The 144,179-nt window shown below is 36.9% G+C and overlaps 1 protein-coding gene and 2 pseudogenes across 6 annotated transcripts; 1 reads left to right on the top strand and 2 right to left on the bottom strand.

Annotated features, from left to right (window-relative positions):
- The first annotated feature begins 44,199 nt into the window (after positions 1-44,199).
- Positions 44,200-46,665, top strand: LOC129870099 (serine/threonine-protein kinase STY13-like; annotated as a pseudogene).
- Positions 46,666-46,960: 295 nt separating this feature from the next.
- On the bottom strand, positions 46,961-83,295 carry LOC129870098 (ubiquitin-like-specific protease 1D). 6 transcript variants are annotated; one of them, XM_055944691.1, is made up of 12 exons: positions 82,800-83,293; positions 73,638-73,882; positions 70,499-70,547; positions 68,193-68,272; positions 68,057-68,086; positions 67,849-67,944; positions 60,288-60,384; positions 58,443-58,540; positions 49,629-49,751; positions 48,560-48,671; positions 47,696-47,803; positions 46,961-47,604 (listed from the first exon to the last, which is right to left on the bottom strand). In XM_055944691.1, the coding sequence occupies exons 1-12, from the start codon at positions 82,992-82,994 to the stop codon at positions 47,506-47,508; spliced, it is 1,332 nt and encodes a 443-aa protein (XP_055800666.1). In that variant the 5' UTR covers positions 82,995-83,293; the 3' UTR covers positions 46,961-47,505. The 6 variants fall into 6 exon arrangements, with proteins under 6 accessions (XP_055800666.1, XP_055800665.1, XP_055800667.1 ...); XM_055944690.1 differs by having other exon boundaries at positions 60,228-60,384; positions 73,638-73,879; XM_055944692.1 differs by having other exon boundaries at positions 46,962-47,604; positions 58,443-58,537.
- Positions 83,296-83,701: 406 nt separating this feature from the next.
- On the bottom strand, positions 83,702-84,322 carry LOC129871584 (60S ribosomal protein L13-1-like; annotated as a pseudogene).
- Positions 84,323-144,179: the final 59,857 nt, after the last annotated feature.

Genomic DNA, 144,179 nt, shown 5'->3' with positions numbered 1-144,179 from the left:
AAAGGAGGAATAATTTAAATAAATCATTTAAATGAAATAAATGATCACAAAAATGGTCTCTCTTCAAGGAATTTAATTAATTTAAACTAAACAATTAATGTTAAAATTAATACAGAATAAATAAAAATCATCAACTAATTAAATAAGAGTAAAGCCGAGCGAAATAATAGAAATCGGCGAAGCCTAAAAGGAATCATTTCAGTTTTTTGAAATATTAAACTACCCCTAATATATACAAACGAAAATATTTAAAAGTAGACGGGGAAAAATATTTATGTACTCATATTCTTCAGATCAGCGCCGGCTTATTAATCGGAAGATAAAATATAGTTTTTTGTCATTTTTCTGCTCGGGTCAACTTCCATCATTTCTGAAGGGCCTAACCATTATTTATTATTAATCCTAAAGCGATCTAAAAGATTTAATAAAAACTAACGTCCTAAAGGGTGTCTAACGTCCAAGAGGCTTTGGACGTATTATTATGATAGGTTTTAGACTAAAGAAAATATAGGCATCCTAATTAGATACATCGTCAAACAAAATAGATAGGACGAGCAGTTAGCACATAGAATCTTAAATAAACCTCTAGATTAATTAATTGACATGCTTGAAAACACATACGAGTTGTGAAGGCCAATATAAAATAAGTGTGTGCAAATACAAGAGTCATAATATAAAACTTGAATATCATGGGGGGCGAAGATCAATTATTTAACATACAAAGGTGATTATAATTGATAGGCTAATTGTAATATAGGAAGTCATTTTAGGCAACTTTAGATATTAACTAAGATATTTATAAAATCCTATGAACATATTTATTAATTAGAATAACATACTGAAAGAATACTATAAGTGTGACTTAAATAGTATAACAACATTTATTGAGGGCTATAAGCATGGATTCAAAATAATATGGAAATAAATATTAAAAATTTGTAGGCATGATTGCTAAATATATATCACGATAGACATTTATTTAAATTCTATAGGCATAGTTTCAATATAAAAATAATATGATAAATAATTATAAAATTCTATTGGCATAATTTCTAAATAAAATATCAAAAATTCTTTTAATCCTATAGACATGATTTCTATATGAGTTTTATCATGCTAAATAAATCCTATGGACATGATATCTAAACAATTAATATGTTGAGATTATTATATAAAACCTACATACATGATTTCTATGTGAAAAATAACATCATAAAAGTATTTATTACAACCGGATAAAATATTAATAAAGTCTATGAATGTGATACTAAATAATTAACTTGTTGGAATTATTATATAGTTTCCATTGGCATGATTCCTATAGCATAGAAACAGTATTTTATTAAATCTTGAACATGGTAACTACATAAGTTTACATGCTGAAAATTATTTATTAATATGACATCTAGCCCAATTAGTATACTGTGAACACGATTTCAATAAGAATTAATATAGAAATTTATTTATTTGATACTATAGACATGGTATCTATATGAATTTGTATGCTGAAAATTAATTAGTAGAGGCCTATAGACATGATATCTAAAAGACAAATAATAATACAAAATTGATCCTTGAATAAGTATTTTATAACATTATGATAGTTTAACTTCACCAAGACAAAAGCGATTTGTTTAATCTATATTACGCAGATGTTCAAAGAAGTCAAAATTAAATACATACAAACATATTGAAATGATTACAGATATTTACGCAAAATCCAAATTCAAATACTTTTAAACACATATTGATGGTTAATTAATTAGTCTAACATGCTTAAGGTGATATAGATAGACAACTATTTTAACAACAAATCTAACAAGTAAATAGGATAATAAAACATGTAGCACATAAGTCTCCTCCCCCTCTTAAGTAGCTCCCCCCCCCCCAAAGCTATTTCATTATATAGTGTTTACAAATTTATTATAACTAAATAAAAAGTGAGTAAATAAAAATAATATAAATAAAAAATGATATGAAATGAAATAGTAGCTTCCCAGACCCAAGGAACTCTTCGCGTCTCGAACTTTGAAGTTCAAATCCTGCTAAACCATAAAGAAGATACAAGTGGTATACAAATAATATAGAGGTATCTCATGATTATAATTATATTTCAACAGAACAAATAAACAAGGCAAAATATATTTCAAAAATTAATAGACCAACATATAAAGAAAGGTTGGGAGTAACCTGGATACTTCAGTTAGGAGGAATAAAAAAAAAGTCAGACAGCGATGCCAAGAATTAGAAACAGAATATTAAAATTATGCAAGAAACATTTTCTTTTTGTTTGTTTTTGTTTGAGTTATTAAGAATGTAAAGTGAAATGTTTTCTCTTCTTTTCTCTTTACTCTCTTCTTCCTCTATCTATGTGTATTTTCTCTCTCCTTAAAATGAAGATGGAGTCTCATTTTATAATCATCAAAAAAAATCAAAAAGCAAGAAAAATCAACAAAAATGGCTTTACCCTTTTTTAAACTTTTGTTTAATAAGTCCATAAAAAAGCCAGTATTTCAAAAGAGGTATCAAATTTCAACAATAAAATCAAACCACATTTCAACAACTAAATCTGTCAAGATTTTCAAAAACCAAATCAATTATTGTGGTTTGGTCAAATAATTCAAAAATTGGTGAAAAAAATCAAGAAACACAACTAACCAAAGTCCTAAAATTATGGCAAGAGGGGCCCTTATAAATAAATGTAAAAGAATTATTTCCTTAAACAAATAAAGACTAAATAAAAACAAAAAATTAAACAAAGACTAACATAAAACCCAAAAATAAGAATTTTTTAAAATCATTATTTAAGGCAATAGCAAGTCGTAAGTAATAGACATGTAATCACCCATCCATAAGTAGTAGACATGTAATCACCCATTCATATAATTAAAGTAACAAAATTACTTTAAACTTTACTTTAAAGTAGTGGGGTACTAACTTTATTTTAAATTCAATAAAGGGGCAATATTAATCATTCTAAATACCAAAATGATTACTACATATTAGAAAATTAAGAAAAATATTAATTACTATAATTATTTCCCAACAATCAAGCATTTCGATCAACAAATTATGCCATAATCACTGAAATATTAAACCTTTCCGAAATCCAATCAAGAAAACAAAATATCAGTTATCAATTAGATAATCAAATAGATACCTAAATTAAAGGATATGATTAACTTCTTATCAAAACATGAGCAAAATTTTAGAAAGAAAAAAGGGGCAGTCACTCAAAAGAAAATGCAAATTAATGACTAGACACAACTAACTACAATTCCTAAAAATTCGAGCATTAAGAGATGTAATAATTTGATCTCATACACATGTAGTTAGAATTATGACATGAACATATTATGGAGGCAAGATATGATTAACCATTGATATTCTAACATGAATCAGTGAACAAACAAACCAGAAAACAAAATTAATAACTTTTGCAAGACTGGTGATAAGCTATAACAGAAGACCATGAGAAAATTTATGCATATTGCGAATCTCCAAACTAAGTTAAAAGAAACATAAAGTTTAAACAACTGACTTGAAGAAACGGTGCCAAGATGAATACGGAATCTTGGAGTTATACCCAAAATCAAGCCAAAAATTTGAACATAATAGCAATTACTGTAAAATCTCCATAGTTATATATGCAGGTGATTTAAAAACAAGAACATGAATATTGACATAACCACAACATAACCATTCCTAATAACTCTTAATCTTAAACAGCGAAGAACAAACAAAAATTCTTGAATCTTCAAATTTAACAAAGAAAGAACTGAAAAGATAAAATAGGAATACTTGAGACGGATCTTACAGATCCTCCTTTAACAAAAACAAATATCTTCGAATATACTTCAAAAAAATTGATTTTGAAAAAGCATTTGATTGTTGGCCAGAGTTGAAGAGAGCATCGATGCTCTTTTATTGTTGTTGCTGCAGGTTCCGTTTGTCAACGTTGGATATAGTGCTGTTGTTGTTTATGTTTCTGCCATTGTATCTTGGTGATGTTGACGCTGTTGCTGACGGAGACAGAGCAGCACTGGATAGCAGCTCATCGAAGAGTGAGAAGATCATTAGTGGCTCTCGTCTTCGCCGGCGTGAGGTCTTCGCTGGTGGTTGCTACTGCTTCACTTGCAGGTGGTTGCTGCTGTCTTCTCTGGATAGCAACTCGCGCAGAGATGAAGGACGGTGAGTTGGTTCAAAGGTTGCAGCGGAGAGGAGGAGCGGCATTGCTGGTGTTGCTGTTTGCCGGTGGAAGCAGCATCGGCGTCGAGACAGAGAGAGGATAAGAGATGTGGGTGAGGCGGCGGTGACTTTTCTCTTGTTTGGAGGAGATCTTCTTTTCCAAAAAAATAAATTTAGATTTTGCGGTATTAGTGAGTTGAAAGGAAAGAAAATGAGGAGTGATCACAACCATTAGATCAAAAGGATGGACGAATGTGATTAAAAAGAAAATTTAAAAATTAGGCCATATTAAATTCAATTAGGCTAAAATTATAATGAATTGGGTTAAAAAGGACTATGATTTAAATAAAATGAAGGAAAAATTAAATAGATTGCCATCTAATTAATAACATAATATATATATTGAATAAGTAAAATCACAATTTATTGTATAAAGTAAATACCTACATACATACCATGTAAAATATAAGTGTGTATATATATATAGAGCGAGAAAATGTCCACATGTATATAATACATACTAAAATAGGTGGATAATTAATATAATTAACTAAAATATATAATAAACTTAATTAAGTAATAATTTTATATGCACGTGTATATAAGATGTATTAAAATAGATATGCAATATGTATATATTAATATGAATAAGTAAATTATAAAATAAACTTAGTTAAGTAATATTTTTTATATAAAGAAAATACATACACTTATATAATATATACTAAATAGACACGTAAAAATATTTGAACGTATGAAGCTTGTTATTTAAAAAATAAAAAAAATAAATTCAATAGTAATAATATTAATAAATAGCAAAAATATTATAAATTATGAATGTCAAAATATACGATTTATTGGTTAAACTAAATATAAACTTGCTTACTTAATAAAGAAATATTTTTTGAGAAATGTCTATCTATTAAGATAGCATTCCAAAAAGTAGTTATGAGTTTGTCAAAATGGGTGTCAACACTCATCCCTTTCTTTGAGTAGGATCGATGAAAGCGATCTTGGGCAAAGAAAATTAACAAATTGAATTTTGACCGACCATACCTTCTTCTTTCTGAAAGGAGGTTTGGTATGGATTTTAGAAAATATGATTGAACCCTGGTATTGGGTTTTCTACATATCTCAGGTGACATGAGAACTTAGGCCACTTTTAGTTCAAGACGCTTGATTTGAGATATGATTTTTTAAAGAATACAAAAAACTATCCTAGTGTCAAATTATGGAGAAGCCAGGATTCTCGAGAATGAGATAAGAAGGTATGTTGGAGTCCAGTTGAGTTTTCAATATCGAGCCTGCCTACATATCCCTAAACTTGAGAATCAGACTGCTTGTAGTTCAACTCAATCGGTTGAAAAGGAAATCTTTTATACTAAGATAACCTTTAGTTGGGAGGAGTGACCAATGAATCGAGTATGAAAAAGAGGCTTGCAACCTCTTATCCATGAATGTGGTGTCTTCACAACCATAATTAAGAACTTACACGGACATAATTTCCAAAGCTCTTGGTGTATTGTCACTCGGATTGAAAAGTTGCTTCTGGTGACAATTTAAAGTTTTTTGGAGTGAAATTCAAGCTAATAAACTCAAAGAGATACCACATGCCTTTTGATTGACGTGTGGTTTGATTGTGGTGGAAGTTGTTCTTCAACTCGTGTCCCAATTAGCTGCTAAGAAAAGTTCCATGCTATGCTGCATTCTTTTTTATGTCATCCACCTGTTGTTTAATTGAGAATTCATCTCTTTGGATGCTCTCGATAAAGACTAAGATAAAACTCATTAGTAGAAAAATATAACTCAAATAAAAGGGTAGCGTCGTTACTATGTTGGCATGTCAACCTCCTCCGATTTTGACGTACAACAAACAAAACAACTTTCTAAGTTGATGTGATTTATAATATATTTCTCGAATGCCAGTTTCTTTCAATTTTAATGCACTATGCGATGAGTTGATATTATGCAATATGATGATGAATTAATATGATGCAATATGATGATAGCGGCCTTTTGGCAATTGTATGATAATGGCCCTCTCAACAATAATATAATAATGATGATGGCCCTTTCGGCAATGATATGATAATGACCTTCTTGGAAATAATATTACCACTTTTAGTAATATAATATGAATGGCCCTCTTGGCAATTACCACTTTCGGTAATATAATATGAATGTTCCTCTTGGCAATTACCACTTCTGGTAATATAATATGAATGACCCTCTTGACAATAATATTACCACTTTCGGTAATATAATATGAATAACACTCTTGACAATTAGAATGCATAATAATGATGATGTTCTATTGATAGGGTGATGATGCTTCATTAGTAGGAATGATGACCGATATACTTTAGATGTTGATAGTTGATCGCCTTTTGACATGATATCGGATATTTTGTCTAGTTGCACTTCAAACCCTCTTTGATATTTGATGTGACTTATTTATGACAATTAGACGTCTTCGACGCTGGAAATATAATTTGACGTTATTATAGACGCTTGCATGCTTTGAAAGTAGCTCTTTCACATGTTTTTGTACTCAAAAGGAAATAAGTAATAGACATATTATCGTTCTAACGACTAAGTAAAATTTTAAGAAATATTCTTTAAAATGTGTACAAAGTGCCTGACCATTTCGACATTAGTGTGCAACTATCATCCTTATTGTGGAACACTTTATATTCGTTGTGGCTAATGATTTGCTAAGGATTTGAACGAGGCATTGTTGCTTGTATTTGAACCACTTCTTTTCGTCTGATGAATCCTAATGACTTTCCTTTTTTCACAAAAATTATCACTTTTAAAAACTCTTTGTTCTTTTGACTTCTTTGTACTTGCTGAACGGAGGGATATGATGATCCTTTATAAATCTACATCCACAGAAAATTTATTAGTTTTGAATGAATTGATCTATGTTGAATTCTCCATCTGTTTGCTCCTTGTATTGCTATCTTTGATTGCTTGTTGTGATTTCTCACTTCTCGATAGATATAAGATGAAAATATATTTATGCAAAAAATATTTGATGTATTAAAAGCTTTTAAGAAAGATGAGTTTTTGAAAAGCAATTTGGAAAGAGTCACTGCCAGATGTCATGTCACGCATAACTTAGATGAATGTCCTTGGTTCAAAGCTTTAAGCACGTATGATAGCTCGTTAAGAGAATTCTGAGAATCCTTGAGGGTTGAGGTTGGAAAGTTCGGACATAGCTAACAATTTTTGTAGTTGACTCTGAACTCTGATGGTGCTGGAGATTGTTGAGGTTGACATTAAACTTCTAATAATTCTAGGGATCATTTGAAGCTAGTCTTTAAATTTCTGATCATGTTGAAAATATTCAAAACTGCCTTTAAACGTGTGATACTATTTGATAAATTTTTGAGTTCATCCTCAAACATTTCTGTCCCAGTTGATGTCTTGGTGAATATCAAACTACCAATAAGAGATATGTAGAATTTTTGAGACCTTCCTAGTTGCTTTTTCTGATGCACTTCAGTCTTGACTCTTTTATAGAAAGATCTTCTTTGAAATTTTTGAGTCCATCTCAAAAAATTTGTCCCAGTTTCTGTTATAAATAGAAAACTTATGGGAGATGTGATCGAATCATTGAGGCACCTATGTATCCCGTTGGGGCAGGAATCAGGTCAAACGTAGTTTCCCTCTCTAGAGATAAATGAGAAATGAGAGATTTTAATAGGAAAATGACCAAGGCGGACATAGGCTGCCAACGTATCTCATTCTTGAGAATTCAGATCAGACGTAGTTTAAACACCAAAAGGAGATATTGAAAATAGATAAAAGGGTGACCAAAGACGACATAGGCTGCCTACATATCTCATTCTTGAGAATTCAGGTCAAACATAATTCATTACAAAGAGGAGGGTTAATTTAAAACAAACAAGCATAGAAACGATTACAAGAAAATAACATAATTATAGGTAAACGATTCTGCATCTTCTTCATCCATTAGAATCTGGTGATAACCTACGTAGGAATCCACGAACGACTGCATCTCATGCTTGGCACAATTATCAATGAGAATGTAGATATTTGGCAGTGGGAAGTTATCTTTAGGGCTAGCTTTGTTCAGATCTCTATAATCAACAAAGATTATGATCTTGCCATCTTTCTTAGGCACTGGAACAATGTTGGCTAACCAAGTCGAATACTCTGTCACTTCCACAACTCTAGATTGAATTTTCTTGGTAACCTCTTCTTTGATCCTTAAGCTCAAATTTGGGTTGAAATTTTGAGTCTTTTATTTTACCGGACTGCAATCCGGATTGATCGGCAATTTATGAGAAACGATGTTTATACTCAAACCTGACACATCATTATAAAACAAAGTAAAATATATCAATGTACTCTCTAAGCAAATTGATAAGTTCCTTCATCTGAGCTTTTGTTAAATGAACGCTGATTCTGATTTCCTTGATACATTCATCATCTTCTAGATTTACAGCCTCAGTTTCCTCTTGATTTGGCTTATATTGCTCCTCAAATTATTTCAATCCCTTGGCGAGGTGTTTGGGTATCGTAGCCTCTTCATCATAATCCTCAAACTCATTACCATATATCTTATTTTGTTCATTTAGCTAGTGACATGACATGATATTGGCAAGTTTTAAGTTATTTTTACTGAAATCATAAGAAAACAAAGTTAGATAAGTAAAATATTGTAACACCCCTAAAAACTTTTCCCTAAGATTCGGACCCTTCTTGTATTCGGGTAGGTTCAAACTCTATTATTGTGAAGTATATGCTTGAGCTAAGATGAGTCCCTGAGTAATTAAAGAGTGTTGGAGGTGATGTGGGGTCATAGAGGACCCCTAGGACCAAGCTAAGTCCAAAAAGTTTGTCGTGGCTAAGTTTTAGGATAAGTTCGTTTCAAGGGGTCAACTTCTAACGACCCTATATTTAGAAAGATGACAATCTGGGTGGCCCACAAATTATCAAATTAAAGGTCGTCGAGTCTTCTTTCCAACACCACTAAGAATGTAATTTTTGGAGTTCGGAGTTAAAAGATACGATGATCTCAAGATGAACTAACATGGTAGGAATTTTAGGTCTGGGATGCAACTACTGGAAATCTGAGCTTGGTGCCGCAGTGGTGCGATGCGCCACTATCGCGCCAGGAACAAGCCTCAGTAGTTTGGCCCCTGGCACGGCGCGCCACTATGAGGTGTGCAGGTTTTTCAAGCCTATTTCCAGAACCCAGAAAATATGGCCTTGGCGCTGTAAGGGCGCAATGCGCCACTATCGCGCTAAGAACATGCCTCAGTAGTTCAGTCCTTGGCGCGGCACGCCACTAATTGATATGCAGGTTTTAGGCCTAATCGACCTGGCGCTACAATGGCGCGACGCACCACTATCATGCCAGGAGTGTTTTCAGCCTATTTTTTAGAATTTTGATGAAAGGGCAATTTGGGAATTGTTCCAAATTATATATGTATTAGCCTTAGCACGTTTTTGGACCATTTTCAATCCCTCACTCTCTCTCTAAAAAGCCCTAGAAATCCCTCTCTCTTCTTCTTCTTCTTCTTCTTCTCCATTTCCAACTAGAGATTGTTCCAAGAGCTTCAAGACTTCAAGCTTTCCATTGAATACCCAACAACAAGGTTTCTTCAAGAATCTATTCTAAGGTATGTTAGGCTACTCAAAGCATGGGTTGAGTCCACCCATGTGCCCTACTCTTCTTTGAGGTTAGATGTCCATGAAAATGGAGTTTCTTGATATGGTTCATATTTGAATGAGTCTTGCTTACTATCAATTTGATTCTTATTGTGTTGAAGTTGTTGAGCTAAGAATTTCTAAGCCATCATGGTAGCATGAGTTGATGGAGATGGTTTGTTAATATGCCTTGTTGATTTTCTTAACCATGTGATTATATGGAATGTGTCAATTTCCTTAAATGTGTTATTCCTCTTGAATTGTTAGTTTAAAACCTTAGAGTTGTGACGAGTACTAATGAGGTAATAAATGAGGAGAGGATTGGTTTGTTATGTTTGTGGGATGTTATGAATGCTTATTAAATTAGGCTTGATTGAGTTGATTGGAGGATAGAATTGACAAGTGGACAAGGTCCTAAATGAGACTTGCCATTATGACTTGATTGAGTTGAAATGAGAATAGAGTTGATGAGTTGGCAAAGTCCTAAATGAAACTAGCCGTGAGGGCTTGTTTGAGATGATTGGAGGGAGTCTTATGAGCATGGAGTCATGGGAGGAGTATCGAGCACTGAAGCGGGTGACAGTATAGTCCATACTTGAACTCCAGAAACTACGCCGCCAACGTAGGTAGGGATGGAACCGTTAAAGTCGGATGCTTCCCATGGGATCGAACCGTTAAAGTCAGATGTTTTCCCTTTTATTATCCTGAAATGATAGGACTTGACTAATTGATGGAATCCATGATTAGGGAGGTGTTCATGCCCTGGAAAGGTATGGATGGACGTGGCAACAACGTCTGATTATTGTACTATCACTGGCTCATAAGTGATGGTTGTAGGATAATAGAAACTCCCATTTAGGTCTTGATAGTGCTCCGAGTCAGTTGAGTTAAGTGGCATGTGAATTGGTCTCATCTAAACCATTTCTTGTTAGACTTAGGACACTTGAGTGAGTTGTCACTTCTTTATGAGTTAAGATTTCCGAGTTGGTTGATCCTTTTCTGATGTTGTTTTATTCGGCCATTTTATATACTCGTACAATACACGTATTGACATCATTTGGCCTGCATCATTTCATGATGTAGAGACAGGTACCAGAGATCGTCAACTGGCGCACCATTAAAGATCTTCACGCTTCCAGTTACTTGGTGAGTCCTACTAGTTTCTGGAGGATGTTGAGCTCCCGGTATAGTTTTATGTTGTTTCATGTATTTTGATTGTTGGTAGATATGGTCTTGTCATTGGCACCTCCTAGACTTTGATAGAGGCTTCATAGACTAGAGTGTGGGGAGGTTGGACTGTTATTTTGAGGAGTCTTATTGTATTCATTTTGTTGAGTTGATAGTGTTTGGCCTTTGGCCCCCATAATGTGAATAGTGTGTATGATTGAATCCTCCATTGAGTGAATGTGACTGAATCAGGTGGTTCACTTGAAGGCCAGAAATGGCTTTCGAGTGCCGGTCGCGCCTAGAGTATCCTCCCGGGGTGTGACAAACATGGTATCAGAGCCTAGAGTTCAAGAGTCCTAGGGAGTCTATGAAGCCATGTCTAGTAGAGTCTTGCTTATGGGTGTATTGTGCACCACACTTATAATCAGGAGGCTATAAGACATTAGGAATTGTTTCACTTCTTTCATACTCTGAATTCGTGCGATAGAGTTAAACTCTATAAAACTCCTCTCTAATTTGTGCATTTATACGTTATAGATAATGCCTCCCAAATGTATTGTCAGCCAAAGGAACGTTGATAACGCAGAGATGCCCCAGTCAGAGGTACGCCTATCGAGGGCTAGAGGCCGACCCGCAAGATATGCGGAGGCACCCCAAGTGCCTGCTACTCCGCCTGCACCCACTTCAGAGGCCGAATTTTGAGGGGCGATTGCTATGCTCACTTAATTAGTGGCTGCCCAAAACGGTAATCAGAGTTCGCCAACTCTTAGCTCTAATTCACAAGAGCTGTCTGCTGCCACCAGAATTAGAGACTTTCTGAGAATGTATCCGCCGGCATTCACGGGTTCTAAGGTTGATGAAGATCCCCAAAATTTTATTGATGAGATGTGGAAAATTCTGAAAGCCATACATGCTATGGAAATTGAGGGGGTTGAGTTGGTGTCTTATCAACTCAAGGATGTGGAAAATATTTGGTATAACCAATAGGAACAAGGTAGAGGTGAGGATGCTGAACCTGCTATGTGGGATGAATTTAAGGGAGCCTTTCTTGACCACTTCTTTCCCCGAGAATTGAGGGAAGCGAAGGTGGAGGAGTTTGTGAATCTGAAATAAGAAGGCATGACTGTTAAGGAGTATGGCCTGAAGTTCATCCAGCTATCTAGTTATTCTCTAGAGATGATCCCAGATTCGAGGTCGAAAATGAAAAAGCATCTCCGAATTAGGGAGACATCTAAAGAGGGAGTGCAAAGCGGTATTATTAATCTCTGACATGGATACTTTAAGATTGATGGTGTATCTCAGCAGGTGGAGGATTAAAAGAGGAAAGACAAAGAGGAGCATATGAGCAAGAAGACAAGGTCAGTTGGGTATGAGGATGAACAGAAGCAGAATAAGGGCAATAGGTCCTTCTTTCAGAAGAGGCCTTTCAACTATGCCTCATCCACAGTAAGTGCACCTATGCCGTAAAACAGGTATGATCGATTGGGATAGAGTCGCCAGAGTTTCAGACACCAAGCTTCTCAATCCCAGACTAGTATGAGTCAAGATTTGAGAGGGAAGCCACCATGCGGCAAGTGCGGTAGGCTCTACTTGGGGGAGTGCAGAGCGGGAAGGGTTGGTTTTTATAAATGCGGCCAAATGGATCATTTTCAGAGGGAGTGTCCAACAAGGGGAAACAGAGCCTAACATTCTACCACCGCACAACCGGCTAGGGGTGATCAGAGGGGCACTACTTCAGGCACGAAGGGAGGTACAAACTGTTTATATCCATGAGTAGTCGCCAAGATCAAGAGAACTCTCCAAACATCATGATGGGTATGATTCGAGTCTCTTCTCTTGATTGCTATGTTTTGATGGATCCGGGTGCCACCCTATCCTTTATGACTCCTTACGTGGCTAGTAAATTCAATAAAATTCTTGAATGTCTTCTTGAGCCTTTCAGTGTAGCTACTCCTGTCAGTGATTCTATCTTAGCTGAGAGAGTCTATAGAGATTGCACTGTGTCAATTCATCTCAGGGATACCTTGGCTGACTTGGTTGAGTTGGACATCGTTGATTTCGATGTGATCCTCGGCATGGACTGGCTTTATGTCTGTTATGCCTCAGTTGACTGTAGGACTTAGATTGTTAAGTTCAAATTCCCAAACGAAGCTGTCATACAGTGGAAGGGGAGTCCTGTTGTGCCTAAGGGTAAGTTTATTTCCTACCTTAGGGCCAGGAAGCTAATATCTAAGGGTGCATTTATCACCTTGTCCTAGTGAAAGATGACAATATTGAGTCTACAGCCCTCGAGTCGGTTCTAATTGTCAATGAGTTTCCTAACGTCTTTCTCGAAGATCTGCCTGGAGTCCCTCCCGACAGGGAGATCGACTTTGGGGTTGATGTTATTCCTGATACCAAGCCTATCTCAATCCCTCCCTATAGAATGGCTCCGGCTGAGTTGAAGGAGTTGAAGGAGCAGTTGAAGGACTTGTTAGATAAGGGGTTCATTAGACCGAGTGTCTCACTATGGGGCGCTCCCGTCCTATTTATGCGGAAGAAAGATGGATCCCTTAGAATGTGTATTGATTATAGGCAGCTGAACAAGGTCACCATAAAGAACAAATACCCTCTCCCCAAAATAGATGATTTATTTGATCAACTTCAGGGTGCCACCTGTTTCTAAAAAATAGACCCAAGATCTGGCTACCACCAGTTGAAGGTGAGGGAGTGCGATATTCCAAAGACAGCATTTTGGACCCGTTATGGCCACTTTGAATTTTTGGTCATGCCTTTTGGGTTGACTAATGCCCTTGCAGCTTTTATGGATCTCATGAACCGGGTATTTAAACCATATCTTGGTATGTTTTTGATTATATTCATAGATGATATTTTGGTTTACTTCAAGAATGAGGAGGAGCACGCCCATCATCTTAGAGTCGTCTTGCAAACTCTGAAGGACCAGGTATTGTATGCAAAGTTCTCCAAATATGAATTCTGGCTTGCATCAATGGCTTTCCTGGGCCATATTGTATCTGGAGATGGTATTCAGGTTGATGCTCAAAATATTGAGGCAGTGAAGAATTGGCCCAGACCCACATCCTCGACAGCGATAAGGAGCTTCTTGGGTTTGGCCGGCTATTATTGAAGGTTTGTAGAGGGATTCTCATCCATATCATCACCATTGACTAAGCTGACCCAAAAGAAGGCTAAGTTCCAATGGTTCGATGCTTGTGAGGAGAGTTTCTAGAAATTGAAGACCAAGCTAACCACTACTCCTGTCTTGACTTTGCCCAATGGAACAGAGGGCTTTGTGATCTATTGTGATACATCTAGAATTGGGTTAGGTTTTGTACTGATGCAGAGGGGAAATGTGATAGCCTATGCTTCAAGACAACTTAAGGTTCATGAGATAAACTACCCAACTCATGAACTTGAGCTGGCAGCTGTGGTGTTCGCGCTTAAAATTTGGCACCACTACTTGTATGGAGTGCATGTTGATGTATTCACCGATCACAAGAGCTTACAATACGTCTTCAGCCAGAAGGAAATCAACTTGAGGCAAAAGAGGTGGCTCGAACTACTCAAAGACTATGATATGAGCATCCTCTACCATCCAAGTAAAGCTAATGTTGTTGTTGATGCTCTTAGCAGGTTGTCTATGGGTAGCACTACCCATATGAAGGAGGGAAGGAAAGAATTGGCTAGAGAGGTGCATAGATTAGCCTGATTGGGAGTTTGTCTGGAAGAGAACAATGAAAGAGGAGTTAATATTCAGGATGGGGCTGCATCCTCACTTATGGCGGAGGTAAAAGAAAAGCAAGACCAAGATCCCGTCCTTCTCCGATTAAAGAAAGTTGTTCACAAGCAAGAGGTGGTGGTTTTTACCAAAGGAGGAGATAGTGTATTGAGGTACCAAAATAGATTGTGTGTGCCAGATGTCGATGATATTCGAGGAAGGATTATGGCCGAAGCGCACAGTTCCAGTACTCTATTCATCCCAGCTCTATAAAAATGTATCATGACTTGAGGGAAATCTATTAGTAGAGTGGGATGAAGAGAGATATTGCAGAATTCATTTCCAAGTGTTCGAATTGCCAACAGGTGAAAGTTGAGCATCAAAGGACATGTGGCTTGGCTCAAAATATCGACATTCCGAAATGGAAATGGGAGATAATCAATATGGACTTTATTTCAGGTTTACTGAGGTCCCAAAAGCAACATGATTCGATTTGGGTGGTTTTGGATAGAATGACGAAATCAGCCCACTTTTTGGAAGTTAAGACTACTGACACCGCAGAGGATTATGCAAAATTATATATACAGGAGATCGTCAGATTGCATGGGGTCCCCCTGTCTATCATCTCAGACAGAGGAGCTCAATTCACTTCTCAATTTTGGGATTAGGTTTGAAGGTGAACTTGAGTACGGCCTTTCATCCCCAGATAGATGGCCAAGTAGAGTGCACCATCCAGACATTGGAAGATATGTTGAGGGCATGTGTGCTTGACTTCAAAGGGAATTGGGATGATCACTTACCTCTTATAGAGTTTACCTATAATAATAGCTATCATGCGACCATTCAAATAGCTCCTTATGAAGCTTTGTATGGGAGGAGGTGTAGATCGCCAATTGAATGGTTTGAGGTTGGTGAAGTTGAGTTGATTGGGCCCGATTATGTTCACCAAGCCATGGAGATGGTGAGAGTCATTCAAGACAGGCTAAAGACAATCCAAAGCCACCAAAAATCTTACACCAACGTGAGGAGGAGAGACTTAGAGTTTGAGGTGGGTGATTGGGTATAATTGAAAGTGTCACCCATGAAGGGCGTCATGAGGTTTGGAAGAAAGGAGAAGCTCAGTCCTCGATATATTGGTCCTTACCAGGTTTCGAGGTGGATTGGGAGTGTTGCCTATGAGTTGGAGTTACCCTCAGAGCTAGCCTCTATTCATCCGGTATTCCACGTTTCTATGTTGAAAAAGTGCTTAGGCGATCCCTCATTGGTAGTCCCCATTGATAGTATTGGAGTTAAGGATAGCTTATCCTATGAAGAGGTTCCAATCCAAATTTTTGATCGCCAAATCCGCAAATTGAGGAACAAAGAGATCGCCTCAATTAAAGTCCTGTGGAGAAATCAATTTGTTAAGAAAGCCACATGGGAAGCGGAGAAAGACATGAAATCTAAATATCCACATCTATTTGTGTCTACCGATGAGAATGTTGAAGGTAATGTCCATTTTCTTGACTTAAAATTGTTTGCGCATTATGAGTTTGATTGGTAATTTGTTTGAGAATTTGATTGGCTGAATGACTGAATTCTGATTGTGATTTGTACCCCGAGTCCATTCTTAGTTACCCGTCATTCGAGGACGAATGATCCCAAGGGAAATATAATGTAACACCCCTTAAAAAATTTCCCAAAGATTCGGACCCTTCTTGTATTCGGGTAGGGTCGAACTCTATTATTATGAAGTATATGCTTGAGATAAGATGAGTCCCTGAGTAATTGAAGAGTGTTGGAGGTGATGTGGTGTCACAGAGGACCCCTAGGACCAAGCTAAGTCCAAAAGGTTCATCGTGGCTAAGTTTTAGGATGAGTTCATTTAAAGGGGTCGACTTCTAACGACCCTATCTTTTGAAAGATGACAATATGGGTGGCCCACGACCTATCAAATTAAAGGTCATCGAGTCTTCTTTCCAACGCCACCAAGAATGTAATTTTTGGAGTTCGGAGTTAAAAGATACGATGATCCCAAGATGAACTAACACGGTAGTAATTTTAGGCCTGGGGTGCAACTGCTGGAAATCTGGGCTTGGTGCCGCAGTGGCGCGATGCGCCACTATCGCGCCAGGAACAACCCTCAGTATTTTGTCCCCTGGCGCGGTGCGCTACTACGAGGTATGCAGGTTTTTCAAGCCTATTTCCAGAACCCAGAAAATATGGCCTTGGCGCTGTAAGGGCACGACGCGCCACTATCGCGCCAAGAACATGCCTCAGTAATACTGTCCTTGGCGCAGCACGCCACTAACTGATATGCAGGTTTTAGGCCTAATCGACCTGGCGCTATAATGGCGCGACGCGCCACTATCGCACCAGGAGCATTTTCAGCCTATTTTTTAGAATTTTTGAGAAAGAGCAACTTGGAAATTGTTCCAAATTATATATGTATCAGCCTTAGAACGTTTTGGGACCATTTTCAATCCCTTACTCTCTCTCTCTAAAAAGCCCTAGAAATCCCTCTTTCTTCTTCTTCTTCTTCTTCTTCTCCATTTCCAACAAGATATTGTTCTAAGAGCTTCAAGACTTCAAGCTTTTCATTGAAGACCCAACAACAAGGTTTCTTCAAGAATCTATTCTAAGGTATGTAAGGCTACTCAAAGCATAGGTTGAGTCCACCCATGTGCCCTACTCTTCTTTGAGGTTAGATGTCCATGAGAATGGAGTTTCTTAATGTGGTTCATGTTTAAATGAGTCTTGCCTACTATCAATTTGATTCTTATTGTGTTGAAGTTGTTGAGCTAAGAATTTATAAACCTTCATGTTAGCATGAGTTGATGGAGATGGTTTGTTAATATGCCTTGTTTATTTCCTTAACCATATGATTATGTGGAATGTGTCAATTTCCTTAAATATGTTATTCCTCTTGAATTGTTGGTTTAAAACCTTAGAGTTGTGATGAGACCTAATGAGGTGATAAATGAGGAGAGGATTGGTTTGTTATATTTGTGGGATGTTATGAATGCTTATTAAATTAGGCTTGATTGAGTTGATTGGAGGATAGAATTGACGAGTGGACAAGGTCCTAAATGAGACTTGCCATTATAACTTGATTGAGTTAAAATAAGAATAGAGTTGATGAGTTGGCAAAGTCCTAAATGAAACTAGCCGTGAGGGCTTGTTTGAGATGATTGGAGGGAGTCTTATGAGCATGGAGTCATGGGAGGAGTATGGAGCACTGAAGAGGGTGAGAGTATAGTCCATACTTGAACCCCAAAAACTACGTCACCAACGTAGGTAGGGATGGAACCGTTAAAGTCGGATGCTTCCCGTGGGATCGAACTGTTAAAGTCGGATGTTTTCCCTTTTATTGTCCTGAAATGATAGGACTTGACTAATCGATGGAATCTATGATTAGGGAGGCGTTCATACCCTGTTAAGGTATGGACGGACGTGACAACAATGTCTGATTGTTGTACTATCACTGGTTCATAAGTGATGGTTGTCGAATAAGAGAAACTACCATTTAGGTCTTGATAGTGCTCCGAGTCGATTGAGTTGAGTGGCATGTGAATTGGTCTCATCTAAACCATTTCTTGTTAGACTTAGGACACTTTACTGAGTTGTCACTTCTTTATGAGTTGAGATTTTTGAGTTGGTTGATCCTTTTTTGATGTTGTTTTATTCGGCCATTTTACATACTCATACATTCCACGTACTGACGCCATTTAGCCTGCATCATTTCATGATGTAGAGACAGGTACCAGAGATCATCAACCGGCGCACCGTTGAAGATCTTCACACTTCTAGTTACTTGGTGAGTCCTCCTAGTTTCCGGAGGATGTTGATCTCCTGGTATAGTTCTTTGTTGTTTCATGTATTTTGATTGTTGGTAGATATGGGCTTATCATTGGCACCTTCTAGACTTTGATAGAGGCTTCATAGACTAGAGTGTGGGGGAGGTTGCACTGTTATTTTGAGGAGTCTTATTGTATTCGTTTTGTTGAGTTGATAGTGTTTGGCCTTCAACCCCCATAATGTGAATAGTGTGTATGATTGAATCCTCCATTGAGTGAATGTGACTGAATCAGGTGGTTTGCTTAAAGGCCAGAAATGGCTTTCGAGTGCCGGTCGCGCCTAGGATACCCTCCCGGGGCATGACAAATATAGACCGATAAGCAAATAATAAGTAAATTTCGCAATAAATGAGGTCTTCATTTAAACCAAAATAAATACAAACTTTGTCCATGACTGTGGGTCAATCTGCCTTTTTTCAAACATCACAAAGGGAATTTTAAGCATAACTATATCAAAATAACATAATGGGTAGGTCTCGGGCCTCTTCCGGACTACCGCCGATTTAAAAGTAAGTTGATAATATGTCTTTATCTACCAAGACAAGCAAGGAACTAAGAGCAGCGCGGACATCCAATTTGATAATTGCTCCTCTGGCTCAGCATCACGGATGCTCAATGTCCCCGTTTCTTCTTCCAAGATCACGACGCAATCTTCTTCGTCAGACAATCTTCCCATCCCTTCGAGTAGATCATCAATCTCAGACTCTGAAGCTTTGGCAGAAAATAACTGGTACATACTTGGAATAGCTTTGGTATATCATGATCATGCTTCTTCCTTGTATCAACTTCAAACAATTCTATCTCTGTTGGGATATAATCGACGTCAAAGTGAAATTTTTTCGATGGGATAGGAAAAGGTTCAGATATTCCATCCAAGTTCTTTTCTAACCCACGCCCAGGTTCAAACCCGCTTCTTAACATAATTGTGGCAAGAATTTTGTACACGGGTGGCATTGGCAATTGAGGTGTTGTATCTTCATCATCAATGTTCATTATCTCCACAATATGAAAATCAGTAGATTTAAAAGATGCTTTAATAAAGGGAACCGAGGAGCCAGGGTAACTAAGGTTACTTCCTTCACCCTAAATGACAATCTCATGGTCCTTCCAAATAAATTTCAATAGCTGATGCAATATGGATTGAACTCCCCTGACCGCATGTATCCATGGTCTTCCTAATAACAAATTTTAGCTTGTGGTTATACCTATTACCTGAAACTCAGTAATGAATTCTGCGGGCCCTATTTGAATGCAAAAGGTCTACTTCCTCCATGGTCTCTCTTTGTGCGCCATCAAATGCTCTTACATTCATCCGATTTTGATGGATTTTCCCACCGTCATAATCTAGCTGAGTGAGGGTTGACAATGGGTAAATATTAAGTCCTGAGCCATTATCGATTAATACTCGAGCCAAAAACTTGCCCCTATATTTGATGGTGATATATAGGGTTCGATTGTGCATCACTCCTTTAAGTGGCAACTCTTCTCCTCAAAAAGAGATTTGGTGATTTCCAATGACACGACTCACTATGGCGGCCAGATTCTCACCACTTGTTCCCATCGGTACACATGCTTCATCAAGTACCTTCAGTAATGCTTGTCGAGGGTATTCAGAACTCATTAATAGATCCCAAATAGAAATTTGAGCTGGGGTCTTTTCCAAACGCTTGACAATGAAGTATTCCTTGGATTGCATTCTTCACCAAAACTCTTCACCTTTTGTGATTGGCCACTTTTGGTACTCTTTCCTTTGCGTTACCTGAGTCCACTCCTCTGAATTTAACATCTTTTAGAACGCATCATTCCTTTCACTGTAGCCGTCTGCACAACCACAACAAACCTTTCTTTGGGGTGGACATGGCTTTCATCTACTGCCATAGCGAACGCTTGAAGAAGCGCAGTTATCTCCACAAATTTGGACAAGCCTTTATGGTTAATGAGGCCATTATTGGAATGAGTGAATTAACGTCTTTTTTGCTTTTGGTCTTATTGGTAAGTCAATCTTCTTCTCTTTCGATTATGCCAATAGTTGTTCCCCTGTGATTAGGCAATAGGTTATGGTTCACATTGGGGGCAGGAGCTTGGAGAGTGATAACTCTGATGTCAATCAAGTCTTGAATCTTGTGTTTCAAATTGATACATCCTTCTGTATCATATCCCACCCCTCCAAAGTGGTAGGCACATCATTGGTCTACTCGAAAGAACCTCGATGTAGGATTTATTAGCTTTGGTTCTATTGGCTGAATCATTTCTGCTACTCTTAGATTCTCAAAGAGTTAGGTACGTGTTTCTGCCAAAGTAGTTAAGACTCGAGGAGGCTTTCTTTCTAGGTTAGGTCGAGGTAGGTTGGTTGTATTTTGGTTATTTTTTCTAGGATTTTGGTAGGCTGGTGCATTGGCTTGGTAATTTTGTCTTGCATTTTGGTATGCTGGTGGATGATTTTGGTAGATAGGTGGGGATGCTTGGTATTTTGGTTAAGCATAGTAGATTGGGATTGGAATTTGTGGAGATGATGGGTAGTTGTTTGCGGAAAAGGATTGATTGGAGTTTCCAATAGCGGAACTAGACTCAAAGTATCTTTGTGGTCTTGGTCTTGGGCTAAACTACACAAAAGGCACATCCTTTTTCATTTTCTTAGGAAATCGTATGGCAACAGATAATGAGGCTTTGTTGGTGGCTTGCAAAGAAGTAAGACTCGTAACCTTTTCAGATTTAAGACCATCCTTTATGGATTCTCACATCTTAATCAATTCTGAGAACTTTTGTCCCATCATTGGCAATATCCTTTCATAATACTCAAGCTCCTGAGCCTGAATGAAAATAGTGGTTATTTTATTTTCCAACATCATAGGTTGTACTTTGGTGGCTTCTTTCCTCCAGCGGTATGGATATTCACAATAATTCTCCATAGTTGTTTTCTTTATCTTTTCCAAATAATATCTATCAGGGACAGGTTCAACTTTAAATTGAAATTTTTCCAAGAAATCTTTGGCCAAAGCCCCCCATGTTGACCACTAACGCAGTTTATGAGAAGTGAAGCATTCTAATGCCTCTCCACTTAGGCTCCTGCTGGACAACCTCATGACTAATGCATCATTTTTACCAATACCTACAAGCTTGTCACAATAAGCTTGAAGGTGGGCCATGGGATTCCCAATGCCATTGAAGGTGTCAAACTTTGTAATTTTGTAACCCTCAGGTATCTCCAAATCAGAGTGCATGCAAAGATCCTCATACTCAAGGCCTGTAATTTTCTTTAAAGATTGAACACTCTTTACTACTTAGGAGATGGAATCTTTCATAGCGCTCATTTCTTGCCCGTGCTTTTCTTATTTCAACCTTCACTCTCTCTCCATTTCTTCATAATGATCCAGTTTTGGATGGTTCAAGGATTGCATAAGCCGGTGGAATTTGAAATACTACTAAAGGGTGTGCATGTTGTCTAGGCAAAATATGTAGGTAGTGGAAAACTGATGATGGTATTTGGTAAATTGGTCTGAAGTTTTCAAGTGAATAGTGTTGGGTATTTGGTTCTGATTTGGTTGGGGTGATGTCTGGTAAAACGTGCTGGCATAGGGAGCATTAGACACGGTTAAATCAATGGTGTGTGTGCTGAAAGTGATGGGTCATGTGGTATGGGTATGGAAGTAGTTGGGTAATGGGGAGCTGAGCGATGGAGAATGAGATAAAGGTCTTCTAGTATCGAGAGGAGGTGCATTTGCTATAATAGCTAATTTGGCCAGATCCTTAGTCTGTTATAGCTTTTCCTGCATATTTTTGATCCATTGCATCAACTGAGCGACCAATTCACTTTAATCGATAAGTTCAGAACTTTTGATGGTAACGTCTACTATTCCTGTTTCCTCAGGGATACCAATCATTTTGCCTTTGCTTTTTTCTAAAGATTGGTGAGGGAAGGTTGGTATGATTTCTTTAGATCTTGTGAAGTAAGAATGGTCGACTAGTTTGAATTCAACACAGATCAATTCTAATTACCTGTACAGAAAATAACTCAAAAGGCAAATATGTCAGTCTGCATACATAACAAATAATGCAAAATATCGCATAGAGAAAAGATAAACACATAAGAGTTGCTTTGTTTGAAGACAAGATAACCCAGAACTATTGAAAAATGACAAAATAGATAGGAATTTGCCTATTGAATTTAGGATTTAGTGCATCAAGAAAGATGACTTGCGTTGAATCAAGATCTTCTTGCATATTTCACGGTTGTATCTACATCTACTGATGTGATATTGGTATTTTTTTGTAAAATATGAAGGGGAAAATCAAGCTTTTAAAAGATAGAGGTCAAACCTTGAAAAACTGCCTATTTATCTCACGAAAGAGATGCCAGACCCTACATAGTTTGACTACCTTAAGACTTTTCCGACTTGAGATGACAAATCAGCCCTTTTTTGAGAAAAGAGAGTAAGATTTAGGACTTGAAAGGGAAATTCGAATTTTGTAGGGAAACTAAAGACTCTAGGAGCATTTGGTCGCAATTTCGATAGTGACTTGATATTTGTGCTTTGGAAGATTTAGAAAAATATTTTGAAAAAGAGTGGGCTAGAATGTCTTCAAGTAGAGAAACACATTCACTCAAACAATTATGACATAAATCATATAAACAGTTATTGCGCGTCCTAAACAAATATGTGACCCTTTTGTGAGAAAGGTAGGCCTAACGATTTAAAGGATGTATAACGTTATTTTAAATGTTCAATTCCCCAAAACTTATATTTATACAAATATTAAGAATAAACTTAATGGGGATAATGGGAAAAAGGAGATACAAATAACCAGTCCCATATAGGGGTACAATTCTAAACTAAGCCTTCGTGGAAAATCCTTCGTTCTTGACTTTTTGACATCTCCGAACATCAATCTCTTTTGGATAGAATAGCAACTTGTGAAGATTCTCTTTTTTTACTAAACTAAACTATTAAAATAAGCTCTCAACCTCAAGGAACAATGGTTCGCCCAACAGCGTATACATCCTTCAATTAAGCATATAAGGATGAGCGTCCAATTAGGTTGTGGCCCTTTTGAACTCAGGGTGATCTTTCTAATGGGTCCAACACGCCTTGGGTGTTGGGTCAACTTAGTTGTATGCGCTAATTAAAGGGATTTGGCTTCACTCTATGCTAGGTTGACTAAGAGTGGCTTTTGCAAGACTGGTAACCCAAGCGGACAACTCAGGCTGAAACTTACGACAACCATTGGACGCATGGCGTATCAATAAATTATCGATCGTTCCCAAAAAGGGTCCAGTATAAAAAGCTCGGCTGCGGTTCCACAAAATCATTCTTTAATATACTATACATTCAATCGGAAGATGCCATTAAATGCAAATGACATTTTAATGTATAAACTAAATACATAATTATGCAATTAAGGAAAACAAGAATTACTAATTATTATAAACCCAAACAGTTAGTCAAATAAACAATCAAATTTATTGGTTAGAACCTAATTAAGTCCCTAGCAGAGTCCCCATTTCTATAATATCGGAATTAGACTTTTTAAAATTAATTTTAACATTATAGAGGAAAAAATAATTTTAGAAAAGAAGAGTCGCCACTTAATTTTTTAAAGAAATTAAGAAAACTTAATTTAAAAGACCCTAATAGATTTAAGTCTTAAAAATTCAAAAAAAAAGGTGCGAGGTTCTTACTTCCACTTTGAGAAGGTGTTAAGCATTCAAAGTGGCCTCTAACGCGCAGTTATCCGATGATTTGAAACACTGATTTTGATTAACTTTGGAAAAATGTGTTTAACAAAATCGAGGCATTAAACAATTTGAAAGGAATATAAACTTTAAAACATTTAGGATAATTTATAAGAGAAATAGACTTGATATGAAAATTATTAAATAAAGAAGGGATAATTTAAACAAATCATTTACATGAAACAAATGATCACAAAAATGGTCTCTCTTCAAGAGATTTAATTAATTTAAACTAAACAATTAATGTAAGAATTAATATAGGATAAATAAATATCATCAACTAATTAAATAAGAGTAAAGCCGAGTGAAATAATAGAAATCGGCGATGCCTAAAAGGAATTATTTCAGTTTTTTAAAACATTAAACAACCCCAACTATATATACAAACGAAAATATTTAAAAGTAGATGGGAAAACATATTTATGTACTCATATTCTTTGGATCAGCGCCGGGTTATTAATCAGAAGACAAAATATAGTGTTTTGTCATTTTTCTGGTCGGGTCAACTTTCATCATTTCTGAAGGACCTAACTATTATTTATTATTATAATCCTAAAGCGATCTAAAATAATTAATAAAAACTAACGTCCTAAAGGGTGTCTAACGTCCAAGTTAATCTCCAAGAGGCTTTGGACGTACAACTATGACAGGTTTTAGACTAAAGAAAATATAGGCATCCTATTAGACACATCGTCAAACAAAACAGATAAGACGAGCAGTTAGCACATAGAATCTCAAGTAAACCTCTAGATTAAATAATTAGCATGCTTGAAAACACATACAAGTTGAGAAGGCCATTATAAAATAAGTGTGTGCAAATACAAGAGTCATAATACAAAACTTGAATATCATGGGGGCCGAAGATTAATTATTTAACATGCGGAGGTGATTATAATTGATAAGCTAATTGAAATATAGGAAGTCATTTTAGGCAACTTTAGATATTAACTAAGAGATATTTATAAAATTCTATGAACATATTTACTAATTAGACTAACATACTGAAAGAATACTATAAGTATGACTTAAATAGTATAACAACATTTATTGAGAGATATAAGCATGGATTCAAAATAATATGGAAATAAATATTAAAATCTTATAGGCATGATTGCTAAATATATATCATGATAGACATTTATTTAAATTCTATAGGCATAGTTTCAATATAAAAATAATATAATAAATAATTATTAAAATTCTATTGGCATGATTTCTAAATAAAATATCAAAAATTCTTTTAATCCTATAGACATGATTTCTATATGAGTTTTATCATGCTAAATAAATCCTATGGACATGATATCTAAATAATTAATATGTTGAGATTATTATATAAAACCTACATACATGATTTATATGTGAAAAATAACATCATAAAAGTATTTATTACAACCGAATAAAATATTAATAAGGTCTATTAATATGATACTAAATATTTAACTTGTTGGGATTATTATATAGTTCCTATGGGCATGATTCCTATAGCATAGAAACAGTATTTTATTAAATCTTGAACATGAAAGCTACGTAACTTTACATGCTGAAAATTATTTATTAATATGACATCTAGCCCAATTAGTATACTGTGAACATGATTTCAATAAGAATTAATATAAAAATTTATTTATTTGATCCTATAGACATGATAGCTATATAAATTTGTATGCTGAAAATTAATTAGTAGAGGCCTATAGATATGATATCTAAAAGACAAATTATAATACAAAATTAATCCTTGAACACGTATTTTATAACATTATGACAGTTTAACTTCACCAAGACAAAAGCAATTTGTTTAATCTAAATTATGCAGATGTTCAAAGAAGTCAAAATTAAATACGTACAAACATATTGAAATGATTACAGATATTTAAGCAAAATCCAGATTCAAATACTTTTAAACACAGTTGATGGTTAATTAATTAGTCTAACATGCTTAAGGTGATATAGATAGACAACTATTTTAACAATAAATCTAACAAGTAAATACGGATAATAAAACATGTAGCACATATGTCTCCTCCCCCTCTTAAGTAGTCCCCCCAAGTTATTTCATTATATAGTGTTTACAAATTTATTACAACTAAATAAAAAGTGAGTAAATAAAAAAATATAAATAAACAAAGATATAAAATGAAATAGTATCTTCCTCGATCCAAGAGAACTCTTCGCGTCTCGAACTTTGAAGTTCAAATCCTGCTAAACCATAAAGAAGATACAAGTGGTATACAAATAATATAGAGGTATCTCATGATTATAATTATATTTCAACAGAACAAATAAACAAGGCAAAATATATTTCAAAAATTAATAGACCAACATATAAAGAAAGGTTGGGAGTAACCTGGATACTTCAGTTAGGAGGAATAAAAAAAAAAGTCAGACAGCGATGCCAAGAATTAGAAACAGAATATTAAAATTATGCAAGAAACATTTTCTTTTTGTTTGTTTTTGTTTGAGTTATTAAGAATGTAAAGTGAAATGTTTTCTCTTCACTCTCTTCTTCCTCTGTCCGTGTCTATTTCCTCTCCCCTTAAAATGAAGATGGAGTCTCATTTTATAATCATCAAAAAAAATCAAGAAGCAAGAAAAATCAACAAAAATGGCTTCACCTTTTTTCAAACTTAATAAGTTCATAAAAGAGCCAATATTTCAAAAGAGGTACCATATCTCAACAACAAAATCAAACTACATTTCAACAACTAAATCTGTTAAGATTTTCAACAACCAAATCAATTATTGTGGTTTGGTCAAATTGTAACACCCCAATTTTTTTTTGCCAAGACTCGAACAATTCTTCATGTGCGTGTAGGATCGAACTCAGTAACTTATAGTTGTATATATGAGTTAGGATCAATTCCTAAGTATTTTAAATATATTAGATGTGTTTTAGGGTCATAAGGGATTTCTAACACCAAGCCGAGTCCAAAAAATGTCTATCGACTTAGTTTTCATATGAGTTCGTAGAAGGGTCAACTTCAAACGACTATATCTTCTAGAATATAATGAATTAGGTGGCCTATGACCTATAAAATTAAAGGTCTTTGAGTCTTATTTGCAACTCCATCAAGATTACAGTTTTTGGAGTTCGGAGTAAAATGTTATGCCTGTCTACCAGAGAAGTGCGCGACAAGTTCGCGACGCAGACCTGTAGCGGACTTGACCAGTTTTTCCAGATTTTAGTAAGGGCAACTTGGACCTTTCTCAATTATATATATATGATCTTGGAAGCATTTTTAGGGCTAAATTCGGACCCCATATCAATTTCTAAGGAGTTTTCTCTCCAAAAACATCCAAGAACATTGAGAGCAAGAATTGGAGAAGAGAAGAAGAGTTAGGATTCAAGTTCTTCAAGTAAGGCCATCAAATCCTTGATTTGTTCTTCAATTCAGGTATGTAAGTCTAACCTAAAATATGGATTGAGTTCTTCCATATGCCCCATAGATGTGTTGGATGGAAATTGTGAAAGACTTGAACCTTATATGAATGTTTTCTTGAATTTTTCCTAAACTCTAGAATATTTTTACATACTATTAATTGATTGTGATTTTCATGACTTGAATTCTTGAATAATTACTTTTCATATTTTATTTTATAAACCATAGCTACATATTGACTACAAATGATTATGTATATGTATTGATTGGAATGAAAATAAGGAATTGGGATAGCTATGAATGTAAATGGCATAAATAGGAACGAAACCTTGGTGGAGCTAGAATGTCCTTTGTGTCTCTATAAATTGAACATAGAATTAAATAAGGATTTTGGAGCAAGATGTTTGATAATGATGTAAATGATGTTTAGTTTTAAAAAGGTAAAATGATTGATGAAAAGGCAATGTTGATGATGATGTTTTGAGATGAAATGGATTGGAGTCTAATGTGACTACATGATATGATTTGCCTAATTTGATTTGATTGGAGTCATATGCGGATCTTGAGTATAAATGATTGTTTGATAAGGAGTTTTAAAAATGATTTGTGAATGTTTTTGAATAAATTATTTATGTACTATTTTGATTTTAAAGAATAATTATTTTTATCTTTGATTTAGAAAGATTTTAAGCATGATTTGAGTTTGAGAAGTCTCTTAATTATCATTTAGAGCATGAGTATTTTGAATATAAATGAGTTGAGAATTTTTACATTAAAATATATATTTTGAGTTGAGTTGAGGGGTGAAAATTATATTTTAAATACATTTAATATTTACTGCATGATTTAGTTGAAAGCATGTATTAAATGAAAATATTAATGATTGTTGACTTGGAGTCCTGATGAGTCATTAATGAGTCTTGAAAGCATTGTCTAATTGAATGAAGTGACAATTGAAATTGATTGAGTTTTGAAAGAAGGTCCAATGAGACCAGATTGATTGAGTTTTGAAAAGAGTCCAATGAGACTAAATGAGCTGATTTGAAACTAAGTCCAAAGAGACTTAATGTGTATTTTGAGTATTTACTCACTTGATAGATATGAGCATATTGAGTCTTGGGAAGAGTATTGAGAAACGAATTGGGTAAGAGTATAGTCTATACTCGAATCCCATGAACTATGTAGCCAACGTAGAAAGGGATTAGACCATTAAAATCGGATGTTTCCCTATTTTATTGTCCTGAAATGATAGGACTTGATTGATTGATGGATCCATGATTGATTGATTCGTTCATACCCTAGAAAAGTATGGACAGACGTGGCAACAACGTCGGCTTGTTATACATCACTGGCTCATAGGTGATGTTTGTCGGTTAGAGAAACTCCCAAATTGAGTGGATTGTGCATGATATGATTGGTTTGATTGTGATTGTAGATGATTGAGTTGAATTATAAAATATTGCTAAATTCTAATTTACATATCTATTGAGTTGAGTCCTTTGACTTTATTGTTGAGTTGATTTTATATGATTGAATTGGATTGGATGGTATGTGATTGGATTGTATACAATTGGATTGGATTGGATCAGATTGTATATGATTGGATTGGATCGAATTGTATATGATTGGATTGAATTGAATTGTAAATGATTGGATTGAATTAGATTGTACATGATTGGATTAGATTGTATATGATTGGATTGGATTGTATACGATTGGATCGTATATAATTGGATTGTATTGTATATGATTGGATTGGATCGAATTGTAAATGATTGGATTGAATTGGATTGGATTGTATATGATTGGTCTCTATCTAAATTGTATTCTTACTTTAGACTTATGACACCTTGATTGAGTCTCTCTTATCTTTCTGACTTGAGATATTTGAACCGATATTATTCTATCTTGACGCATGTTTCATTCTACCATTTTACATACTCGTACATTCCACGTACTGACACCATTTGTCCTGCATCATTTCATGATGTAGAGACAGATTTAAGAGATCATCAATAGCCGCACCGTTGATGATCTGTTCACACTCAGCTTATTGGTAAATCCTCCCCTACATTCGGAGAATACCACTTGTGTTGTTCTTGCGATGAGTTTAGTCTTTTCATTTTGATTTGAGGTAGACATGAACCTGTCATTGGCACCAATTAAATAGTAATGATAGAGGTTTCATAAATTAGATAGTGATGGATCGATTGAGTATTTTATTTCCTTGAATTGTTCTTGTCAAACTATTTAATGACAAAGGTTGGAGTTAGACTTGTTGGCCCATAGACTTTCTTCCTTGAGCTAGATTGTTGATTTGAGTTGCCCACTTAATCACCTCTTTATTTTAAGTCTTCCGCTGATTGAATGAATGAACGGATGTGTAATCAGGTCAAGTGGTTCGCTTGGGAGCCAGTAATGGTTTCTGAATGTCGGCCATGTCTAGGGTACCCTCTCGGGTCTCGGGGCGAGACACAAATAATTCAAAATTTGGTGAAAAAGTCAAGAAACACAACTAAGCAAAGTCTTATGGCAAGAGGGGCCCTTATCAATAAATGTAAAAGAATTATTTCCTAAAATGAATAAAGACTAAATAAAAACAAAAAATTAAACAAAGACTACCATAAAACCCAAAAATAAGAATTTGTTTAAATCATTATTTAAGGCAATAGCAAGTCACTTGAAAATAAGGAAAGCTGAATTTCAAGGCCAAAATAAAGTCTATCACGTTTACTTTAAACTTTACTTTAAAGTAGTGGGGCACTAACTTTATTTTAAATTCAATAAAGGGGCAAGATTAATCATTCTAAATATCAAAATGATTACTATATATTAGCAAATTAAAAATAAATATTAATTACTATAATTATTTTCCAACAATCAAGCATTTCGATCAACAAATTATGCCATAATCAGTGAAACATTAAACCTTACCGAAATTCAATCAAAAAAATAAAATATCAGTTATCAACTAACTAATTAAACAGATACCCAAATTAAAGGATATGATTAACTTCATACCAAAACATGAGCAAAATTCTAGAAAGGAGAAAGGGACAGTCACTCAAAAGAAAATGTAAATTAATGACTATACACAACTAACTACAATTCCTAAAAATTCAAGCATTAAGAGATATAATAATATGATCTCATACACATGTAGTTAGGATTATGACATGAACATATTATGGAGGCAAGATATGATTAACCATTGATATTCTAACATGAATCAGTGAACAAATAAACCAGAAAACAAAATTAATAGCTTTTGCAAGACTGGTCATAAGCTATAACAGAAGATCATGAACAAATTTATGCATATTGCGAATCTCCAAACTAAGTTAAAAGAAACGTAAAGTTTAAACAACCGACTTAAAGAAAAGGTGCCAAGATGAACATGACATCTTGGAGTTATACCCAAAATCAAGCCAAACATTTGAGCATAATAGCAATTACTGTAAAATCTCCATAGTTATATATGCAGGTTATTTAAAAACAAGAACATGAATATGAACATAACCACAACATAACCATTCCTAATAACTCTTAATCTTAAACAACGAAGAACAGACAAAAATCCATGAATCTTCGAATTTAACAAAGAAAGAACTGAAAAGATAAAATAGGAATACCTGAGACGGATCTTACAGATCCGCCTTTAGCAAAAACATATCTTCGAATATACTTCAAAAAATTCGATTTCTAAAGAGCATTTGACTGTTGGATAGAGTTGAAGAGAGCATCGATGCTCTTTTGTTATTGGTGCTGCAGGTTCCGTTTGTCAACGTTGGATATAGTGTTGTTGTTGTTTATGTTGATGCCGTTGTATCTTGGTGTTGCTGGCATTGTTTCTGTTGGTTTTGCTGATGGAGACGGAGCAGCGCCGGACAGTAGCTCGTTGGAGAGTGAGAAGTTCGTTAATGGCTCTCGTCTTCGTCGGCAGGTGTTCACTAGTGGTTGCTGCTGGTTCGCTTGCAGGTGGTTGTTGTTGTCTTCTCTGGACAACAGCTCACACAGAGAAGAAGGACGGTGAGTTGGTTCACAGGTTGCAGTAGAGAGGAGGAGCGGCGTTGATAGTGTTGCTGTTCGCCGGTGGAAGCAGCATCGACATGGAGACAGAGAAAGGAGAAGAGATATGGGTGAGGTCGGCGGTGACTCTTCTCTTGTTTGGAGAAGATCATCTTTTCCAAAAAAATGAATTTAGGTTCTGGTGTATTAGTGACCTGAAAGGAAAGAAAATGAGTAGTGATCACAACCATTAGATCAAAATGTTGGACGGATGTGATTAAAAAGGGAATTTAAAAATTAGGCCACATTAAATTCAATTAGGCTAGAATTATAATGAATTGGGTTTAAAAGGACTATGATTTAAATAAAATGGAGAAAAAATTAAATAGATTGTCATCTAATTAATAACCTAATATATATATATATATATATATATATTGAATAAGTAAAATCATAAAATTTATTGTATAAAGTAAATACCTACATACGTACCATGTAAATATAAGTGTATATATATAAAAATAAAATGCCCACATGTATATAATACGTATTAAAATAGGTGTATAATTAATATAATTAACTAAAATATATAATAAACTTAATTAAGTAATAATTTTATATGCACATGTATATAAGACATATTAAAATAGATATGTAATATGTATATATTAATATGAATAAGTAAATTATAAAATAAACTTAGTTAAGTAATATTTTTTATATAAAAAAAATACATACACTTATATAATATATACTAAATAGATACGTAAAAATATTTGAACGTATGAAGCTTGTTATTTAAAAAATAATAATAATAAAGATAATGGTAATAATATTAATAAATAGCAAAAATATTATAAATTATGAATGTCAAAGTATACGATTTATTGGTTAAACTAAATATAAATTTGTTTACTTAATAAAAAAATATTTTTTGAGAAATGTCTATCTATTAAGATAGCAGTCTAAAAAGTAGTTATGGGCTTGTCAAAATTGGGTGTCAACACTCATTCTTATGAGTCATCATCTCATCTACGACTCGTCCTCTCGAGTCGTTTAAAATGTTCTGAAACTTGTCATGTGCAAACTTAGGCACTGACCCTACGACTCCCTTCTACGAGTCGTAACAACTTAGACAGGTCGTACGACAACTTGTAATCCCTCATTCAGACTTAGTAGTCAAATTTCCAACCCTCGGCATCAACACTTGAAGTCCCTCTTACGACTCGTAGGAGTCCCTATGACTCGTAGGTTGAGTCGTAGACTTTGAACCAATCTATTTTCTCATGTTTTCCCCTCATTTCGACTTTATATCTTCGTAGGTCTTACAATATCTCCCACTTGGGACTATTCGTCCTCAAATGAGATTCAACTAGCATAGAAAGGAGACAAAAAGAGGACTAGCAATCCAACATGAATGCGATGACACATATAGATGCATATACCATAAGATTTTCAAACTTAACATAAAACGTAGACTTTAAAAATCAACTTCATGAACATGCATGCATATGGAAGACATAGGAAAATTGAAACGTAGGAATTTAGGCATTTGAGCAAGAACCACCTAATACCTTAGGCTTGAGTGAAAGGAGAGAGATACGGATATCGCTTCATCATGTCCTCTTCTGCTTCCCATGTATCACTCTCTTCTTGTTGATTCTTCCACAACACCTTGACGGACGTAACCTCTTTATTTCTTAACCTCTTCACTTATCGGTCTAAAATTTCCATCGGAACCTATTCATAAGTCAAGTTTTCTTCAATACTCACATTTTTCAAGGGTACAATAGAATTTGGATCACCCACAAACTTCTTCAACATCGATACATGAAACATCGAATGAACCATAGCCAACTCCAATGGCAAGTCTAACTCATATGCCACCTTATGAATACACTTCAAGATTTTATAGGGTCCCACATACCTAGGACTCAATTTCTCTTCCTTACCAAAACACATCACACCCTTAATGGGTGAAACCTTCAAATAGACCCAATCATCCACATTAAATTCAAGGTCTCTATTTCTCATGTCCGAATATGACGTTTTGGCGACTTTGAGCCATGTTCAATATTTCTCTTATGTGCCTTACTTTCTCCATTGCATATATTACCAAATTGATACCAATCAATGCCATGTCACCCACTTCAAACCATCCCATCGGGGACCTACATCTTCTCCCATACAAAGCTTCAAAAGGAGCCATTTGGATGCTAGAATGATAGTTGTTATTGTAAGCAAACTCAATCAATGGTAAATGCTCATCCCAATTTTATTTAAAATCAATGACACATGCCCTCAACATAACCTCCAAAGTTTAAATCATTCTTTCGGCTTGACCATCGGTTTGAGGGTGAAAAGCGATACTTAACTTGACTTTCGTACCAAGACCCTTTTGGAATGACTTCCAAAAATGTGAAGTGAATTGAGTACCTCGATTCAAAATAGTAGACAATGGAACACCATGAAGCTTTTCCAATTCACGGATATACAACTTAGCATAATCTTTGGCACTATAAGAAGTCTTAACCAGTAGAAAATGTGCCAACTTAGTCATTCGGTCCACAAAAACCCAAATAGAATCATGTTGTCTTCTAGTACAAGGCAAGCCCATCACAAAGTCCATGTTTACACCTTCCCACTTTCAAGTAGGAATCTCAATGTCTTGAGCTAAACCTCCTGATTTTTATGCTCAAACTTCACTTTTTGACAATTAGAACACTTAGCGATGAATTTCGCTATGTTTTTCTTCATGCCATTCCACCAATACATTTCCCTCAAATCACGATACATCTTAGTGAATCCTGAATTAATCGAATATCGAGAACTATGGGCCTCATCCAATATCAATACCTCCACATTAGGCACACACAAACGATCTTGGTAACGAAGTACTCTATCTTCCCCTCGGAAGAAAGACTCAATGGCTTTTTTGGCAACTGATTTTTTCAATTCAACCAAAACCAGATCATGGTCTTGTTTGGCCTTAACATCCACCACAAGAGATGATTTCGATCCATTATGAACAAGAATACCACCATATTAGAATCTACCAATCGAACACCTAAACGATCCAATCTATACACATCCTTAACCAAATATTTCTTATCATCTTCAACATGGGAAACACTACTCATGGACAACCGACTAAGAACAGCGGCCACAATATTAGCTTTACCTGGATGGTACAACATACTCATATCATAGTTTTTAGTAGTTAAAGTCACCTCTTTTGCCCAAGGTTCAAGTCCCTATGGCTAAACACATATTGCAAGCTTTTGTGGTTGATGAACACATCAACATGCACCCCATAAAGATAATGACACCAAATTTTCAATGCAAATACAACAGCCGCAAGTTCAAGATAGTGAGTTTGATAGTTTCATTCATGCACCTTGAGTTGCCTTGAGGCATATGCTATAACTTTTTCATGTTGCATCAAGACGCAACCCAAACCAATACGTGAGGCATCATAATAGACAACAAACTCATCCAAACCTTCGGGCAATGTCAAAATAGGAGCCGACATAAGACAGTCCTTTAATATTTGGAAACTTTTCTCACATTCGTCTGACCATTGAAACTTCACTTTCTTTTGGGTCAACCTAGTCAAAGGTGAAGCAATAGAAGAAAATTATTCAAAAAACCTTCTATAGTATCTTGCTAAGACCAAAATGCTTCTAATATTCGAAGGAGACAATGGTCTAGACCAATACTTTGCCGCCTCTATTTTTTTGGATCAACCTTAATTTCATCACCAGACACCACATGGCCAAGAAATGCAACTTGTCTTATAAAAAATGCGCACTTACTAAACTTGACAAATAATTGCTTGTCCCTTAAAGTTTGCAACACAATCCTCAAGTGACCCACATGATCTTCCTCATTTCGAGAGTAAATCAAGATATCATCAATAAATACTACCACAAACATATGTAAGTACGGCTTAAATATTGATTAATCAAATCCATGAATATAGCGGGAGCATTAGTCAACCCAAATGACATGACTAAGAATTCAAAATAGCTATACCTTGTTCGAAACACTATCTTAGAAATATCACACTCTCTTACCCTTAATTGGTGGTAACCAAAATGGAGATCAATTTTAGAGAAGTAACTTTCCCCTTGCAATTGGTCAAACAAATCATCTATCCTCAGAATTGGATATTTGTTCTTTATGGTGACCATATTCAATTGCCAGTATTCCATACATATTTGGAGTGAGACATCCTTCTTCCTAACAAATATTCGGGATCACCCCATGGTGAAATGCTTGGCCTTATTAAACCCCTATCCAATAAGTCCTTCAATTGCTTTTTCAACTTCTTAAGTTCTGTCGGAGCCATACGTTAAGAAGGAATAGAAATAGGTTGGGTATCAAGAAGAAGATCTATGCCAAAGTCAATTCTTCTTTCGAGAGGAACATTGGGAAAATCACCAGAAAACACATCGAGAAAATCATTGACAATAGAGACTGACTCAAGAGTAGGAGTTTCAGTGTCAACATCCTTAACCTGCACTATATGATAGATACACACCTTAAGAATAATTTTTCAGACTTTTAGACATGAGATGAATCGTCCCTTAATCACCAAATCATTAACCTTCCATTCAAGAACCAACTCATTAGGAAATTAAAAATTGATACTATGGATTTTACAATCAATAGATGCATAAGAAGCATGAGGCCAATCCATACCAGGAATAATGTCAAAATCGATCATGTCAAGTTCAAAAAGATCGCAAGGGATAACTTTATACAAAACCAACATGGGATAATTTCTATAAACCCTCTTGGATAACACCGAATCACCAACGGGAGTATAAACCAAAAGTCTCTAACAAAATTTTGGGGCACATATCACATCTCATAGCAAGATAAGGAGTAACAAAAGAAAAAATTGGCACCCAGATCAAGAAAATCATAAACATCAAAGTCAAATACCCGCAACATACCCATAACAACATTGGGAGTCTCCTCCACATCTTGCCTAGCATGGAGAGCATAGAACCGATTATTGTATTGACCACCTTTTGGTTGAGCTTGGGCACCTTGTTGCACTTTCCCTCCTTGAGCAACTTGGACTTAAGTATGACCTTCTCTACCTCTATTAGAATATTTGGGGATTCAGATTGTTTGTGGCCCATCTTACCACATCTATAGCAAGCACCCATTCCCATCAAACACCTTCCTCCATGATTTTTCCTACACTTAGCACACTTGGGAAAAGTAGTACCACTAGCATTTACACCTTCACCTTGAACCTTAGGATATGTCCATGAGCCGATATATGTCCATTTATCTCATAAGCATAGTGGTTCGGCATTCTTTGGCAACCAATTCGAATACACCCGACATGCATTTGCTCATTTGAGCATAAGGATCGGCAACCAAAGAAGGAGCATACTCGGATAGCTTGGTGAACTTGAGGACATAATCCCTCACACTTATGTTGCCTTGCTTAATATTTATGAACTCTCTCATCCTATCTTTCCTTAGCTCAAGTGGGAGAAAGCGATCAAGAAAAGCAAGCTCAAAGACTTCCCAGCCAATAAGACCCTCATCAACTCTCTCAGACCTTCATTGGTTATACCATACTTGGGAAACACCCTTGCGTTGGTAGGATACAAACTCCATTTTTTCTTCCAAAGTCACCCACATTATATCTATCACTTTATACACCTCATCAATGAACTCTTAAGGATCTTCATCCACCTTTGAACCATGAAATTTGGGATGGTTCATCCTTGCAAAATCTCTCACTATAGAAGTCAAAGTAGGAGTATTAGGAGGAGAAACAACCCCTTGGTTGGCCACAACATGAGCTAGAATAGTGATAGCGGTCCGAAACTCCATATTGGTAACTTGGTCGGGTAAAGGACCATTGGCTTAGAGGATCAGAGGAGCTTGGTGTCTATTTGCATTGACCCCTCTATGCATAGGGGCTCTTCTTGGAGGCATTTTCTTAAAATCATAAAGAAAAATTATTAGGGAGAGGAAGTCTTAGAGTACACTATATCGCATAACATAGATCATGAAAAAAGTGAAGATTTCCTAGAAACACCTTACAGCCTCCTATACATAGATCTGGCGCACATCACATCCATGAATACGACTCTACTTGATGCAGCATATTGGACTCCCTAGGACACTCTTCAAACCTTGTGCTCTAATACCAAGTTTGTCACGATCCGAACTAGGGCCAAGCCATGATATAGTGATCAAAACCCCGTTAGGGCTCTAACAAAGCCTCTTGACATATCGTAAGCAGGCATAAGGTACAATAAATCAAAAATAACATAAGAAAATCTCAAAGACCATATATCATAAGGAGTATGAAATTCGATAACATAGATTTCTACATTAGTGTCCAACAAGCCTCTATATAGTCAATATGGGCGGGGGCTAAGACATGTCCCTAGCTCACCCTCAATGTAACATAAAAAGGTCTTTCAAAAGAAATGAACTCATAATCTGTCCCTCGACAAAGAGGACTCACCAATAGCAGAGTATAAGAACTCAACTCTAACCATGTGGAGGATGGACGTGACGTCGATCTTTACATTTCAATACAATATAGGCAAAATATGTGTTAGTACATTTGAATGTACTATGTATGTGGGCATGCTATGCAATATAAATCATGAGATGCAATAACCAAATAACATACATGTTAGATAAGGTGATAAGTAAAGTCATGAGAAAACTATAAATAATCAAAGCATTTGAAGAACATAATTAAGATCATAAAGAGTGCATAAGGAGAGTATACATATATGGGTTAGAACCATAACCGATAATAAGACCATGTAAGCTACAACATGGAATTCCTATGTCTCCCATTCAATGAAAGAAAAGGGAATATATTTACCAAGGTAGATTCTACCCCGCTAGGCGGGTCATTAACATGTGTTATATGTCGATCCACTAGCTAGGCCATAAGGCAAACCTACGGTGGCACATAGTTATGAGACTAGAGACTTTATATAAGGACCCCGTAGGTCGAGCCCCCACCTTAAGCCTCATTAGGTGCTAAGTCAAATTCCATGGAATACATAACATAACAATCATACTTAACATATATTCATAAGCTTGTTCATAGGTTTCAAAATTCATAGAATAACTCATTTTCATATCATAATTGCAATTTGAGTATGAGCTTTCAACATCAGAAGTCATACTTGCATGATACATAGCATTAGGTTCCTAGGTCACCAATTAGGGATCCTAAGTCACCTCTTTCCATAACTTGCATGAAATTCATATCTTGAACATACTTGAAATCCATGATCATAGCTTATACTTGAAATTAGAGTATAAACTTTGAATACATAACAATTTGCTTGAAAATTATGAAATTTGATTGAAACCATGCATGATCATATTCCTTATACCAACCTATACATATTTCATGAAAATAATACCAATTAGATGCATAATTTAATCAATAATCATATAGTACTCCATGAATAAGAAGACTGAATGCATAATCATGGAAATTAGGGCTTTTTGAATGATAATCATAAGGAATTTTGGAAAGAAAACTTGGGATTCCATAGGTGAAAGGTACCCATGGATGAAGTCCCACATACCTTGATGAATTTGACCTTGAAACTGAAAAAGAAGACTTGATTTTGAAGAAATCCTAGAAATTTCTTGATGAAGAATAAGACCTATGAGAGGAACCTTAGGAGAGAAGGTTTTGTGAGTTTGAGAGTTAATGTGAGAATGAAAGGTTTAGGAGTACTTAGTGCAGTTAATAAGTAAGAATCTAGTCCCAAAAACGTCCATATACATTAATGAAGTACAGGGAAAAGAACGAACTAACTCTCATTAAACCTGGTCGAAAGACCTTACGAATTACTTTTTATGAGTCGTACACGGTCTGATGAGTCATAGAAATGACTCGTCCTACAAAGCTTGAAAATCCCTGAAATCTTGAACCTCTAAAGTTTCCCTACGGCTCGTTCTTACAAGTCTTCATCTCCTCTATGACTCATCTTGTCGAGCCGTTTAAAATGTTATGAAACTTGTCATGTGCAGACTCAGGCACTAACACTACGGCTCCCTTCTACGAGTCGTAATAACTTAGACAGATCGTAAGACAACTCGTAATCCCTCATCTAGACTTAGCCAAATTTCAAACCCTTAACATTAACCCTACGAGTCCCTCCTACAACTCATAGGTTGAGTCGTAGACTCTAAACTAATCTATTTTCCCAAGTTTTTCCCTCATTTCGACTTTACAACTTTCGAGGTCTTACACCACATTAAAGTCCTTTCGGTGCTTAGTTATTATACCAATAGAAAGTCATAAATCATAGTCATTAACATCATTAGGAAAGACAATAAGATATGAATCTTCATCATAAAATAATCATACGAGTAACTCATTAACATGATTAATTCGTAAGAATCCATGAGTTGGTGAGAATGTCCTTTTAACACTTTAACATGAGTTTGTGAGAATTATCATTCACACTATTTATACTTTCTTGAAACGTCATTCATAACTTTTCATGAGTCATTCATAAGCCTTGATCATCATTCATAAAACATTCATTGAAATCTTTTAAAATTCATGATCATAATTTATTGAAAACATACTTGAAAATAGCAATGACATGAGTCATTGAAATTCAACTTGAAATCATGTAATGTAATGTAAAATATGCATAATTAGACCAATAACAATGGAATATATCATAAATTGAAAAGACCCAATGCAATTTCATGAAAACTGGGGCTTAAAAGAAGAATTCAAAGGAGAGATTTGAAGAAAACCTTGGGACTCCATCGATGAATGGATCCATGAATGAATTCCCACATACCTTACACTTTAGAAGCCCTAAATGCAATGAATTGGAGACTTGACCTTGAATTCTCTTGGAATTTTCTCGAGAAAGAAGAGAATTCTTGAGAGAGAGAGATAAAAGCTTTTAGAGAGAAGATTTTGGGATTTGGGTGTTAGGGTGAGAACGAGAGAGTTAGGATGGTATAGGGTAGTTAATAGGATAGAATAAACCCCTAAAAACTATCCACATTCATTAATGAGACTACAGGGAAAAAACCAAAACACCCCTAACCTAACTGAATCGGTCACCTGTACAGAAGGTCCACCACAGCCCGCGAAGCTCACTATGGGTTATGTGCTGGTCGTGGTGAAAAGGGATTGTCTTGGGTTAGAGGGGTGGCTTCCAATGATGCCACAGGCTCGTGTTCCCACCACGGGTCGTAGTCCCCATCGTGGTTCTCACCCAACTCAAAAGTCTTAGGGGTCGAGTTCACGAACGGCTTCACGGTTTGTGATGCTCACCATGGGCTATAGAGTCCTCCATAGACCCTTCCCCCATAATTCCCCTGTTCATGCCATCTGCACAGAGCCTTTACATGTGTCGTGAAGATGAATACGGCTCGTGAAAGGTCTCGTGGTCACCATCTGGTGCACAAAAGCTACACTTTCCCATGATTCTCTTTTTCAATTTCATTTTCCGACTTTCCAACTTGCAAGTTCTTACAGGTTCAAACTTGCACCGAAAGTCTTGGGCCTCGAGCCAACCATGCTACTAGCCTAAAATGACCATTTCGGAGCTGGTGAAACTATCATACTGACTGAGTACCTTTCATTTGATATCCATACTATACTTCTACACCCTACAGATCATAGTACATATTATCGTCGGCGATTTGGACTTCGTGCGGAGTAACTTGCATTCGGAGATGGGTGAGCTCTTGGCATTCAGAGTTGTCTATTTCCATCTATTTTGGACTAGGGTTAGTCTTTACTTGCTTTTTAAGGCTGTCTTTATCTCTATTTTGTAATTGTATAAGCCTTGTACTCTTATTTTTTTATCACATACTAGAATATCGACTTATGCCAGATCTTGGGGATGGTTCTTTGTGGATGTATTGTTGTTTCTCCTTTACCTCTTCTTATTTCAATCGACTCACTTGCTTCTATTGACTATCTCTTGCTTGATAGCCGTTTCTTCTAGTTCCGAGCTATGGGTTAAGTTTACCTACTGGTGGGTGGAAGTAGGTGTCATCATGACCTGAGAAGTCGGATCGTGACAAGTTTGACCCGTTTGTTGTCTTGACCCTTTATGAACCGCCCAAATTTAACCCAACCCACCCAATTACCACCTTTAGTCTTGCTTTCTTGGATATGTAAAATGGCTTGATTATTACTTCTCATCTCTAACATACTTGGGTGTGTTTGGTACAAGAATTTTTCTATATCCTAGATGTATTTTTTTTTTAAAAAAAGTAAATTTCGTACTTATTTTTTAGCGTTCAATGAGTAAGCAAAAATATATCATTCCAACGCATTTACTCCCTCTGTTTCAATTTATTTATCATACTTTCATGAATATTCTAAAGAGGAGCCTTGGAGTAACTGGTAAAGTTGCTACCATGTGACCAGGAAGTCACGAATTCAAGCCTTGGAAACAGCCTCTGACAGAAATGTAAGGTAAGGTTGCATACAATAGACTCTTGTGGTCAGGCCCTTCCCCGAACCCCGCGCATAGCGAGAACTTTTATGCACCGGGCTGCCCTTTACTTTCATGAATATTCTATTTTAAAAAGAATATCTCTTTTTTATAACAAATTTGTACCACTCGACACAACGTCTAGCTACGGATGTTCAAAATCGAACTGAAACGGATAACCCGATTCAAAAAAAAAGTTATTAATTTATCGATATAATGGATTATTGATTTAACGATTTCGATGATGAATATGATTTTTTTTATTATCGATTTATCGAAAACTTTTATTATAAAAAGACAAATAAAGTAATAAATAAATGCAATTGACATTGCCTGACACAAGTATTGCCGTACCTCATATGGTATAGCTATTTAATTTTTCTATGAGATGTCGCGAGTCGAAACTCATCGGCCAAGTAATGCTTGACCTCTTTGAATTTGAACAAAACTATAAGCTAGTCGGCCAAATTACCATATTTGATAAATTTTGAGAAGAAATATTGAATGACAGAGGATTCTACTTCCCTAGTTAATGGTGTGCAATATTTGTTTTTGTATTTTCTTTCTCATTATTAAAATTGATTAAGATCGATTTGCAAAATCAAATGAATGATTATTTTTTTAGTGATCATTTGGGGCCTTGTACGGTAAAAGTGTTTAGTATAATTTCTAATGAGATTAATTTAAATATATTTCAAAAATAAAAATTCATCTAGAAGAGCTATAGTAATATACAAGAATTGTGCTTTATTTATATTTTGTTTTTTAAAATATATGACTCTATAGTATTTTATTTATTTTAAGATATGAAATCACTTACGAAAAAAACCTACCTAAGTCACCAGCTCACCGCTTACCCATACCCAACAAACCCAACCTACTAAGGCTTAACCAGGACCATCCTGCCAAAACAATTTATTTGTCACGTAAATATTATAGCAGCGCCAAAACAATCTAAGCCAATCATTAATTCTTTCAAGTAAATTACATCTATAGCCTCCTTAATCATTAATAACGTACACGTAAATTAACTATTAGTCAGACACTAGAATATAATTGTGAACACCAAATCCAAATTTTATTTTAACTAGAAATATGCACGTTTATTTTCCACAAGTTCCCCTTTTCCCAATCCTTTTCAAATTTGATTTTGATACTACAACAACAACAACCCAATGAAATTCCACAACGTGAGGTCTGGGGAGATTAATGTGTACGCAGACCTTACTCCTACCAAGGTAGGACAACTGTTTCCGAAAGACTCTCGGCTCAATAAAAGCATAAAAGCGTAGAAAGAGGTTAGATAAGACATATATGGGAAAGCAAATAACGAGAGCGACAGAGATAAAATAGAATAATCAAAGTACAGAAAGTGATAGATAATAACAGAAATCAGAGCACAAGAAATTATAGTGCGCTAATCCGCCTACTAATAGGAAGGAATAACGAGACTATGTACTAGCCTTCTACCCTAATGTGGGTCCTCCACACCCTTCTATCTAAGGCCATATCCTCGGTAAGCTGTAACTGCATCATGTCTTATCTAATCACCTCTCCTCAATATTTCTTCGGCCTACCCCTACCTCTCCTGAAACCATCCATAGTCAACCTCTCACACTTCCGCACTGGGACATCTGTGTCTCTCCTTTTCACATGCCCAAACCATCTCAGTCGCATTTTCTGCATCTTATCTTCCACCGAGGTCACTCCTACCTTGTCCCGAATAGCCTCATTTCTAATCCTGTCGCTCCTGATATGCCCACACATCCATATCAACATTTTCATCTCGGCAAATTTCATCTTTTGAACGTGAGAGACCTTAACTGGCCAACACTTCGCCTCATATAACATAGCCTGTCTAACCACCACTTTGTAGAACTTGCCCATAAGTTGTGGTATCAAATTTGATTTTGATACCTATATAAATATAATAGAGTCGAAAGTCTATTGCCCAGAAGGAACTAACTCCAACGAGCGTTTTTTTTTGTCGGGCCTGTTGAATGGCGAAATCAAAAATTATAGCAGAGATAGATTTGAGAAAAATGGAGCAGCAGCTTGAGAGGCATTTAGATAGAGTGTTTAGTAATCAAAACAATAATAAGGGTTGTGAAGAATTGAAAGTGACGATAAAAGAAGAATGGGAATTAGATCCTACGAAGCTTAAAGTGAACAATCTTATTGATGAAGGGGCATACGGATCAGTTTACAAGGGTGTTTACGATGGAAAACAGGTTGCAGGTATATATTATGCAATGCTAGTTTATACATGCGTCCACAAATTCTACAATTAATTTTTTTTCTTATACTAGCTACTTGATTCTAATGTGTACGCTAAATCCTAATATAACTATTTTTTTTTATTATCTCAAAAAATCATTCAGCCATTAGAAATTATCTAATAAAGTCATTGAACTTTGTTTTGTATCAATAAAATCACTCAATTTAAAGTTTTTATCTTTCATAGTTAAATAACCTTTCGAGATATTAACTCTAGCTAAACCCTATATATACATACTTGCTTTGTCTCTTTTTTACACCGACTAACCTAGCCTGTCTCATGTAATATTATTAAGGGCAGGTTTATAGAGTTATTAAAGATAATATGTTTAATTAATTTTCAGTTAAAATACTTGATTTGAGCAATGAAAAGAGGAGGACTGTAGAAACAAAGGCTTTCACGCAGGAAGTTTCCATATGGTACAACTAGGGTGTACATAGACCGGGTTGGTTCGGATTTTTTACAAACCAAACCAAACTATTTGTGTCGGGTTATTAAATCTATAAACCAAACCAAACCAATAAAGTCGGGTTTTTCGATATTAATTTTTTTCGGGTTTTTTCGGGTTTTTCGTGTTACTCGGGTTTTTCATAGTATCTAATAAAAAACACAGAGCAGTGCTTCTTAAAAAGAGTTCTAGTACAAAATATCAACGTATAAGATGGAGGCAGAACACTGTTTGAAGTTTTAACTTTATAATATAATTTTATAAGATGATTTTTTTTTGTATATTATTTAGATGGGCTTCTCAACTCCAAATCTAAATGTAAGAAAGAAAATAAAAATTATGAAAAAATTTTAAAAAATATTTATAAATTATATTTTAATAAATATTTTTATGTATAACATAATTTAAAAGTAGTATATCTATAATCGGGTCGGTTTGGGTTCGGTTTGACTTTTTTTAGTTAAAACCAAACCAACCCTATAATGGTCGGGTTTTTTTTCCAAACACCAAACCAAGTCAAACCAAACCATTAGTCGGGTTTTTTTTCCGGTTTGGTTCGGTTTGTCGGTTTGGTGCAGTTTATCGGTTTGCCCTGTACAGCCCTAGGTACAACCTACATCACCCAAACATCGCAAAGGTATTCAAATTTATTTTCCTCCTATTTTTATTCAATTGATTTAACTTATTATATAAATTGAAAAATATATTTTTGATGTCGCTACTTTTACTTAAAATGTCACCTAACAAAATGAAACCCATTTAATTTTCTTCAGTTAATTGGAGCTTCAAATAGATTGCCCCAAGCTAAACCTGAATGTACAAGTGGTAAACGATGGATGAAAAAATGGATTAATGAGCTGACCAATAACACCTCGTGGGCGAAAAATCATTCACTGGCAAAACAACCACTTGAATATGGTATCGTGATTGAATATGTCCTGGAGGAAATCTCAGATCATACCTCTTAAAACATCATATCAAAAAGTTGCCATTGAATTCTGTAATTCAACTAGCATTAGATGTTGCAAGAGGATTGAGTTACCTTCACTCTAAGAAAATTGTTCATAGAGATGTAAAGACTAGTAATTTAGTTGTCGACAAGGAAGGAAGAGTCAAAATAATTGAATTTGGAGTTTCTAGAATTGAGGCTTCATGCCCTATTGACATGACTGCCCAAACTGGCACCATCGATTATATGGCACCTGAGGTGAGATATCTCATTATGACATCTTTCTCTATGTATTTTTTAAAAGAAAAATTTACCAAAAGTCAAAAAATGGATCTTCTTATTTTGTATATGCAGGTTCATATTGGTCTACCATATGATCATAAATGTGATGTCTATAATTTTGGAATTTGTTTGTGGGAAATATATTGGACAAATTCCTCCTCACACAAGTCCATCTGTCTACAAGGTATGTTTTCTGTTTTCATGGTTTTACCAATGCCATAGCTAACGTTAAATTAATAGCAATCACTAATTTAATTCTTGAAATTTTAGTGTCGAAGGCCTGAAATACCAAACACTTGCCCAAGCGTTTTAGCCAATATAATGAAGCATTGTTGGGATGCAAACCCAAAAGAGAGGCCAGAGATGGAGGAGGTGGATCTCATGTTGGAAGCCATCAACACATATGAAGTTGCACAAAAGGGTTGTTTTTGGCTGATTAGACCAAAAGGATTATAATGTACAATAGATTAGCTTTGGTCACTCAAGCTTGTATAGGTTTAGGACCATTTGTTTTTTTTAGAAATCATTCTTTTCTATAATATTTTATTTTTTGTAAATCATTCTTTTTTATTTTATTTGCAGAAATAATTCTTTTTGGCTTCTTGGCTAGCAAATAACTGGTACCCAAGAGCTTAAGCTACTAGATTTCGGTCAAATTATAAATGGTAATCTGGTAATTTTTAATCTGGTATGTAATGTTTATAGTCTTGCTTGCTTGGATATGTGAAGCGGCTTAATTATTTCTGCTCATCTCTAATATATATACTTGGGTGTAATTGGTAGGAAGGATTTTCCACTTCCTAGATTATTTTTTATAAAACAAGTGAATTTCTTATTTAGTTTTTAGTGTTGGATAAATAAGCATATATATAGTTTTTAGTTTTCATGAGAAGAATGAAGGAGAGCTTCCACAAATAAAGAGGGGGAGGGGGGAATTGGTGATCCACAGAGACCTTCCATCTGTGAAATGTACATGGCTGCAGCTTCTGGTTTTAGGAGCTACACGTTTCAGCAGATGATGGTCAATAAAGATTCACCTAAATCTTTTGCTTTTTTCCCCTTGGTGATTGTTCAATTATGAGTTTTGTACAATGTATATATTGCCCAGGGAAGTCGTGTATTTCTCCTTCCTATTGGATGGCCAATATCAGTTCTTCTAAATCTTCTGCCCGTTTGTGGTTGATGTGTGACTGATGACAGTATCCAACTTTCCAGCTATGCAAGGCAGGCATGCCATGGGCGTTGGTTAATAGCAGTTCCTTGTCCATGCCATAAACCTGTTAATGGATTTCTTTAAGCAGGAGCAGTTACTTGTACACAGTACCGATCCCAAAAGTATCAATCATTCCTCACTCGCATTCTTGAATTCTTCCTCGAGTATTCTGCGGATTTTAATCCTCAAACAAGAGGCTTCTTCAGGTTTGAACCACCTTCGTCCAAACTGACAATAAGATCATTTTTAAATCAAGGACTGATGCAATAATCCAACAACCAAAAATTGGAGAAAGCTACAAGTAAAACAAAAGTTATACCATCGTGAAATCCTTCTTTTTAAGCCTTCTATGAACTTCATCAATGAAACGCTCCATAAAGAAAAGAACAAAGAGACCGCAGTCATACTCATTTCTTTGTTGTGGGACCTGTTACCAGAAAAGTTCAAGGAAAGTGGTTGCCATGAACTTGCAGATATAGTCACGATATATGTACACAAATTTGCTTCTAAATGTTTCATAAATTTCTCAAATGGAACATCCAGAACTGAGCCAATGTTTTAGACACCCTCCTCCCTGCTGACTATAAGTTTTATTAGGATATCCTTTTAACCAAGAAAAAATGACAGCCCGGTGCGCTAAAGCTCCCGCTATGCGCAGGGTCCGGAGAAGAGCCTGACCGCAAGGGTATATTATACGTAACCTTACCTTGCATTTCTACCAGAGGCTATTTCCAAGGCTTGAACCCGTGACCTCCTAGTCACATGGCAGTAATTTTACCCATTACTCCAAGGCTCCCCTTCCCTTTTAACCAAGAGAAAAGAAGAGAAAAAATAACTGTGCCAGTATAGTACAAATTTGGAATTTAAGACAACCTAAGCCCATAAAACAGATGATCATTAAAATAAGTAACACCGATTGATGTTTTCACTACTAAAGAAACTACTTCTTTTCACACAAATCTGCAAAACGGTATATACATCAAATATAGCTGAAAAGAACAATTCACAACTCCAAACATGCCCCAGGTTATGAGAAAGCAAATTCCAAAAACAAAAGCTCACATCCTATATCAGCCAAACCGAACCCCCTGCATCACATGGTATTTGAATGGACAAGATAGCTTCTAGTATGAAAAGAATTCCAAAGACTGCTTCATGCCATAAGTTTCAAATGAAAAAATACCTGAATGATGTTTTCATCAATTCTTCGTGGCAGATTTTCCCATATTTTGTCTGAAATAGGAAGAGCTGGCCCTTCTCCTTGTCTTAAGAATTTCCATTCTTGTACCAAAAATCTGCAGGAAAAAATCACCAGGTTTAAGAAGCTTCCAGTTCAAAATGTTATCTTACCGCTAGTTTGAAGAGAAAATTGGTTATAATAGAGTAAATCTCCAAGATCGTAATATTCAGATTGTGAAGCTACGACACTGAAAAATGACCAAAGAGCCTCAATCAAGAAAATCCAAATAATATATAGATATCCAAGCTACGAAAACCTGAAAGAACGACCAGACTTCTTAACCCTGTCAATTTCTCACTCCAACAAGACAAATTAGTAAGCAATAATAACTTTCTGTCGATGCATTCCAGATCTCAACAGCAAACTATTTTCTCCCTTTGGCATATTGAATGGAAATGAATTAGCATGGATATAGACATGCGATAATTCCCATTTGGTATTGATGTCTTTCCCACCTAACCTCCCAAGTGTCACTAATTTTACCATGCAATTTTATCAGCCTGATAAAGTTCCCATTTCTGTGCAGCACATGTATGATAACAGTATACAAAGTAAAATAAAAAATCAAATAACAGCTTGTCAATGTTGAAGAATATAGGAGAAAGAAAAGGGGGAAAAAGGAGATATGACCTAAAGCCAAGAAAGAGGGAAATAGAAAAGCTCAGACTGCTAATAAAAAATTATGCCCTTTAGCTCTCAGTTACAATTCATGCTGTAATTGATTATCATGCCTACAGTGTAGCATATCATAAACAAGAACAATATATAGCACAAGAATTTTTTGAATAGTCAAGACATAGCTTATACAATGCAACCGTTCAGAAATAATGTCATAATAGTTTGGAATATGCATTATAATCATGACAATGACATAGTTATGCAGAATCAGAAACAAGATGTAGCTGCAGCCATTAACTATAACAACTCTGAATCAAGACTACAATTCACAAGAAGTAAATTCTGTAGCATGGATGCCACGTTATTTTACAGCCAACGACAGAGTTCAGCTTACTTTCTTATGGTAGCAAAAAGGGACTTGCTGCAGTGAAGCCCTAATGAATCCAAGTGAAGTAAAATTGGTCCCAGTTGGTCTTCTTTATCTGGTATGCAAATTATAATCAAGCTCCAATGAAGACTACAAAGGAGAAGAACCAACACAAGGACATCAATAGCAGCTCAATTAAAATAGTGCAAGAGGACAAAGAGCTATCTTAAATGTACCGAAACCAACAAAAATAAGTAGGAGCGAAGTCAATGAACCCCTCTGCCAAATACCAATAAAAAAAGGATATCTAAGTTTGTTATTATTATTATTATTATTATTCCATTTTGTGAAAAAATTAAGATCTCTTAGTTAACAAAAGATATAAAAGGTAATTAAATCTCCGGAATTTACCACTTGTATAGAGTTCTCTTTCCATCATCAATATTATCTATCAACACAAAAGTTAGTTCCCTAATTACCATCCAATAATTCAGTAGTTGTTTGTTGTATTCTAACTGTAACATTCCTCGAAATGATCACAAGTGCCTTAAGAATGCCTTGAGAATAGGCCGCTCACATAATGTATTATACTTTATCTTTTTGGCAAATTCGAGTCCAAAATATCGATCAAGGGGTCAAAACCTGCAGGAAAATGGTCTCGATGGATTTTTGAGACCCGTATATCAAAAGATAGATTTTTCGAAGAAACTGCGCAAAACAGTAAAGTGCGCGGCAAGTCCGCAACGCGGACTTGCTCCCGTTCAGTGCAATTTTTTTTCCCCGAGTCAAAATCTGGCCAAAATCTCATTCACTCAAAATTTGCCTAGCAGGGAACAACTCTGCGTCGCAGACCTGGGCAATGTTTTGGTCCGAATTCAATTTTTAAGTAAGGGCACTTTAGACTTTTTCCTAATTATTAGTTAATGAACTTAGACGTTTCTAGGACCTAATTCAACTCTATAAATTAACCTAAACCTCTAGTTCTATTCATTCTTCTACAATTCCCCTACTCAAATATTTCTCTCTCTACAAAATACTCTCAAGAACTCCATTGAGGCTTCAAATAAATTCACTCAAGCTCTCTATCAAAACTCTCAAGTTCTTCCAAATTATTTGGTTTTCTCACTTGCGATATGTGGATATTGATTCATGGATTCTTTCATCCATGAAGCCCAATCAAATTCTCAAGTTTTCTATCAAATTAAAGTATGGTATTTTATGGGTTTTATGATCTCTATTCCAATTGCATGAATTATGATTCAAATTATGATTATGAGTCTATTTTAATATAAATTGATGGTTATTGCATTGAATTGAAGAGTTTTTCCATGAATTCTCCTACATTGATCTATAGGGTTCATGATATTAATTATGGGTATTTTCAATTATACTCCAAAATGATATTATCGTTATTAATTATGTATGGGCTGACATAAAGTATATGATCATGCATGTTTTCAAGTCAATTGATCATGCATTCATGTCTTATGAATTTCCAAGTATGAATTATGTCTATGTATGTATGATTTGTAATGTGGAAAGACAATGCCCACATTGCACTTATGTTATGAAAATGAGCTACTCTATGATTTCAAACCTATGATCATGACTATAATATATGTTATTATGATTTCTATGCTATGTATGTATTCCGTGGGATTTGATTTAGCACCGAATGTGGACTTGAGAAGGGGCTCAAAATATGGGGTCCTTATATAAAGTCTCTTGTTGCATAACTACGTGCCACCGTAGGTTGCCTTCATGGCCTAGCTATTGGATCCACATATAGCGTATGTATGACCCGCCTAGCTGGATAGAGTCTACCTTGGCAAGTAGATTCCCCTTTCTTCCGGTGTAGGGGTAACATCGGGATTACATGTTATAGCTCGCATGGTCTTATTGTCGATTATGGTTCTTATTCCACATATGTACGACCTCATATGTATTTTTATGATCTCAATTATGCTTTTCAAATGCTTTGGTCATTATGATTTTCTCATAACTTTACTTATCTCATCTTATCATGTGTTTTACTTAACCATTGCATTCCATGATTTACGTTGCATGTCATGCCCTCATACTTAGTACATTCCAACGTACTAATGCATACTTTTTGCCTACATTGTCTCATAATGTAGGGGTTGAGGTTGAAGATCATATTCGACCACGTGGCTAGTTAAACTTTCCTATCCGACGGTGTTAGTGGTGAGCCCTCATTTATCGGGGACTAGTCATTGAGTTGGTTATTGTTTTCAGGGACTTTTGTTGAATTTCATATTGAGGGTGAGCTAGGGACATGTCTTAGCCCCCGCCAATGTTCATGAGTAGAGGCATCTAGTTGGACAAATGTTTTCGAGTTTATGTTGTCATGTGACATTCTTCATTTACTATTCATGGTTTACATTCTCTTATGATGTTTCCGCTTTTACTTTACCTTATGTATGCTTATGATATGTACAAAAAGCTTGGTTGGAGCCCTTCGGGGTTTCGATCGCCGTGTTACGACTAGGTCCTAGGTCGGGTCGTGACACTAACACTGCTTTAAACTAGAGTATTTAGGTTATATTTTCGAAAGAGTCCCACATCGGCCTTTTAAGCGATGGGTGGTCTCTTTACAACCATAATGGTTTCCGGTTTGAATCTAACCAAATCCCAACAAAAAAAATAATGACATCCAAAAAGTCAGAAACAATTTCTCCTTTTGTTTGGGGAGAGGGGGATCATGAGCAATGACTAGACATGTCAGCTAACATGTCTATTTTCTTCAATTTTACCTTAACTTTTGTTTTGATTACAAAAAACATTGTATTTGTCCCAAATTTCTCCGTCGAATTTTGATCAAAGTATCCAAAATCGGTTGAGCAGATCTGGTACAGATCCCACACCCACATCGTGTCAACACGGGTGTGGCATCAAAAGTGAAGAGGCCGAGCAACTTAGCTGTCGGCAACAGAATTATAGAGCATTCTTGAACAATTCGGTGGGTTCCAGGCAGGGAAAGATGTATTAAGGTGGGAAGGTAACAACAGTGGTGCTTTAAGTTGAATGCAGCCTATAGACTGATGAACCAGTCTAATCAGCAGATTGATAATTGGTGTTGGAAGCATATTTGGAGAACTAATATTCCACTCAAAGTAGCTTGTTTTGTGTGGCTTTTGGCAAAAGAAGTTGTCCTCACTCCGGAAAAATTATGAGAAGAAAGATCACAATGTGCTCCTGATGCTTTCTATGTGGAGTTTAAGCAGAGACAGTCAGTTAACCATCTATTCCTACATTGCAAGGCGACAGAACAACTACGGAAAATTTTCATTATTTTTAAAGGCATATCCTGGATTATGCTCGGGAAGTGTACAAAAGCTCTATAGAGTTGGGACAAAGCAGGATCACCGGCAAAGAACAAGAGTGGATGGATTATGGTCCCTGAATTTGGAATAAATGCAATATGCTTTGAGGATACAGAGAACTTCTTTTTATCGTTAAATTATTTTTTTTTGAACAGGTAACATTTTTGTGTATTAATAACAAACTACACAAAGGGTGTGTAGTCCCCCATATTTACATCCTGATGAGCAAAAAAATAAAATAAGCTCTTAGTCCTTATTCTCATAAGGAATCTAGTACATCATAAATTGATTCTAACTCTTCCATTAAGCTATGTTTACAACAAAAAAAAGAAAAGCCCTAAACATTTCATCTTTAGTTTTTGTATACTAATGTCTTTTTCTTCAAAACAAACTGGTTTCTTTCTCCCCACACAGTCTACTAAATGCAAGCTGGGACAATTTGCCATCTCTCTTTCTGATTGGAGGGGTTGATATAACTGTTCCAGCATTTCAGTACCTCAGATACTCTTTCCGGCATAGTCCAGCTAATGCCCCTCAAGTTAATTAAAACCTTCCACAACTGGTCAGTCTAGCTGAAGTGAAGAAAGAGATGAGAGATTTTTTCTGCTTCCTTACCACAGAGAAAACACCTTGAGCAAAGATTGAAACCTCTTCTCATGAGTTTATCTTGTGTGAGTACAACTTCTCTAGCTAGCAACCAGAAGAAGCATGCAACTTTGTGGAGGATCTTAACCCTCCAGATCATCTTCCAAGGCCAAGTCCCACTCTGATTGTTCGAGGTTGTGAATACTTTGTATGTTGCTTTCACTGTAAATTTGTTCTACGTATTCCTTAACCATATCCAGCAATCTGCCTCAGTTGATGTTCCTTTGAACTGTTCTATAGTTCCGAAAAAGATTGCTAGTCTATCAATTTCCCAATCATTGAGAGCTCTTCTGAAACTCAAGTTCCACCACAGTTCACCCCAAACCATTTCAATTGTTGAGTTTTGTTGTTGATTGAGGGAGTATATGTCTGGATAAAGCTGTTTTAAGGGGCCTTGCTCTATCCATTTATCATTCCATAGATCTACTTTCCTACCATTACCAATGCTGAAAATGGTTTTTGTTAGCAATTTGGGCCACAAGTTCCTTACGGATTTCCAGAGACCAACTCCATAAGGACTATTACTCACTTTGGTAGTCCATCTTCCATCCATACCATATTTCTCCTGATTACCTTCTTCCATAATGGTTGGTCATCTGAGTTGAAGTTCCATACCCATTTCATCATTAAACTCTGATTCTGGATCTTTAGATTCTTAATTTCAATACTTCCATTCTTCTTGCTGGTTAGACAAGACTCCCAATTGACAAGATGTATTTTATTCTTCTCACTGTTCCCCTCCCAAAAGGAGTTCCTTCTCAAGGAATCCAACCTTTTCACAACACTGGCAGGTACAGGAAACAGAGACATCAAGTAGGTAGGCATTGCATCCAATACAGAGTTTATCAAGGTCAACCTTCCTCCCATGGATAAGTATTGGTTTTTCCAATATGCCAACTTTTTTTCACATTTCTCCAACACTTGAGTCCATAGATTTATTGATTTGCCTTTTGCCCGCCAAAGGTGATCCAAGATATGTTGTTGGAAGTTCCCCAATTCTACCTCCAAGAATGCTGGACAGTCTCTGAAGATCCCCCACTTCATTAACTGGATAAATAAAACTTTTATTCCAGTTGATGTGCAGCCAGAGATGGCCTCAAATAAAATGAAAATCACCCTTAGCATCCTTACTTGATTTATATCTGCTTCACAAAAAATCAAGGTATCATCTACATATTGTAAATGCGTGATCATCATGTTACTGTCTACCCTGGAGCTTACTTTGAACCCTCTGATCCAGTTATTTGTTTGAGCTTTCTGTAGCATATCATTTAAACCCACCATGGCAATGACGAACAAAAATGGGGATAGAGGATCCCCCTGCCTCATACTTCTCGGTGAAGGGAAGAAACAGACTGGAGAGCCATTGAGAAGTATTGAAAACTTAGTTGTACTTATGCAAAAGTGGATAAATTCCATCTTCCTAAGAATCCCCAATAAGAAGTTCCAATTCAAGTGATCAAAAGCTTTCTCGATGTCCAACTTGCACAGGATACCAGGGGTTTTACTATTGATCCTAGCATCAGTACATTCATTGGCAATTAAAATGGCATCCAGTATCTGACGGCCTTTGATGAAAGCCATTTGTTGTGCATCCACCAATTTGTGCACTACTTTCTTCAGTCTCTCAGTCAAAAGCTTGGATATAATTTTGTAAATGCTACCTATCAAGCTGATCGGCCTAAAGTCTCTCAGATCATTGGCCCCAATCTTCTTAGGTATCAATACAATGAAAGTGGCATTAAAACTCTTTATGAAAATTCCCTGATGATAAAAATTTTGTACAGCAGCCACTACTTCTATGCTTATGACTCCAACAATCTTTCTCGAATCCCCCTCTTTCATGAAACTCAACAATAGTATCCATCACATCAGTTTTAACAGTATTCCAGCAATGTTGGGAAAAAAAGAGAAACCATTGAGTCCTGGATTAGTGGCACTTATCCAGGTCCCAGAATTACATGCCCCTGTAAGATTTTCCTTAATCGGCCTTAGCTAGTGAATACACATATAACTCATGTTTATGGTCTATACCTGGCAAGTAGGACAACCTATTTTCAGTGTAGGGAAGACACTGCACTCCATGTTATAGCTCACATGATTTATGTCGGTTAACAGTATCTCTCACTACGTTATGCTTTGATTATGATTTTCTTAAGAATAATGCATTGACCATCTTTTATGTTGCTAATGATGTTTTAAAGGATGATGTTATGTCTTAGCTTGGTCATTGCATTATCATGGTCATGTCATGCATTTCAACAACAACAACAACATACCCAGTGAAATCCCACTAAGTGGGGTCTGGGGAGGGTAGAGTATACGTAGACCTTATCACTACCTCGAGGAGGTAGAAAGGTTGTTTTCAAAAGACCCTAGGTTCAAGTTCCTCAAACCTAAGTACAACAAATAAGAAACAATGAAGACAGCATAGCAATGAATAAGAAAGTCTACAATGAAGAAACAACACTAACAACAAAACAGTGGGATAATAGAGACACGGTACACAACAAAATACCCTGATCCTCCACTAATCCCTCACTCTTACTAACCTTCTACCCTAATACGCGTCCTCCACTCATTCCTATCTAGGGTCATATCTTCGGTAATATGGAACTACGCTAAATCTTGTCTAATCACCTCTCTCCAATACTTCTTCGGCCTACCTCTACCCCTCGGATTCCCCCTACAACCATCCTCTCACACCTCCTCACTGGGGCGTCAACGCACTTCCTTCGCACATGACCAAACCATCTCAGTCTCGTTTCCCTCATCTTGTCTGCCACAGGGGTCACTCCTACCTTCTCGCAAATAACCTCATTCCTATCCTGACGCTCCTAGTATGACTACACACCCATCTCAACATCCTCATCTCTACAACATGCATCTTCTGAACATGAGAGTTCTTGACTAGCCAACACTCTATCCCATACAACAGGGACGGTCTAACCACCACTCTGCAAAACTTCCATTTAAGTTTGGATGGTACCTTCTTATCACACAGGACTCCAGAAGCAAGCCTCCATTTCATCCAAGCCACCCCAATGCGATGTGTGACATCACTGACGATGTCCCCACTATCCTATAGTAGGATACGGACCCAAGATACTTAAAACTTCCTCTCTTAGGAATAGGTTGTGTGGCAAGCCTCACTTCCGCGTCTGCTTCGTCTAGCACACCACCGAATTTGCACTCCAAATACTCTATTTTGGTCCTGATCAACTTAAACCCTTTAGACTCCAAACTCTATCTCCAAACCTCCGACCTAGCATTAACTTTGTCACATGATTCATCAACCAATATTATGTCGTCTGCAAATAAATACACCAAGGAACCTCTTCCTTAATAGATTGCATCAACTCATCCATCACCGAAGCGAATAGGAAAGGACTAAGGACTGATCCCTGACGTAGCCCCATCTCCACTGGGAAGTGCTTCGAGTCTCCTCCCATCATTCTAACCCGAGTTTTAGCTACATCATACATGTCCTTTATCGCCCTAATATACACCATCGGGACACCCTTAGCCTCCAAACACCTCCAAAGAACATCTCTCGAGACTTTGTCATAAGCCTTTTCAAGTTCAATGAACATCATATGAAAATCCCTCTTCATTTCCCTATACTTCTCCATCAATCTCAGCATAAGGTGGATGGATACGTAATTCATTTCATATCCTTCATACTCAGTACATTCCATAGTACTGACCGCATACTTCTTTTTCTTATATTGTTAAATAACATAGGTCATGACGCTCTTACTCACGCCTGCCGTTAGTATTGGATCCTATCGATGTGGCATTGCTTTGGTGGGTCCTTATGGTTCGAGGGCATAGCCACATTATGAGTTTCTTATGTCTTTTCCGACAGACTTCATTTAGTTTCAGTTTATTTCGTGAGGTAGGGCTTGTCCTATGCCACACGTATGGTAGTAGAGGCTACGTCAGACTAGTATGATTTCCGCTTTATCAGTCTTTGTACTCAGATTTCTCTTATATTTAGATTGTTATGTTGAGACTTATCTTCTGCTTTTCGATTCATTTGTTTATCTTGATTGTCTTAATGTCATGCTTATACTATGAAGCTAGTTTAGGGTCTTTCAGGATCCAATTCGTCGTGTCACGTGTAGGGTGTAGCTTGGGTCGTGACAAAGATAAGCAGACATATACAAATCCTACAAGACTAGTCATCCAGGAAATCACATTATAAAAGCGAAATATGTTAGCATATAAATCACCAGCCTTGTCCCATACTCCAAAACATGCCTGCAATGGACGATTCAAAGGCATCGATGTTGAGTCAGTTGACTTTCATAAAAGGTTACAATATTGAGCATCAATCTTTTCCTATTCTACTTCAATCAACATCCTTAAGTCTTTTTAACTAAGTTATCCTGAACTTGCAGACATTGCAATAGAAGAAGACCAAGCAGTTTGTGCTACCTATCAAAAGTTATGTGGTTATCACTTGATTTGAATTTCTAGATCCCATGGTTTTTTTAGCCAAGACATCCATTCCAAGTGACATTTTTCAATAAAAGTCCAAGTAAATGAAGAAGTGTACTCAGAAAAGGGGATGAATATGTTGATCAAAATTTTGCCCCCAAATTAGAAGCTAGAAGGACCTGATTCTAGCAGGAGTAGCCTGTTTACCATAAAGAATTGCTAGGAAAGAACGAAATCAATCTAATTACATGATTACAAGAAATGAATCACTCCAATTCATCCAAAATGATATTCATAATAATTATAAAATCCTAATACAAACAAACCAAGTAAAACAGCTCCAAATATAGCATACTTGAATAAAATCTTTGTAAATCAACACCATGGTAAAAGGAACCACACAACTTACTCTTCATGTATGGGAAGAAATATATATGCTTTCTCAAATATATTCACCCCTTTCCACCACCTTCTTAGTCTGACAAATGAAGCTTCCTTTTCATTCTGCTGTAGAGAATTAGGAACTGGATTCAGATTTACTGATATTCGAAGGATGTGATACACTGCAAGAACTAGGGAAGAAAATAAAGATAGTATCAAATTATTCCTGAGTGTTCAGTATATATTCCATCAGAAAATTAAGAACAAATGGCTCAGTCATCTGCAACTTTACATTTTGTCTTCACAGCATCCATACTGCATATGAAGACATAATTAATCAAATAAAAGTGTATTTTCTCTAAAGCTTAAGCTTTTAAGTGAGATGGTCGCGCACATTTCAACATGGTATCAGAATAGGCAGAAATCTTGGGTTCAAGTCTCACCGCCACGCATTATCAAAAGAATTTCCACGTGTTTGGCCCATGAAAAAAGAATCAAGCTCGCACATTAAAGGTATGTTGAGACATAATTAATAAAGTAAAAGAGGGTTCTCTCTAACAGTTTAAACATTCAGATGAGATAGTTGCATACTTCAACACAGATAATATCAAGACACTAAGTATTAAGAGAAAGACAACACACCAACAATCAATCAGAGTCTTAAGTGTCTTTCACAGGGTCATTTTACCTTAAATATTTTATCTTTTTTCAGAATAAAAATAAAAAAGGCGAGGCTTATGCTCTCTTCTCCATGGTTTTTTTTTTTTTTTTGGAAAATGGTAATGTTCCTCAGCATTAAGAAGATGCTGGGAACCTTCAAAAGAGGAAACATAAAAGTAAATACTTACAGGGATCCTAAAAGTTCTACTAGCTGTTCTGAACCGTCTAAACCTATCTCTTTATATCAAAAAAAAAAGAGAGATACAATACAATTCCCCTTAACTATGCTCTCTTCTCCATGTTTGCCCATTAAAAAGAAGCTGCAAACAAGGCTCAGTACTTTTGAGATCAATCTACCAAGTTCAGTATTGATCTATAACACATAAAACTTTCATTTGTCTTGACGTACCCGTGTTAACATGTACACCATGACTAATTCGCACAGAATTTTCAGAAATACGCTAAAAATTAGCAAAGGACCTACACGACCCATACTAGATACTTTCACACACACGGACAGGCGCACGTTATACGAAGCGGTCGGAGAATTTCACATTTTATAGATATATATATAGAATATGCTAAAACAGAATAGGTATAGAAATACTAAAAATGGCTCTAATTAACTGATTTATCTTCCTAGCTCGATGTTCAAGCGCATTCCTAGTTTACTATGCGTCAGGAGTTTGAATCTACACAGCACCTGAGTTTCCTATATTTTTAGTTTCTAATCAAGTGACTCTCCCTATATATGCTAAAAATTCAGTTTTCAATAAGGCTCGATCCAGCAACTCCTTACTTAAAAATGAAAAAATGTACCTGCCAACCAAGCATACAACATACGTATTAACTTGGACAATATAATATTTGATACATTGAACAAGTTCAAGCAAAAACTTGAAATAAAAAATTACTCATGCAATGTGCATTTCTAAGAAAGATGTAGTAATTAACATGAGTTGTGTTTTATTAAATATGATTTGAATAATATTTTCATTTATTAACAATTTGTTTACTTATTTAAATGTCAACACCGCTTAAAAAAATCCTTTGTACGCCACTGTTCACACACCAGCATTCAATCTATCCTTGGTAACTAAGTTCATGTAATATAGTTATTAATATAGAAATTAGAAAAGTTTACAAGTCTTACAGTGCCAAAATATATTTGTTGAGCTTGCATGAAAAAATTCTCTCGCAGGGAAGATATTACCTTGCTCAGTACAGCATCTTTGAGCTTCTGGTAAAAATATGTATTGAAAAAGTGATACTCATCTACATCTGCATGAGGTTTTGTCTTCTGGAGGTACCTGACAACAAAACAATGCAATTAGGTTATATCAGATTAAGAAAGTCGGTGTTAAGTTTCGTCTTGCTCCTCTACTAACAACATTATGCAAACTATTTGACCACCAATCTTCTAATTTACTGGTTACTAAAATAAGGTTGACACAGTTGGTGACTTAAGGTTATGTTTCATTGATAGAGAGTTCAGGCTGTAATGCAATATCAAGCTAACATGAGTATTTATATGCCAGTTGATGTGACTTTTTTCTTTGTGTGATTATTTAATGACTCCAACAGCGAACCAATTGAAGAAAGATCATATGAGGGAAACAATTTCAAGCAGAAGTTACCAAGATCTCAAATTGTAGAAAGTATTTAAAAGAAAATTCTTTTACATATAATTGGTATATGTTGTCACCAAATAGGAAGAGTTGCAAGCCAAGGTTGTTGGGCTTCAATGGAAAATCAAAAAGATGATTATCCTGAAAAAGAGCCAAAAATGAGTCCAAGAATTGTGGTGAAGATTGAAGAATGGGCTAAGCCCTACACATATTTTAAGGTCCAAGTCCAAGCCCAAGAGAAGGAAGATTGGGACCCACATGGAGCCCCAAAGAGCTGCAAATCTCACCCAAGGAGGTTCGAAATTCACACCCAAACTGAAGAAAATAGGCGCGTCTTTTTTTTTGTGCAAATTTCACACTTCTTTCCTTATTTTGTTAGGTGGTTTTATTAAGAAATGTAATATCAATTAAGGGATAATTCGACGTGCAAGCTGTAATTCTGTACCAGAATCCCATCAATTAAGGGATTCTAGTCAGAAACAACATGTGGGTTGTAAGAGAAAGACATTTGGAGGGAAAAGGTTTAATGAGACATGTGATTTGCACATGACTCTTTTAAATTTGATATCAGATTTGGGCCTCTTGTCCAGGCCCAAGAGTACTAAGACCCAGAAAAGAAGTAAAAGCCCAGATAGAGCTAGACAACTGATCTTTAAGTAAAAGCCCAGATAGAGCTAGACAACTGATCTTTAATACATTTCACGGAGGAAACAACTCAGAAGCTATCAGAGAAGACAGCTTCACCGATGCCATGGTTCTACAGAAAGCTTTGCATGCACAGATGGAAACAGAGAAGAAAAACTTACGCAGCGATGGTGATGATGTAGACAGAGAACTAAAAGGGGGGGAAATTTTTATCGATAAGAGGAGAAGAGGGGTTTGCAGAGGCAGAAAATGGAAAAAGTAGCATAGACAAAAGACAAGATAATGCAATTATAGATCAAAATCTAAATAACAAACTCGTTAATTGGGAGATTAAAGAAGCAGAACCAATAGTAATTCACCAACAGCAGGCAATTAAAGAAACAGAGAAAGACACTACCACTTGAGCGAAACAGAACTTAATAAAATTGGGGAAGATTTTAGGAGCAGATTTTTACAGGCATGAGGAGGAGGCTACGGAACTACTCCTGCAGATTGATAGCTGCAGACATGCAAGAAGAATGGAGCAGGAGGTTTAAGGGAAAAGTCAAAGATCAAGGGGGCTCATGAATCGAAAAGTCTTGTTTCATTTGATGTCAAATTCAAAAGTTCTGGGATTAGGAATAAGGGGAGAATCACAAGCTCTTCTAAATCATGAAATTCAAATTGGTGTCACGGAATGTTAGAGGACTAAACAATAGAGAAAAGAGGAGAGTCGTGAATAGTTTGATTAGGGAGTGTGGGCAGATATAATATGTCGTGCAAGAAAGAAAAATAGAAGGAGATATCTTAGAGATGGTTCAGCAACTTTGGGGAGGGAGATGCATTAGACATGCCTCTTTGGATGCAAGTGGAACAAGGGGGATTCTCTTTATGTGGGATGAGAGGAAGTGGAAGGGGGAGATTCTGGAAATTGGGATGTATATAATTTCTTGTAAATTTGTATCCCAACTACAAAATTATTCATGTCACATAACAGGAGTATATGCTGCTAATTGCTACAAGGAAAGGAGGTTGGTTTGGGAAGAAATATGAGTAGAGAGGAGTATGATGGAGGGACCATGGGCTCTATGTGGGGATTTTAATTATTTTTTTTGATAATGGTAACTGTATATTCACACCAAAAATCCCATCAGGTGAAAACTGATGGGGTGGGACTTACAACCCCAGGGGGTATCATCAAGACCAAAATCTAGACATGAGACTTTACAATTATCCTATGAAATCAACTAAACTATCTATCTCCCCCCCCCCCCCCCACTATATCTTGTTTACACCAAAAATACAAAAGACTAAGGCACTTCATCTTGATATTCTGGAAGCTGCTGGCTATTCCGTCATGACCTCTTTCATTTCTCTCTCTCCATAATGTCCACCAAATACATACTGGAATGCTCCTCCACCAGTCTTCTTGTGACCCTCTTCTCCCCACTCCTTCCCACTGTTTCAGCAGGTCAAAGGAAGTTCTAGGCATTATCCAATTTATGCCTAGTATACGACGATGTTGCACACCGTACTAGTGCAGGGTGGATGAAATGGAGGCTCGCCTCCGGAGTGCTGTGTGACAAAAAAGTGCCATCAAAACTCAAAGACAAGTTCTACAAAGTGGTGGTTAGACCGACTCTATTGTACGGGGCGGAGTGTTGGCCAATCAAGAAACTTCATGTCCAGAAGATGAAAGTCGCAGAAATGCGAATGCTGCGGTGGATGCGTGGGCACACTAGGATGGATAGAATTAGGAATGAAGATATCCGAGACAAGGTGGGAGTGGCATCGGTGGAGGACAAGATGCGGAAAGCGAGACTGAGATGGTTTGGGCATGTGAAGAGGAGAGACACAGATGCTCCAGTGCGAGAGATTGGCTATGGATAGTTTCAGGAGGGGCAAAGGGAGGCCGAAGAAGTATTGGGAAGAGGTGATTAGACATGATATGGCACAGTTGCAACTCACCGAGGACATGACCTTAGATAGGGTGATGGAAATGAGGGTGAGGAGAAGTGTGTCTATTTCAGAGAACCAGTTTGGATTCATGCCAGGGCGCTCGACTACAGAAGCCATTCATATTGTAAGGAGATTGGTGGAGCAGTATAGGGAGCGAAAGAGGGACTTACACATGATATTCATTGACCTAGAAAAGGCCTATGACAAAGTGCCAAGAGAGGTCCTATGGAGATGCTTGGAGGCGAAATGCATGCATGTGGCGTACATTAGAGCGATTAAAGACATGTACAATGGAGCTAAGACCAAGGTAAGGACGGTAGGAGGGGACTCGGAGCACTTTCCTGTCACGATGGGTTGCACCAGGGATCGGCTCTTAGCCCGTTTCTATTCGCCCTGGTGATGGATCAATTGACAAGACAAATAACAGGTGAGGTGCCTTGGTGTATGTTGTTCGCGGATGACATAGTCCTGATTGACGAGACTCGCAACGGAGTTAACGACAAGCTGGAGGGCTGGAGACAGACGTTGGAGTCTAAAGGATATAAATTGAGTAGGACCAAGACAGAATACTTGGAGTGCAGGTTCAGTGTCCTGCCACATGAGGCTGATGGGGAAGTGAGGCTTGGTACCCAGGCCATTCAAAAGAAAAGAAGCTTCAAGTATCTTGGGTCTATTATACAGGAAGATGGGGATATCGACGACGATGTTGCACACCGTATTTGTGCAGGGTGGATGAAATGGAGGCTCACCTCCGGAGTGCTGTGTGACAAGAAAGTGCCATCAAAACTCAAAGGCAAGTTCTACAAAGTGGTGGTTAGACCGACTCTATTGTACGGGGCGGAGTGTTGGCCAATCAAGAAACTTCATGTCCAGAAGATGAAAGTCGCGGAAATGTGAATGCTGCGGTGGATGTGTGGGCACACTAGGATGGATAGAATTAGGAATGAAGATATCCGAGACAAGGTGGGAGTGGCATCGGTGGAGGACAAGATGCGGAAAGCGAGACTGAGATGGTTTGGGCATGTAAAGAGGAGAGACACAGATGTTCTAGTGCGGAGGTGCGAGAGATTGGCTATGGACGGTTTCAGGAGGGGCAAAGGGAGGCCGAAGAAGTATTGGGAAGAGGTGATTAGACATGATATGGCACAGTTGCAGCTCACCGAGGACATGACCTTAGATAGGAGGCTGTGGAGGACTCAGACTAAGATAGTGGGCTAGGTGGCTTATCTTTTCTCCATAGTAGTCGTAGTTTTGCTCATTTGTTTATTAACATTTGATTTCTGCATTTGATTACTGCTTATATTTGTTGGTCCGGTTTACATTGGGTATCCTATTTATCTATAGTAGTTAATGCTCCTTTCTTTCCGGTCTTTCCTACCCTGACTTTCTCACTCTCATTTCTCATATTTTTATATTGTTTTTGATATGCTTGGCTCTACTGACCTATGTCTTATTTTTCTTGTTTCTCCTCTCTTGTTCTTCTCTCTTAAGTCGAGGGTCTTTCGGAAACAGCCGCCCTACCTTTCAAGGTGGGGGTTAGGTCTGCGTACACTCTACCCTCCCCAGACCCCACATGGTAGGACTATACTGAGCTTGTTGTTGTTGTTGTTGTTGTTGTTGTATGCCTAGTATACAGAAGAACATGTTCCACAGATTTACAGCTGTTCTGCAGTGCAAGAACAAGTGACTATTTATCTCTGTCTCTTTCTCACACATAAAACACCTTGAGCAAATCTGTATACCTCTTCTCTGTAGTACTTCGTGGGTTAAAAAGGCTCTCTTGATCACCAGCCAGATGAAGCATGAGACTTTGGGAGGGATTTTAACCTTCCAAACCAGTTCCCAAGGCCAGATAGTTATCATTGAGCAACTGTAATTCAGTGTCCAGTAGCATGATTTCACAGCCAAGCAGCCCTTGTTGTGCAACTTCCAAACTGGCAAATCAGGACCTGCATGTACTCCTGAGAAACCATTTAGGACCCGCAGCAGTTCAGCCACTCTGTTTTCAGCAGTTCAGCCACTCTGTTTATCTCCCAGTGGTTAAAAGCCCTCCTAAAAATCAAGTTCCACCCTTGAGGACTCCATACTTGTGCCACTTTGTCCATCTGTTGCAAGCTCAACATGTACATATCTGGGAAGGTAGTCTTCAGATTTTCTTCCCCAATCCACACTTCGTTCCAGAAACTAGTCTTTACCCCATTACCAATTGTGTACTTCAGATTATTACTGACAGAGAGCCACAATTTTCTAATTGTTTTCCACACCAAACACCCAAATGTACCAGTGACCTCCTCAGTAGTCCAGCTATTCAGGAGCCCATATTTTTGTGAATTGAATCTCCTCCAAAGAGCCATATCTTCACAAAAAAATCTCCACAACCATTTCTTCAGTAAACTTTCATTATGTGCACCTAGCTTTTTTATGCCTAGACCACCCTGCTCTTTGCTAAGGATCACCATATCCCATTTGACTAGGTTGTATCCCTTCTTCTCTTTGTTGCCCTGCCATAGGAATACTCTTCTCGCCTTGTTAAGTTTTTTCTCTATGCTGCTTGGGAGAGGGAATAGACTCATCATATAGGTAGGTTGACCATCCATGACTGATTTTATAAGTGTTAGTCTGCCACCCAAAGACAAATATTGACTTTTCCATCTGCTAGTTTTCTCTCACTTCTCTCCAGAATCTCATTCAACACTTCCAACTCCTTATTCTTTGCTCCGAGAGGCATACCTAGGTATTTAGTAGGTAGGGAAGCCACTTGACACCCTAGGTTCTCTGATAGGATCTGCATATTAGGCACATGGTTGACTGGGTAGAGACAGCCCTTCTGCCAGTTAACATGGAGCCCTGAAACGCCTTCAATGTATCAAGGTTCACTTCTGAATAGGATGAGTGAGGAGTCTGATGGAGGGACCGTGGGCTCTATGTGGGGATTTCAATGTATCAAGGTTCACTTGTGAGAAGAAGAACGGAAATAGAAGAACAAAAGGCATGAAAGAATTTTCAGATTTCATTGAAGACATGAAGTTAATTGATTTGCAACTAGAGGATGCTACTTACACATGGTTCAAAGGGGAACAACACGAAGCAGCATCCAAGATTGATAGGATCCTGATTTTAGAAGAATGAGATGCTAACTTCAATAATTTGAAAGAAGTACCCCTACAAAGATTGAGTTCACGCCACATTCCATTAGCCTTGTTGGGTGGATCTTGGGAGAGAAACAAGAACTATTTCAAGTTTGAAAACTGGTGGCTCGAAACAGAAGGCTTAGTTGACAGAGTTGAAGATTGGTGAGATTCTTTAAACTTCACTGGAAGACCTGACCATATTTTAGCATCCAAACTCAAAGTTGATAAAACTAAACTGAAGGAATGGAGGAAATATGATGCTGGAAATCTGGGCAATCAGAGGAAAAAGCTACTTGAACAAATGGCAATAATAGATGCAAATAGAGAAGATAGAATTCTCACAAAGGAAAGAAGGTAGGGATTATGTTTGAGTATGAGGAACTAGTCAAAAGGGAAGAAAGCCTGTGGAGACAGAAATCAAGAGCCGTGTGGCTAAAGGAAGGGGACAAGAACACAAAACAAATTCACAAAATAGCAGATAGAAGATATAATAACATAGATCAGCTCATGGTAAAGGGAGAAATCACTCGAGAGCCACACAAAATTAAAGGGGAAATCACTGATTTCTATAAAAATAAGAAAATGTACACTGAAACTGCTCAATGGAGGCCTACTTTTCAAGATGTCCAATGTCCAGTCACAACAGAGGAGGAAAAGGAAGCTTTACAAGCCAACTTTGAAGAGAGTGAAGTGTTGAGATGTCTGAAGATGTGTGCAGTGGATAAGGCACCTGGTCCTGATGGATTCACTATGGGGTTCTTCATCAAGCGTTGGGAAAATGTAAATAAGAAATAACGAATAATTTTCGAAACTTCCATGAACAAGAAGTTTTTGAGAAAAACTTCAATGCAACATTCATTGCACTCATACCAAAGAAGAAAGGAGCATGGGAGCTAATGGATTTCAGACCTATAAGCCTGATCAGTAGCATGTACAAACTTCTCTCCAAAGTACTGACTGAGAGGCTGAAAGGAGTGATTGGTAAATTGGTTGATTTCCAGTAGATGGCATTTACTAAAGGTAGACACATCATGAACATTGTGCTGATTGCTAATGAAGCTGTAGATTCCAGAATTAAACAGAAGAAACTTGAAATACTATGCAAGCTGGACATAGAGAAAGCATATGATCATGTCAACTGGAGGTATTTACTGAACATGTTGGAAAGAATGGGCTTCGGGCAGAAATGGTTGAGATGGATAAAGTATTGTATTTCAACTGTCAAGTTTTCCGTGCTTCTTAATGGAGCCCCTGCAAGATTTTTCAATACTTAGAGAGGTCTCAGGCAAGGTGACCCTTTGTCACCTTTTTTGTTTTTAATCACTATGGAGGGGTTGAATAGTATGATCGAAACTGGAACAACAAAGCCAGGTTGAAGGATTTTGATGTTGCCAGAGAGGGTAGTGACACTTTGTCAATTTGGTTAACTCACCGGATATAGCAATTCATTATAGTCGATGACAAATATGCTTCAGGTGCAAGAGATTCCATGTCCGAACAACAAATTTCAACGGATTCGGGATCAGCCCTATGTCAGTGCAAAAAAAAAATGAAGAAATCGTAAGCAATAAAAAAGATGGTACTACCCAAGGTAATAAGTAATGCATAGTGAATCAGTAAGGTTGTGATACATGCCATACCGCGAAGGATAGTATATCTTGGTTGCCTTACTGCAGGAAAAAGAGGAATATAAGAGATATCAACAATTGCTCACTAGTACTCAGATCAGATGTTGGTATGTCACTGAGAGAAAATGCTAATTTACTAATATATTACCGTTCAACCACTTGGTCCACTCGCTCTGTCACTTTAATTGCATCAGGATCCCCCTCATCCACTAGAACAACAGCTTCCCCCTGGAAAAATAATGAATTATATATGGAAAGAAAGACCACATTAGGAATAAAGTAAAAGTTCATGGCTTCCAAGAGAATGAACTATGTTCAGGGAAAAAAGAATAAATAAAGTACGAGAGGCTACAGCAATTCATCATGTCCCTCTGCAATATCTTAGCAAATTTTTGACTTATCATCGTCAGCTGCACTCTTCGTCTGGCCCATGATAAGTCTCCAGTTGGTTGTCATTGGGTATATACCGTGAAGGTTGACCCTGATAGATAGATTGATAGAGCATGACTGGTTGCCAAAGGCTTCACAAATTTTCATCTCGACTTTGGTGATACCTTCTCTCCTGTAGCTAAGACTGCTTTTATCTATGGTTGTTCTTCACTATTGGACTCTCTACCAGATGAATATTACAAATGTTTTTCTTCATGGGGATCTCGAAGATGAGGTATATACGGAGCAACAACCAGAGTTTGTTGCTCATGGTTGTTCTTCACTATTGGACTCTCTACCAGATGAATATTACAAATGTTTTTCTTCATGGGGATCTCGAAGATGAGGTATATACGGAGCAACAACCAGAGTTTGTTGCTCATGGGGAGCCTCTTAGTGATTCTAGAATATACAGGAGGTTGGTAAAAAAAATTGAATTATATCACTGTGACTCGACCTGAAATTGCTTTCCCGGTTAGTGTTATAAGTCAGTTCTTCGATTCTCCTTGTGACAATCATTGAAATGCAATCACTCACATTCTTCAACGCATAATATCTTCTCAAGGAAAGGACTACTTTACAAAGACCGAGGATATAAGCAAATCATTGGATATACAGATGCAGATTGGGCAGAGCCACCCTCTGGCAAACGATCTACCTCTGGGTATTGAGTTTTAGTTGGAGGAAATTTGGTGTTTTGGAAAAGTAAGAAACAGAATGTGATTGCTCGATTAAGTGCAGAAGATGAATAATGGGCTATAGCAATGGCTACATGTGAACTTATATGGATCAAGCAACTATTGGAGTTAGGATTTGGAAAAAATAATGAAATGGAACTTGTGTGTGATAGTGAGGCTACACTTCACATTGCATTAGATCCGATATCATACGAGAGGAAAAAACACATAGAAATTGATTGTTCTTTAGTCGGAGAAAAGATACACGGAGGAGACATCACCACAAAGTTCGTGAAGTCAAATGATCAACTTGTAAATATATTCACCAAGTCTTAGCCAGTCCTAGAACAAGTAATATGTGTAGTAAGAGTGGTACATGTGATTAGTGCACCAACTTGAGGAGGAGTGTAAGAATCCTTGTGAATATATTAGATCACTCGATTTACTCCTATTGTATATAGTGATTTTCTTTCTTTTTTAACAAATGTAAACATATTTATTTAAACTCAATAGCTTGATGGAATAATCAAAGTCGAGTTCTCTCTTATTATATCTTCCGTTTCACATTTCTGATCATTATACCCTAGCAAACTTCTAATGAATACTGAAACAAGAAGAAATAAGGAGGGACTAAGCGGTTAAAGTAGTAATAAGTTCATCAATCAAAGTGTACTTACAGCAACTAACCACCCCCCACCCCCTAATGGAGGAAGAGAAGGAGAGAAAGAAAGAGGTAGTGGTGCACTGGAACAACCATTTGAGTATTCTTTAACATGTGAGTATTGAGAATCCACCAAAGGTATTGCCTGAAATTGTAACTGCATACACTAGTGACGATTTGGGCATATGCCTGCACAACTGTAAAATGTGTCATTATGGTCTAAGACTTGTTACCATATATACTCAGCAACTCTCCCATGTTTTGTCGATGTTGAATTTGCCTAGGGTATCATATACACCTTCCTTTGCAGATTCAACATCCTCTTTGAGATTTGCCCCACCATCACTCAAGGTTGCACACGGAGTGACCCTGATACCAACTATAATAGCCTAGCCCACTAATGATATTGTCCATTTTGGGCCTGAAACACGTCACTAGGGGCTTGTTTTCTTCTATGTTGCTCCGACTCTTCAAAAGTGTCAGAGGGTGCGTGTCAGATTCTTCAAAAGTAGTGTATTTTCGAAGAATCTGGCATAGGTGAGGCATCAAAAGTGAAGAGCCCATGCAACTTAACTTTTCTTATATACCCAACATTTTTCCCGAGTTGTCATATTGACAAAAAAGTAGTTACACAACTACATGGAAGCTAGCTGGAATGGGATAAGCAAGATGCATAAGAAGCCTTACATTTGCATGCCTTCGAGTAAACGAAGATTGGGCTTGAGAGGCTTTACACCTGAAAAAAAAAGAAAGATTGAATCACTAGCAAACACGTTTTCCTTTTGTTTGATTATTCATAATAGGACACCAAAAGGTACAAATTGCAGCCAAGGAAAGGCATGAAAGGAAATGAATAATTAAACAAGTCAAAGTTTCATGGATTTTATAGCAAACAAGTACAACAAATAATGTCTCGGTGTAGCTTGAAGATCACAAGTGCTTATTTAGAATATCAAATTAATATCATGACCGAAATGATCTCCGGAAGAAATTCAAGTAGGAGAAAAATAGGAACTACTACTACCACGCCTCAATCCCAAACAAGTTGGGGTTGGCAATATGAATCCTCACTTTCATTTAATCTCATTTTGTATCATCATCATACTAAGCTAAACAAGTTGTGTTGAAGCAAGTGCTTTGTTTAAAGTGTGAAGCGAGGCCTTGTCGCTTTTTTCTGCTTCACGCTCCTCAAAACACTTAACATGGGCCTTTAAAAGACTAGTTTCTAGATATTTGTAATTTGGTTCTTTCACCTAAAGCAAAGATTGAGTCCCTGTTATTCAGTCCTTTTATATTCCATGAAACCAACTTAAATTTCATCTATCACTGATGAGCAAGTTTCTCCCCGTACCCCGGTTCCACTATTTTTAAATTTTACATCAAAGCTTACTAAACTTTTTAACTCTTGAGAACCTCTGAATCTTGTTTTCTTGTATACAGCCTCTGCCCCCATTCTTCTGGCTTGTCTCGAACTGTCCACTTAAAGTAATAACTCCAAGGCCTCCTCTTCATGACCCTAGAAATTAACACCCAAAACTTTACCCAGTTTGATCAAGTTTTGTTGCACCCAGTTTTAAGTCTCCCTCTCCTTATTCCTTATTACTTCTTGTTGTTGAATTTGTAGCGGTTCTGGTTCCTCAATCACAATTCTTCCATCATTTGCAACCACGATTCTTGCCCACTTCATGTGATTTCTTAGTTCTGTTTCCTCCTCTGTGGTCAACCAACCTCTGCATAGGATTCTGATTTCTTGAAATACTCTGCCCGACCAGAGATAAAGGGGGATTCCAACAATTATGATCCATGTTTCCATCTTCAGAGTATTATTGGGGAGATAACCCACCATAGGATTCTACAATTCCAGATTGAATCTGTGATTCCTCCGGTTCCATTGCCCTTGTAGGGTTTGTTCAACCATGTTTATGTTAGGAAACTCGAACAGAAACATACCTCCATACATTTCATAGATGTTAACACTGAATGCCTTCTTCCAGAGTGTTGACGACCATCTTCTTATCTCAGATAAAGTTGGCTTTTCCTTTATCTGTCCTTCGAGATGACCTACTAAGCATCTTTCTAGAAGCCCATTCTCTTGGTCTTCAGCATGTGTGAGGACTTCAATAATGCTAGAATTGTTCGCAATCTCTGTCTCCTTTATAGTAATTGATTGCCATATACTATCCTTAACTGCTTTTGCATAAGGGTAGTTGGCTTTGGTTACTCTGGGAGGTCTTGGCACTTCCATTCTTTTAGAGCATTTAATGAACCTTTCAATTTTAAATGCTATGTCGTGCCATCCGGCATTCAAGGCTAATTCTTGCATGACCAGTATGGACCTACCCCCATTATTGATGGAAATGATACATATAAATCTTCCATGTTCATTATGTTTCCTGGTACAGAAATGCTCCGCCTCTCTTTCTGCAGTTTTCCATCTTCTGATTGTTTTCTTCTGATCGCTGGAAGCTTCTCTGAGAGTGAAGCAGATCCATTCCATGGTTTTGCTGCTCATGGAAGATCTCCTCATCATCTTTCTACTCCTCTCAACCCATTCGAACCACATAGAGCTGCCAGTGCTCCATTTAGTGATATCGAAAGACTTAAAACCCGCATTGAAATAAATCAAATTGTCACCCATTGCAAAGCCTTCGGAAAACTATCACAAAAGGTAATAGTTAAAAAAGGTAATGAAAGTAAAGGAATAAAAATGAAGATTCCATCTAGAGAGTGCGGGAAAGAGAGCCCCCCCCCCAGGAAGTAGGGAAGAGAAATACCAGTAAGGAAAGGGTAGGGAGATCAAAGATAAGGAATTATCCACAAAGATTGCGGAATGAAACTAAGAAATATCAGTATACAAAAAGGTAGGGAGATCAAAGATTAGGCTGCAGGAATTTCCTTGTTCTCATTGATTGGCCATAAATTCTAAAGGACCTAATGCTTTGTGTTGTAAAGATGCCTTGGTGCTACCGTTTATATTTATATATAACTACCAACTTAGAAATTTTCATTCTTTTGAAAATACTTGCAGCAAACAGAGTATAATTGAAGTGGACAAGGATAGTTGCAGAATAAGAACTACAGAGATCACATTTGGGAGCTACTGTGTAATCACATAATCATAGAACTGAACATTGTTCTGAGAGAGATACTAAACCATTTTTACACCCATACACTTTTGTGCATGTTACTCTACAGCAAGTCAGCAAAGTACAACTGCTGAAAAGAAGCAATGTCATATTTAATACTCCATATTTCAAACTGAAAGTTGAGTTTTCTAATCTGGGCCATCTGAAAACATTGTCCACCTTCCTAAAATAGAATACTTTTTTTTTGAGATTGGTAACTTCCTGAAATAGAATACTTTGTCAAGACTCTTCAACATATTTTACAGCAGACAAACTTTTTGAGAATAAGGCATATTTTAAAATATATAGAGAGAGGAGTCGTGACAAAGTATTCTATTTCATGAGGTTGACACAGTTTTCAGAAGGCTCAAAGTAGAAATCTCAACTTTTTGTTTGATTAATGGAGTATTAAATATGATTTTACTACACAACTTCTAAAGCAAAAGCACGAGAAGCTTTTTTTTTCCTTTTCTAATTTAGGTCTCTGAAAAAACAGGAGAAGTTTTGACACTCCCATTGATCTAAACTAAAAATTAGCGGACCCATCTTTCACAATGAACCTTATTCAATTACACTAATTCCTAATGAGTGAGAGCTTCCAGTAATAACCAAAATAATAACAGCAACAATAAAGTGATATAGCAGACAAATTGTCTAAGAAAGTTGGGGGAAATAGAAGAACCCAAAAACGAAACACATACTTCTCCGAGAAACAGCTGGCGATGTTTTCTTTATAACGAGTAGAAGAATCCCTTCCTTTTAGATCAACATTTAAAACTTGTTCATCTTTGTCTACAGAAGACTTACAAGGTACCTCCTGTGACAACAACTCTTGCTTCTGTCTTTTTCTTTGTGAAAACTGGTTGTTTAATGTCCTTTTGCGGTCACAGGGATTCAGAGCATATAATTCTTCTTGGAAAGCATTGGCTAGCTTAGACTCTGCCTGCTATTCAATAAGCAAAAGTAACAAAAATTAATGGTTAACTTCAAGCGGAAGAAGAGAAATGAGTTTAAAATGAAACTGCACTTCTGCTTCCAACTTGTTCAAAAACCAAACAGCAAAGGTGGACTGAGAAGAGGACACAGACGGTGAAGCCTGTGGCTCGAAGTTATAAGGTGCACCTATAAAGTCGCATCCAACTTTCAGGCTCTCCTTTTCGAACTAGTTACTTTAGTACAGCAAATTAAATTGACAAATAAGACTCAGTTCTGATTCCTGTTTGTATGAAGAAATTCACAACAATACCTACAATGACCTGTAAATTCAAACAAACACATGGCGGAGAAAACCTTATAAGGGCAATGGAGATGGAAGAACTGCAGCTTCCATCTGGAATGGTGGAACCCTTTAATAGGAAGCATCCCCAACTCCTTAACATGCAAAGAAATTTGGATCAAAGTGGTAGGCATTCCTCCGCATTTGTGGTCTCACAAAGTCTTCCAAGATATTGGAGAAGTCTATGGAAGACGGATCGCAACTGAGGAAGAAACAGAGCTAAAAAACCACATGAAGTGGGTGAGAATTCTGGTGGCCAACGACAACAGGAAAATACATAAGGAGGTCTCCATAGAACGGAAGGGAATTACTTACCACTTTCCGATAAGGGTGGAGTACAAACCCAGGTTTGAAATCACAACGGAATAAAGTTATGGAACCATTGGAGAAGAAACCAGGTTGAATCCAGTACAAGGTTTTACCCTGGGTATAATTCGAAGTGATTGTAATTCTGTACTAGAATCCCATCAATAAGGGATGCTAGTGAGAAACAACATATGGGTTGTAAGAGCAAGACAGATGGAGGGGGGAGGTTTAAGGGAAAAGAACACTTATACCTCAAAAGGGAAAGTATTTACCCTTAAATGCCCCATTACTTTCATAAACCCTTTTTATTTTAAAATGGCATAGATTTATTTTAAAATTCGCACTAACGTCATACCAAGAGGGTATCAATAATACCGACGGAGTATCACAGAGGATTAAGTTTAGTCCTATATGATACCGATATGGTATCAATATACCGACGGAGTATCACAAAGAATATATTTTCTACTAACTTAGAGGGTAAATAGTTTTGGCCATGGGTCTATTAAGAGTGAATAGTTTGGGTTGGGTACAATTTGGATAAATAGTTCCACAATTGGGTCTATTTTGTGTAGTTTTCCCAAGGTTTAATAAGACATGTGGCTTGCACATGACTCATTTAAATTTGAGATCAGATTTGGGCTTCTTGTCCAGGCCCAAGAGTACTTGGCCCCAAAAAAGAAGTAAAAGTGCAGATAGAGCTGGACAAATATCTTCAATAAAACATACGGAGAAAACAACCCAAAAGCTATCAGAGAAGACAACTTCATCGATGCCATGTTCTACAGAAAGCTTTGCATGCAACGATGCAAACAGAGAAGAAAAACTCTTACACAGCAATGGTGATGATGGAGATAGAGAACCCAAAGGGGGGAAAACATTAACGATAAGATGAGAAGAGGAGTTTGTAGATGCAGAAAATGGAGAAGTAGCATAGGCGAAAGAGAAGATAATGCAATTATAGTTCAAAATCTAAATAACAAACTCGTTAATTGGGAGATGAAGAAGCGGAACCAGTAGTAATTCACGAACAGTAGGGATGGCTGAGATGGATAAAGTATTGTATTTCAACTTCAAGTTTTCCATTCTTATTGATGGAGCCCCAGCACAATTTTTCAATACTCAGAGAGGTCTCAGGCAAGGTGACCCTTTGTCACCTTTCCTGTTTTTAATCACTATGGAGGGGTTGAATAGTATGATCGAAACTGGAACAACAAAGCCAGGTTGAAAGGTTTTGATGTTGCCAGAGAGGGTAGTGACAGTTTGGAGGTGACACACCAATAGTATGCAGATGATACCCTAATAGTTTGTGATGTTGAGGAACAAAAATTGAAATATCTGAGGGTTATGTTGATACTGTTTGAAGGAATCTCTGGACTACATATCAATCGGGGGAAGAGCTTAGTGTATCCAATCAATGAAGTCACAAATATGAACTGCCTAGCAGCAAACCTTAGTGGGGAAATCAATACTCTGCCAACAACTTAATTGGGGATGCCTCTAGGTGGCAAATCCAACTCTGTTGATACATGGAATGGTGTGTTATAGAAGTGTGAAAAGAAATTGGCTAGATGGCAAACTCTATTTATGTCCTTGGGAGGTAGACTGCCTCTCATCAACTGAGTCCTAGATGCCTGGCCAACTTACATGTTGACCTTGTTCCCAATGAAGAAACTGCACAGAATCAGGAGAAAATTCCAATGGCATGGCAACAAACAGAGGAAAGGCTTCAATCTGGTGAAGTGGAAAGTAGTGATAACTGACAAGAAGGCAGGGGTTACCTGAAGGTGCAAAGTAAAGCCCTCACAATGAAGTGGTAGTGGAAGTTTACCAATGATATTCAAATGCTAGGGAAAAGGATAATAAGTGCAAAATTTGAAGGTGAAGATATGTGGATGACCAAAGAAGTGACTACACCTTATGGAGTGAGTTTGTGGAGATCAATAAGCATGTGGGATGAAGTTGAGAGGTAATGCAAAGTTCAAAGTTGTAGATGGAAGCTAGATAAGATTCTAGAAAAATGAGTGGCATGAAAAGGGAAACCTGGAAGTAATTTCATCTGACATATACAATATAGTTCTGGGACAGCAACATACCTTCAGCAGAGTTATGGATTAATCAATGGTGGAGCTTTAATTTCAGAAGACAATTCAATGACTGGAAAATAGCAAGAGTGGCAGAATTTTTCAACACTGTGGAAGCTTTCAAAGGGCTACAAACAGGGGAAGATATTATGTGGTGGAAGAGCAATACCAGAGGGGAATTCAAAGTTAACTCAGCCTACAGGTTGATGGATCAGACAAACACACTGTTGACCATGAAAACAAATATGGAAAAGCAAAATACCTCATAAAATTTCATTCTTCATATAGTTGTTGGTCAAAGAAGTTGTTCTGACTCAAGATAACTTGATGAAAAGAGGAATAACCTTATGCTCTAGATGTTTCCTTGGTGGGGAGACGTTAGAGACAGTTAACCATCTGTTCCTACACTGCAAGTATACCCAATAGCTATGGAGGATTTTTTTTTTTGAACCTTAAAGGCATCTCCCGGACCATGCCCAGTATAGTCTTAGAGGCTTTAAAGAGTTGAGAAGCAGCAGGGGTGAATGCAAAGGACAGAAACAGATGAGGAATTATCTCTGCTAGTATATGGTGGACTATTTGGAAAGAAAAGGAATTCTAGGTGTTTTAAGAGCATAGAGAATAGTGTCCAAAAGGTCAGTTAAATTGCATTATATTTTTATGTTTTTGGTGTAATCCATTATACTCCAATGACACTGTATCTATAATTGATGATTTAGAATCGATATAGACCGGAAACAGCGGAAAAGGAGACATTTGCATAAATATGGCTTCAGTACAACCCATGTACTGTTTTGTGATATAATACAAAGATACCTGTTTCAAAAAAAAAGTATTGACCTTACCAACAGAACAAAAGTCATGCCTCATGCACCCATCAACTTCGTGTGGACACATAAGTAGCAAGTATGCTCAATTATATTATCATTGAAGAGGATAAAACATATTCTTTTGAAGGTAGGACTTTGGAATATTTGAGAATATCATTACCATTATAAATCAAATTCAGAAACCACCTATACTATTGAGCTAAAATGGCATGATTGTGGAAAAACAATAAAAGTGCAGAATTTAGTGTCAAGACTCATGCAAATTCCATTATGAAATATAGTTGTTATGGGTCTCAATAAAGAGCTTTTTGCCATCTTACTATGGTTCTAGGGTCTGCAATCCAAGAAGGAAAAGTTGGAATGCAGCACCTCAGAATTTGGAATGGTCCTTGTGAAAAAATAATTTTATGAAGCGGAAGATATCTGAAAGAACAGGAGGATTATAGGAAGACCGCCAATTTTTTTTTGATGAAGTAAGAAGTTTTCATTGACAACAAAAAAGGCAACTGGATGGTGCCATATTACAAAAGCAAAAGCTTGAGAGCTTTTGGAGCAAAAACAAAAGCTAGTAAGCTTTTGGAGTAGAAACTAAGTTAGACTACACAATAACCATGGAGCTCACAAAGTCCAGGAAGTTGTCAATGCTATTAACAGGGGAGAAAAATCTCCAACTGAACAAAAAAGTAAACATATAGCTTTTAGAGTATGAAGACGAGTTGAAATCCCATCAAAACACATGTGGTTTCTCTCATTCCAAATAACCCAAAAAATGACAGCAGGAACCATCTCCCAGACTTTTTTGATGGCTTTGTCAGCTCTCCCACTGTTTCAAAGTTCTTTCCAAAGGTTCTCAGATGCCTCAGAACTTCAGGCCAATCCAGACAAAAGCTCAATCTATCTTCTTCTTTTTTTAATGACAAGGGAAACCTGCAGCCGCTTTCCTTTGAGTGCGCACACGGTAAAACCCCCGCTCCTATGCAATAGCTAGCAAACCACACAGAAGAGGTAACCCGCACTAGGCAAGCCCTGTGCGACGAGCTCGACCCAGAAGAGAAACCCCTTGCTTTCGCTGGCAAGGAGTTTCGAACTTGAGACCTCCAACATGGAAGTCCCAAGCCCAAACCACTGGGCCACCCCGAAGGGTAAAAAGCTCAATCTATCTGAGTGGTGTGAATCAAGCACTTAAGCAAGAAACCTTATCTATTCTTGGCTACATGAAGGGGGAAATCCCCTTCAAATACTTGGTTGTCCCCCTATCCTCCAAAAAACTCACAATTGGCCAATGTATGTCACTGGTAGATAAAATCACAGAAAGGATTAGGTGCTGGTCAGCAAAATTATTGTCATATGAAGGAACAATTCAATAAATTAAGTCAGTGGTCTTTGGTATTCAAATTTACTGGGCACAAATCTGTGTTACCTAAGAAGCTATTGACACTTATAGAGGGGATCTGCAGATCCTTTCTCTGGACAGGGGCAGCAACTCTGTCAAGGAAAGCACTTGTCTCTTGGGATAGGATTTGTTCCCCAAGAGCTGCAGGAGGGCTCAACATCCTGAATCTTGCCTTGTGGAACAATGTTTCTATTCCTAAACAATTATGGGTTGTGGCTACCAAGAAAGATTGTTTGTGGATCAAGTGGATGTATGAGTATTATTTGAAAAGGGAGAGTGTGAAGAATCGTACCATCCCAGGTAATGCAACTTGGATAGTCATGAAGATCCTGGCTTCCAGGAAACACATCATGCAGGCTACTTCACTTTAGGGAGACCTTTTAACTAGACTCCAATCCATGGTGGTGGGAGGCAGATTCTCAATTAAGAAACTCTATACTAAGCTCATGCCAAAATATCAGAAGGTAAGGTAGTGTTCTTTAGGAAAATATTCATCCTAAGCATAAATTCTGTCTATGGTTAGTTGTTTGGAGAAGAATAGCCACAGTATATAGATTGCTTAGGTTTGGGATTCATGTGCCAATGGAGTGGGTATTCTGTGACACTGTACAAGTAACTTTTGGGCCAGAATGCTTCGATGGCTAGGCTTCCATAGGAGTATTGGTTGTTGGAAAGAACTTTTATGGGATAGTCGACAGGCAAATAAAAAAACTGGAAGAGGAGCAATTAAAATTTATGTGTTTGCGATGATAGTTTCTACGATCTGGAGGGAGAGGAATAATCTCAGATTCCAAAATGGCCACTTCCAGGAGGTTAGAATTTGCAGAGAGATAGCACAGAATATGCATATTCGAGGCAGAGACAGCAAGAAGTGGAAGGATCCCTTAGACAGCCTTAATATCATGCCATGACTTTGTTGATCTATAGGCTAGTTTCTGTAATAGAGCAATTATATTTTGGTTTGAGTTATTGATGTAGTACAGTTTCATTACTTGTAGTAGTCTAGTCTTTCATAATAGTTGTCCTTGTAGACAGCTATAGCTGCAAATTTATTTGAGAAGTAGGAAGTCTGCTCCTATTTGGCTTGTAAATATTACTTTGGTATCAATACAATTTTGTTTTTACCAAAAAAAAATAGTTTTGAAGTTTGCTCCATAGGATACAGGTGTCTTACATAGAACATTTTTTTGTTCAACACCATCTTTTCAATGTAAAGAGGAGTGTGTAAAGAAGCCGAAGCGATCTTTCTTTTTTGTGTAAGCCTGTATATTCTTGCATTAGATAGGTTCCCCAAGGTTAATTTGCTACTTTCACAACTTGGTATCATGAATGAGCTTGACTTCTAGACTTCATTGTTCTCAATAGCATTAATATTCAAGATTCCCTTAAGATGGAGCAAATAATTCATATGAACGAAACTTGTTAAAAGTGGCAGTCTATTTATATATGCTTAGTTTTTCGAGAAAAATGGAATTATGTGCAATGCTTCTTAATTATCAAAACATTACTTTCTTTCACATGTCTGTAAACTTCAATTCTTGACGTAATTATTTCATCCACATGAACTCACAAGTTGTTGTTGCTGCGAGTCAATATTCATCTTCTGTAATAGATCGAGTGATAATGTTCTGTTTCTTACTTTTCGATGATACAAGTGTCCAGATATAGATCAACAATCAATTGGTGAACTGGTTTAATCAGCATTCAAGTATCCTATACTATGAGTGTTCCTTTTTTATTATGGTCTTTATACAACAATCCTTGATCTGGTCTTGATCTATCTTAAAATCCGTAATGAGCAACCAACATGAAGACTGCATGAATACGCTTACTACATCTTTAGCAACAAAAAAAAAAGTGTCTAGTCTACACAGAGTGAGATAGTTTAATTTCCCAATCAGCCTTTGATATCATATAGAATGCATCAATGGCTAGGCTTCCATAGGAGTATTGGTTGTTGTCAAGAAGAACTTTTATGGGATAGTCGACGGGCAAAAAAAAAAATGGAAGAGGGGCAATTATAAGTTATGTGTTTGCGATGATAGTTTCTACGATCTGGAGGGAGAGGAATAATCTCAGATTCCAAAATGGCCACTTCCAGGAAGTTAGAATTTGCAGAGGTATAGTACAGAATATGCATATTCGAGGCAGAGACAGCAAGAAGTGGAAGGATCCCTTAGACAGCCTTAATATCATGCCATGACTTTGTTTTGATCTATAGGCTAGTTCCTGTAACAGAGCAATTGTTTTTTGGTTTGACTAGTGGATGTAGTACAGTTTCTTTACTTGTAATAGTCTAGTCTTTCATAATAGTTGTCCTTGTAGATAGCTATAGCGGCAAATTTTCTTTGAGAAGTAGGAGGTCTGCTCCTATTTGACTTGTAAATATTACTTTGGTATCAATACAATTTTGTTTTTACCAAGAAAAATAATTTTAAGCTTGCTCCATAGGATACAGGTGTCTTACATAGAACATTTTTTGTTCAACACCATATTTCAATGTAAAGAGGAGTGTGTAAAGAAGCTGAAGCGGTCTTTCTTTTTTGTGTATGCCTGTATATTCTTGTATTAGATAGGTTTCCCAAGGTTGATTTGCTACTTTCACAACTTGGTATCATGAATGAGCTTGACTTCTCGATTTCATTGTTCTCATTAGCATTAATACTCAAGACTCCCTTAAGATGGAGCAAATAAATCATATGGACGACACTTGTTAAAAGCGGCAATCTATTTTTATATGCTTAGTTTTTCGAGAAAAACAGAATTATGTGCAATGCTTCTTAATTATCAAAACATTACTTTCTTTCATGTCTGTAAACTTTAATTCTTGAAGTAATTATTTCATCCACATGAACTCACAAGTTGTTATTGCTGCGAGTCAATATTCAGCTTCTGTAATAGATCGAGTGATAATGTTCTGTTTCTTACTTTCCGATGATACAAGTGTCCAGATATAGATCATCAATCAATTGGTGAACTGGTTTAATCTGCATTCAAGTATCCTATACTATGAGTGTTCCTTTTTAATTATGGTCTTCATACAACAATCATTGATCTGGTCTTGATCTATCTTAAAATTCGTAAAGAGCAACCAACATGAAGACTGCATGAATACACTTACTACATCTATAGCAACAAAAAAAAAGTGTCTAGCCTGTACAGAGTGAGAGAGTTTAATTTCCCAATCAGCCTTCGATACCCTATAGAATCTTACATGGATCCTCCTAATCTGTTGACAACATAAATTTAAATCCCTGGGACTATCAACAGCTTTGCAGTCCATCATATTAGTTTCTTTAAGAATATCTAACACATACCTCATATGTCAAATAATAATAATACACCATTCTTGACTAGGTGATGTCAATGCCAAGAAGGTAGTTGAAATGATCTAGATCCTTGGGTTGAAGATTTCTGGCAAGACATTTCTTTAACTGGTTGACCTTCTCAATCATTTTCCGTAATGAGTCTAATAGCTATGTTGCCTACATATACCACCGGATAAGCACATTAACCAGGTGAAATATGACAATCAAACACTGCATTTTCCTTCTCTACCAAAATTTTGAACAACAATACAGAACTTTCCAACCCTAGCTTGTAGAGAATGTTTAAATCCATAAAAGAACCCACATTTTGCAGGTAATGGTACTCTATACAGTTCAGAATCTCGCTACTCCTAGTTCATACTTCTCCAAATTGTAACAAGATGCTAAATACTTTCTTTCTTTTCTAGTTGAAATGGCCATAATGCAGATGCTACATACTGCAATTTAATAATTATTCTCTTGTACAGCTGATTGTAAAGCATAGATTAATCAGAGGTGAGTCTATAATAGCATTGTAGCAAGTTACTCTCATTAGAATTTCACGAAATGAAGTGAATGCACGAGCAAGCACACGATGCTAGAAATGGAACTGTGAAATTAAACAGTGATAAACAAAGAGGAATTGAATAAAATTCAAAGTCAAACCTGATCGGAACCGAGCCGTTTCCTCCATTCTAATTCATCCTCGTGCAGTTTGATATTTGCCCTAAGCTTTTCACCTCCATCGGGTAACCTAGCACCAATGCTGCCAGACAGAGACTTTTTTAACCTAGCAATTTTGTCTGTCAATTCTGCATTTGATAAGTTCAAAAGTCCTTCCTTGAGCTCTTCTCCGTCCATGGTGATCGTTTGATGTTTTTCTTCCGGAAGCCGTGGTAGGGCGGAGTTAACTACCAGCTCCGCCGGAGGGTCGTCGTTGTTGAATATCTTGTCCCAGTCTATTGGTATTCCTTACTCGACGTTTCCTCTCCTTTTGTATGAACTGAACTTAATCAAAGAAGAGAAATGAGGTTATGGTTTTTTATAATTGCTTTTCTTTTGATTGTTCCCTTGAAGTGGTGAAAATGGAGAAGAACGGGGGGGTGGGCCATGGCTGGGAGTGGAGTAAAAAACGAGGGTAGTGTGGAGGAAGGAAGAAAGAAGTGTCTCATTTTTTATTATTATTTATTTATTTATTTATGTTAATTATGTTTCTAAAATTGAATGTGTACACACATATTATAAGCGTGGAATTAACGTATTTGTTTCAACTCAACTATTAAGTTGTCGCATAAGTGGGTTAACGGTCAAAGAATTTAAAATAGCGTAGTTCAACAATTACAGATAGTTGGATGAAGCTCTATAAAGTATAGTGATCTAGGTGACAATTCAAGTCAAATATAAAGATTTCTCAGGTCTTCTTTTTTTTTTTTAATTTCAAACAAAAAAAAGTTCTTGAATAAAATAAAAATATAAGTTCCTCAAAATAATTGTATGATAAACGTTCACCACAACGTGTACCATAAAATTGATAATGCTTAATAGACTACAGGACGACTCTTAATTGTTTATTTCTTCTCTTCCTTTTCTGTTTCAGCGGCCCTCTTCAACCTAGTTTCGATATGTCGAGCATTTATATGCTCAATATGCAGGTTGTCACAGGTCATGAATGATTTCATCTCATTTGTGACCTTCACAAAGTCGACAACAGACTGATCCTTAGTAATGGGCATGTATGAACCTTGGACCTTGGGGCAATAGCAAGTTCCTCTGCACTAGAATCATCAGTGTTGACGTTCTTGGCATGCCTTGGGAAGATAACTAGCTTAGCCTTGTAAGTCTTGAGCCTTTAGACATTGGTTTGGAGACCTTCCAATAATTTATTTCTACGGTGATGATCAACAATAATGTTCTATGGTTGTTGCTAGTTTTTTGAAAATGCCAGTTGTCTTTAGTTCTTCAAGAGAAAATTCCTTGCCAACTTGAATTTTCATGTTGAATTTAAGTGTTTATCCATGAATAATAGGGCGAAGTGATCCAGTCATTGGCCTAAGAAAGATCTTCACAAGTCTTTTGTTACTTAGCAGCACGTCTCCTGATTTTTCTAGCAGGTTAATTGAACCATGTTCTAACATAGTTCTTCAATGCTTCTTGAAGTGTCCATTGGGTATAACGTTGTTGTGTTTCATGTCTTACCTGGGATTTGAGGCTAGAATTCTGGAGGCAATGAAAAAATAGAATCTCCTAGGTCATTTCTCGCCTACAAAAAAACAATAATCTCATTTCTTTTCTTCATTAAAAATAGTTCATATAAAAACCTCAACTTTCAATACAATTAATTACTTTGACACATTATTAACATCAAATTGAGAATACTCAAAACTAAAATAAAAAAAATAAGAGAAAAACACACAAGAAAAAAACAACTTTTTCCTGTATCAACAAAAGATACGATAAAATTCTTGTTTTTACATTTTTCGACTTACCGAATCAGTGATTTATTAATTTGAAACATTTTATAATCTTTTCACCCAATTAAAGTTTACTTATATAGTGAATACAGTGAAGAAAATATAAATTTTTTTTATTATTATTTTAATTGAAAGATCCAATTAAGTCGCTTTATTAGACAAATATAATAGTTATTAAAAAAAAAGAGGAGGAGAGAAAGGAGGGGGTGGAGGATTTTGATGAAGATGAGAGAAAGGGGTGTGAGCAAGAAGGGGGAGGAATCTATTGGAGAAGAAGAAGAAAGGGAGGGATTAAATATTAATGTGAAATTATATGTGTAGTCGTTTGTATTACACATATTTATCGGACGCGAAAAGGATTTAAAAGATCGAGTTTAAGTGTTCAGTTGGCAAAATCATGAGTAGAAGAATTTAAGTGACAATCAGAATCAAGTATAAGAGTCTCCCAAATCATTTGCCTTTTTTATACAAAAGTTTGACTAACTTTGACCCAAAAACCAACCACTTAGGTCAGTTTAATTTTTTTAAAAATATTTTTTTATATATACCAACCTCTTGAGCTTCTCTTGAATTTTGTATTTACATTTTAAATTGACCATACTGATCTATAGATGTCAGTTGAATTAAATGATTTTCCTTTTTTTAATCAATTACTGGCTTCAATAATTTGATCTTTTTAATTCAGTTAGTATCGAGGCTAGTTCCATCCTTCCCCCGATTTTAAGATGTTACACCTTGCCAATCGAGGGTTTATTTTTAAGTTAAGATGTACTTATTCGTTGTTTGATTTTTTGGTTGATATCATACTGATAGAGTAGTTGTCTAGTAATAGTCGATTCAGGGTCAAATATGTAATCAGGTGTCAGATTTATCCCTAAGTTTGAGTGTGGTACTTAAATATTTTACAAAGGAGATAAACATATTTGTTCCAAATAAGGTGTGTGTAAAATGTGATGTAATGATTCTTTAATGCCATTAACATTCACAATTCTCTTTTTCTAAAATTAACTTTCCTCTTTAAAACAACTTCTCTAGCAATGTCATTTATATTCAATGTGTAACACCTTAGAAAATTCAAGCTTTGGTCATATCATGAGAAGTTAAAATTTTTGTAGAACCTGAAACATTCGAGCAGTATTTATGGACCTTAGATGATACCATGGATCGTAGATAAGACCAGATCAATTTTAGAGATGAAAAAACTAGCCTGAGATTCAAAACCCAAATCATGGGTCATAAATGCTTTTATAGATCGTAGATGGGCTCGTGAACCAAAGTCTTGAGACTCAACTTTTGGCTGACATTTACAGACCATTTTACCGTCTGCAGATGCAATCATAGACTATAAATGCATCTCGTAGATGGAACTTCATAAACCCAATATTTAACCTGATTTCTACGGAAGAGATCTACAGTCCGTAGATCAATCCATGGACCGAATATGGACTAGTGGAATCTACCGATATCAATTTTCTTCTTGGGTTGTTTTGATCTTTTTCACCCTTTTATCCCTATACTATATCATTTTGGCCTATTCTAAGTGAATTTTAGGGGAAATTAGTTGAAAGCTGCCATGCCCCAAGTCTACACCCTAAGCATGGTCGGCACTTAAAAACCATTGCTGATTTCCAAGTGAACCCTTGGCCTGGCTAACTATTCAACGAAAAACTCAACACAATCAGAATACTTTAACAATGATGGCATACAAGAAAATAAATGCAACTTCTCAAATTTAGTCTCAAATACTCAATATATAGATAAAGGAATATTTTAAAACATGATCTTTGAAATTGAAAATATACCCAATACTCTGTCTATTTCTAGTCTATAAAGTCTCTAAACTAACTTTGAATAGGTACCGACAGGCCCACGGCTACCTCAAAAAGATTAATGAAATAAGACAAAAAAATTACTAAGATCTTCTCTGAATGAAAAAGGTCTCACCAAAAGTTGGATGGAAGGTGATCTTGAACGATGCACCAGTTGAGGATCTCTATCACCTATATCTATATCATAAAATGATGCAGTGCCGAATAATTTCAGTACATGGAATGTACAATATGTAAAATAGCTAAAAAGAAACTTACTCAAGAATACTTAAATAACTCAATGGAATGAATACTTATTCAACTCAACTCAATAAAGCATTCAATATATGAATAAGATAATGCTTTTAAAAAACACAGATAAATAATGCAACTTAGTATAAAATAATATTTTACTCTTTAGGGAGTTTCTCTAACTGACAATCATCACTATGAGCATCGTGATGATACAATGAACTGTTGTCGTTTCCACAACCGTCCAATAGCTTGCTAGGGTAAGAGACGCAACTCATCTCATGAATTCAATAAAAGTTCATATCAGGGACTGAAGTGAGGAGTCTCTAGAACCAATGGTATGATCCTATCCTACTGTGGCCACATAGTTTATAGGGTTTGAGTTATCTAAACTCTTATTCAAATCGATGCTCAATACTACTCTCAAAATATATTATTATGCTTATACTCATGTGAATGAAAATAATCATAATTTAATTCACTTAGTCTCATTGGACTTTACTCTGAAAAATCCAAACTCTTCTCAACTCTTTATGCTTACTCTCTTACTCAAAAATGCTTTTAAGGAAACTCATATCTCATCAACTCTTTCTCAAAAAAAATATTATTTATGCTCAATTCTCATATTCATTTAGACTCAATAAAATATGTATAAGATCAATAATAAATAACTTCATGAACTCACATAAAATAATGAACTCAAACTCTTTAGCTCTCAACAACTCAAAATTTTCTAAGTAGAGGGGGTTTATGAGTCACACCTATGACTCATTGTACTTTCAACAGATCGTAGAGGCCACTCATGGCTCACCTGGACAGTGTACTATCTTACTTCTTTTTTTTGGATTCCTTGGGATTAATCTAAGTTAAAATAGTACGGAGTGTTACAATATCTGTCTCTTGAAATCATTCGTCCTCAAATGATGACCAAGCTAAGAATTTACTCAATGCACGAATGCAATGCAAGAACTCAAAGACTCAAACTCATGAATAATTATTCAAACACTTGAGAAGGTACTAAACACTGAGATAGGAATATTAGCTTTAGCATCAACACTAGGAGAAACAAATAGTTGTGGGTACTTGACTTTCATATCTCTTCAGCTTCCCATGTAGCCTCATCAACAAACTGATTTCTCCACAAGACTTTAATTAAAGCGACCTCTTTAGTACTCAACTTGCAAGCTTGACAATCAAGAATTTTGACAGGAATCTCCTTATAGGACAAACTATCTTTCACACAAATGTTTTCTGTAGGAACAACAAGTGAAGGATCTCTCAAACACTTCTTAAGCATCGAAATGTGGAATATTGGATGAACGGATTCTAATTCTAATGGAGGTTCTAACTCATAATCTACATTACCAACCCTCTTAACAATTTGGTTGGGACCAATATAACGGGAACTAAGCTTCCCTTTCTTCCCAAATCTCACAACACCCATCATGGGTAAAACTTTTAAATAGACCCAATCATTCACCTCAAACTCTAAGTCTCTTCTCCTAACATTGATTTAGGACTTTTGATAACTTTGTGCAGTTTTCACACTCTCTTGAATAAATTTCACCTTCTCCATAGCCTGATGCACCAAATCTAGCCCTATCAACTTTTCACCAACCTCAAACCAACCAATTGGTGATTTATATCTCTCCCTATAAAAAGCCTCATAGGGAGCCATTAGAACACTCAAATGAAAATTATGGTTGTAAGCAAACTCAACAAGAAGAAAATGATAATCCCAATTACCTTTGAAATCAATGATGCAAGCTCTCAACATTTCCTCAAGAGTCTGATCGTACACTCTGCTTGACTATCTGTTTGAGGATGAAAGACGGTACTAATATTTACCTTTGAACCCAAACCTCCCTGAAATGACTTCCAAACCTGAGAAGTGAATTGAGCACCTTTGTCTGAGATGATGGACAAGGTAACTCCATAAAGTTGGACTATCTCATAAATATACAATCTAGCATAATTCTCTGTTGAATCCGTGGTCCTAATAGGCAAGAAGTGGGATGATTTGGTCATCATATTTATAATGGCCCAAATTGAATCATGTTGTCTGCGAGATCGCGATAAATCTGTAATGAAGTTCATATTGATCATCTCTTATTTTTCCTTTGGCAACTCTATATTCTGGGCTACACCGCAAGGACTTTGATGCTTAACCTTGACTTGTTAGCAATTCTGGCACTTAGAAACAAAGTCTGCTATATCTCTCTTCATACCATTCTACCAATAGACTTTTCTCAAGTTGTGGTATATTTTAGTAGAACTAGGATGAATTAAATATCTTTAGATATGAGCCTCTACCATGATTTAGTCTCGAAGGCCATCAATGCTCAAAACACACAATCTACTTCGGTACCTCAATACACCATCTCCCTATTTGGCAAAAGCCACCACTTTCTGCTTGTGAACATCTTCTTTGACGGTTCGCGGGAACTCTTTGAATACACTCACTAAGGGATTTGGACTTGGGGTCTATAGACCCTTCAACGGACCATAGAAATTGCTATGGGACATAGGACCCTATCGTGGAACTTGGTTCATATTCCAATAGCTATTGAAATGTGACATCGGGTCTACGATCTTGACTTATGAGTTGTAGGGAGTTTGACGAGTCATCAAAATGGCTCGTAGGATGGTTCTCAACAACTCAAAATTTTCTAATTATAGAGAGGGTCTATGAGTTACACCTATGACTTGTACTACTTTCTACGGGTCGTAGGTGCCACTCATGGCTCACCTGGATAGTGTACCATCTTACTTTTTTTTCTGGACTCCTCGGAATTAATCTAAGTTAGAATTGTATGGAGTGTTACATAAACCTCCCCATTCACATCCTAACATTCAAAACTCATATTCCTCACGCTCAAGGTTTCTCTCAAGCAAGAACTAGGGTTCCATTGATTAAAGTCTCAGTTTAAGGTTTCAAGCTAGGGATTCAATTGTAGGATTGAGATTTCATCAATGGGTATTTTTTCACCTGTTGATCCCAGAAAAGCCCTATATTTTCATATGTTGAATTACATAGAATTTCAACGTTCTTATGAATAGCATGAATTTTGAAGTAGTTTAGTTTTCTTTCATTATCGGTCTATAAGTATATGGTTTCTCATGATTTTTTGCATATTTGTTAAACTAAATGTTTTATGAACCCTCTGAATACAATGTTCCTTGAAACTTCATATTTTAGGGAGCATGTAAGAGTTTACATGATCAACTTATATTCAATATTTTCAACATATATTCTATAGATGCTTTCAGATAAAGTGTCTACTATTTTAGTATCATGCATTCAATATTCATGATCTATTTAAAATATCAATTTTATTAGGATCGTTCAATATTCTCCATTTATTTATATTATCAATTAATCGACATGTTTCTGATAGGATTTACTTAGCACCAATTTGATTTTAGGGATGAAAGCTCACGATCAGCGTTCGCTGAGATCTTTAGTAACAATCCCAAAGTCCTAGAACTAAGTGCCACCATAGAACTATGTAGCCATTGTAGGCACATATTATCAGCTTAGTGGTACCACGTTAGATCAGATCAACCTTTATACCTTGCAAGGTATATTGGGCCATGTTCAATAAGGATTATGCATCAAACTTCATGTTTATCTCACATGTTTATATATAGGTTTTATTATCTCCCATAGTTCAGTCCTTCAGATATTGCATCACTATGTATTTAGTTATTGTAAGACCCCAGAAGTTGGAAAGTCAGAAAAATAGGATCAAAAGATGACTTCCCAGAAAACTCAACTTTTTGACACCGTGAAGAGGACAACGAGCTGTGAAGGGCCAACATTGTCCAACCTTGCAAATCTAAGTTTTGAGGTGGTGATCATGAAGGGAACCACAATCCATGGTGGCCCCCATGGAGAACCCCTTATACAGGCCTCTATTAGGCTCCTCACCACGCCACCCCACCATGGGCCGTGGTGACCTCCACGGACCATAGTAGTCTCCATGGTACGAGTCCTACAAACCCTAAGATTGACCAAGGCCAATTCCAGCACCACGAACACCACCACAGGCGGTGGTGATGTTCATGGACCGTGGTGTGTCCCCTATCCAAGTGCAATTTTAGTTTTAAGTTGAGGGTATTTTGGTCATTCCTCATGTTTCATTAATGTATGTGGATGGTTTTTGGGTTTATATCCTAACCTATTAACTATCCTAAACCCTTCTGACCCTCTCATTATCTTCCAAACACTCTAAATCAAAATCCTCTCTCTAGAAGTGTGCTCCCCAAGTCTTTTTTCTCAAGCAAGTTGCAAGGAAATCTTCAAGGGTCAAGCTTCAATTCTCTAAAATTTAGGATTTCTCAAGGTTAAGGTATGTGTGAATTCATCCATGGGCACCTTTCACCCATGGAATCCAAGTTTCTCTCTAATTTCTTTATGATTTCTGTCCAAATGCCCTAATTTTATGATGATTGCATTGGGTCTTCTTATTCATTATATATTCTATGAGTATTGATTAAATTATGCACAATTCACATGATATTTCATGATTTTAATATGAATTTCAAAGATGTATGCTATATGATAGTGCAAGCATGATTTATGAATTATGATCACGATTTTCAAGCTAAGTTCTATGAAAGTTTTATCAAGGATATTTAAAGATGCTTTTAATCAAGAAGTTATGAATGATGTTTCATTGATGAATTATGCAAAAGGTTATAGTGCAATAAGGACAATTCATTTCACAATCATGTTAAAGAAATTAAAGATTGTGATGGCAATTCCTCACATATTCATGATGAAGTTAGACGAGCTATTGTTATAATTTTACTATGATGATGATATATGAGTTACTTATATACTATTTTATGAAAGTTGAATTGATACCCATTATTATCCTTCCTTATTATGATTAATGACTATGTTTTCATGAAAGTTCCGTTGGGATAACGACTAAGCACTGAGAGGATTTTAAGGTGTGGTTTGGTCTGATATGCCATTATTGCTACCCAAAGGAATCCTCAGTAATGTCCACATACTCTTCGTGCTATATTTTTTTATAATATAGGTTCATATGTTTAGTCTCCACCTTACGGTTAGTATGATTTCCAATCAAAATAGCAGCACCATTAGTGAGTCCTCATCTTTTGAGGATATAATCTTTATCTTTGCTTCAGTTATTTAGTCATTTAATTTTTAGATAATTAGAGATAGTTGTGGCCTTGCCCTAACAACTCATCTTAGTAAAGGCTTTTCAGACAGTTAGTCAAAAGTTAGTTTTTCAACTTCTGTTATGTTTTGACAAACTCACTTTGAGTATCTAACTTTATAATTTCAGTTATCTATATATCTTAGTCTTAACTTCTGCATAAGATATTTATTATTTTATGCTTGAATATTAGTGTCATGCTAGAGCATAGGTTAGATTGGGATCACTTGTGGCTCTAAGAATTTTGTTATGACTAGGAGCTAGTCTCAGGTTGTGAAAAACTTGATATTAGAGCATCAAGTTCAAGTGTCCTAAGGTGTCCAAAATCCTCATTAAGTAGATTCTTGTTCATAGGTGTGAAGCACGCCACATTTATGAATGAGAGGCAATAGAGTTCAACCCTATTTAACCTCTTTTTGTTCTAATTTGTACTTACACATTTACAGAATCATGCCTCCTAAAAGAGATTAAATCAGGAGAAATAGGAATGAAGACCAGCCAGCACCACCAGCCTTAACAGACCCTTTGAATGAACTAGTGTCTCACACTGAATTCAAAGATGGTTTTTAGGGGCTAACTTAGAACATGACTAATCAGGCTAATTAGTAGGTTGTTGCACAGGCTAACCCAAAGTTTAAAGATGGAGGAGGATCTATAGAAATTCATAGATGGAGTTCAGACTATCACTTAGATCATGGGCGTAACCTTAATTGAGAGTGATGACTTAGTTAGTTACTAGTTGAAAAGATTCGCTTAGATCAGGTACAAGTAGTGAAAGGATGATAGGGGTGTTGATGCAGGTCCAGCGGACTGTAGAAGTTTGTGGTTGTATTCCTGGACAGGTTCTTTCCTCTTGAGCGAAGGGAGGACAAGGAGCAGGATTCATTAACCTAAAACAGGGTAACATGTCGGTGGAGTATTCTTTGAATTTTATTCAATTCTCTAAGTATGGTCCAGCTATGGTAGTCGATTCCAGGGCCCGTATGAGTAAGTTTATTTTAGGTATTTCAGAGATGATGGTGAAAAAGTGCAAGATTGCGATGCTGACTAAGGAGATGGACAACTCCCAATGTATGACTTATGCTAGTAGATTGAGGAAGAAATTATTAAGGAGAATGCTAAAGTGAGTAAGAGGGTCAAAATAGACAGTGTGGACTATTTTCATCAAAAATCGTGGGTGGCAATTGTTCTCAATTTTGTCAAAATTTTTTAGGTCCATCCTCATTCTTTACTAGTGCCCATTACCTAAGTTTAGGTAGGATAATGAGGATAGGGTACGAGGTTCAAACTCCCACAACAGCATTACTAGTGGTTGTACTATTTTGGTTTGCAAGAAATATGGAAAAAACTACCAAGGGGAGTGTCTGGCTGGCAGTCAAGGTGGCTTTGGGCGTGGTAAGTCTGGTCATAGATGGAGGGAATACGCGTTGGCTACTTAGAAGGGAAAGGATATTGGCCAGTAGTCTTAGACAAATCCTTCAACAGCTCTAGCAGGTCACCAGATTCAGCAAGATACCTTATCTAGTGCAGGTAGCAGTTAACACTAGACATTACCTAGTTTTTATTTTTCATAAAATCACCACAGTTGATCTAGTAAAGTTAGACATGCTTGATTTTGAGATTATTCTTGGCACATATTGGTTATACTCTTGTTATGTCTCAGTCGACTGTAGAACTAGTATTGTTAAATTCTAATTTCCCTATGAACACATCATAGAGTGGAAAGATAGTACTTCAGCGCCTATAGGTTAGTGTGTCTCTTATCTTAAGGTTAGAAAAATGATATCTAAGGGTTGTATCTATTATTTAGTTCCAGTTAAGGATTCCAATTCTGAAATCCCAACCCTTTAGTCAATTTCAGTGGTAAATAAATTTCTAGAAGTGTTCCTTGAAGATCTTCCTAGAGTCCCCCCTCCTTCCGAAAGGGAAATTGACTTAATGAGTTAAATGAATAGTTGAAATACCTTATAGATAAAAGTTTGATCCGACCCAACATCTTTTTATAAGGTGCTCCAGTTTTCTTTTTGCATAGGAAAGATGAATCTCTCAAAATGTACGTCGATTGCCGTTAGCTGAATAAAATCACAATAAAAAATAAGTATCCTATTTTCAGGATTGATAACTTATTGACCAATTTCAGGGTGCTAGTGTTTTTCTAAGATAGACCTCAGATCATGCTATCGTCTTCTTAGAATCAAAGAATGTGACATCTTGAAGACAACCTTACTATGAATTTTTGTTGTATTTTTTAGACTAACAAATGCCGTTGTAGCTTTTATGGACCAGATGAATAGGGTATTTAAATAATACTTGTATATATTTGTCATTGTATTCATAGAGGACATCCTTATATACTCTCAGAGCGAGGATGAGCATGCAGGGCATTAGAGGATTGTCTTGCAGATTCTTAAGAAACGTTAGCTATTTGCTAAGTTCAGCAAGTGTGAGTTTTTGTTGATGTCATTAGCGTTCCTATGTCATACAGTCTCTAGAGAAGGCATTCAGGTCAATCCTCAAAAGACCAAAACAACTAAGAACTAGCCTAGACCCCTTTTTCCTTCAGATATTTGGAGTTTCTTGAGTTTAGCTGATTACTAGAGATAATTTATTGAAGTATTGTAATAACCCATAAGTTAAAGTACATTTGCGACTCATAAATGTGGATGCATCAGTTTGATATCAGGAGAATATTATTGCAAATAGTTATGAATACCAAGTAATCCTTATATTAAGTCATTTGAAGGTTACACCAAAGTCACAGGCCAAAAAGATCATTGAAGAAAAGGTTCAAGCTTAAGGTTCATTGTGGAGGAATATTTTAAATGATCTAATTTATAATATAACTTTGAACAAGAATATCTCCTAATATATAAGGAGTTAGAAGGTCTACGACCTATCAAATGAAAGGTATTTGATTCTAGTTTCCAGTTAAACAAACCACTTGTTAATATGACTTTACAGTAAAAGGTTATTGGCTTTATACGATAGACACGCACACTGCTCAATCATTGCGGGACATGCAACATTTTAAAGAAGTTGGCCAAAAGTTATTTTTATATCAAAACATAGAGATTTCATTTCATATATTCCTAAAATGTCTAAGTTTTTGTTCCTAAGAGTTTTCTTCATCCTTTCTTCATAATATATCAAGAGTTCTTTATTTCAAATCTTCCCAAGCTTAATGTAAGTTGATTTATTCGAGAATAAAGTGTCTTCTTATCTATAGACCCTTGTGGTCGGGACCTTCTCCAAACCCTGCGCATAGCGGGAGCTTTAGTGCACCGAGCTGCCCTTTTTTAGTCCTCTTCTCTATAGACTGTATGATATACTTACCTGAGTGTTTTCTTGAAGGAAAAAGGCATGTTTTTGAAGAATATAAAGAGAAGAGATCTCTTCTCTTGGTCATAGAGGTATGACTCTTGTTCTATCTCCATAAATATGATTCTATATGATGTTTTAAGTTCAATTGATGGTAGGATTCACAGGACAGTGATACAAAGCTATGAGTCTATATTTTACCCATTGTAATTGATGTAAATGGTGAAAAGAAAGTATGTAGAAGGATGTATTGGCTATTATATTAATTAAAGGGGGGTTTGATTATATTGTTTTGAGGCAGAAACTTCATTATGATAAAATGGAAGGCTCGGTATAAAAAATGCAATATATATTATTCTTGCAAGTTTGTCGCTCATTAAGTGTTAGGTAAAATGCCTAAATTGCTAAACAATATGTTGTAGGTGTTTATGTAAGCTCCTATTATTATCATTGCTGGTAGTAGTTCCCGACCAACTTAAACTATGAGCTTATAAGGGAATTTGACATCGTTCGATAAAGAACTTACAAAATGGTGTTTGAAAATAATGAGTTTACATCTATATGTATACTTTGAATGATTAAAGGGTTGGTTCTTCGTGAATTGTCGATTGGGGAGTAATATTAACCTCATAGGTAAGTCGTGATCCCATTTGGAAAGTAGATAAAGGGAAGGGTGTGGCAATATGCCATCTATCTATCATAATTATTGAGCTTGTAGCTTAAGAACAATTATTATGTTTTTGGCCTTGTTGTGCTTCTTGACTAGCTGCTTATACTATGATGTTATTTTATAAAACCCACAAAGGTGTTTGACGATACGAAGTAAGATAGTAAGTTCCGAAATAAGGTATGTAAAAGCTAAAACCTCTTTTGCCATTAAGGCATGACCCAGAGTCGCATGTTCCTAATATAAATGTCATACAAGATTACATGATGATGTATTCTTATTCTGAAAATCTTCGCATGTTGGATATCTAAACCGGTAGAGTTATAGTACTCATTTTCTAGTCAGTAAAGTCATATGTTTCACATCCCGATATGTGTCTTAGTGTATGTTCTACTGCTTATGAGTCTACAACTTTAGTATGAATTAATGCATATATTAGCAGGTGCTTGGATAGGTCCTCGATGTCCATCCTCTCTAGTTGGGGGCATGACAAAACTTGGTGTTAGGGCAAAAGGTTCAAGTGTCCCAAGGAGTCTATGAAGCCCTGTCTAGTGGGACCTTTCTTATAAATATGTTGCACGCCATATTTATAATTTAGGGACTACACGGGCATTTAGTAATTTGACCTTCTTTCATGATCTAAATTGTGTGATAGAGTTACACCATAGAAAGTCTATTCTGACTTATATTCTTTTTATTTATGATATATATCATGTCTATTACAAACAAGGATAAAGTAGGCCAGAGGGCCACTGCTAGCACTACTCAGGAGGCAGCTATTTTATAGCAGACTAAACTATTAGGTGATCAAACCAGCATTCAGGAGATCTTGCCATGTCTTATGCTTCCAGGTCCTCAGATTCCTAGGACAGAAGGGTTTGCGGGAGTTTTTACACCTCTAGTAGTGTCAATAGTAGTTCATGTACCGGCTATACCATATCTAGGTGGCTCCGAGCAAGATCTTAGAGGGGCACTATAGTTGATTGCTCATTTGGTAGCTGCTCAGGTCCAAGAACAAAATGCAGCTACACCTAGAACTATCTAGGGAGAGGCAGCTGGATCTAGAGTAAGTGATTTCCTCTATGTGAATCCCCCAATCTTTACCGAATCTAGTGTGATAGAGGACCAACATCAACATAATTTTTAGGGTCATGCATATCTCAGAGATTGAGGTAGTTGAATTGGCCTCTTGTCAGCTGGAAAATGTTGCCATCGCATTGTACGAGATATGGGTGGATTCTAGGGGACCAAGTGCTCCCCCAGTAGTTTGGAAGGACTTTTCTAAGGCCTGTATAGAACACTTTTTGCTCCAGGAGCTCAGGGCGACAAAGTTTGAAGAATTTCTAAACTTTCGAGCTCACTGTAGGGAGTATAGTATGTAGTTCACTCAGTTGGCTAGATTCTCTCCTGAGATGGTCAGCACCCTGGATGCAAAGAAACATCACTTTGGGGTTGGCCATGAGATCATTTGATTGGTTCTAGTGCGATTTCTATATTAAATTGGGATATGGATATTGTCAGATTGATGGGACACGCTCAACAGATGGAAGACCACTTATAAAACTGCAAGGCTAAGAGAGACAGAACAAAATAAGAAGGTCAAGACAGCTGGCTTGTTTCATGGAGGTAATAGAGCTTATTCTAGTAGAGGTCCACAAAGGCAAGCTCAGTTAGTAGACCACTCCACAACTAGTGCCCTAGCTCTGCCATCGAGACCTAGATAGGAGTAGATTCAAACTTTGAGGGCACCGACCCCTACTATTAGAAAGGTACTAGATGAGGACTACAACCATGACCTACTTGTAGATAGTGTGGTTGGTTTTATTTAGGAGAGTGTTGATATGGATCTACCACTTCTATAGGTGTGGAGTCGAGGCACATAATATGTGTGCCTGTCCTAGGCTTAGAGATGAGGATAGAGGTGATAGGCCACAGTATACCACTCCACAGGAGAATTCTCATCATCAATACCTTCTTCATCATGTGGTAGAGATTCAACCAAGGGTAGAAGATCTAGTTTTGGAGTATGCCCGAACTATATGTATGCACTAGCCGATGGGTAGGATTTAGAGTCATCCCCATATGTAGTTATAGGTACCTTATGTATTTTATCTTATGATGTATATGCATTGATAGAACTAGGGGATACCCTATCATATGTTAATCCATTCATTGCTAAGAACTTTAGAGTAGAGCCAAAGTTATTATGTGATCCATTTGTAGTATCAACTCTGATAGGAGAATCTATTATAGCTAGAAGGGTCTATTATAGATGCCTGGTAACAGTATATGGTCGGGATATATTGGTGGATTTTGACATCATTATGGGCATGGATTGGTTGTCCTCTTATTATGCTTTAGTTGATTGCCAATCTAAGATTTCTCAATTCCATTTCCCGAGTGAGCTAGTCTAGAGTGGAAAGGAAATTCTTTTATGCCTAGAGGAAGGTTTATTTCCTATCTTAAGGCACAAAAGCTTATAGAGAAAGGGTGTTTATATTACCTGGTCCTTGTAAGAGACCTTGAAACTGAAAAGCAGGTGCCAACACTTCAATTTGTGCCAGTTATGAATGAGTATCCAGATGTGTTTCATGATGAACTTCCTAGATTACCTCTAATTAGAGAGATTGATTTTGGTATCGACGTAGATCCCGGTACCCAACCTATATCCACTCTTCTTTATAGAATGGCACTAGATGAGTTGAAAGAGTTAAAGAGCAGTTGAAAGATTTACTTGACAAAGGTTTTATTCACCCCAACATATCGCCTTGGGGTGCTCTAGTACTATTTGTACGCAATAAGGCTGTCACCATGCGAATGTATATAGATTACATGCAACTGAATAAAGTGACGATAAAGAACAAATACTCCCTTCCAAGGATAGATGATTTATTTTATCAATTGCAAGGAGCTAAATGATTTTCAAATATTGACTTGTGATCTGGATATCATCAACTAAACATTTGGGAAGTAGATATTCCCAAAACAACCTTTCGAATGAGATATAGGCACTTTGAGTTCCTCGTCATGTTATTTGGACTAACGAATGCCCCCGCAACATTCATGGATATTATGAATAGGGTTTTCAAACCCTTTCTTAGTTTGTACGTGATAGTATTTATAGATGATATCTTGATATATTCACGTGATGCTACAAAATATGTAAATCATCTGAGATCAGTCCTACAAACACTTAGAGAGCACCAACTATATGCCAAGTTTTCTAAATGTGAGTTATGGATGAACTCAGTAGATTTTCTTGGCCATGTAGTGTCTGGTAAAGGCATTAGTGTATATTTCCAGAAGATTGAGGCTGTGAAGAGGTTACCTCGGCTACTACTCCAATAGAGGTGTATAGTTTCTTAGGGGTAGATGTGTATTATCAAAGATTTGTAGAGGGCTTCTTCTCTATTTCTACCCCATTGACTAAGTTGACGCAGAAGGCAGCCAATTTCCAATGGTCAGATGCTTGTGAAAGAAGCATCTACACACTTTAAAATAAATTGACTACGGCGCTAGTGTTGGCCTTACAAAAGGGTACAAAAGGGTATGCAGTTTATTATGATGATTTAGGAATTGGCCTAGGATGCTTCTTGATGCAGCATGGGAATGTTATAGCATTCGCTTCTCGACAATTGAAGAAACATGAACAAAATTATCCAATAGATGATTCAGAGCTTGCATCAGTTGTATTTGTGCTTAAGATTTGGTATCACAATCTTTATGGGGTATATATTGATATATTTATGGATCATAAGATACAATATCTTTTCAATCAAAAAGAGTTGAATTTGAGGCAAAGAAGATGGCTAGAGTTGCTGTATGACTATGAACATTCTCTACCACCCAGGAAAAGCTAACATGGTAGCAGATGAACTCACTCGACTATCTATGGGCAGCCTATTACATTTATCACGGGTACAATAAGAAGTAGTACAAGATGTTCACAGATTAGCCAGCCTAGGTGTCCAATTACTGGAATCTGAAAATGGAGGCATAGTTGTGAAAAATACTGCAGAGTCATCATTAGTGGTTAGTGAAAGAAACACAATATGATGATCCTTTATTGCTCCAGTATCAAGAAGGGATTGGAGAACACCGAATTACTGCATTTGAGTTGGCAGGTGATGGAACCTTGAGATGCCAAGGTAGACTATGTGTTCCTAATATAAATAGGCTGAGGCAGCAAATTACGGCTGAAGCACATTATTCCCGATACTCTATTCATTCGGGGTCTACAAAGATGTATCATGACCTTAAGGATGTCTACTGGTGGAACAACATGAAGAGATATATTGTTAAGTATGTGGCACAATGCTCCAATTGCCAACAAGTTAAAGTAGAACATCAAAGACCCGGTGGCCTAGGTCAGACTATGGACATTCCAATATGGAAATGAGAGGCTATTAATATGGATTTTGTTTTAGGTTTGCCTTTCTTTTTTAAGAGATATGATTCCATTTGGGTGATTGTTTATCGATTGAAAAAGTCAACCCACTTCTTGCCAGTTAAATCCACCAGCACAGCTGAAGAATATGACAAGCTATATATAAGTGAAGTTCACTTGCATGGGACTCCACTGTTTATTATTTAAGATAAGGGTGCCTAGTTTACCCTCACATTTCTAGAGTTCATTCTAGAAGAGTTTGGGCATGCAGGTGAACCTTAGCACCGCATTCCACCCATAGACAAATGGCCAAGCAGAGCGCATTATTCATACACTCAAAGATATATTGAGAGCATGCATTCTAGACGTTAAAGGCAATTGGGATGATCATATACACTTGATAGAATTTGCCTATAATAATAGCTATTACTCCAGCATTGACATAACTCCATTTGAAGCTCTTTATGGGAGATGATGCAAATCGCCTATCGGTTCATTTGAAGTAGGTAAAACCTAAATATTAGAACCAGATCTCATGCACCAAGCCGTTGGGAAAGTAAAATTGATACATGAGTGTTTAAAGACTACTCAAAGCCAACAAAAATCATATGTAGACGTACAATTTAGAGACTAAGTTTTAGTTTTATGACTTGGTATTCTTGAAGGTGTTTCCTATGAAAGGCATTATGCGATTTGCGAGGAAAGGTAAGTTGATCCCCAGGTATGTTTGTCATGACCCGACCTAGGGCTTAGTCATAACACGATGATTAGAATTTTGAAAGACTTCAACTAAGCCTCTTAGCATAACATTCATGAGCATGCAGAAGGAAATTAAGCAATAAAGCTAAATTACGATATGGAAGCAACATCTCAAATCGAACATAAGTCTCAAAACGAGAAATGACAACATAGATTCTTTCAAACTTCTAACATGCCTTTATTAGTCTAGATTGGGAGAGGGGGGGAGGGAGGCATAAGACAATATCCTAGCTTACCCAATATAAAAGATAAAGAAATATTCAAATCATAAGAAATAGAATATCTAGTCCTCAAAATGTGAGGATTCACCAACAGAATGAAAGTGCTTACTCTAGCCATTAGCTGAAGGAGGATGAATGTGATCGTCTGACCCTACATTATGATATAATACATACAAAAAGTATGTGTTAGTACATGGAAGACACTAAGTATGTGAGAATATGCATGATCAATAAACATAGGACATAGGCAATATGAATCATGGATGCAACACCAATATCATTAAAACATGGGAGAGAAGGTTTTTGTGATTTAGGGATTATGGAGAGAATGAGAGGACTAGAATATTTTAGGTAATTAATAGGTAGGAAATTATTCCCAAAAACCATCCACATTTATTAATGTGTTATATGGAAAAGTCTAAAATAACCCTCATTAAATTTGAAAATTGAGGTTGCACGGAGGACCTTCCACGGTTCGTGAACTTTACCATGGCCAGTGGTGGTGTCCGTGATCTATGCCTTGAACTTGGCTAAAAAGAAAATCTAAAGGGTCCCCTTCACAGAGACCATAACGGTCCATGAAGGTCACCACGGCCCGCGGTTAGGGTCATGGTGAGGGACCCGATATAAGAGTCTGTTGGTGTGATCACCCCAGAACCACCACGGTCCATGAAGGGCATTATGTCCCCTTTGTGGTGTGATCGTGGTCCTAGCCTTGGAAAAGTTTCTGAGGGTCTCAGGGGAGGAGTCACCATAGAGGCCACCATGGCTCGTGGTGCTCACTATGGCTTATGGTCCCTTTCCTGTAAGACTGAGTTTCAGAACCCCGACCACGGTGGCTCATCACTAATCGTGGTTAGCAGTACGATTCGTGATGTCCCTCGTTCTCATCACCTAGTGCCAAAAAACTACATTTTCTGGAATTTTGTCTTTTGTTTCTCGATTTTTATCTTTCCAACTTTTGGGGTTTTACAATATCTCTCCCGTGGGAACATTGGTCCTCGAATAGGACTCAAGCTAGAATGGATGGAATAGAAAAGGAACATAACAACCCAAAATGAATGCAAAAACCTTTCAATAATGCAGAAAACATGAAATCTTTAATCTCAAGCTAAAACATGACTTTAAAACTCATTACATGAACATGAATGCATATGAAACCAACAGAACAACTGAAAGACATGATTTGGGCTGGTTGAATGATGAAGGAACTAAATACCTCCATTAGGAACATAAGGAAAGAGATGAGGATATCGGGACATCATATTGGCTTCGGCTTCCCACATATCACCCTCAACCTCTTGGTTCCTCCATAACACTTTAGCTGAAGCTATTTCTTTGTTTTTCAACTTTCTAACTTGTCGGTCCAAGATCTCAACTGAAACCTCTTTATATGAAAGACTCTCTTTAACCTCTGTGCTATCCAATGGCACAATGGAGCTAGTATCACCTACAAACTTCCTCAATAAAGACACATGGAACACCAAAAGCATCAATGCCAAATCAGAAGGGAAATCCAACTCATAAGCCACCTTACCAATCCGCCTTGAAATCTTATATGCACCAATATAGCAGGGACTTAGCTTCCCTTTCTTTGCAAAATGCATCACACCCTTCATGGGTGAAATTTTCAAGTAAACCCAATCAGTAACCTCAAATTTGAGATATCTTCTTCTCACATCCGAATTGGGCTTTTCTCGACTTTGGGCTATCTTCAATCTTTCTTTAATAAGTGTAACTTTCTCTATAGCCTCAAATAACAATTGGGTCCTCTCAAAGAAACTTCACCTACCTCTAACTAATTAATAGTGTATTTATGTCTATACCATACAAAACCTCAAATAGAGCCATCTCAATACTAGAGTGATAACTGTTATTATAAGCGAACTCTATTAATGGCAAATGATCATCCCAATTTCTCTTAAAATCAATCACGCATGTTCTCAACATATCTTCTAATATTTGAATGGTATGTTTGGCCTGACCATCCATTTGTGGGTGAAATGCTGTACTAAACTTCAATTGAGTACCAAGACCCTTTTGGAAGGATCTCCAAAACAGGGATGTAAACTGAGTACCTCGATCCAAAATAATAGACAGTAGAACACCATGAAGCTTAACCAACTCTCGGATGTACAATCTAGTATAATCCTCACTTGAATATAAAGTTTTAATAGGAAAACAATGAGCTGACTTAGTCATTTAATCAACAATCACCAAATAGAGTCATGTTGCCTACAAGTACGAGGCAAACCAGTAACAAAATCCATATTCAAGGCTTCCTACTTCCAAGTGAGAATCTTAATGTTCTGAGCCAAATCTCCCAGTTTTTGATGCTCAACCTTCACTTGTTGATAATTAGGACACTTAGCTACGAATTATGCAATATCTTTTTTCATGTCATTCCACCAATATACTTCCTTCATATCTCGATACATCTTTGTGGAATCAGGATGAATAGAATACAGCAAATTATAATCCTCGGATAATATCATATTTTTTAAGACATCAATATTTGGAATACACAATCGGCCTTAATATCTCAAAATACTATTTCCCCATTGGGAGAAAGCCTTAATGACTTTTTCGAACACTGCTTTCTTTAATTTAACCAAAGCAGGATCACTATCTTGCTTTGCCTTTACATCCGCCACAAGAGATGATTCAGAATCATTTTGCACAATAACACCACCATTCTCAGAATCAACCAATCGAACACCCAGATGGGCTAATCTATGCACATCTCGAACTAGCTCTTTCATCTCATTCTCAATATGAGTAACACTATTTATGGACAATCTACTAAGAGCGTTAGCAACCACATTTGCCTTTCCCGAATGGTATAGCACACTCATGTCATAATCCTTCACACCTCAAGCCATCTCCTTTGTTAAAGGTTCAAGTCTTTTTGAGTGAACACATATTACAAACTTTTGTGATCGGTAAAAACATCCACATGGAAACCATAGAGATGGTGCCTCTATAATTTCAAAGCAAATACCACTACCGCCAACTCTAAGTCATGAGTCGGATAGTTCTTCTCATGTGCCTTAAGTTGCCTTGAAGCATAAGCTATAACTTTACCATTTTGCATTAGAACACAACCAAGACCAACTCGTGAAGTATCACAATATACAACAAACCCTTTGAAACCTTCCGATAAAGTCAGCACCGGAGTGGAGGTAAGCCTATCCTTCAACTCTTGGAAGCTTTTCTCACATGTCTTGGACTATTGGAGTTTTACCTTGTTTTGAGTCAAAGTAGTGAAGGGCGATGCAATGGAAGAGAAACCTTCTACAAACCATCTATAATAAATGGCTAAGTCCAAGAAACTTTGAATATCGAAAGAAGTCAATAGTCTAGGCCAGTTCTTAACCGCCTCGCTTCTTTGGATCAACTATAATTCCTTCTACGGAAACAATGTGACCAAGAAACGCAACTGACCTTAGCCAAAATTCATATTTACTAAACTTCGCATACAACTGACATATCTTGAGAATTTACAATGCAATCCTCAAATGATCGGCATGCTCTTTCTCACTTTGAGAATAGATCAAATTATCATCAATGAAGACAATCACAAACATATCCAAGTATTTTTTGAACACCATGTTCATCAAATCCATAAAAGCTGCAAGGGCATTCATTAGTCCAAAAGACATAACTGAAAATTCAAAGTGACCATACCGAGTTCTAAAAGCCATCTTAGGAATGTCACATTCCCTCACTCGGAGGTGATGATAACCCGATCGAAGATCAATCTTTGAAAAATTGCTTGCTTCTTGAAGTTAATGGAGCAAGTATTTGATCCTTAGAATGGGACACTTATTCTTAATTGTGACCTTTTTCAATTGCCAATAATCAATATACATACAAAGATAACCATCCTTGTAGCATCCCCTTTTAGGAGAATATCACTTACGAAATAAAAACTAATTATTATTATTACTTCTTTTATTTTACCCTCTAAAAAAACTTATTGAAATACGATATAGGAGTTTCATTTAAAAAAAACTTATTTTCAATACAACAATACTGCAGGTCCATAAAATTCACAAAATTTCAAACTAGTAATTATCACAAAAATATTATCTTCCTTCATGCATAATGTCATGTCAAAATATAACCTAGTACATTGCATAACTTGAGTTAAAAGCACACTCTAAAATAACAAAACTAGTCACTCGGTTCAAGTTACAAGCCTTCAAAATTCCGTACATAAGTGCCACACATGTATCATGTACAAGTCCCCAAAATAATATACAAAAACTAGATGTATATGTATATGTGATCTTCACAAGAGCTCCCAAAAAGTCTACTCCACATGGCCTTCTTCATATCCCGTCTCACACATCACCTACAATAAGAAACAACTATTGCTAAGCATAAAGCTTAGTGGTGTATAACCTTTGGACTTGGAGCCATTAAAAATTCTCCAATTTCCTTGTTCATCATAAGCGGTTTAATATAGTAGTAATAAGTCCAAGTGAATAAGTATATCAAGTATCGAATACAAACCTTGGAGAGTTTCAAAATCTCAATACTAATATTCAAAGGCTTAAGTACCAAGGATGCTTATAATTCAATTCAAAAGAGTAGTCAAATAATCAATTTCACCCCATATGTACGTCATGCCTTCACACTAAGCACAATCAATATCAAGACGGACCGAAACCCCAAAATCAAGAAGTGTCCATATCAAGAATGGTCGTCACCCAATATCAAGAAGATCAAAGACCATGTTGAAAGTGGCTTTCCACTCGTACTCGAAAATGGACGAAAGTCCATCGTCAAGACGAAATATAAATCCAAAGTCAAGATGGGCAAGATCTGAATCGAGAGGCATGCCAATATCGATGACAAGTCACCGTAACAACAAGGACAAATTCCCAACAAGAATGCAAAATAATCAAGCAATTCGTACAAGTAGGCGATTTAGCGAAAGTTTTGCAATACTTGAGATAATAGTCATACCAAAATATAAAACAAGGAGTAAGGAAACAATCCAACAAAATACTTCAAATTTCAGAAAAATAAAATATTCCAAGTTCAAGTTTATACACGAACCTTGGTGTTTTAGCACACAACAAGTTCTACCACCACTCGAGGAGTTCAATTTCTCTATGCCATAGACCAACCAAAATCCACTTCGTCAAACAGTTCCTCTTAGCTTGTATAAGAAAATATACACCTTAAATACACAATCAAATATCTACTTAAGTTTAAAAATTTCAGCATATCAAAACTAAACATAAAATCACTGAAAATCAACCCAAACTATCAAAATGAAAATTCTGGGCAGCACTACTGCCTTGTATTGCTGCTTAGTTTCGAAGGGGTAAATGGGTGAAATAGGATTTGTGTCCTAAAGAAAGTTATAGCTATATGTCTTAGGGTCACATACAACTTTGAATCACCCCTACAATAATTATTTACAATAAGATATGCTCAAAATACCCACATCAGTCCATGTAAAATTTTTAAACCAAAATCTGGGCAACACCTCCCCTGTACTTCATCACCATTTTTTGAGTCAATAAAAGCAAAACTGGGTTTTGGATCCTAAATAAAAGTTATATCCCTATGAAATAGATTTCCAAAACATCTTGAATAACTCAAAACTAAGCTTTACACAAGGAGTTATACCACAATTACTAACAACAGTCCCAACCAAAAACGGGTTTGCAAATAAAGTTTATTCCCCCAATTTCGACAACAACAACTTAACAAAAACATCAACAACAATATCAACAATAATTATACTCTATAACTTAACTAATTCCACCCATTTAATCCAACCAAAATAGCCCCTAATCCATAAGTCTCAATAAAGCAACAAATAAGTTTATAACACTTCTTCCTCCATTTTAATCTGTTAAATCTCTAAACAAGCTTGTTAACAAGGAAAAAATCTCAATCTTACCTTAAGTGTAAGGAAACCACCTTAATACACTCCTTCTTCTCTGATTTTTAGCTCAAAGTGAAGACAACGCAACTTGCAATGTTTTTCTCTACACAAGCTTCAGAATTTAGGACTCAGATTTGGGTCAAAAATGGCTTCTTAGCCTAGAAGTTCTCCCCCCCTCTCTCTCTATATGGTGTTCTTGAAGTTTCTGGTCTGAAATGGAAGGAACAAGGTCGAAATTATCCCTTACAAGGTAAGAAATATGTGCCTGACCCGACTTGGAATCGGGATGGGCCAAATTTTCCGCCTATCTTGACCCTTCTGTCTTATATTGCCCATCACTTTTTATTTCGATGTCATATATAATCCCACGACCTATGGTTGGAAAGGTATTTCAATTATTTACAAATTTCATTTTAGGAGTTTTCCCAAATTTCCAAATTTTGAGAGGGTTATGACCTCTCTAAGTCAGATTATCCACAACATAAAAAAACATATTTTTCTTCTAAAAAAAACTAGGGTGTTACAACTCTACCCCCCTTAAGAAATTTCTTCCCGAAATTTACCTGGTAGCCTCCTCAAAACAACTGTGGATATTGGATTCGCATATCCTCTTATCTCTCCTAGGTAGTTTCCTTGCCAGAATGGTTTCTCCAAAGGACCTTTACTAATGGGATTTTCTTGTTCCTAAACTTTTTTGTCTCGTGCGCCAAGATTTGGATAGGTTCCTCTTCATATGTCAATTCAGGATTGACCTCAATGGATTCAACAGGAAGAACGTGAGATGGATCTGAGCGATATCTTCTAAGCATAGAAATATGAAAGACATTGTGGATTCTATCTAACTCCGATGGAAGAGCTAATTTATATGCAACTGGAACAACTCTCTCAAGTAATTCATATGGTCCAACAAATCGAGGACTAAGTTTTCTTTTTTGGCCAAATCTCATAATCCTCTTCCATGGAGAAACCTTTAAAAATACCTTGTCTCCTGCCTGATATTCAATTTCACGCCTCTTAAGATCAGCATAAGACTTTTGTCTATCTAAAGCAATTTTTAGACGATCCTTGATGATTTTTACCTTATCCTCAGTTTGTTGCACAATCTCAGGACCAAACAGTTTTCGTTCACCAACTTCACTCCAGAAAAGAGAAGTTCTACACTTTCTCCCATATAAGGCTTCGTAGGGTGGCATGCCAATGCTTGATTGGTAGCTATTTTTATAAGCGAATTCTACTAAGGCTAGGTGTCTGTCCCAACTACCTTCAAATTCCATAATGCAAGCTCGAAGCATATCTTCCAAGATTTGAATCACCCTCTCGGATTGGCCATCTTTCTAAGGATGGAAAGATATACTAAAGTTCAACCTAGTGCCCAAAGCTTCTTGCAAGCTAGTCCAGAATCTAGATGTAAACCTTGGGTCTCGGTTAGATACAATAGAAACAGGAACTCCATATAGCCTCACAATTTCATTAACGTACAATTCTGCTAAACGTTCAAGTGGGTAGTCCATTCTGATGGCCAAGAAATGAGCACTTTTAGTGAGCCTATCAACTATAACCCAAATTGCATCATGATTTCTTTGGGTACGTGGAAGCCCAGAAACAAAGTCCATGGTTATTCTTTCCCATTTCCACTCAGGTATTGATAGGGGTTGTAATAATCCTATTGGGACTTGATGCTCGACCTTTATCTGTTGACAAGCTAAGCATTTAGAAATATATTCCGCAATGTCCTTCTTCATACCATTCCACCAGTAGTGTTCTTTGATGGTTTGGTACATATTGGTACCTCTAGGATGCATTACATATGGTGACGTATGTGCTTCATTCAAAATTTCTTTCCTCAAGTTATCATCCTTTGGAACACATAATCTATTATGGTAAAATAGAGCACCATCCTCCCCTAAAGTAAAATCAAGCTTTCCTCCAGTTTGAACTTCTTTGATTGATTTCATAAGCTACTCATCTAATTATTGTACTTTTTTCACCTGTTCAAGTAGAACTGGCTTGACTTGCAACCTAGCAATAATAGAGCCATCAGAATTAAATGCAAGACTAGCATTCATGGACCGTAAGTCAAGAAATGAAGTCAAAGGATTAATAGATAAACTAACAAAGGCTTTACGACTTAGAGCATCCGCAACTACATTGGCTTTACCAAGATGATAGTCAATGGTACAATCGTAATCTTTAATGAGTTCAAGCCATCTACGTTGCCTCAAATTCAATTCTTTTTATGTACCCAAGTACTTCAAACTCTTGTGATTAGTAAATATGTGACACTTTTCGCCATATAAGTAATGCCTCCAAATTTTCAAGGCAAACACTATGGCAGTGAGCTCAAGGTCATGAGTAGGATAGTTTAATTCATGTGGTTTCAATTTTTGGATAGCATACGCAACCACTTTCCCTTCTTGCATCAGAACACAACCCAAACCATGATGAGAAGCATCACTATATATCACATATTCTTTACCTTCAGTTGGTAGAGTAAGTCTAGGAGCTTGTGTCAATAAGGATTTAAGATTTTCAAAACTTTCCTGGCATTTTTCATCCCATACAAACTTGACATCCTTCCCCAAAAGTTTAGTCAAAGGGGAGGTGATAATGGAGAAGCCTTTGACAAACCTCCTATAGTATCCCGCTAAATCCAAGAAACTTCTTACTTCAGTTGGACTTTTAGGTGGTTTCCATTCAACAATAGCTTGAATCTTACCAGGATCCACTTTCACACCTGCGGCCGACACAATATATCCCAGAAAGGCCACTTCACTGAGCCAGAATTCATATTTAGAAAGCTTAGCATAAAGCTTCTTCTCTTGCAGAATTTGCAAAATAATTTAAAGATATTTATCATGCTCTTCTTCATTCTTGGAATATATTAAAATATCATCTATAAAGACCACCACAAATTGATCAAGATAAGGCCTAAATACTCGATTCGTCAAATCCATGAATATTGTAGGCGCATTAGTTAAGCCGAATGGCATCACTAATAATTCATAGTGACTGTATTAAGTTCTAAAAGCAGTTTTAGGAACATCTTCCTTTCTAACACGCAGTTGGTGATACCCAGACCTTAAATCAATCTTGGAGAATAAATTAGCACCCTTTAATTGGTCAAACAAATCATCAATTCTTGGTAATAGATATCTATTATTGATTGTTATTTTATTGAATTGTGTATAGTCAATACAAAGTCTAAGAGTACCATCTTTCTTTTTCACAAATAGCACAAGGGCTCCCCAAGAAGAAACACTTGGATGAATGAAACCTTTCTCAAGGAGTTCTTGCAATTGAGTTTTCAACTCCTTTAACTCCACTGGTGCCATCCTATAAGGAGTAATAGAAATAGGAGTAGATCCAGGAATGAGCTCGATCGAAAATTCAACTTCTCTTTCTGGTGGTAACCCAGGAAGATAGGTTCCATCCAACTTTATCATTATCATGTGATATATGTGGATCCACTAGCTAATCCATATTGGAAACCTACAGTGGCAACATAGTTTATGAGACTAGAGGTTACTACTACGGCTTAGTTCGAGCCCCCACCTCAAAGTTCACTCAGTACTAAGTACCTCATCCCACAAAATACATATCCTGTCATAATCATAAATTATACTTGTAATAATCATAAGATTTTCATAATCATAATTCATAAATTTGTTTCATAGGAATAACTCATTATCAAGTAATCCATGTAATATGGGAGTAGATCTTCCATAAAACATCTCGAGGGTCTTAAGTCTCCTTCCTCATTAAGGATCTTAAGTCACCCTTTCATTAGAGTCTTGAGTCACCTTCTAGGATCTTAAGTCACTCTTTCATTAGAGTCTTAAGTCGCCTTCAAGGATCTCAAGTCACTCTTTCATTAAACTTGCTTGAAACGTCATTAAAGTATTATTCATATCCTTTTAAAAGACATTCATAAACTTTCTTGCATAAAACATATTACAACTTATTCACAAAGCTTTCATTGAAGTAACTTAAAAATTATGATCATATCTCATAAATCATATTTGAAACTAGCATATATTATGGGTCATTCAAATTCAACTTGAAATCATCCAATATGATGTGAATTATGCATAATTAGGCTAATAGCATAAATACATATCATAATTGAGAAAACCCAATGCAAATCATGATATTAGGGCTTTTAATTGAATAAATCAAAAGAGAATTAAGAAGAAATCTTTGGGATTCCATGGGTGAAAGGAGACCATGGATGAAGTCCCATAAACCTTGACCTTGATGACTCCTTAATTGAAAAGAATAGAGGCTTGACCTTGAACAAATTCTCTTGAATTGCTTGGGGAAGAAGAAGTCTTTAGAGAGAAAACTTGGGAGAGAAAGTTTTTGTGATTTAGGGATTATGGAGAGAATGGGAGGATTAGAACACATTATGGTAGTTAATAGGTAGGAACTTAGTCCCAAAAACTTTCCACATTCATTAATGAGATATAGGGGAAAAGACTAAAATAACCCTCATTAATTTTTAAGACTAGGGATGCAGGAGGACCTACCACGGTCCATAAACTTCACCATGGCCTGTGGTGGTGTCTTTTGTAAGTGCCTTGAGCTTTGGATAAAAATAAATTCTAGAAGGTACCCTTCACGGAGACCATAACGGTATGTGAAGATCACCATAACTCATGGTGAGGGACCTGACATAAGAGTCTGTAGGGTTGATCACCATGGAACCCACCATGGTCCGTGAAGGGCATTATATCCTGTGGTGGTGTGATCGTGGTCCTGGCCTTAGGAAATTTCTGAGGGTCTCAGGGGAGGGGTCACTATAGACACCACCATGTCTCGTGATGCTCACCATGGCTTGTGGTCCTTTGTTATGGTCCCTTCCCTGCAGGACTGAGTTTTAGAACCCTGACCACGATGGCTCACCATGAACTGTAGTCAGTAGTGTGGTCTGTGATGTCCCTCGTGGTCATCACCCGGTGCCAAAATGATGTATTTTCTGGAACTTCATCTTTGGTTCCTCATTTTCCATGTTTCCATCTTCCAGGGTCTTACAATGTTGGGCAATAAGAAGTAATACAAAGAGTTGGCAAGGTAGCCTATGAAGTAGAATTTCCTCCGAAGTAAGCTGCAATACATCTGGTGTTCTATATGTCTATGTTACGCATATGCTTAGGAGACCCTACACAGGTTATTCCCATAGAATGTATTGAAATTTCAAAGAGTTATTATTTGAAAAAGTCTAGTGGCAATATTTGACCGACACATTAGGAAGTTCAAGGCCAAAGACATAACGTCGGTTAAGGTACTTTGGAGAAGTCAAAATGTAAAATTATCCACTTTGGAAGAAGAGGCTAACATGAATTCTAATTATCCCCTCTTATTTTAGTAGCTGCCCAAAGGTTTTTTAAGTATCACTCTTTTCATTTGAGTATCAGTTGTAGCACTGCATAATTCATATATTACATGTTCAGGTACTTATTACAGACATATAATTTCAGTATTCCGTATGTTCCTCAGAGTTTAGATGCCCACAGTATAAGGTATGATATATTAGTTAGTGCAGTTTCCATTCGTATAAGGCCAAGCAGAGCCTCGTGGATATCCGTGAATATTATTTTGTTGTGATGCTCATCGAAGCATACTGTATGTATTATGGTTAGCTGACAGGTTTTGATAGGCATGTTTATAAAGGAAACTCTGCCAAAATATTTATAAAACAATAGAGTTAGAATCATTTAAAGGCACAACCTACATTCGCGGACGAATGATCTCAAAAGGGGGATAATGTAATGACCTATAACTTAAAGTACGTCTACATCTAGTAAATGCCGATGCATCGGTGTAATATTAGAATAATATTATTGCAAATGGTTATGAATACCAAGTAATCCTTATATTAAGTCATTTGAAGTGTTATACCAAAGTTATGAGCCAAAGAGATCATTAAACAAAAGGTTCAAGTTTAAGGTCCATTAAGGAGGAATATTTTAAATGATCTAATTTATCATCTAACTTTGAATGAGAATATCTTCTAATATATAAGGAGTGATTGGGTATATGCCTATAAAATAAAAGGTATTTGAGTCTAGTTTTCAGCAAAATAAACCTCTTGTCAATACAACTTTGGAGTAAAAGGTTATGGGCATTCTACAATAGACACGCCCACTGCCCAATCATTGCGGGACATGTGGCACTTTAAGGAAGTCGGCCAAAATTTATGTTTTAATATTGAAACTTAGAGATTTCATTTCATATATTCCTAAAATGTCTAAGGTTCTGTTAGTAAGAGTTTTATTCATCCTTTATACATAATACATCAAGGGTTCTTCATTTCAAATCTTCCAAAGCTTAAGTTAAGTTGATTTCTTCAAGAATAAAGTTTCCTCCTCTCTATAGACCGTAAGATATACTTAGCCGAGTATTTTCTTAAAGGAAAAAAGTGTGTTCTTGAGGAATAAAAAGGGCATAGATATCTTCTCTTGGTCATAGAGGTATGATTCTTGTTCTATCTGCATAAATATGATTCTAAAAGATGTTTTAAGTTCAATTGACAGGTAGGACTCATGGGACGGTGATAGAAAGCCGTGAGTCCATGTTTTACCCATTGTAATTGATGTAATTAGTGAGGAGGGAGTATGTATAAGGATTTATTATCTGTTGTATTGATTAAAGGAGGGTTTAGTTGTATTTTATTGAGGTAGCAGCTTCGTTACACTAAAATGGAAGTCTAGGTATAGAAAATGCGACTTTTATAGTTCTTGCAGGTTTGTCGCTTGCCAAGTGTTTGATGAAATTCCTAAATTGATAAATAATATGGTGTAGGTGTTTATATGAGCTCCTATTATTTTCTCTGCTGGTAGTAGTTCCCGGCCAACTTAAGCTATGAGCTTATAAGGGAATTTGATGTTGTTTGATAATGAACTCACAGAATAGTATTCAGAAACTATAAGTTTGAGTTTATATGTATTATTTGAATGATTAAGGGGATGGTTATTCATGAAGTATGGATTGGAGAGTAATATTATCCTCATAGGTAAGTTATGAGCCTACTTTTGAAAGTAGATAAAGAGAAAATTGTGTCTATATGCCATTTATCTATCGTAATTTTTGAGCTTGTCGCTTGTGAACTATTATTGTGTTTTTGAACTTGTTGTGCTTATTTATTAGATACTTATACTTCCCTATATGATGTTATCTTACATAACTCAATAAAGGAGTTTTATGACACAACATAAGATAGTAAGTCCCGAAGTAAGGTATGTAAAGCTGAAACCTCTTTTGCCATTAAGGCATGACCCAGAGTCACATGTTGCTAATATAAATATCATATGAGTTTAAATGATGAAGTATTCCTATTTTACAAATCTTCCCATGTTTCATGTCTAAACTGATAGAGTTATAATGCTTTTTTTCTAGTCAGAAAAGTCATATGTTTCACATCGTCATATGTGTCTTGGTATATGTTTCGTTGCTTATGAGTCTACAACTTTAGTATGAGTTAATACATATATTAGTAGGTGCTTAGATATATTAGTTCATGATGTTCAAGGATTGCTCATTTGGGAGTTCGTCTGGTGGATTTAGCAGATAGAGGAGTTATGTCAGGATCCAAGACTACCTCCTTGACGTGACATGGTACCTAGAGTCTCGAGAGACCCAAGCTAACTGCATTGCATAGCATGACACTAATATAACATACGTAACAAAAATAATCATGATAAGAGGAAGAGAGTCTCAATGACCAACATAGCATAATAGAGAAATTTGAGTACAATGACACATATGCGGAACTTTAATGTCTGAAATAGCCTCTAAACATAAGTGAGTTGCTAGGACATATCCCTAGCTCATTCGAACTATCTGAAAACTGAAGTAAAGTCTGAATGAATGAAAGAAAACATAATGGTATGTCCCCAAACCATAAGGACTCACCAACTAAGTACTCGAGCCGAATTTGAAGTAATACTAATCGTGGGGTGGATATGGAGCATCAGAACTATATTATAAAAAAACAGAAAAGTATGACATCAACACTTGGAATGTACTAAGTATGGACAACATGCCTGAATATGACATAATACCATGATAAATCTAAAAAAATGATAATGCAATGACCAAGTAAATATAACATGAAAACTGATAATTTGATTGGGAAAAAATAGTACATGGTCAATGCAATATTCTTGAAATTCATAATCATAACATAAGTGAGAGATATCATTGAGTGACATAAATTATGTGAACTATAACATGGAGTTCAGTGTTCTTCTCCCACACTGAAAAGAGTGTTCTACTTGCAAAGGTAAGGACCATGATCATAATCTTAAGTGAATCTACTAGTTAATGTCCAATCAGGACATAACCTACATAAGCATATAGTTTTGAGACCTGGGTAATCGCCACTAGTCTAACTCGGTGCTAGGTAAACTCTCAACGGAAATATGCATATTCATAACATTGGAAAATATAAGAATCTAGTAATACCGAATCATTCATCACATCTCTTAGTCACAAGAGTAGCTCCTTTCAAGTCTTGATTTCATAATATAGTCTTTAAGACACTTAATCAAAAGCATCTAAATCATGATATTCATTCATAATGAAAATTACTTCAATCAGAACCATCATAATTTCATAAAAACATGTTGATACTTTATCGAAAGCATCCTTGATTTATAAACTTCTTTAATTCATAATTCAGACATATCAACAAAGCTTGAATTCATATGATAAATACTTGCATAGCTTGAGTTCATGAAAATATTATTTAAAATATTGAATTGTAATCAAATCATGCATAACAAGATCAATCAAGAAGAGTAAACTTAAATAAATTGAACCCATAAGGAAATAATGAAACCCTAGAGTTAGATAAGAATCATAATTGAGAAATTAAGGTTTCTTTAGGACTTAATGGGTGAAGAGAAATCCATTGATGAACTGTTCATATGCTTTGAGTGAAACCCTAACTTTAATCTCCAAAGAAGATTTGAAGCTTGAAGAGTCCTTGAACCACCTTGGGAGAAACTTGGGGAAGAAAAATTGAGGGTTTTGAGAGAATGAGAGTGAATAGGGAGGGTTTGTGTCTAAAAAACAGTTATTGGTCCTTAAAATAAGCTAAAAACAACGAAGTATAGGAATTAAAGGAGTAGGAACAAATCTAATTAACCTTGAGAAATAACCGTCGAACCATTTCCAAAGAGGCATCTACGGACTAGTTACTTCTACGATCCGTAGAAGTCTATCCATAGGTAGTGACCTGAAAATATGAGTTTCTGAACTTTGGACCACATACCTTTTATGATTCATAAAATATAATATGACCCGTAAAATTCCCTCATAGGAGTCAAGTACTGAAACAATGAAGTTTTTATTTATGAGACTATTCTACGGTCCATAGATCAGTCTATGACTCATAAATCCTCTTAGTCTTATACAAGTCTAACTTTTCAAGCTTTCTGAAGATTCATCCATGGATGGTCTATACGACTTGTAAAACAAACTATGACCCATAACCTTAGGTCGTAAAATACAACAATAACAACAACAACCCAGTGAAATCTCACAATGTGGGGTCTGAGGAGGGTAAAGTGTACGCAGACCTGACTCCTACCAAGGTAGGATGACTGTTTTCAAGAGACCCTCGACTCAATAAAACATAAAAAAAAGTCAGATACGATAGGAAGTACAAAGCAATATGAGAAAAGCAAAACAAATAACATAAGTGACACAGATAAAATAGAATACCAAAAGTACAAAGAGTAATAACTAAGAACAAAAATCATAGCACAAAAAATTTATTGTGCGCTAATGTGCCTTCTAATAAGGCAGAATAACATGACTTTATATTAGCCTTCTACCCGAATATGGGCCCTCCACACCCTCCTATCTAAGGTCATATCCTTGGTTAGCTGTAACTACGTCATGTCTTGTCTAATCATCTCTCTCCAATACTTCTTCGGTCTACCCCTACCTCTTCTGAAACCATCCATGGCCAACCTCTCACACCTCTTCACTAGGGCATCTATGTCTCTCCTCTTTACATGCCCAAACCATCTCAGTCGCACTTCTCGCATTTTGTCTTCCATCGAGGCCACCCCCACCTTATCCCGAATAGCCTCATTTCTAATCCTATCGCTCCTGGTATGCCCACACATCCATCTCAACATTCTCATCTCGGCAACTTTCATCTTTTAAAGGTGAGAGACCTTAACTGACCAACACTCAGCCCCATATAACATAGCCGATCTAACCACCACTTTATAGAACTTGCCCTTAAGTTGTGGTGGTACCTTCTTTTCACATAGCACACCGGAAGTGAGCCTCCATTTCATCCACCCTGCCCCAATACGATGTGTGACATCATCATTAATCTCCCCGCTGCCTTACATTATAGACCCAAGGTACTTGACACTACTTTTCTTTTGGATGGCCTGGTCACCAAGCCTAACTTCCGTGCCAACCTCCTGAGGCATCTCGCTGAATTTGCACTCTAAGTATTCTGTCTTGGTCCTACTCAGTTTCAACCCTTTAGACTCCAAGGTATGTCTCCAATCCTCCAGTTTAGTGTTAACTCCGCTACGAGTCTCATCGATTAGGACTATGTCGTCCGCAAAAAGCATGTACCATGGCACCTCACCTTGAATTTGTTGCGCCAATCCATCCATCACCAAGGCAAATAAAAATGGACTAAGAGCTGATCCTTGATGCAACCCCATCACAACTGGAAAGTGCTCTGAGTTCCCTCCTATTGTTCTTACCCTGGTTCTAGGACTCTCATACATGTCCTTGATCACCCGAATGTACTCCATAGGTACACTTTTAACCTCTAAACATCTCCATAGTATCTTTCGTGGATGTTTAGTCAAAATTTTGATTCTCTAAAGTTGAGTTGTAGGACATATGTACGGTTCATAGTTCCTTCTATAGACCATAGATGATGTCCGTAAAACTTGATCTGGTCTAAAACTAAAAATATTCCCAAACTTTTTTTGGACTAATTTGAACTAGGAACTTTTGGGCATTACAAGTTATCATTCAGAATGGGTCAGATTCATTTCTTGTGATGGATGTTAAGGTAAAACAGGGTGATGATCAAACTTTGTTTATGATAAAAGAAGCATTCCTTAAAAAGACTATAGAGACTCTCCCTAGGAAGAGATGGTGTGCTTTGTTACTAAGACCAGTTATTGTCCCAGATGTTGATGGTTTAAGTTAATAGATACTAGTAGAAGCTCACAGTTCTTGATATTCTATTCACTCAGGAGCCACTAAGAAGTAGTCTGATCTACAAAGTCTATTGGTGGAATGGTATGAAAAAGGATATCGTAGAATTTGTGGGTAAGTGTCTAAATTTCCAATGGGTTAAGGTTAGATTGAACAACAAAAACCATGAGGTATGACTCAGGATATTAGCATTCCTATTTGGAAGTGGGCAGATTTAAATATAGAGATCGTCATAGGTTTGGCTCGCATGCGTTGATAGCATGATTTAATATGGGTGGTTTTAGATTGGATGACTAAGTCTATATATTTCCTACTAGCTAAGACTTCTTATTCAGGTGAGGACTATACTAGGATTTACTTTCGGGAATTAGTAAAATTGTATAGGGTTCCCTTATCCATCATCTTTGACAGAGGTACTCAATTCATATCTCAAATTTTGAAATCATTTCAGAAAGTTCTAATTAATTAGATGGTCAGGCCAAATGGACTATTCAGACTTTGGAAGATATGTTGAGAGCTTGCATGAATGACTTTAAAGGTAATTGGGATAATCATTTACATCTCATCAAATTTTGCTATAGTTATAGTTACAACTGTAGTATTTAGATGGCTCCATTTGAGACGCTTTATGGTAAGAGGCTTAGATCTCCTATAGGGTGGTTTGAGGTTAGTGAAATAGATTTCATGGGGCATGAATCAGTTCATGAGGCTATAAAGAAAGTTCAACTTATTAGAGATAGTTTGATAACGATTAGAGTAGACAGTAGTTATATGCATATATGAGGAGAAGAGAGCTTGAATTTGCTATTGATGATTGGGTATATTTGAAAATTTAGGTAATTGTCATGACCCGACCTAGGGCCTAGTCGTAACATGGCGATCAAAACTCCAAAGGGCTCCAACCAAGCCTCTTGTACATATCATAAGCATACACGAGGTAAAATAAAAGTGGAAATATCATAAGAGAGTCTAAACCATGAATAGTAATCTGAAAATATCTTATGACAATATAGACTCGAACATATGTCCAACTAGATGACTCTAAACATGAATATGGAAGGGGGCTAAGACATGTCCCTAGCTCACCTCTCAATATACAACGTAAACAAAAGTCTTTTGAAAAGAAAATAGTAACCAACTTGAAAACTAGTCCCCGATCAATGAGGACTCACCACAGCACAGTCGGATAGAGAACGCCTACTAGTTACTGGATGATTAGGATATTCAACCTCAAGACCTACATTATGAGACAATGTAGGCAAAAAGTATGCATTAGTACATTAGAATGTACTAAGTATGAGGGAGTGACATGCAACGTAAATCATGAAATACAAAGGGTCAAGTAAAACACATGATAAGACGGAATAAGTAAAGTCTCGAGAAAATTATATTGACCAAAGCATTTAAAAGCATAAATTTAAAATCATAACATACTTAAGAGATCATACATATGTGGGATAGAAACTATAACCGATAATAAGACCATGCGAGCTATAACATAAAATCCCATTATCTCTCTATACAATGAAGAAAATAGGAATCTACTTGCCAAGGTAGACTCTACCCCACTAGGCGGGTCATACATACGCTATATATGGATCCAATAGCTAAGACATGAAGGCAAACTACAGTGGCACGTAGTTTATGGGACATGAGACTACTACTAAGGCTTTTAGTATGGCCGCCGCCTCAAGTCCACTTGGTGCTAAGTCAAATCCCACGGAATACATACAACAACAACCCAGTAAAATCCCACAATATGGGGTCTGGGGAGGGTAAAGTATACGCAGACCTAACTTCTACCAAGGTAGGACGGCTATTTCCGAAAGACCCTTGGCTCAATAAAAACATAAAAGAGGTTAGATAAGGCATATATGAGAAAACAAATAACGAGAATGACAGGGATAAAATAGAGTAATCAAAGTACAGAAAGTAATAGACAATAACAAAAAGCAGACTACAAGAAATTATAGTACGCTAATAAAATCATACATAACATAAAATCATAATTACATATATCATAGTCATGATCATAGGTTTGAAATCATAGAGTATCTCATTTTCATAACATACTTGTAATGTGAGAATTGTCCTTTCATTATTACAATCATATTTGTATAATTCATATTATTAGGCCTTAGGTCACCACATAAGGCCCTAAGTCACCTTTTAGGCCTTAGGTCACCATATAGGGCCTAAGTCACCTTACTTCATAACTTGCATGAAATTCCTACCTTGAACTTAGAGTAAAACTCAATTGCATAATCAATTGACTTTGAAAATCATTTAATTCACTTGAAAACATGCATGATCACAAACTTTATATCATCCCATACATAATTCATATATATAATATCCTATGGAAGTATAGTTCAAAATCTCATAATTTACATCATGAACCCTGGAGATCAAAATAGGAGAATTCATGGTAAAACTCTTCAATTCAATGCAATAACCATTAATTTATATCAAAGTAGACTTATGATCATACTTTGAATCATAATTCATGCAATAGGAATAGAGATCATAAAACCCATAAAATACCATAATTTAATTTGATAGAAAACCATGAGAAATTAATTGGGCTCGATAGAAGAAAGAATCCATGAATCAATACCCACTAACCTTAAGTGATAACACCAAATAATTGGAAGAACTTGAGAGTTTGATGGAGAAATTAAGTAGATTACTTCAATTCTTCAATGGAAACCCTTGAGAGCCTTTTTTAGAAGAGAAATATTTGATAGATGAATTGTAGAAGAATGAATAGAAGTAGGGGTTTAGGTAAATTTATAGAGTCGGATTAGGCCCTAAAATATCTAGGTTCATTGACTAATAATTTGGGAAAGATCTAAAATTCCCTTTAAAAAAACTCAGATCGGCCAAAAAAACTCTTCCAAATCCGCGACGCGGACCTGTCGTGAATCCTACTGTTTCATGAATTTCTTTAAAAATCTATCTTCTGCTATACGGGACCTAAAAATCTACCAAGACCATTTTCCTGCATATTTTGACTCCCTAATCAATATTCCGAATACGGATTTTCCAAAAAGATTAAGGATGATGCATTACTTGAGCAGCCTATTCCCAAGGCATTCTTAAGGTACTTGTAATCATTTTTGAGGGATGTTACAGAAACTCAACTTCACCAACATTTCTCTTATTCCTAACCTTGGTAGTCTTGAGTTAGCAAGTCAATATTAGCCAATATCTTGTTGAAATGTGATGTATAAGTGTATTTCCAAATTGATTTGTAGCATACTGAAGGAAGTAATTAGTCATATTATAGCAGACAACCAAGCTGCTTTTGTGCAGGGCAAGTCCATGCTTTGCAATATATGATTTTTTCATGATCTACTTAGGCATTGTAATAGGAAGACTCTCCTAGATTCCTAATGAAAATAGATCTTAGGTAGTCATATCATATGGTAAGCTAGAAATGTTTAGAGGAAGCACTGGTGGGATATGGTTTCCCGACTAGATTCATTCAGTGGATCATGGTGTGTGTCATGACCTAACCCCATAAGCCATGATAGATGCCCGAACTGAACACTCGCGTGTACCCTTGCTAACTATAAGTAAACCTATCTCCTATTTGAGTCATAGCGTGCCAACAGGCAAGACAATATATAAGCCGACGAGGCTATCATAACATATAGGCACAACTGTTCACACATACATATACAACCCACATCATATGTCCATAGACCTCTAAAAATAGTAATGGTAACATATGGCGGGACAAGGCCCCCGCCGTACCCCTGAACAAACAAATATACACAGGAGGACCAATACCAAAAGTTAAGCTCTGAAATAGTGGAGCACTTCCAACATAGCTGAGCGGAAATCCTAAGTTGACGAATCTCCGAAATGAACATCTATACATGCGGACATGAAATGCAGCCCTCTAAAGAAAAAGGGGTCAGTATGATATATGTATTGAGTTTATAAAGCATAACATATCATAACTGAAACAACAACTGAGATAGGGAGGCATGAAACAAGTATATTAGTTAACGATTTACTATACCTGCATCTTATGAAAAGAGGGTATGTATATCATCCTCACATATCACTCCCGACCCGCTATGGGATTCGGTGTTACCATATCATCGTATATGGCATCATACCATCGTATACGGCATCATCTCATACATTACAAGTACATTACTATGTTTTCATATGTATGCCTATCTATCGTATCCGGCCCTTTAGTGAGGGACTCGGTGAAAAAGTAGTGTACATATCATACCGCATCTGGTCCATTATGGGACTTGGTGCTATTATCATATAGTAAAATATGCCGAGGAACATTCGGCCTGATCCTATAATAAAAAATGCCAAGAAACGTTTGGCCCGATCTATAATTTAAAATAATGCCGAGGAACGTACGACCCGATCCATATTTTCATCATATCATCGTATATATATATCCGACCCAGGACGCGATGAATAACTTTATCACATACGACGTCATCTATGCTTCACTTCATTATATATGATATTTTATCATCGTATACTTCATACATATATATATATATACATACCCAGTTCGAGACTCGATGAAAGAGTAGTAAAGCTGTGCCCGATGTATTATATCTGGACCATCATAGGATGCAGAGAATGAAGGGTTACAGCTAGCATGAGTAGAGTAGTGAGAAACCATATGCAATTTACATCATCATCTGAGACTCAATGAAATAGTCAAGTGAACCGTCACTTGAAGATCGGAGTAATAATTGTCTTGAGTACCTTCTAAACATTGTTAGGGATCATATCAACTGGGGTCTCCAGAATCGTAGACATGTACCGAGACAAGGTTAATCGGCTTACGGAATTAGAGACGTTTGACATCGTAGAGACCTTAGGAATAAGAGCTTATATATTCAAATATTATTCGTTATATATGAGACTCGAGGGTAGTAGTTCGACTACTTGAGAACTTTAATATCAAGAAGTGAATAAGAATTATAGTTCCTTCTTCCCATGCATCCGATTACTATTTCATATGTAGAAGGCTCGAGGGTGATAGTTCAGCTACCTTAAGAGCCTTAACACTTAGAAGTGAACAAGAATTATGAATCATGAATCATGAATCATGTTCAGAGCTCATGAATAGAATTACCCTAAGATTAATATACATATCATTCATAACTTACATCTAAGACATGCCAAAAGAAAAGAAGGATAGCTCTACGTACTTCTGCCAAAACATGCCAAGAGAATGAAGGGCTTCACATACCTCTTTAGGGATTAATTGTAAACCAGCTTGCCTCGATGTCTCCTTAACCTATTTAACATGAAAGTAACACTAAGATTAATAACATTTAATTTTCCAATTTCCAACTCTACACCCAAGTATCTATAGGAATTATTTCCTTATCTATTTCCTTCAACTAGTTTATTACTAGTTCCGAAGTTACCGAAAATTGGGCAGCATCTCCCCTATAACTTGCCCTATCCAACTGCTAATATTAGCAGACATATTCTCAAAAAAAACCAGAATCTATATATACAATCAAATCACCTCAACATTACTCAATACAACTCCAAATAACTAGCTCAAAACTACGATATCAAAATAGAGTTTTTAGCCTCTATTACGTAAATCCTTTAACCATACGAAACAAAGAGTCGTGTGGATGCAAATGGAAGTACCCACACCTATTTTAGGAAACTTTCCATCCCTGGAACACACAACCAAACCATCTGCGACCACATCGCCACAATCACAACACACTACTCGACTTCGATTTAACTATAATGACTTCAACTTAGTTTATCTTTAACGTCAAGCATCCTTATGCAATTTTTCCACCTCCAGCCCCTTTTTATACATGTAATATAACTCATAAAAACATCATAAACTCCAATTTGAAAGGGAAAACCTTACCTTGCCTGAAACACGCCAAACTCGGCAAAACTTGCCTCGAAAGTTCCTTTAGCGCAACTAAAACTTTATGGCTGCTTGCTAACGTTTTGGTGCTTCTACAAACCATAAATTTGCATTTATAACATCTTCATAACATCTTGATATAACCTATATAATTAATTCACGGAACAAAATTAGAGACTTACCTCTTTTTTCTCCCAAATCCGAGCTCTCTCTCTCTAGTTCTAAGTTTCTCTTCTCTTCTTCTTTCTAAAATTTTCTTGAATGTTTTTTTTGATGAAAATGAAACTTTAAGGATAAGGATGACTTAAACGTCATCAACCATGTATAAATATAGGCCACCCTAGGGAGTGACATGTGTCATACCCTAAGTGGTGACACATGTCAAGCCCTAAGTGGTGACACGTGTCAAGACCTCATTGGGCCAACATATCCCTTCCTACTACCATAGATGGAACATAGCAGGTGGGGTCCACCCCCTGCTCCATCTTCTGCCACGTGGCACTCTCCCTTGCTGCCACATGGCACTCTCTCATGCCTCCATGTATCACTCTCTTTTCCTCCTCATAGGTTCTTAATCTCGTCTAACTTTACGAACCTATGTAATCCTTGATACGTAAGCTTGGTATGTACTCAAGTAGCTTAAGTATGTAAGATTTCCAAATTGGTAGCTTACGTAAGTAAGTTGAGTCCTACGACTCATTATTTGGTCTCCAACTTCTTTTGGATTCTTACAATGCTATTTCTAATCTTCCCTATCATGAGGTGTCACATTCTCCCTTTCTTAGAGTTGTTTGATAGTGTTATGGACTATCCGACTCCTATGGTAACTTCTAAGAATCTTGAGAAGCTTTAAGAAACTTAAGAATCCTTCCAAAAACTTAAGAACCTTTCTAAAAACTTAAGATGCCTAAGAAGCTTAAGGACCTTCCAAGGTACAAAAGTACGGGGTGTAACAGTGTGTATCACTTCTACCAAGTTTACAGTGAAGGTTAATGGTGAAGGACATGGATACTTTGAACACAAAAGAGGACTTAGATAGGGACCCCGTATCACTATTGTTATTTGTTCTAGAAATGGAATATGTATCTAGATTATCAAAATGTATGAGCCTCTTGCAAATATTCAGATTCCATCTAATGTGTCAGCAACTGCACTTAACTCATCTAACTTTTGCTGATGAATTAATGATTTTCTTCAAAGATGAAATTAACTTAGTCACCAGAGTAAAGAATCTTTAGAGCATTTTAGTGACACTACTGGTTTAGTGGAAAATCTTGATAAATCTAATATCTTCTTAGCTGGTATGGAGGATCAGATGAAAGTGTAGTTAATCAGGCTTACAGGGTGTATTTCCCATAAGATACTTGGGTTTTCCCCTGACTTCAAAGAGTTGGAGCAAGATGGAATGTCAAGCTTTAATAGACAAAATTACTAGGAGAATCAAGACCACTTATGCAAGGTAATTGTCCTAAGCTGGAAAACTACATGTGATCCTAGAAGTGCTTTTCTCTATTCATAGCTTTTGAAGGCCTATGTTCATCTTGCCTCCGAAAGTTGTGAAAGAGGTTAATAAGAAATGTAGGGAGTATCTTTGGGGGACTACAACAGGCAAAAAAAGGTGGCACTCATATTTTGGGATAAAGTTTGTGTACCAAAAAATATGGAAGTCTTAACATTAAGGGAATTGGAATGTAGCTTCAGTGGGGAAACTGATCCGGTAGGTACCTTTAAAGGAAGACTTACTATGAGTGAAATGGGTACATAGAGTTTACATTGAGACAAATATCAATATCTGAAATCATAGGACTCCCTTAGATAGTAGCTGGTATTGGAGAAAATTGAATTCACTGAAAGATAGAGTGAGAGACTGGTATGCTCATGGATGTTACAGCCTTACTACAAACAGAATCTACTCTATATCCAGGAGCTATATTGTTGCACCCCGCACTATTGATCTTGGAACGTATTCTTAAGTTCCTGAGATACTATCATGTGAGCCGGATAAGCTACGACACTATCAAACAACTCTAAGGAAAGAAGATTGTGATACCTCGCGAGAAGGGAGGTTAGAGATAGAGTCATAAGAATCCTGAAAGAGTTGGAGGCTAAGAAATGAGTTGTAGGACTCGATTTACCTACGTAAGCCACTAAGTTAAGAGTATTACTCACTTAAGTTGCTTAAGGATATATCAAGCTTACATAGTGCGGATTACATAGGCTCTTAAAGTGAGACGAAATTACGAACCCGCGAGGAAGGGAAAAAGATGACGCGTGGCAGCCAATGGAGGAGCGACACGTGGCAGCACCTCAAGCAAGCAGGTGATGCACCTACTTAGGGACAAGTAGGTGATGCAGCTGCTTGGGGGAGGTGGACCCCGCTGCCATGTGGCAGCCCCTAATTGGCAGCATGACACGGGCCAATCATGGCTTGACATGTGTCACCCTAAGGGGCTGACACATGTCACCTCCTAAGGACACCTACACATATGTATATTGTGACTAAGGGGCTTCTGCTTATCCCAAAATTTTATCCAAAACTGCAGCAACAAATAAGAGAAAACAAACCCTAGAGCTAAGGAGAAAATTGCGACGGCTTGGGAGAAAAATAAGGTAAGTCCCGATTTCATCCCGTAAATTAATTATATAGTGTATAGCACGATGATATGGAAGTATTAGTAGTATAAAATTAGAGTTTGGTGCAGCAAAAAACGGACAGCAAGCTGCCACGACGTTACAGCACGCTGAAAAAAAGTTCCGAGGCGTGATTTTGGCGAGTTCTAGCCAATTTCGGGAAAGGTAAGTTCTTCCCCTCTAATTTGAAGTTTATGATGTTAAATTAGGGTGTATTACACACCTTAGGGGCTTCTGGAAGTTGGGGAAAAGGTTTGAAAAGTTCGGCGTTCGAAATAAACGAATTTGGAATTGCTATAATTAAGTTGTTGTCGAAATAAGATATTGTGCGCGTGGGGGCTGCTGCTGGTTGTGTTGTGGCGTGTTGCAGGGTATAAAAGTTCTCTAAATGAGGTGTGGGAGCTTCTGGTTGCAGCCACATGACCCTCCGCTTTGCAATTAAAGAATTCGTGAAAGAAAGATTAAAGACTCTAGTTTTGGTATCTTAGTTTCGAGTGAATTGTTGGGGGTTTATATGGTGTAATTTTGGTCGTAATATGTATATGTATGGGCTGATGGTTCTATTTTTGGTTGGCTTCAGGTTCTAAGGACATGGTTGGGATTTCGGATAGGGCACATTATAGGGGAGGTGCTGTCCGATTTTCGTTAACGCCTTAACTAGTTAAGGAACTAGTTGAGAAGGCGAGCGAAGGGATGAATGTTATGAATACTCGTGGGTAGTCTAAGTTGCTGAAAAGTCCAAGGTTGTTAATACTTGCATTACTTCCATGTTAAATAGGTTTCGAGGACAACGACGTGGACGTGATTAAGAGAAGTCCATACAAGGTATGTGAAGCTACCCTTTCTTCTTTTGGCATGTCTTAGAAGTAAGAATTATGTATGTGAAATTGGTAATTGTTCCATTCTAAAAATCTGAGTATGAGTTAAGAGTTTTGTCCACTACCTACTGAATTGATAAAAAGGTAGTACATGTAAAGCTTGTCTTTTCCTACCTTCAAAGAGACTGGATCGTGGGTAATCTAGGGCATGGATCTGGAGGTGACTCCATTCATAAGTTCTGGGTATAATTCATGACTTGTAGTCACGATTGAACATCAAATATATGAAGGTAGTTGAACTATGAATCTCAAGCCTTCTATAGGCTGAATAGTGATGGGATGTGTAAGCTCCTACACCTAGGGGTTCTTGGGCATACTTTATGATAATGGTTGAGGGATATTTGATATGCTGATGAGTCCTACATGTATGTATATGCATATTACATTATATATGGATCGGGCCGTCGTTCCTCGGCGTTGTTATATAATATACATGTATACGGATCGGGCTGTCGTACCTTGGCACTATTATACATTATATGGATCGGGCCATCGTACCTCGGCGTTGTTATACGATATACGGATCGGGCCATCGTTCCTCAGCATTATTATATGATACATGGATCGGGTCGTCGTTCCTCGGCATGTACTTTCTATATACAGGGATCGGGCTGTACGTCCTACAACATTAATGGTGTATATACACCTATCATGATAGATGATGTGTTTGTAACACCGAGTCCCCGAGCGGGCCTGATACGGTATGTGATAGTGGTATACATGACTTTATTTTGTAAGGTGCAGGTACAGTACCCTATTAAATATTATACTTAGTTTCCTGCATCCTTGGTTCAGTTGTTGTCTCAGTATTGTTATGCTTTACATACTCAGTACATATATCGTACTGACCCCCTTTCCTCAGGGGGGCTGCGTTTCATGCCCGCAGGTACAGATGTTCTTGTTCGAGATCTGTTAGCTTAGGGCTTCCACTCAGCTATGTTGGACGTGCTCTGCTGTTCTGGAGCCTTACTATTAATGCTGGTCATTGATGTATATATTTATTTATTCAGGGGTACGGCGAGGGCCCTGTCCCGCCATATGATACAGTTATTACTCTTAGAGGTCTGTAGACATGTGTATGTGGATTATTTGTAAGTTTGTTTCAGTTGCGCTCATACGACGTATTGCAAATGTTTTTGTGGTGTGGCAGCCTCGTCGGCTCGCATGTCCTGTCTTGCTATGATATAGGTGAATGAGGCTATAGGTTTATGAAAAAAAGTTTTTAACCCATTAGGGTTCGTGTATGGTATCATATCACACACGGTTCAACTTAAGGGTAGCGGATAGATACGCATAAGGGGGTCCAAGTCGGACCCCAGTCGTGGCCTACGGGGTTGGGTCGTGACAGAAGTGGTATCAGAACAGTTCGTCCTTGGAATGTCTATAGACCGTGTCTAGTAGAGTCTTGTTTATCGGTGTGTTGTGCACCACATCTATAGACAGGAGGCTACAAGACATTTAGGATGTTACTTTCTTTTATATCTAAGATTGTGCGATAGAGCCGAGCTATAGGAAATGAAATTCCTCATACTAACCTGCAAAATTAGCAGGAAGACAACGCTGATAGAAGAAAGTAACTGAAAATATTAGATGTTACGAAGCAAGCAGGTAAGCAAAGGCACGAAGGCCCTATGTCAGGTAAGGTATTGAAATGCAATTGACAGATACAATTGAAAAGTGAAAGGAAAGGTAAACAAGAAAGTATAATAGGTGCAGCTCGAGTGGACATAACAGGTAAGTTCATTTCCATACTGTTAATTATGGGCGCCCTGTGCGGCTACGATATGAGATGATATGAATATATATATGTGTGCCCTGTGAGGCATTGTTGGTATTTTCTGCATGCAGGTGTTGAGATAGTAAGTAATACAGAGGAAACTCTGCCTAAATTTTCCTAGAAATAAGAGAAGAATGAAATATAGGGCTGTAGTATGTCTTGAAAGGTTGTTCTCGCAACTGATGAGATTTGACTAAACGAGTATGGATGACCTCAAGAAATAAGTTAATTGCTGGGTTAATGGCAATAGAAACTAGGAGGTCGATACTGGAATAGTAGAACGAGGTTAGAAAGGACCTATAAGCTAAAGAAGATGACTTAGAGAGGACTGATAGATCGGGATAAAATGATATAGTAAGGCATTGTCTGAAGTGATACATAGGGATAAACTATGACAAGTTATAGTTGAAGGAAGTAACAGTATGATTAAGACAAGAGTACGAGGGATAAAGAATGGTGACGGATATGAAGTGTTAATAAGACAAGGCCACTACTACCACGAAGTTGATATGGTTTTAAGTAGGATTAGAAATGAGCCTTAAGCACACGACAAAGATGCAAGCTCAGGAGGCGTAAATAAGTATGGTGTACATATGACTCCACTCTAATAATTAGTGGTATCCACTGGAATAAAGTTAGTATAATGACGAAGCTCGAAACATGAGTCATTAAAGTATAAGTACACTCGAGTGGGGAATTTGCACCAATTATGAGCCCTCGCTAATTACTGATTGGGATGAATGGAATGTGGCTTTGAATGCACTGCTATATTACGGATATTACTCAAGTATCAATCATTAGATGAGATTTTATATGATACATTGCGAATACTAAAGAACCCTATGGTTATACTAGGGTTCCTAGAAAGGCAACCTAACGTGGGGATGATTTAACAGAAGATGTAGATATAGTACAACACGTTAAATATGTTGGAGTAAGAATCATTCGCGTGTGAATAGCTAAAAATAAATAGAGGATGACATGGGTACACCCTAAAAGGGGGGAAGTGGACAAGAGAAGTACAATCGTAAGAGAAAATCAACTGACGCTATCGTATGTAAATAGGAATGCTTAAACGTCAAACGAGACCCCATAAGGGATGGACGTGATCATACCCACACTGATGCACCGGATTCCGTCAAAACTCCGAAGTTAAGCGTGCTCGGATGAGAGTAGCACTGGGATGGGTGACCCCTTGAGAAGTGAGAAAGGGAACAAAACAAGTATGACAAAAAGAGATTATAAAGGTGTGTTAGTACAACGACACATATAGAACAGAGTAAACTAAGAGCAGAAAAGATTATGACTGAAATACAACGCACCTCGTGAAAATGGCACAAGAATAGTTGTGCAGCTTACGAACATTGACATACTAAGAGAGAGGTCAAATGATTATTCGATAAAAGGAAGTCAGTAATAGTAATGTGATTGCCATACTTAGAATCTATTAAAGGAAAGTGTAAAATGGTTCGAGACAGAACTATTAAGATATAATCGATATTAAGGACAAACGCTCTAGCGGAGACCTGACCTCGACCGAAGGAGGTAAACCGCTAGTATAGAGACACTAAAGCATTTTCTGAATGGCTTTACGTACCTACACACGTTTGTGCAAGAGTTATAGTATAAGGTGTAGTAATAAAACTGGAAAGAAGGTCTGAGTAAAAGTGCAAGATAGCAGACCTTAGATGTTACAAGTTGAATTAAGAGGAGTTGGATAATGGCTTAAACGAAGAGGAGCATCAGAGCAGGGGATGGGAATCCCAACTCGGAAGTGGAAAGCAGTTAATATGTATTATAGTACGAGCTGACCTCGCATTCTAAGGAACTGGGAGTTCATACAGGCTATGGTAGATGGGCTGACAGAATCAACCTGTTCCCCTCCAGTTAGGAAGGCATATTCAACTGAGGGTTATGCGAGATGACATAGTAAGGAAACAATAATATTTCACAGAGTCCCACATCTATCATTTCGGAAGGGATTGAGGAACACAGATGAATCTTAGTGACATTTTGCCCTTTGATTAATGGATAGGCCCAGAAGGGATCCAACAAATTATTGACGAAGTAAAGCTTATTTTGGGACAAGATATCAATTAGCAGCCTAGAGTCGAAAGAAGGGGTACATTGATCCTTCGCAGGGCATTTTTAGAATAGATAAAGCTGCCTATGAGTGGGACATACCGTCCGATTTGAAATAATACATTCAGTTTTCACAGATCAATGCTCCGCAAGAATGTGAATGACGCTCCCAGAATATTTCTCGTGGAGGAGGTCCACATAACAGGGAGTTAAATGGGTTGCAAACTAAGGACATAGCTTCCGTCAAGGTACTATGACGGAATAAGAATCGTGAAGACATAAACTAGGAGGTTGAAAAAGACATGAAACATAGGTGTCTGAACCTATTCCTGATGTCTACAAATAGACCCCAGTCTAGGAACTCGTATATTAATTACTTGGATGAAAATGTATGTCATTCCAGTGGAAAAGAATCTCCCTATGATCCATATAAAGTCTTAAGGAAAGTTTTATTCAACATTCGGGGACGAATATTCTAAAGGGGGAAAGGATGTTACACCCCGCACTCTTGAGCTCGGAACGTATTCTTAAGTTCCCGAGACACTATCATGTGAGCCGGATAAGATACGACACTATCAAACAACTCTAAGGAAAGAAGATTGTGATACCTCGCGAGAAGGGAGGTTGGAGATAGAGTCATAAGAATCCGGAAAGAGTTGGAGGCTAAGAAATGAGTCGTAGGAATCGATTTACCTACGTAAGCCACTAATTTAAGAGTCTTACACACTTAAGTTGCTTAAGGATATATCAAGCTTACGTAGTGCGGATTACATAGGCTCTTAAAGTGAGACGAAATTACGAACTCACGAGAAAGGGAAAAAGATGACGCGTGGCAGCCAATGGAGGAGCGACACGTGGCATCACCTCAAGAAAGCAGGTGATGCACCTACTTAGGGTCAAGTAGGTGATGCAGCTGCTTGGGGGAGGTGGACCCCGCTGCCACGTGGCAGCCCCTAATTGGCAGCATGACACGGGCCAATCATGGCTTGACACGTGTCACCCTAAGGGGCTGACACATGTCACCTCCTAAGGACACCTACACATATGTATATTGTGACTAAGGGGCTGCTTCTTATCCCAAAATTTCATCCAAAACTGCAGCAACAAATAAGAGAAAACAAACCCTAGAGCTAAGGAGAAAATTGCGACGGCTTGGGAGAAAAATAAGGTAAGTCCCGATTTCATCCTGTAAATTAATTATATAGTGTATAACACGATGATATGGAAGTATTAGTAGTATAAAATTAGAGTTTGGTGCAGCAAAAAACGGACAGCAAGCTGCCACGACGTTACAGCACGCTGAAAAAAAGTTCCGAGGCGTGATTTTGGCGAGTTCTAGCCAATTTCGGGAAAGGTAAGTTCTTCCCCTCTAATTTGAAGTTTATGATGTTAAATTAGGGTTTATTACACACCTTAGGGGCTTCTGGAAGTTGGGTAAAAGGTTTGAAAAGTTCGGCGTTCGAAATAAACGAATTTGGAATCGTTATAATTAAGTTGTTGTCGAAATAAGATGTTGTGCGCGTGGGGGCTGATGCTGGTTGTGTTGTGGCATGTTGCAGGGTCTAAAAGTTCTATAAATTAGGTGTAGGAGCTGCTGTTTTCAGCCACATGACCCTCCGCTTTGCAATTAAAAAATTCGCTAAAGAAAGATTAAAGACTCTAGTTTTGGTATCTTAGTTTCGAGTGAATTGTTGGGGGTTTATATGGTGTAATTTTGGTCGTAATATGTATATGTATGGGCTGATGGTTCTATTGTTGGTTGGATTCATGTTCTAAATGGTTGGGATTTCGGATAGGGCACATTATAAGGGAGGTGCTGTCCGATTTTCGTTAACGCCTTAACTAGTTAAGGAACTAGTCGAGAAGGAGAGCGAAGGGATGAATGTTATGAATACTCGTGGGTAGTCTAAGTTGCTGAAAAGTCCAAAGTTGTTAATACTTGCATTACTTCCATGTTAAATAGGTTTCGAGGACAACGACGTGGATATGATTAAGAGAAGTCCATACAAGGTATGTGAAGCTACCCTTTCTTCTTTTGGCATGTCTTAGAAGTAAGAATTATGTATGTGAAATTGGTAATTGTTCCATTCTAAAAATCTGAGTATGAGTTAAGAGTTTTGTCCACTACCTACTGAATTGATAAAAAGGTAGTACATGTAAAGCTTGCCTTTTCCTACCTTCAAAGAGACTGGATCGTGGGTAATCTAGGGCATGGATCTGGAGGTGACTCCATTCATAAGTTTTGGGTATAATTCATGAATTGTAGTCACAATTGAACATCAAAGATATGAAGGTAGTTGAACTATGACTCTCAAGCCTTTTATAGGCTGAATAGTGATGGGATGTGTAAGCTCCTACACCTGGGGGTTCTTAGGCATATTTTATGATAATGGTTGAGGGATATTTGATATGCTGATGAGTCCTACATGTATGTATATGCATATTACATTATATATGGATCGGGCCGTCATTCCTCGGCGTTGTTATATGATATGCATGTATACGGATTGGGCCGTCGTACCTCGGCACTATTATGCATTATACGGATCAGGTCGTCGTACCTTGGCATTGTTATACGATATACGGATCGGGCCATCATTCCTCGGCATTATTATATGATACATAGATCGGGTCGTCGTTCCTCGGCATGTATTTTCTATATACAGGGATCGGGCTGTACGTCCCACAACGTTAATGATGTATATACACCTATCATGATAGATGATGTATTTGTAACACCGAGTCCCCGAGCGGGCCGGATACGGTATGTGATAGTGGTATACATGACTTTATTTTGTAAGGTGCAGGTACAGTACCCTATTAAATGTTATACTTAGTTTCCTGCATTCTTGGTCTAGTTGTTGTCTCAGTATTGTTATGCTTTACATACTCAGTACATATATCGTACTGACCCCCCTTTCCTCGGGGGGGGGGGGGGGGCTGCGTTTCATGCCCGCAGGTACAGATGTTCTTATTCGAGATCCCCTAGCTTAGGGCTTCCACTCAGCTATGTTGGACGTGCTCTGCTGTTCCGGAGCCTTACTATTAATGCTGGTCATTGATGTATATGTTTATTTATTCAGGGGTACGGCGAGGGCCCTGTCCCGCCATATGATACATTTATTACTCTTAGAGGTCTGTAGACATGTGTATGTGGGTTATTTGTAAGTTTGTTTCAGTTGCGCTCATATGACGTATTGTAAATGTTTTTGTGGTATGGCAGCCTCGTCGACTCGCATGTCCTGTCTTGCTATGGTATAGGTGAATGAGGCTATAGGTTTATGAAAAAAAAGTTTTTGACCCGTTGGGGTTCGTGTATGGTATCACATCATACACGGTTCAACTTAAGGGTAGCGGATAGATACGCATAAGGGGGTCTAGGTCGGACCTCAGTCGTGGCCTACGGGGTTGGGTCGTGACATATATGGAACTAGCTGGAACTCAGGTGAGGTTGGATGTGATTGATCTTGTCTGGAACAGTGTCTCTCCTCCCAAATATAGATTTATTATGCAGCTTATTGTGCATTAAAAGCTGCTAACTAAAGGAACACTAGCTCATATGAACATATTTGTTGAAGATATGTCATGTTGCTTGTGTGATGCACAAGATGTGGAAACAAGCCAACTTTTGTCTAACAATTGCCTTTGGTTTAGATTCACAAGAGATGAAGTACTCCAATGATTTGGAATAGTTCTACCACCTGGGGAAATCAAACAAGTTATGGAGATGATCGTCAGAAGGCATTGAAAGACATTCAAGAAGGAACTAGTGGCAGCTATTATGAGAGGATTAATATATCACACTCTGAGGGCTAGAAACTAGATACTATACAAAGGAGTTAGTGTAATAAGAAGTAATGTAGTTGAGCCAATCAAACTAGAAAATTTATATGATAGAATCTTTTAAACTTTCAAAGCGTGCTCATATGAGTAGGAATTTTTGGCAAAATTTTGTAGCTAGTTATATATTTTTTAAGACCTGAGGATCATCACCACTGGTGATGGATGAGGTGATATTAGATTGTATTTTTTTCTTGATTGTTAATGGTAATTTTACAAAGTTACCAAAAATGGGTGATGAGGTTTCATAAGAAAAGAAAGTTTGGTCCTCATTATGTTTGTCCTTACATGATTCTGAGGTGCTTTGGTAATGTGGCCTAGTTAGATTTACTTGCAAAATTGGAATTAGTGTATTCAGTGGTTCATGTGTCTTTGTAAAGAAATGCATTGGTGATCCCACTTCTGTTGTGCCTTTGGAGAGCATCGATATGAAGGATAGTCTTCCTTACAAAGAGGTCCCAATTGAGATCCTTGTCTGATAGGTTTGTATGTTGATAAAAAAGGAAGTTGATTCAGTGAAAGTTCTTTGGAGGAATCAACAAGTTGAGTGAGCTACTTAAGAAGCAGAAGCATATATGATGGCCAAGTACCTCTACCTTTTTCCTTCCAGTTCAGTTCCAGCGTGAGGTAAAAGTTTCTCCTTATCATTCCATTCATCCTCATATCTTGCAGGTATTTCCATGTCTTAGTATGCATGCATGTTTATGAAATCAGTCTAGTCTTTATGTTTTTGTCCGAAGTTAGTCACTCCACAGTTTTCAGTCTTGGGATTGTAGTCCTTTCCCTATTTCTTTTTAGCTTAATTGTACTCCATTTGAGGATGAGTAATCTTAAGGGAGAGATATTGTAACTCTTCAAAAGTTTCAAGCCTAGATTAGATAATGAGAAGTTAAATTTCGCAGAAATTAGAATCCACGAGTAGCATGTACGAACCTAGATAGAACCATGGATGGTAGATGATACTCGTAGATCAACTTCAGAGATGGAAAAATTAGGTTGAGATTCACAAATTCAAACTATGAATCATAAATGCTTTTACGGGTCGTAGATGGGCTCATGAACCAAAGTCCCAAAACTCAACTTTTATCTGACATTTCACTGACCCTAAATGTGCCTCTTAGATGGAATGTTAGAAATACAACATTTAACTTAATTTCTATATACTGAATCTATGGTCTATAGATTAATCTACGGACCGTAAATAGGCTCATAGTGTCTGCCGATGTTAGTTTTCTTTTAGGGTTGCATTGGTCTTTTTTCACCCTTTTAGTTCTTATATTGTGTCGTTTTGGCTTATTCTAAGTGATATTAAGGAGAAACTAGTCAACTAAACTTCCCCATTCACGCCTTAACACTCAGAACTCAAATTCCTTACACTCAAGATTCCTCTCAAGCAAGAACAAGGGTTCCATAGCTTCAAGTCTCAGTTCATGAAACCTAGGGCTTCCATTCCAAGTAAGTGGGATTTCATCAATGGGTATTCTTTCACCCATTGAGTCCCAAGGTAGTGCTATATTTTTAGATGTTAAAATACATAGTATTTTAGGATTCTTATGAATAACATGAACTTCAAAGTAATTCAGTTTTCTGTGATTACCAGTCTATAAGTATATGATTTCTTATGATTTTTAACATATTCTTTTTAACTAAATATTTTATGAATCCTCTGAATACAATGTGTCTTGAATCTTCATGTTTCAGGCAGCATGTAGGAGTTTTCATAATCAGTTTAGATTCATTATTTTATCATATATGCATAAGATGCTTTCAGATAAAGTGTCTACTATTTCAGAATCATGCATTTAGTATTCACGAACTATTTAAAATATTGGTTTTATCGATATCATTTAGTATTCTTAATATACTTATATTATCATTTAATCATCATCTTTCCATTGAAAGTTACTTAGCACCGAGTGAATTGTAGGGATAAAGGCTCACGATCAACGTCTGTTAATACCTTTAGTAATAATTTCTAAGTCTCAAAACTACATGTCACTATTGTTCTATGCAGCCCTTGTAGGCACATATTATCAACTTAGTGGTATCATGTTAGTTCAGATCAATTTTTATATCCTAATAAGGTATATTGGGCCCTTTTCAATGGGGATTATGTATCAAAATCCATGTCTAACTCACATGGTTATATATAAGTTTTAGTATCTCCTACATTCCAGTCCTTTAAATATTGCATGACCATGTATTCAAGTTTTTTTCAGATTTAATATTTACCAGTTACATATTTTACTACTTGGTCATTGCATCAATTATGTTATTTAGTGTAGTATTTCAAATTTATCATGTTCAGTTGATTAGTTTTATCATGCAATTTCACATACTCAGTATATTTAAAGTACATACCACATACTCTTTGCGCTATATTAGATTATAGTATAAGTTCAGATGTTCAATGTCCATCTCGTGGTTAGTATGATTTTCAATCAGCATAGCTGCACTATTGGTGAGTCCCCATCTTTCGAGGGAAACCTTTATCTTTACCTTAATTATTTAGTCTTTTCAATTTTCAGAAAGTTAGAGTTAGCTGGGGGCTTGTACCAACAATACATCTTAGTAGAGGATTTTTAGACAGGTAGGCAGATGTTAGTTTTTCAGCTTGTGTAATGTTTTTACAAACTCACTTTGAGTATCCAACTTCGTGATTTATATTATTTATATATCTTTGTGTTAGCTTCTGCATAAGATATTTTGTCATGACCCGATTTCTCAAGTCATGATGGAACATATCATAACCTCCTATAGGTAAGCCAAATCCGTAATCAGGAATTACAACTAATGGGTATAAGGGAAAAATACTAAACAAAACTAAGAGAACCAAACAAAAACCTAAATAAAGAGAAACTAGATAAATATATACAAAATTTTTTAAAAAACTGAATTCCAATCCAGAACCTGAAAGTCACAAGTACAAAGGTGCTACCAAAATAAAATGAGTACAAGTCCCAAAAGTGGACCCAAAATATATACACAACACTGGTTAGTCTCAAAAGTATAATAAGATGGGCCATCCAAGTTGAAGGAGACAGAAATGATCTCAAAATAGGCAAGTGCTCACCTTGGTCTCCAGAATTGGCTACAATATGCTCGATCTATCCACAGTGGTAGCTGGTGCTTAGTACTGCATCAAAAAATTAGATGCAAAATATATAATGAGTACCAGATATAAGGTACCCAGTAGGAATCATAGGCCGACTGAGCAGGAAAGGTAAAAACAATATGAAAAAGAGGAATAAGCTGAAACAAGAGTCATAATAAGCATCTAAGGTAAGGAAGGTAAATATCCCAATGAATAGGAAGACTACAACTAGCTACACCCAACTGGGCCCCTATAAGCCCAACCGAGACACTCGTGTGCAAGTTTAAATAAAACCCAAACGAACTCCCATAAGCCTGCCGGGTTCACAGAATAACAATGACTACAAAGACTAGGAACTAAGAATTAGCGATACCAAAAACTAAAGAACCATATTATTCCCGAACTAAGAATCTCCAAGAATTGATTAGCCATAAATGCTCTAGGGGCCGAGACTGGGACTGGCACTCGAATGCCCTAATAAGGTATTATCAACTTGTAGGCACATATTATCAACTTAGTGGTATCATGTTAGTTCAAATCAACCTTTCTAACCTAATAAGGTATATTGGGCCCTTTTCAATGGGGATTATGTATCAAAATCCATGTCTAACTCACATGGTTATATGTAAGTTTTAGTATCTCCTACATTCCAGTCCTTTAAATATTGCATGACCATGTATTCAAGTTTTTTTCAGATTTAATATTTACCAGTTATATATTTTACTACTTGGTCATTGCATCAATTATGTTATTCAGTGTAGTATTTCAGATTTATCATATTCATTTGATTAGTTTTATCATGCAATTTCACATACTCAGTATATTTAAAGTACATACCACATACTCTTTGTGCTATATTAGTTTATAGTATAAGTTCAGATGTTCAATGTCCATCTCGTGGTTAGTATGATTTTCAATCAGCATAGCCGCACTATTGGTGAGTCCCCATCTTTCGAGGGAAACCTTTATCTTTACCTTAATTATTTAGTCTTTTCAATTTTCAAAAAGTTAGAGTTAGCTGGGGGCTTGTACCAACAATACATCTTAGTAGAGGATTTTCAGACAGGTAGGCAGATGTTAGTTTTTCAGCTTGTGTAATGTGTTTACAAACTCACTTTGAGTATCCAACTTTGTGATTTATATTATTTATATATCTTTGTGTTAGCTTCTGCATAAGATATTTTGTTATGACCCGATTTCTCAAGTCATGATGGAACATATCATAACCTCCTATAGGTAAGACAAATCTGTAATCAGGAATTGCAACTAATGGGTATAAGGGGAAAATACTAAACAGAACTAAGAGAACCAAACAAAAACCTAAATAAAGAGAAACTAGATAAATATATACAAAATTTTAAAAAAAACTGAATTCCAATCCAGAACCTGAAAGTCACCAGTACAGAGGTGCTACCAAAATAAAATGAGTACAAGTCCCAAAAATGGATCCAAAATATATACACAACACTGGTTAGTCTCAAAAGTACAATAAGATGGGCCATCCAAGTTGAAGGAGACAGAAATGATCTCAAAATGGGCAAGTGCTCACCCTGGTATCCAGAATTGGCTACAATATGCTCGATCTATCCGCAGTGGTAGCTGGTGCTTAGTACTGCATCACGAAATTAGATGCAAAATATAGTATGAGTACCAGATATAAGGAACCCAGTAGGAATCATAGGCCGACTGAGCAGAAAAGGTAAAAACAATATGAAAAAGAGGAATAAGCTGAAACAAGAGTCATAATAAGCATCTAAGGTAAGGAAGGTAAATATCCCAATGAATAGGAAGACACAAAATAGGAAGACTACAACTAGCTACACCCAACTTGGCCCCTATAAGCCCAATCGAGACACTCGTGTGCAAGTTTAAATAAAACCCAAACGAACTCCCATAAGCCTACTGGGTTCACAGAATAGCAATGACTACAAAGACTAGGAACTAAGAATTAGCGATACCAAGAACTAAAGAACCATATTATTCCCGAACTAAGAATCTCCAAGAATTGATTAGCCATAAATGCTCTAGGGGCCGAGACTGGGACTGGCACTCGAATGCTTGCCCAAATTCTCAATATGGTCAAGGCTGGGAATGGAATTCGAATGCTATTCTTTGGAATTTCAAAAAGGAGGTCGGGCTGTGTTTCAATGCTCACAAATCGAATTTCAGAAGGGAGGTTGGAACTGGGACCCGGATGCTCACAGATGATTTAATTGATGGTGCCGAATATTCTCCTCTTCAACTAGATGCTAGTAATTACTGAAGATCTCCTCCATAATGAATTAACTGGTATATCGCCAAGTCTTCAACTGAAATCCAAACAAGCCAAACAAGAAGTCTAGTATCACTGACACGTCTTAGAATTTGCAATCATAGGAAGTTATAGATGAGGTTGTTCAGGAGAGCAATGTTACCGCCTAGCTATGACCCAACTACCAGACACTAGTCCGCTATACCATTTCACAACGATCTAAGTCCACCAGAGCGACACTAGGACATCTAAAGCAAGTTCCACAACCTATAATAAGGCCAACATGTTCCATAATACCAAGTATAAGAAATTGACGCCACTTAAAGTATAAACATTTAACAAAAGAGATCACAAGCTTTTAATTACCCGAAATAACCGATTAAAGCCTAAAACATGATTTATAGCACCTAAGGTATATAGATAAGCTACCAAACCCAGAATTCCATCTATCTTAATATGTTTTCAAACATTACAGCTCAATCTAAAGGAAGGAAAGTTGTAGCCTACATGTAGGCTGAACATGTAGGCTCCAAAAAACTTTGCTGGAGCTTTTCCTTCTGCACGACCTCTAAATGCTACCATGCTGTCAAAAATAGACTCACGACGTCAATATAGTCATTATGACATTAAAATTATCAAATTCAGAGACAGATCAATTTTAGAGTCAAAATTGGGTATTATGGGACCTGTGCCAGAAGTTTTGGAACTAACCCCCAAAAAATCCTAATTAGCCCCTAAACTCATATCCCAAATTGATACTCTAGACTCATTCAAAGTCCCATAAATACAAACCATATATGAATTCTGATTGGAAACAATATTCTGGACTCAATGGAGTAGTTAAAATTTTAAATAGAGGTTGTTTCGATGAAAAATGGGTCTCACACCCAAGCACCAATTTAAACCAAAACCATAAAAGGGCTCGGAATGAGAGTAGAAGCCTCGGGACACGCATGAAGGTCATTCTAGACCAAACTCAATATTCCAGAGCTAACCACGCTGATGAAATTTTAATCCAAGCACATTTACCAATAATGTTGACCAAAGTCAACCTTAGGCCATGTTTCAAAGGCTGAAGTGCCAAATGGATGCAAACTCATACCGATTAACTCGATACTCATGCCGACTATGAAACTAGCCTAATTTGGTCATTCCCAAGCGAATGGAATCATCAATTTTTTTCTTGAGGTTTTTTACTTTAAGTTATGACCGAAGTCAACTTTTCAAGTTATAAAAGCTCCAAAATAGGGAAACCAGCCTTAAACCCAAACGAACGATCAGGCGATTGAGCTACTGGCTCCAGCGGGTTATAAATGACCAGGGGTCACTACAAAAATGCTCTAAATAATGAAATAAAAGAAGTATAAGGAAAATAACATGGAGGGTTATTACAACATCTACTACTGAAAGAACATTAGTCTGCAAAAGTAAAGACAAGGATCTACTTGAAGGCTCAAATAAGCTAGAGAACTGCTCTTACATATCCTGCTCGGTATCTCAGGTAGCCTCCTCGATCAAAAGGTATCGCCACTGGACCTTAACCACAGGGATGGACCTAGAATGAAGCTGGCAAACATCTTTGGCAAATATAGTAACCGTCTCCTCAATAAAGGTCAGACGATCATCCATCTCAACAGAGTCATACTAAAGCACGTGACACTCATATAGAATGTAGAGGTGCGACATAGAAATATGGAAAACTAGATGTATAGCCAAAAATGCTGGAGGTAGAGCCAACTCTAACTCCTAAGCAACCTTTCTAAATCTCCTCGGAATCTCTAACGGCCCAATATACATGGGATAAGATTACCTCGCCTGCCGAATCTCATCACTCGCTTCAAGGGCGACACCCACAAGAATACACGATCCCTAAACTCAAAGTACAAAGGTCGACGCCAATGATCAATATAACTCTGGTGTCTACTCTGATCCGTCCTTAGTCTATCCTGAATAATCGGGACCTTAGCTAAGGCATCCTGTAGTAAATCAGTACCGTGTTGCTCAAGCTCTTAAGACTCGAACCACCAACTGGAGTATGGCAACACCTACCATATAAAGCCTCGAACAAGGCTATTTGAATACTAGAGTGGTAGATGTTATTATACGCAAACTCTGCCAAAGCCAAGTACTACTCCCAATAACCCCCAACCTCCAACACACAAGCTCGCATCATATCCTCCAAAACTAGAATAGTGCACTCTGACTGACCATAGGTCTGTGGATGAAATGTCGTTCTAAGATCAACCCGGGTTCCCAAGTCTCTCTAAAAAGCTCTACAAAAACTGGAAGTAAACTGAGACCTCATATCTCTCTTCATGCCATGCCACCAATAATGCTGTCTCAAATCTTGATACATCTTTGTGGTGTTCAGATGAATAGAGTATCTAAAATCATGGGCCTTGCCAAGGATCAACTAAATAAAGTCTCCAACTCTGGGAATGCATAGGCGACCGTCAAACCATAGTACCTCATTTGAATCTATAGAAGCCTAGCCCCCCTCGCCTCATAATACCAACTCTCAAAGCTCTACTAATGCTCTATTCTCAAACTGTTGACCACGAATCTGATCCAATAGAGATGACCGAGCTCCCATAAAAGCCAATAATCAGTCCAGAATTTGAGATGTCTAACCTGACCATCTCATTAGCCAAAGAATGGATATCCAAGGCTAGGGTCGCTCCACAGCAGGCAAGTAAGCTAAACTACCCATACTTCCTGCCTTCCAGCTCAAGGCTTTCGCTACTACATTCACCTTTCTTAGATGGTAGAGGATAGAGATGTCATAATCTGCTAAAAGCTCAATCTAATGTCGCTGTCTAGAACTAATGTCTCTTTGACTCATAGTATACTACGGTGATATGTATATATCTCACAATGGACCCAGTATAAGTAGTACCTCCATATCTTAAGTGTGAAAATGACCACCGCCAACTCTAAATCATGAGTGGGGTAGTTACGCTCATGTGCTCACAACTATCTAAAAGAATAAGGAATAACTCGGCCCCTCTACATCAAAACACACCCAAGTCCTACACCATAAGCATCATAATATACTGAAAAGCTCTTGCCCTCAATAGAAGAGTCAGAACAGGAGTAGTGGTAAGAACCTCCTTGAGCCTCCAAAAGCTTAACTCACACTTCTCAAACTATGCAAAGGGAATATCGTGATGGTTCAAATAAGTCAATGGGGCTACAATGGTGGAGAAACCTTCGATGAAGCGCATGTAATAACCGACCAATTCGATAAAACTCTGAATTATATAATAGATGTGGGCCTAGCCCAACCACGAATAGCCTCAATCTTTACCATATCTACCATGGTACCCTCTTTAGACACTACGTGTCCCAGGAATGACACATACTCCAACCAAAACTCACACTTTGAGAACTTGGCATAAAGATGCTGATA

Source organism: Solanum dulcamara, chromosome 10 (genome assembly GCF_947179165.1).
Source record: "Solanum dulcamara chromosome 10, daSolDulc1.2, whole genome shotgun sequence".
NCBI classification, from domain to species: Eukaryota; Viridiplantae; Streptophyta; class Magnoliopsida; order Solanales; family Solanaceae; genus Solanum; species Solanum dulcamara.
This window is presented reverse-complemented; position numbering and strand designations above follow the sequence as displayed.

Excerpts from the sequence above, each read along its gene's own strand:
- LOC129870098 (XM_055944690.1), bottom strand. The coding sequence starts at position 82,994 with ATGGACGGAGAAGAGCTCAAGGAAGGACTTTTGAACTTATCAAATGCA. Across the intron at positions 73,880-82,799 it reads AACGGCTCGGTTCCGATCAG|GCAGAGTCTAAGCTAGCCAA; the intron begins GTTTGACTTTGA and ends ATTGAATAGCAG. Across the intron at positions 68,087-68,192 it reads GTGGACCAAGTGGTTGAACG|TAAGGCAACCAAGATATACT; the intron begins GTAATATATTAG and ends TTTTTCCTGCAG.